The sequence below is a fragment of the Aotus nancymaae genome, unplaced genomic scaffold (assembly GCF_030222135.1).
Source record: "Aotus nancymaae isolate 86718 unplaced genomic scaffold, 86718_ANA_hifiasm-v0.15.2.pri h1tg000057l, whole genome shotgun sequence".
In the NCBI taxonomy this organism is placed as follows: Eukaryota; Metazoa; Chordata; class Mammalia; order Primates; family Aotidae; genus Aotus; species Aotus nancymaae.
Window position 1 is genome coordinate 69,396,775 of NW_026988471.1, and position 121,896 is coordinate 69,518,670.

Consider the following 121,896-nt stretch of genomic DNA (forward strand, 5'->3'; position numbering starts at 1 on the left):
GTCTAAGACCTTCTCCACATCTTTTGATATAATCGTGGTTTTTGTTTTTATTTCTGTTTATCTGATAGATTACATTTATACATTTGCATATGCTGAACTAGCCTTGCATCCCCGGGATGAAGCCTACATGATCATGATGGATAAGCTACACATATATATATACACACACACACAAATATATATATATATATGTATATAAAATTGCACTTTAGGTTTTGGGGTACATGTGAAGAACATGCAGGATTGTTGCATAGGTACATACATGGCAATGTGGTTTCCTGCATCCATCCCCATCACCTATATCTGGTATTACTCCCCATGTTATCCCTCTCCAACTCCCAACCCCCCACTGTCCCTCCCCTAGTCCCCCCTGACAGACCTCAGTGTGTGATGCTCCCCTCCCTGTGTCCATGTGTTCTCATTGTTCAACACCCGCCTGTGAGTGAGAACATGCAGTGTTTGATTTTGTGTTCTTGTGTCAGTTTGCTGAGAATGATGGTTTCCAGGTTCATCCATGTCCGCACAAAGGGCACAAACTCATCATTTTTTATGGCTGCATAGTATTCCATGGTGTATATGTGCCACATTTTCCCTGTCCAGTCTATCATCGATGAGCATTTGGGTTGGTTCCAAGTCTTTGCTATTGTAAACAGTGCTGCAGTGAACATTCGTGTGCATGTGTCCTTATAATAGAACGATTTATAATCCTTTGGATATATACCCAGTAATGGGATTGCTGGGTCAAACGGAATTTCTATTCTAGGTCCTTGAGGAATTGCTACACTGTCTTCCACAATGGTTGAACTAATTTACACTCCCAGGAACAATGTAAAAGTGTTCCTATTTCTCCATATCCTCTCCAGCATCTGTTGTCTCCAGATTTTTTAATGATTGCCATTCTAACTGGCATGAGATGGTATCTCAATGTAGTTTTGATTTGCATTTCTCTAATGACCAGTGATGATGAGCATTTTTTCATATGTTTGTTGGCCTCATATATGTCTTTTTTTGTAAAGTGTCTGTTCATATCCTTCGCCCACTTTTGAATGGGCTTGTTTGTTTTTTCTTTTAAATCTGTTTTAGTTCTTTGTAGATTCTGGATATTAGCCCCTTGTCAGATGGGTAGATTGCAAAAATTTTTTCCCATTCTGTTGGTTGCTGATTCACTCTAATGACTGTTTCTTTTGCTGTGCAGAAGCTGTGGAGTTTGATTAGGTCCCATTTATCTATTTTGGCTTTTGTTGCCAATGCTTTTGGTGTTTTGGTCATGAAGTCCTTGCCTTTGCCTATGTCCTGAATGGTTTTGCCTAGATTTTCTTCTAGAGTTTTTATGGTGTTAGGTCTTAGGTTTAAGTCTTTAATCCATCTGGAGTTAATTTTAGTGTAAGGTGTCAGGAAGGGGTCCAGTTTCTGCTTTCTGCACATGGCTAGCCAGTTTTCCCAACACCCATTTATTAAGCAGGGAATCCTTTCCCCATTGCTTGTTTTTGTCAGGTTTGTCAAAGATCAGATGCTTGTAGATGTGTGGTGTTACTTCCAAGGCCTCTGTTCTGTTCCATTGGTCTATATCTCTGTTTTGGTACCAGTACCATGCTGTTTTGATTACTGTAGCCTTGTAGTATAGTTTGAAGTCAGGTAGCATGATGCTTCCAGGTTTGTTCTTTTTGCTTAGGATTGTCTTGGCTATGTGGGCTCTTTTTTGGTTCCATATGAAGTTTAAGGTGTTTTTTTGCAGTTCTGTGAAGAAGGTCAGTGGTAGCTTGACAGCGATAGCATTGAATCTATAAATTACTTTGGGCAGTATGGCCATTTTCATGATACTGATTCTTCCTAACCATGAGCATGGAATGTTTCTCCATCTGCTTGTGTCCTCTCTTATTTCCTTGACCCGTGGTTTTTAGTTCTCCTTGCAGAGGTCCTTCATATCCCTTGTTAGTTGTATTCCTAGATATTTTATTCTTTTTGTAGCAATTGTGAATGGGAGTTCGCTCATGATTTGACTCTCTCTTTGTCTGTTATTGGTGTATAGGAATGCTTGTGATTTTTGCACATTGATTTTGTATTCTGAGACTTTGCTGAAGTTGCTTATCGGCTTGAGATTTTTGGCTGAGATAACGGGGTCTTCTAAATATAATAATGTCGTCTGCAAATAGAGGCAATTTGACTTCCTCTTTTCCTAGTTGAATACCCTTTATTTCTTTTTCTTGCTTGATTACCCTGGCCAGAACTTCCAATACTGTGTTGAATAGGAGTGGTAAGAGAGGGCATCCTTGTCTAGTGCCAGTTTTAAAGGGAATGCTTCCAGTTTTTGCCCATTCAGTATGATACTGGCTGTGGGTTTGTCATAAATAGCTCTTATTATTTTGAGATATGTTCTGTTGATACCTAGTTTATTGAGAGTTTTTAGCATAAAGCGCTGTTGAATTTTGTCTAAGGACTTCTCTGCATCTATTGAGATTATCATGTAGTTTTTGTCTTTGGTTCTGTTTATGTGATGGATTATGTTTATAGATTTGCGTATATTGAACCAGCCTTGCATCCCAGGGATGAAGCCAACTTGATTGTGAGGGATAAGCTTTTTGATGTGCTGTTGGATTCAGTTTGCCAGTATTTTATTGAGGATTTTCACATCAATGTTCATCAGGGATATTGGCCTGAAATCTTTTTTAGTTGCATCTCTGCCAGGTTTTGGTATCAGGATGATGTTGGTTTCATAAAATGAGTTAGGGAGGATTCCCTCTTCTTGTATTGTTTGGAATAGTTTCAGAAGGTATGATACCAGCTCCTTTTTGTACCTCTGGTAGAATCTGGCTGTGAACTCAACTGGTCCTGGACTTTTTTTAGTTGGTAGGCTATTAATTGCTGCCTCAATTTCAGACATTGTTATTGGTCTATTCAGGGATTCAACTTCTTCCTGGTTTAGTTTTTGGAGGGTGTAAGTGTCCAGGAATTTATCCATTTCTTCTAGATTAAATGGTTTATTTGCATAGAGGTGTTTGTAGTAATCTCTGATTGTAGTTTGTATTTCCATGGGATTGATGGTGATAATCCACTTATCATTTTTTATTGCATCTATTTGATTCTTCTCGCTTTTCTTTTTTATTAGTTTGGCTAGTGGTCTATTTTGTTGATCTTTTCAAACCACCTCCTGGATTTATTTATTTTTTGAAGGGTTTTTTTTTTGTGTGTGTGTGTGTCTCTAGCTCCTTCAGTTCTGCTCTGATCTTGGTTATTTCTTGTCTTCTGCCAGCTTTTGAATTTGTTTGATCTTGCTTTGCTAGTTCTTTTAATCGTGATGTTAAGGTGTTGATTTTAGATCTTTCCTCACTTCTCATGTGAGCATTTAGTGTTGTAAATTTCCCTCTAGACACTGCTTTAAATGTGTCCCAGAGATTCTGGTATGTTGTGTCTTTGTTCTCATTGGTTTTGAAGAACATCTTTATTATTGCCTTCATTTCATTTTTTTTATCCAGTAGTCATTCAGGAGCAGGTTGTTCAGTTTCCATGCAGTTGTACAGTTTTGAGTGAGTTTCTTAATCCTGAGTCCTGATTTGATTGCACTGTGGTCTGAGAGACTGTTAGTTATGATTTCCGTTCTTTTGCATTTGCTGAGGAGTGATTTACTTCCAATTATGTGGTCAATTTTAGAGTAAGTAAGATGTGGTGCTGAGAAGAATGTATATTCTGTGGATTTTGGGTGGAGAGTTCTGTAGATGTCTATTAGGTCTGCTTGGTCCTGATCTGAGTTCAAGTGCTGGATATCTTTATTAATGTTCTGTCTTGTTGATTTGTCTAGTATTGACAGTGGGTTGTTAAAGTCTCCCACTATTATTGTGTGGGAGTCTAAGTCTCTTCGTAGGTCATTAAGAACTTGCTTTTATGTATCTGGGTGCTGCTGTATTGGGTGCATATATATTTAGTATAGTTAGCTCTTCTTGTTGCATTGATCCCTTTACCATTATGTGATGCCCTTCTTTGTTTCTTTTGATCTTTGTTGGTTTAAAATCTGTTTTATCAGAGACTAGGATTGCAACTCCTGCTTTTTTTTTTTGCTCTCTGTTTGTTTGGTAAATTGCCCTTCATCCCTTTATTTTGAGCCTATGTGTGTCTTTGCACATGAAATGGGCCTCTTGAATACAGCACACTGATTGTTCTTGACTCTTTATCCAATTTGCCAGCCTGTGTCTTTTGATTGGGGCATTTAGCCCATTTACATTTAAGGTTAATGTTGTCGTGTGTGAATTTGAGCCTGCCATTTTGATGCTTGCTAGTTGTTTTGCCCATTAGTTGAGGCAGGTCTTCATAGTGTTGATAGTCTTTACAATTTGGTATGTTTTTGCAGTGGCTGGTACTGGTTGTTCCTTTCCATGTTTAGCGCTTCCTGCCTGGTAAGGCAGGCGTGGTGGTTACAAAATCTCTTAGCAGTTACTTGTCTGTAAAGGATTTTATTTCTCCTTTACTTAGGAAGTTTAGTTTGGCTGGATATGAAATTCTGGGTTGAAAATTCTTTTTTTTAAGGATGTCAAATATTGGCTCCCACAAGAATAAATGTGTTGATCTTGTGTCCTGTAATCTTGCTGAACTCATTTATTAGTTCTGATATATATTTAGATAGATTCCTTAGGGTTTCCTATATATAAGATCTGTAATCTATTATATGAATAAAGATCCTTTCCAATATGGATTCTTTTTATTTATTTTTCTTTCTTAATTACCCTGGCTAGAACCTCTAGTACAATGTTGAACAGCATCACAGAGAAGTAATTTGGTATCCCTGATTTTCTCACACAGATGATCAAGAAAGAACCAGGAAGACTTCAGACTGCATTTGGGAGGAGGGCTGGGAAAATATCTGGGTTAGATTTGTCATAGGGTCTTTAACATGTTCTCTTTTGCTTCAAAGGCTAGGGGGAAAGCCATGGTAGCGCCATTCATCGATTGTAAATATTAATACTTTCTCTGAGCATAGTAGACTTCTGTCTACTTTCAGGGTGGGCCCAAGAAGTTGGTTCCCTTTATCTCCCTTCCAGTTTTGTCCCCGGAAATTAAATGTCCATGGGTATAAATGTTTTTCTGCTTTCTAAACAGTATCTTCCCTATTAGGGAGACTCCAAACTCTGTTCATTTTTGCTTTATGTGTTTTGAATACCTTATGCTATTAGGTATGCACATACAGATTTTTATGTATTTTTATGTCTTCCTGGTGAATTTAACCTTTTATCATGAAACGTCTTAAAGTCTATCTTATGTGAATATAGCTACACTAGATTTCTTTTAGGTGGTATTTTTATAGTCATTTTTTTCTATCTTTTTACATTTAATTTTTCTTGGTCCATAATTTTCAGGTTCATTTCTTATAAGCAGTACATAGTTAGGTTTTTTTTTTAATCCAGTGTTTGAATTTTGATTGGAATGTTTAGTTTATTTACATTTAATGTAGTTGCCAATTTAGTTGGTTCTAAATATTTCATTTGTCCCATTTTTTGTTTCTTTTCCTCTCCTTTCTTGCTTTATATTGGTTCAATCAAGTTCTTCTTCTTTTCCCACTCCCCCTTTTTAGATTATTGGTTATACATTATTTTACTTTTATTTTAATAGTTATCTTAGAGATTACAACATGCATTCTTGAGTTATTAAGGTCTAATAAAAATTAATAGACTTACCACTTTCTAAGCAATGGAAGAGGTCTTTGAACACTTTAACTCTATTTACCTGTGCCCCTTTCCTAGTATATATGTTATTGCTGTTGAGTATTTTAGTTCTTTAAATATTTTTATACCCCATAAGACATTATTGTTTTTATTGCTTTGTATTCATTTATGGTTATTTTTTTTGAGACAGTCTCACTCTGTCACCCAGGCTGGAGAGCAGTGGCGTGATCTGTCTCCTGGGTGCAGCCTCCCGAGTAGCTGAAACTTATAGGCATCTGCCAGCACGCCCGGCTAATTTTTGTATTTTTAGTAGAGATGGGGTTTCACCATATAAATCAGGCTGGTCTTGAACTCCTGACCTCAGGTTATCCAGCTGCCTTGGCCTCCCGAAGTGCTGGGATTACAGGCGTGAGCCTGGTCCGTTTACAGTGATTCCTTCTGACACTGTTTATTCCTTTGTCATCTCATGTGAGATCATGTTCCTGCCTGAAGAGTACCATTTAGTATAACTTGTAGTGTGTAGGTTTTTCTGCTGAATTATTTCCCCTTTTGTTTGGCTGCAAAATGTCTTTATTAATTTAAGGTATTTTCAGTGGATGTGGAATTTAGGTGCAAAGGTTCTTAAGAAAATACCAGTAAGTAGAATCCTACAATATTTCTAAGGAATGATATACTATCTGGTAAATTTATCCATCCAATTTATCCAGGAATTTAGACATCCATCCGTCTATGAATTTATTCATCCATCCATCCAATTTGGTTGTCTGCTATGTATCAAGTATTGAGCTTGATGTCGAATATTTAGTGGTGAAGAAGACAGACATAATTCCTACCCTCATGAAGCTTACGGTCTAGTAGAGGAGACATACTAATCTAGTAAAAGATATACACATAATATAAATTGTGGTAAGTGCAATGAAGGAAGTGAACATTATACTGGATGGAGAATAACTAGAGTAGAAGGGGTGGTCAGGGTGGGTGGAGTGGACTTACACGTAGGAATCTCTTGAGTTGACATTTAACTGAGGCCTAAAGGAAAAGGAGCCAGTCATAGAAGGGTTAGTGTGGGCTGTGAGAAACAATTTTCCAGAAAAGCAAGGTTTAATGTTAATATAAGTTAATTTTGATATAATTTAATACTGATATAATGTGTTGCCTTACAAATAAAACTAGGGAACCCATATGATTACCTTAAGAGATACTGAAGAGGCATATGTTCTAGTCCAGACTCTTTTGGTTTTTGGAAATAAAAATGTATTCAAGTTGGCTCAGCTGGAAAGAAGATTCTTTTTTTGTTTATTTTTTGAGACAGTCTTGCTCTGTCACCCAGGCTGGAGTGAGGTGGCACGGTCTTGGCTCATTGCAACTTCTGCCTCCCAGGTTCAGGCAATTCTTAGGCCTCAGCCTCCCGAGTAGCTGGGATTACAAGTATGCACCACCATGCCTGGCTAATTTTTATATTTTTAGTAGAGATGGGGTTTTGCTACATTGGCCAGGCTGGTCTTGAACTCCTAACCTCAAGTAATCTGCCTGCCTTGGCCTCCCAAAGTGCTGGGATTACAGGCATGAGCCACTGCCCTGGGCTGAAAAGAGGATTGTTGTAAAGGCCCAGGGCTCAATAGAGCAGAGCTTGCTGTGAACCAGGTGTCACAAGAACAAGAATGGGGAAGTGCTTGGGAATGGGTTTGACTTTCTCACTTCCTATTAGACATGCTCTTTCTTTTTCTCTGTGAATCTGCCTCATTGTTTCCTTTTGCAAAATGGCTTCCTCAGCTTAGCCACCTGCTTGCTCATGGCCCACCATTGATGGCTCCATTCCCTCAACCCCATTTTTTTCTGTCACAGACTTTCTCTTTCAAAGGAATTCATGGACTAACCAGAGACCTGTGACTTTTGTGACCAATGCATTGACCCCTCAGGGTCCTCAGGGCCTGTAACTGGGTCTGGAACAAAGGAACAGCCTATCTTGGAAGAAGGGAGAATCTCTAGCCAACATCTTGGAAGCTGTTAGAGGCACATAGAATCCACATTTGGCAGAATGCCAAATGGCCATTGCTTGAGTCAGTATTCCATGACATTAGAATATCTCCATCTCCAAAAGAGCTTTTGGTTACGAGAAAAGAATCTGAATTTCATGAGAAAGTGGATTATTACAATTTTGTTAAAAAGTAGTAATTGTAGCAGATGCTATTTTTGCCACATCATATGCCCCCAGACCACCTAATTTCAGTTGCAGCTTTGGAAAAGCTTCCCATGCTCACTATCAGTGTCACATATCAGGCCCCTAAAATCTGTGCTCTGTGTGTGTGGTGGGGGTGGAGGATTAATGAGCCTATAGCAACTCTCACCATTGGGTGATGGAAGTCAATAGTTAATGCCCAGCCTTCTGACCTTCAGAGGCTCAATTCAGAGGTGGCATTCTACATATTTCCTCAGTGGGTGTACAGTAGGATTGAGCCCCAATTTGTACATATTGGTAGCCAGCTCACTGCTAATTTCCTATTGCTGGCTTTTCCTCATTCTGTTTCACTCTTCTTAGTCTCTCACTCCTGCTTCCTGAAATTGCCTTCAAAATAAAAGATCTGCCCTCAAGTTATTATCTCAGGGTTCTTGGGGGAACCAGACTGAAAAATTTTGTATTATAGAGGAGGGACAGAATTCTGTAGCAAAGTCAGTTGCTGGGTCACTCTTACACTCATTATACTGCGTATTCCTAATACTAAATAGATGTTCTGTTTCGGCTGATATAGATTATATTCACATCATTGCCTGTTTGGGTCAGAGGCCTCTCAAGGGAGCAGATTAGACTTCATAGAAACCAATCACAAGAAGAAAATCGTGTAGATGAAAGCTTTCTGAGAACCCCCTCCCATATTTCTCTTCTCCTTTGTCTTCGTGTGCAGGTTCCTTCTCTCTGGTCTGACCTCAGGGGTCAGGTCAGGCTGCTTCCTGTGAGAAGGTTGCTGGGATGTAGACTGTCAGTCAGCAGATAAAAAGAGCTATGAAATTGTGACCATTCTCCAAAAAGTTAACTCTTCTGCATGAGACTAACACAGAGGGTAGAATGGGTGTGGTTAAAATGTTTGTCAAATCCACGTACGCTGTGACAGAATTCTTGGTAAGTCATGGGTCAGAACTTACAATGTATTTTTACCTAGGAACAAAGTTCCTCATGGTAGATAGGAAACCAGGGAGGGTCGCAAAGACCTACTTGACCTTTGAGGGGTCCAACTGTAGCAGCCAACACAACCTACCAATAATGCAGTCCCACAAGACCCAGGGATCGCATATGACATTGCTCTCCTGCCTCCAGAGACCTGTGATGGTCCACCTAAAGCCTCACATCTCTGATGATTTTTTCCACAGAATGTTACCATGTTACCTATCATGCCTCAGGCATTGCAGTAAGTGCTAGGGCTATGAAGATCCCCAGAGACTCCTTACCTTGAAGAGTTCCAGACCTGGGGCACAGAATGGCCAGAGGCACAATATAGCTCATAGAGGAGTGATGAGAAGTCCAGCAGCTTGAGATGTGTATTCTAACACAAGTATGCAAGGGGCCTTGGGGTGGGGGCGTGATCTTTTCATGCTCCAGGAAGGCTTCAGAAGAAGGTGAGGTGTGTTTGAGCCTGCTCTTGGCAAAGACGTAGAAAAAGTCTTTTCCGGCAAAGAGAACTATGAGGTAGAGAGGCGTGAGGGGCCTGGCAGAGCCTGAGACAGGCAGACAGCTTAAGAGTGGTGGCTGCTAATGAATGGTGGCCTCTGACAGATTGTGCTGGGGCCACAGAGTGGTTTCTAAACTTCACCCTTAGGAATGGAGATATTTTATGAAAAGATCCAGATTTTCTGTTTCTCTTGGGGAAAAAAATAGCAAAACTGACCTCCCTGCTGGAGATTCACTCTAGACTGGGACTGAGAAGTGACCTCCCCCTTCAGCAGGGGTCAGTGCCTGCCAGTATCATCACCATGTCCACTGCAGCCCTGGAGTCAGACACACTCGTGGCCATTCGTGCTTTCATCAAGCAGCTGCACTAATTCAGATGGCCCGCTTCACTCCAGGAGGCGTTTGACTTTTCAGCCTCTGGGTAAGCATCATTGGGTACTAAAGAGAGGAGGGGGAAGATTGGCAGAGTTAAACTGGCAACTATGGGAAGGCATTACCACCCCCGGACTGAAGGGGCAAGTGGAGACGCAGTGTCCTGAAGCCTGGTGAGAGAGGGGCTGGGAAGTAGGAGCCCAGGGCGCCTAGCCTTGGGGACACAGTTGTTGCCATGGATGCCGCATTGGAGCCGGGAGGGAGCGAGGATGACAAACCCCCTTGTCTCTCCTCCTACTCCCACTCTGGTCTCCTGCCAGTGACTTCCACTGGCTGAACTGGAAGCCAGAGGACAAGAGAACCCTAGGGAGGTGGTTCACAGGGGTCAGCTTCTGCGCACAGGGCAGAGACACAGGGAGAATGGACCTGGAAGTGGCAAACGACTGGCACACGTAGGCACCTAAGGAGTGGAAAGCGCCAGAGAAATCCCTCTCCTGAGAGTCACTTGGGATGTGGTCCCTGTGTGGGGACCATCCTGAGGATGGCTCTGATGTTAGAAGATGGGAGGTAAGGGGACTGAGCAGGCCCTGAGATCCCCTCCATCACTGAGAAGCCCTGGGAGGACAGAGGCTTAAGTCTGGGCTCACAAAGATTATTCCAGAAGGGTGCAGTGGGAGGTGGAGGCTTGGAGCTAAATATAGGTAATCCATGGACGCATAGGTAGGGGACCATGGTCAGATGCCCAGGTCTTCTGGCTCATACTCTAGTTCACCAAGGGATCCTCTCTGCCCTGGCTGGCACCCACTTCTGTGTGATCACTTTGGAGTTAGGGGGCACAGTTGCCCAGAGGACAGCCAGAGCCAGCAGGTGGCTCTGACAATGAAAAAGAAGCTTCTACTGAAACAAAATTGACCTGTCTCCTGGCCCTGCCCCTTGCGTTCAGACCAAACCTCCTTATGTCTGAAGACAGTCATCCCCACTTCTCTGGGTCACTAACCACTTCTAAAAGTGATGTCCTGAGATCCTCACCCCCTGAGTGTGGTCCCATTTGTCACTGGATGTATGACAATATTTCTCATGAGCACCCCCTACCTCCCAGCTTCTTTTACCTTGAATTGAAGGTCTTTGGGGGACATAGGGAGTGGGGCCTCCCTCGAGCTGGACAACATATTGATAGCATTTAGGATCACACCAGATTTTTTTATTCCAAGAATCAGGCTATGCTTATGAGATTTAGCTCACAACTCTAGGCTAAATCAGTGAGAATTAATCAGACAGGCACAGGAGGCTCAGAGGGAACCAATAACACCCCAGGGTGACATAGCCAGCAAGAAGCAGGGCTGTAGTGAAACCCAGGGCCTTTGCCTCCAAGCCTCCTCCCACCACAGGGGCTCTGGACCTCTGTACTCTGGTTAGGGGGCTCCTTTCACAAGGGCTAGTGGGAGTGTCATGCTGAAGGGGAGGGGTGTGGCTGTTTGCTCTAATCTGGTAGGATAGGGTTTAAGTGATGCTGGCTCCTCACAGCCCAGTTCTCCTGGGATGTCACATGTCCAGAATCCCTTCCTGCAATGTGCAGGACCAGCAGCTGAAGGCCCAGCCCCAGGTTAGTGGAGATATCCTCCTGCCCAGATCTCAATTTCACCTCCCTTCTAGAGGGCTCCCCTGCATGTCTTGGGATGGAGGTCCTTATGGACTCTGGTCCCAGGCACCTGGGCAGACACACAAGCCTGAGGCTTCCATTGGAGCAAATGGTCCTGGAAAGTGGTCTCCCCTTCCCACCTTCTCTCCTTCCCTTTCAGCATAAATGCCCAACTTTCTTTTATTTCCAAGTGTAAAATTTGGCTTCTAAGAAGCCACTGCCTTGGGAGGCAGTTGGGTCACTTGAGGTCAGGAGTTAGAGACCAGCCTGGCCAACATGATGAGACCCCCATCTCTACTGAAAATACAAAAATTAGCCGGGTGTGGTGGCTGGCACCTGGAGTCCCAGCTACTCAGGAGGCTGAGGCAGGAGAATTGCTTGAACCTGGGAGGCAGAGGTTGCAGTGAGCTGAGATTGTGCCACTGTGCTCCAGCCTAGGTGACAGAGTGAGACCCTGTCTCAAAAAAAAAAGCCAGTGCCCACTTGTGCATGACCTGTGACCTCAAGCACCAGCTGTAAGGCACTCCTTACAGGAGTACCCACAGGAGATTTTTCACTTCTCTGCCCTAGGTGATCCCACTTGAGAGGAGGCCCAAGCCTCTGTCTCCCAGCGGTGAACATCTGCTGGATATTAAGGAATGTCCTTGAGGATGGGCCAGGGTGGGGTGCCCTGCACGAGCACCAGGTACTCTTAGCTCCAGGCATCACACTTCTCCCATGCCACCTGCTCCCTGGGGCCTGATGTATTTGAGAGGGGAGTAGGGTTTGGACTGGAATCACCTGGAGAGATTTTTAAGTGATGCCTAAGGTCCATCCCCATATATTCAAATTCCTTATTGATTTTGGGTGACAGACACCACCCTGTGAAACAGGCATTGCTAGACAGCTTCTGTGACTACGGGCAATTCACTTTTGACTTCTGGAGGTGAAAGGCTGTGGCAGAAACCTCAGAGACTGCCGGAAGTAGCAAGTCTTGCAGAAAGCAGTTGCGGAAGAGGGGTTTCAGGAGACGGGAAAAAAGTGCTGGTAGTGAAGCTCTGAGCTAGAGAGGAAGCAAGGCAAGGGCTATACTCAAATGTCTCTAAACAGAGCCAGGCATAAGTCAGGGCAACCAGGAAAAATGGGTCTGAAGTTTGGGCCAACAGGATCCAAAAAGATTGGACCCAAAGCATCCAGAACATGGCTTTCAGGTTGTCAACTTCAAGTCACCTGGATGAGGAAAGGTCTGGCTTGATTCAAAGTTGATTGGTGCTTTTCCCTGGGATGGGTCCTCCCTACCACAGACAGTCCAGTGCACCTGACCAGCACAAGGGGCAGTCACCGGACCTTGGTTCTGGCAGGCAGGGAGCCTTGGCAGGTGGATGGCTTAGAAATTGGGAAGGAGGAGAAAAAATGGGGATTAGTGAAAAATCCCAGTGGTTAGGAGGAAGGCCTAGAGATGTCCCTGAAGACTGAATTAGGGTCATGAGGAGGAAGACCAGGTATGGGTCGCAAGTCTCCCCACTCTCTCATAAGAGGTGGGGAAAGACTTTATTGAGGGCCAGATGCCAGGCCAGGGAGCTTGGGATGAAGAATTGCTTGAGTTTCCATCTTTCTGTAAGTTAGACCAATCCTAAGCCCTCTGGGGTCTGGACAGCAAGCTCCACATGCTCGTTCCCTCCCTACAAAGAGCAGAACCTTCTTTGGGGACCAGGATTTTATACTATGCAGCAATGATTTCACCCTCCACTTCTCCATGAGCTCTTTATATGTTGCACATGTGAATCCCACACTTGGGTTAGAAGTGCAGAGGCCTTCCTATGGGCTTGTAAGACCTGGTTGACAGTTTTAGAACACTTCCTTATAATTAGAGACTGGGTGGTGGGGAATAGGGGTGGGTGAGCCCGGGATGGTTGGGGGTATAGTGGGAGATGGACCGATCTATTTTTTTCTTCAACTAGGCTAATCAGAGAAGACCCAAATAAATGCAGCCCTTCATTCAAGACTATTTGAACTCCAAGAGGTAAATTGTGTTATTTCACTTCTTCTGCAAAACCTTTTCAACGCTTTCCCATAAACCTATAGCTCAACACTAAGCTGTCCCTTCACTGAGTCCTATAGTGCAGAGGTTCTCAAATTTGAGCATCAGCCAAGTGCAGTGGCTCATGCCTGTAATCTCAGAACTGAGGCCAAGGTGGAGGATCACTTGAGCCCAGGAGTTTGAAACCAGCCTGGACAACATAGGGAGACCCTGTCTTTCTACAAAATTAAAAAATGTGTAAAAATTTTGAGCATGTATTAGAATTACCCAGAGTGCAGAGAAAGTGTGGAGCACCCCTACAGTAGAGTAGGTCTGGGCTGGAGCCCAAAGATTTGCATTCCTAACAAGTTCACAGGTTATACCAATGCTGCAGGTCTGGAACCATGCTTTGACAACCACAGCTGTTACCATATACTCTCCACCTTGTAATTTCATGGCTTACTTCTACTGTCTAGAAATAGTCCAGAATTATTTTCAGCATATCAGTCTGTTGTCTTGACCAGATTTCAATTCCTGCAGTGGCAGAGATTGTATATATTTTCCACCACATCAATTAACATTATTGGACACATAGTCTAAGTACTTTTTTTTTTTTTTTGAGAGATGGAGTCTTGCTCTGTTGCCAGGCTGGAGTGCAGTGGTGCAATCTTGGCTCACTGGAACCTCTGCCTCCCAGGTTCAAGTGATTCCCCTGCCTCAGCCTCCCCCATACCTGGCTCATTTTTTTTTTTTTTTTTTTTTTGTATTTTAGTAGAGATGGTGTTTCACCATGTTGGCCAGGATGGTCTCGATCTCCTGACCTCATGATCTGCCTGCCTCAGCTTCCCAAAGTGCTGGGACTACAGGCGTGAGCCACCACGCCTGGCCCTAAGTACTTATATATTGGGAAGAGCTTCAGAGATCTTGAATTCTTCAAGGAGACAGGGATCAACTATGGTTAATTATAGGACTTCCACACTTTGCAAAAGATCATCTAATTTTTCTCATCATTCACATTTGCAGGGAAAAGTCTTCATTTCCTTCAGCAATATCTGAATCTCATTAAAGAAACACTCCAGTCTTGATTTAGGAAAAAAAGATTCATTCCTTCATCCTTCCAAGTAAGGTACAGTACAACTGAATAACAATGCACATTACTGAAAAACACAGCTGCATCTTATATTGCTCACTACTCTTTAAGTATAATTCAGATATTAAGGAAAAGAACTGCTAATCACATTAGCACATTACAGAAATCAAAATTAACTTACCACACAAAATAAATTAAAACATTAAATATTAACCTTTTCAGTGCAACATATACAGAAGTCAGAGTAAGGAGTTCTAAAAAAAAAAGCATCAGGTTTATTATAATAATGAAAAGTTGACCATTTTAGTAAATTATTAAGACTAGGAAGAGGAGTTGCTTTTTCAGTGCTCTCTCTCTGTGCTGTGAACCGCTAGATCTTTCAGAAAGGCTGGTAAGTCAATGACTAGAGAGAACAGGTCTTATGTTAGAACATTAAAAAATAGACACGTTTGTCTTACTTCTGCAACATCCTCTTGGTTTTGGGCATTTGAGTCATTCCTTCCTCTGTGACTGGGTAGGTTGGGAGAGATCAAAGCCCAGAACTAACTAGAGGGCAGGGGTCTCCTGAGCAATGTTAGAGCCTCATGAGTCCATCCCTGCCAAATTGACTGAGAAAGCAACCGGTGGCCCATGTGCCCTGGAAAACCTGGCTTGAAGATAACAGGCAGTTTTCTGTACCTGCAAAACACAGCCCCTTGAGAAGCTCCAGAAGCACAAATTCTCCTCCCTTACCAGTGCGGGTGGGTGAGGGTCAATCCCACCTTTTCCTCCTTTCTCAAGAAGGGCCATTCTGCCCACCTCTCCTGCAGGGACACAGTAGCCAGCTCATCCCTGGCTCGGTTCCACGTGTGTCCAGCTGGGGTCCTGTCTTCCAGATCAGGGTTGGCTGCTATCTATCTTTCCACGTGGAAGAAAACGTTTCCTGCCAGATGCTTAAAAAAAGTCACAGCCTGCAAAGCAGTGGGGAAATCCAGGCTCCATAAGAATAGTGGAGGCCTTTTAAAAATGTTATTTTTTTAAATGGGGGCTTTTCATCATCTCCTGAGCCATTGGAAACAGCGATGCTCCCCACTGCCAGGTGTGTGGCAGCTTACCAGGTCAGGATGTTAAATGATCCTCTAATTGCAGTGAACAATTCATTTTCTAAAGGGCAAGGAAACACAGGGAACCTTGCTGAGATGGATTAGAAGATGCATTTTTAACCTGAGAAGGGAGCATTTTTATAGCTAACCAAAGACTACCACCGCTATTAAATGGCAGAGGAATCCAATGCTTATCGGTCATTTGATTTCTAGAAGAAAAATCACCAAATAAGCCACGCTCTCCTATCCCGGCACATGGATGATGGTCCAACCAGGCCTGCCTTGATGCAGCCTCTTTTTCAGACCTACTGGTTTCCAAAAGACTGACTTGGAAGGCACTTCTAGGGAGGTGTACATTGGAGGCCTTTGCATGTGTGTTACAGGCAGAAGCATAAGGGCACTGGCAAGTGTGACTTGCTGGACCTAGGAACCAGAGCATTCACAGGCACGAAATCTCAAGTTTTTGCAGGGAACCTCTGCTTCCATCATCTGTTCAGCCTCATCTTCTCACACCTCTGCAAAGTCTCTTGGATGCTAACTACTGATTGACAGAGGTCTAAAAACCAGTGTCCATTAATTGGTCTCTAAGCAGGATGCTATAGTCAAGCCTCAACCCACATATCTGCTGCTGTAGGACTGGCCCAAGGAATGCAAACTTGAACCTATTTTAATGATTAAAAAACCAGGAGCTGTGTCAACGACGCTGTTGTTAGGGGGCCAGCTCTGAACAGATCTGAGGTCTGCATTTAGTGCTTCAGGTGTGGCATTGTTAAATAAGAGTGCCAAAGTGAAGACACGGGTCATAGAATTGTCTGAATTATTAAAAAAAAATTCATAGAAATGGTTCTTCCAGATCAAAGAAGGATTAAGGGGAGGACAAAATTCTGAAAATTTCAAGCCAATTGACGTATTTTCAATGTCCCTTTTGTGATGTAATAAGCTAGATGCACTTAAGAGTTAATAGGTAGAAATCTTTCACTTTTCAAATATTAGTAGAGTTTCCTCATCTAAGGAGTTTATTATTTGTTACTCTGTTTCCAAATTTTAATGAAAATTCCTAGGGATTAGCTACAGTCATCCCTATGTATTTGAAGGGACCCACTGCTTCCCACAGGCAGGCTCCATGAGTCAGATGGACCCAGATACTCAGGGAACAATTGCACCTTCTCTTGAGTGGAAAGCAAGACCCACATGGTGGAGATGACTTGTTAGAGTTTTGTTAATAAAAACGGCATCCTGAATGGAAATGAAGAAGAAAAACACTTACTGGAATAGTTTTCCTAGTGCTTGAAAATAAATAGCAAAGCTAAATTTCTCCTTTTAAAATGAAGAAACAAACCAACCAAGCAACAAAACGGAAAATAAGCGATTGGTCCCTCTTTTATGCATTTGGCCTGAAATGCCCATGGCTTGTGGCTAATGCTTCATTTCTAAACACTCTCTTGGAGTGCTTGCTAGGAAGTGAACCCACTTAATCACCGAGCAGTACAGTATGTATTGAGTTTATCCTGTGTAGACATGCACATACTCTCTTCCTCTCTCCCCAGCAGAAGGGACAGATCCTTGCTGAGGGATTTGCTAAAAGTTTTCTCTCAGAATGTACTGGGAACATTTACTGGCTTTGTGGCTTAAATGGCACCACTGAACCCTACCTTTGTTCCTACCAGTAACCCAGCCTCTGGTTCCATCTTCGCAACCCTGGCTGGCTTTTCCCAAGCCTTAGCTGTCTCGAAGAGGCCAGACATTTCTAATCAATCAATCAGTATAGCTTTTCAGTCAGCAACACGTACATCATTAATGTAGAAGTCTGAAGGGGTTTTATGCTTTTTACATCAACTTAAGAGATTAAAAATAAAACCATCGTTATCCATCTAATAAATAAGACACCTCCAAGGGTGGAAGCTTGGGACAGTCTTCAATGTCATGTGTCCATGGAAGATACTGGGCTGGTTGAGGGTCCCGTGGTTACAGGATACAGCTTCTCTTAAAGCTGGGGTCTTCATGTGACATTAAGCAGTTTCCCCTCTTCCACTTTCTTCCCCAGTGAGCGGATGACAGAGAACGATAACAACTACAGAAATCCCATGTGTTGGGCAGAATTCTGTTGTGGAGAGGTGGGCCATTAAAAAGAAATACGCAGCCTGGAATCCACGCCTGGCAGAAGACAACTACACCTCTGGACTTGGACGCCAGCTGAGGCACACAGCTCACCTAGGTGAGCAGGAGTCTGTCGCTTTACAGTTCTTTTTTAACCAGTCTTGAAATCGTGGTCCACCAATTTCTTCTTTAGGTCACACTGAATAACCCCAAGCAGACAGAGTTCTTGACAGTTTTGAAGGCCCACAAAAGACAAAAAGGCTGTGCGGGTGATCGCAGGCCAAGGAGGAAGGTCTGCGGCATGTGCAGGCGTCTCTGGCGGTGCTCTCCTGAAGAAGCCTTTCTTTATTGATCCGCCACAGTCCACCTGGCCAAGCTTCTCCTCTGGGCTCTTCAGACCACTGGCAGGAAGGAAAAACAGGTTAAGCACTGCGGGCCACACCCTGGCCACCTTGGGAAAATAAGCTTAAGAAAGAGACTTGGAGATGGCACTGCCAATGTCACCAAGTTCTCTCAGGCAGTTAGGCCCGAGTCCAAATTCTGCTGGTTCAGTCTCGGAGACCGCAACCTCTGACATTGTGCTTTCAGTGCCAAAGGAAGCTAGAAAGGCTGATTGAAAGTAAGAGGTAGCAGAAGGAAGGCAGATTGGGGGGCGGGGGGATGCATCCTGTTGTGAGGGCCTCATTTCAATCTGGCCTGTGGTCACTTCCCCTGTAAGGGGTGGCTTAGTGGGCGGCTCTGGTGGCAGAAAGGCTTCCCCTGAGGCCATAAAAGAATGGACCCATTTATTTTTCAAAATGGCTGGGCCCTGAGGGGATCCTCGCTGTCTGGGGTGGTGAGGCAGCATGGCTCAGTTCCTGAGTTCAGCTTAGCCTGGACATCTTTCTAGGTCCCTGCCACGGTTCCTCTGGAGGTGCTCACAGGTGAGCACCCCTGGTTCACCCATCCTTTAGGCCCAGTAAGCCTGGCAGGTGCTACATGAGGTTGTGATATGCGCCATCTCAGGGAGAGGGACTTCAGCTCCAGTTGCAATATCTAAAGGTCTGACCCATCCCCAGGATTAGAACTAACTTCTCAAATGTGGGTTGAGAAGTGACATTAACAAGAGACTTACTCCACCCCAAATGACTTGGTTGAGGTTCAGACAAATGCTACAGAATCTATTACAAATTATCTTAAAAGACTAAAAACATTTTTCTATTGGTGCTAAAAGAAAAAATAAGCTCAAAAATAATCCATTAGCTCAATGGATTAACCCAAGGTAGTTGAAAGGAGATGTTGAAACAGAGCTTTAGAGGCCCTGGTTCTCATCCTCACTCCCCCACTGACTCCTAGTGGGACCCAAGCAGGTTGTCAGCAGACTCAGTTTACCCACATCACTCATGAACCATCCTTTTAAGGCCACTGCAAGGCTAAATGGATTTGCATCCTCAAGAGCTGTGGCTCCTAAATCTCGAGTGCTGCTCCAGCACAGACTTTGTGTGCTCATTTACTGCACACAATTACTATGGTTATTGAAATGAAGAACAGACACATGGCATTCTTGGGCCTTCAGCTCCCTCCAGATGACCACGAGCTCTAATGAACACACGTGTGTCCAGCCTCCCAGCAGCCTTCCTCCCTACCCTCTCCATGTACCCTGGAGCTTCTGAATGCCAACTGTTGACTAGGGAAGGACACCTCTGGGTTGATTCACTTTAATGACTGTCTCCTGACCCACTATGTCTTCAAGAAGAACTTTATAATGGGCTCTCGTTAAAATAGCATCCCTGAAAAGCTGGCCGATGTGAGACTTTTCTGGCCTTGTTTGGATGAAGCAACTCTTTACCTCCATGAGCCCAGAGCCAGAGATGCTCTGAGGAGGGCTCCTGAGGTGCAAGCTGGGCTCACGTCCTAATGTCCAGTCTCCCTGGATGTTGAGAAAATATCCAGGAAATGAGGTAAACTTAATGAAGCTCACAGGTCCTTAGAGGAAGGTCCTTAGAGACCTTGCATAGGCCAAATTCCTCATTTTACGGATGAAAAAGGAGAAGTGACTTTCTCAAGGGAAAGAGAATGAACATCTCTTTAGTGCCATCAATTTGGGTGATATGCTAGTTATTTTATATCAGTATCTTCCAATTTGCACAACATCTTTTTAAGAATAAGAAAACTGAGGCTAGGCCAGGCATGGTGGTTCACGCATGTAACACCAGCACTTTGGGAGGTCGAGGTGGGTCATCTGAGGTCAGGAGTTCGAGACCAGCCTGGCCAATATGGTGAAACCCCATTTCTACTAAAAATACAAAAATTAGCTGGGTATGGTGGCAGGCGCCTGTAATCCCAGCTACTTGGGAGGCTGAGGCAGGAGAAGCTCTTGAACCTGGGAGGCAGAGGTTGCAGTGAGCCGAGTTTGCACCACTGCACTCCAGCCTGGGCAACAGAGTAAGACTCCATCTCAAAAACAAACAAACTGAGGCTCTGAGAGGTTGAATAACTTGTCGAAGGTCCCACAGCCACCAGCCAGGATATAAGGGCTCCCTACTAAGTAAAAGGCACCTATGAATAAACTAATACTGACTCGGTAGAATAAAACAGTCTCTCTCTCTTCTCCCCTCTCTCTGCTCCATAGTCCAGGAACTTCTGCCCTGACTTGGAGAAGGTAGTCATTTTCTCCACCCCATAGTGTCTCCCACCGGAGAAGAGGCTCCTTACCTGTTTCTGAGTGGCAGCAAGCAGTCCTTCCCTTCAGGAGGGCGCTGGGCTTCTCGTGCCGGCAGATGAGGGCCCGGCACCACTCACAATGTTTTCGGACCTGGCAGCAGCTGCAAAGACACAACAGACCCAGTCTGGGCAGGAGGGCCGGGTGGCACAGCATCTGCCCAATGGGCCTGTGGGCAGCTCCAGCTCTAAACCAGCTCCCCATGGGGGCTTCTAGAGGAACCAGCACCGTAGGGGGCTGAGGGCATGGCAGGGCAGTGGTTTTTTGGGGCAGATGCTGGCCAACAACAAAAGCAGCAGCTGACTGCCCTAAAGTATTCACTCCATTTCTGCAGGCTGACCTGGCTCCAGCTTCCCCCGTGTCGAGGGGACTGGTCCTGCACTCGGCTTTCTTGATAGAGAACAAGGTGGGTAACTCTACAGGTATAGTAATGGCCTCAAAACTGGGACAAAGGACTGGGATAATAGTGGCCACCTCCAGCTGGCAGGGCTATGAGGGTTGAGGAGGAGGTTATTCATCTGGTATTGCCAGTAGCAGAACAGGGAACTTGGATGGCTGAACTGACCATGGAAAAACATGGAAGAATGAGTCATGGATCTCAGTGGCTTTGAATCCTCCTTTCAGGACTAATATTCTCTAGTTTTGGAACATCCACCCTCTCTGTAAACCTGTGTTACCTGGAGTCCTGAGGCATCAGGTTATAAAGGTTCCTGCCTTCCTCTGTGAGCAGGAATGGACAGTTTTCAGTTTACATGAACAAAAGCCCCAAAAGAAGAATAGAAAGAAAGCACTGAGTAAGAGAGAAGTTACCCACAGACACTGCCAGCTGTTTCCCTTGGGATAGCATGGAGACCTTCGTTTTCACTCATTTTAACCTTAATGCATGTATACTTTATGTGTCCCTGGGCAAGGGCTAGAGTTAGGAGAAATTTCCTAAGGTGAGCCAGGTGGCAGAGATGAAGAAATAAGCCTGTTGCTGGGCTTCTCTCTTGGTATCTGGTGGCATTTCACGATTCCTCTCCCAGCCTCTGTCTTGATACTGTCCTGCAGTGAGAAGCTGGGAAGGTTCCTGGAACCCCTGAATCTTTGGACAGCAGGGCTAAGGAGGAGGCCCTGAGAACTTCCTGCCCAACCTGCTTTTGTCACAAGTGAAAACTGAGAGCCCAGAGCAGTGTGCCTGGGCCTGAGGCCCTCCTTAGTTAGAGTCTGGGCTGGGAACAGCACATCCCATGCCAGGGGGCTCTGAAGGCCTTGGTTCCAGATCCATTGATGCCTGCTTTCTCACAGCCAGCCAGGTGGGCTTGTCCTCGTCACTTCCCAGGCAGGAGCGGCCCAGGGCAATGGGATCAAGGCCTCTAGATCCCTCCAGTATGGGACAAGCTGGTCCCGGCTTGGACCCTACCACTCAGGAAAGCCCTAAGCCCGGGAAGTCAGCAGCCCGGCAGGAGTGAGAGCATAGTTTCTGGCTCATGGATTCTGAACTTGGTCTCTGGCAGGAAGACTAAGGCTAGGAAGCGCCACAGGAGAGTTGGGACTGGCTGCCTCCCTGGAAATGAGAGATGCTGTCTAGGCATCTAGATCATTCCTGTTTCCACAGAATCTGGCAAAATTAGCTCTTAGGTCTCTCTGGGGAGGCACATGTGGGCCCCCAGCCTTGTTCCTAAGTCTCTGTGATTCTCCTGGCCACAGAAACAGGACTATGGAAGGATGGGGGAATACACACAGCTACTGGCCATGAGAAGCAAGGCTGGCAGCCCACTAGCTGGCTCCAGCTCCTCAAGGAGGGTCGTCTGAAGTGGCAGAGCCTGGGCTGTGCCCAGTCTGAACCAGAGCTGCTTGTCTTCTCCCAGCAAATGTGTTTTCCAAAGTCCCTGGAAGCAGAGTGGATACTGCTTGGGGAGGAAGGAAGGGCTGGCCCAGCTCAGACCTCACCCCTCACCACTCGATGCTGCCTTGGTCCAGGAGAAGGATGTGAGCAGGCTGTGGCTACTGTCAACAAGCTGGGGCTCTAAGGGTGCCCCGTTGTTACCAGAACCAGGGGCATGTGTTTCAGATGTCCCATGCCATGCCAACAGTCGTCAAAGTAGCATTTAGCTTTGCTGACACCACTCAGACATCACAGCAGTAAGCTGTACTGAGGTGGCCTTGTTATCTGGACATAGTGCAGATGTCCCTGGTAGGAGAGGCTCTAAGGGGTGCAGGAGACCTGAACTTAGGGGCAGCAAGTACTCACTGTATCAGCACACATGTGATGATAAGGACAGCAAGGGCCACCATGGAGACCACCACCAAGGCGGTGATGGCCTGCTTCTTCTGGCTGGCGGCCACCACGGCCAGGAGGTCTGCATGCTCACAGCGTGCACCGACGTACCCAGAATGGCACCTGGGGAAGAAAGGAAGGTCAGTGCACTCTCCTGACAGAAGGTCTTGTTCCCCTAGCTCTCCAGGGAGGGTTTGCCTGGAGGGACCCAGAGCCTTCAGATAAAGCCCAAAGGGACCCTGCCAGCTTTTGCAATTGGAGGCAAAGGTGTTAGCAAAATGCCTCCTATTTCTGGCTGCAGGCACCACCACTTGCTTGGAGAAAGCAGGGAAATCTAATCATCCTTATCTGAGGATGCAAACTACCGCTGAAGCAACCCGTGACTATTGCAACTGTGCCAAATCCCGGAGGAGTCAAGGAAGCAAACGTCTTCATAACACAAACTTCATTCTGGCAGTTCACAAAAAATCCAGGTTATTTTTAAACCAAGTGTGTATTTTCAGAATTTCTAATGATGAGAAAGAACACGTGAAACCAGTAGAGGCATAGGCTGTGGTTTGCCTTTTTATCTTTTTCATCAAGTTTAATTAGTTCTTCAGGTATTTACCAGGTTACCCAGCACCACTACCTGGTCGTGGTAGGACTGGAGAAGTCACTACTCTCCTGTGAACCCTGGTGTCCTCCTGTCCTTTAATACCTGGCCCACCTTTACACCAGGCTTAATAAAGGCACAAGCAAAGGTCATGTTCAAACGTGTATGTAGCCTGGAAAGTGTGGCGCCAACACCAGGTGATGTAATTCCTGGTATTGCTGCCATTCAGAGTTTCTAGAGCATTAACCTTTCAGTCACGGCCCCCTGCTATGCACAAGTGGGTCCCAAAAGTGCTTCAGGATGTGTCCGCGCCATAAGGGTGGGATGGTCATTTTCTTTTACGGGCATCCCCTGAGCCACTTATACCCTAAGCATGTGATGCTTCTCAATAAGACATAATTAGCTCAGACACTGGTCCTTTTGTATGGAGTAACATTCTTACTGTCAATAGAAATGTAAGATTACCACCTCCTTTGCCGGTGGGGTGGCCTCCTTCCCGCTTGCTTCCTAGCGGAGCAGCCCCATATCACGTGCTAGATGTAAAGTTTAGTATTGTTTTGCCCCCAGACATGGCAACGATAGCTAAACTTTTAAAAACAGTTTATCTTTTGATTACTTAGCCTCTAACCTTCACTTTTAGATTAGGAGGCCTTTGAAGACCACGCACCCTGAGAGGGGTTAAGGTCCTAATGTGCCTGCCGTCATGCTGGGCTGGTTCCAGGGGCATTACATTTGTGATTCCCCCAGTCCTGTGCTCCTGGGCTGGCTGACCCCGGATATCAGAGGGTGGTTGGAGCCACAGAATACAAGTGCTATATTTACCTGTAACATAGATTTTGCCCAACTTGATAAAAATTTAAGCATTTTTTTTTTTTTTTGAGACGGAGTTTTGCTCTTGTTACCCAGGCTGGAGTGCAATGGCGCTATCTCGGCTCACTGCAACCTCCGCCTCCTGGGTTCAGGCAATTCTCCTGCCTCAGCCTCCTGAGTAGCTGGGATTACAGGCACGCGCCACCATGCCCAGCTAATTTTTTGTATTTTTAGTAGAGACGGGGTTTCACCATGTTGACCAGGATGGTCTCGATCTCTTGACCTCGTGATCCACCCGCCTCGACCTCCCAAAGTGCTGGGATTACAGGCTTGAGCCAAATTTAAGCATTTTAATGTTAAAAAAATAGGGCTTCACTGACTCTCTCTGCAGGCACTGGCCCTTTCCTATGAAGGGGAGGCAGAGAGTGGACAAGCAACAGGCTTAGGCAGTGCATAAATCTAAGCCGTCCATGCATGTCTCGAGAAAACCCCGCAAAGGGTCCCCCCGTCTAGCTCAAGTTTTCACCCTGCACCTAGATGGCTCCCCAACCTTCCAGATGGGGTCCCTGAGTGGGGTGTTTCCTCTGTGATAGCTAGCCCTCCCTCCCACAGGGCCCAAATCCACCCCTCTACTTTATCTCCCACCCACCTAGGTTCCAGTTCCAGCCAATCCAAGTTGTTGCCACTTCCCACCCCCAGCCCAGTGTTAAATCCACACGCTGCACCTAGCACAGTTCCCAGTGTGTGGGCACTCAGGACACACTCACAGAATGAATGAACAACTACCCACCATTGCCCATCCCAACTCTGGCTACCTTCTCCACCTGGAATATCATTCCTCACTCTCCTCAGGCTCCATTCCAAGGACTACATTCTCCAGAAAGATGTAATTTACAGACTCATTTTTGTCACCCATCCATCCATTTTTCCATAGCTCACTTGGATCTCCCTAACTTCTCCTCCTTGAACCCCCAAGGACTATCCTCACCTTTCTGACTGCTCTTCTCTGACCAGCCTCACTTCTGGCCCCAGCCTCCTTGCTCTTGCAGGGCAGGGCTTAGCTCTACAGAAACCTCTGGTGAACCACTGAACAGAATGGGGCCAGGGAGCCTGGGCTTTAGAGTGGATTATCAGATTTGTAAGCAGGAGTTGTAGCCAAGCCAGTGGGACTTCTCTGCAGAAGAGTTAGGATTAGGGTTAGTCCTTCTTTCTCCTGGGGAAGGGTAGCATAATGAGGATTTGAAGAGTCTTTTGTGAAATGCTTATGGTATAGGAAGGCGAGCAACCCATGACAATTTCACACAGCTTGAAATGTTTCTACTCTAACCAGCAGGCCCTGGGAAAGAGAGATTCTAGCACCTCACCTATTATTTGGTTCTAAAAAACACTATGATTTAACATATCAATACTGGAGACCCCAGCAAATTTCATTTAAATAAAATAGTGGCAGCCAAGTGCTAATTACAACACATAACATTTACTGCAAGCACTGGGCTAAACTGCATGAATCATCTCTTTTAATCCCAACAATCACAACTGACAGGTGAGGCCATGGCTATTATTTACCCTGTTTTACAGATGAAGAAACAAAAGCTTCTAGAGGTTTGGGAACTAACAATCTCACCCAGTAGGGCTACCTTTCTGGGTTAATGCAAATTGGTTGGAAGATATCCTGGGCTAGTGATTTAGTGACACAAACAAACCTGATCAGACAAAAGGAGATGGGCTACTGACTGTCCTGTAGAGAGGTCTCCTTGCTGTCAGTGCGGCAGGGTGCAAAGGTGTCTCCAGACAGTGCTGTCTTAATGTACCAAGGGAGCTAACCCCCTGGGCTGGGGCACACCTTGACGACTTTCCATGTTTTTCTACCAGGGGAACATTTGCCATTTGTGCTTGCTGGCCCCTGCAAATCTGCTCTGCTTTAAAACTGCCCCGGCAGAAGCTCCAGCCCCTTAGGAAAGTCTTCATGCCAACAAGAATGCCTATCACTCTAGCATCATAGCTGCAAACACTCAACCCCCAGGCCCACAGAGTGAGGGAGCACAGCATGCTTCTGAGCGAACACTTCTTCAAGGTGGGAGGCACCAGGGGCACCTCATCGTGGAGACTCCAAGTCATGACCTGGAAGACACCTAAGAACAGCATGTCTTAGCCTCAAGCAGCCCAGTGGGTCTCACCTACAGCTGGGACCTCCCAGATCAAAATCTCCCTGCAAGTGGGGCCTGGGTATTTTAAAGAAAGGGCCAAAAGGTAATTCTGACAAAGCTACAGTTGAGAGCCAACATGAAGTTTTTAACAGTGAAACCAACATTTCTCAACCTTGGCTGCCCATTGAAATTGTCTGCAGAGCTTTCAAAAATCCTGACATCCAGGCCATACCTTTAGATCAACTAAATCCGAATCTCTGGGAGTCAGTCCTGGGCATCAAGATTTTTAAAGCTCCCAGGTGATTCCAGTGGGCAGGGGAGGGCGATCCTTTCTCTTCCTAATTGTAATAATGGGAATGCTTCTCAGTTGCTCTTTATAACAGAAAAAGAAAAAAGGTTTGGTGATATACTTAAAAAAAAACTTCCGAAGCTTCTAATATTAGACTTAATTATGCTGATTATTTTAGGCCCAAGTCACAGAAGGAGTGGGAAGAGTCACCTCGCCTGGCTGCGAATGAATCACCCTTGACCCAGCTGCTGTTCCCTCCTTGGCCTCAGGTAGGTGCTGGTTTCCACCTGGCTGCACATTCCACAGGACTATGAGGCAGTGTGTACACTAGAACCAAGGGCACGTGTATTGGGCTCACCCATTCTCCGCCTTTCAAGAACCAGATTCACCAAGTCCTATAACCTCTGTGCTCTAGGGGCTGGGGAAGAGAGGGCTGGAGTAAGCTCAGCCCCACTTTCATACTCCTTCCAGCAGGGCCTCACAACATCCACCGGCTGCAGTGATGGTGCCAACGGCGGCCACAATCACAAACACAGCATATGCTGTGCTGGGAACTGAGCTTGAATGTTCTCCAGTGCTGTCTAGTAGAATTTTCCATGATCATGACAGAGTCTATATCTGGGTGGTTGAATACAGTAGCTACTAGCTACCTTGAGGTATTGCATCTTTTTTTTTTTTTTTTTTTTTTAAAGACAGAGTCTCGCTTTTATCACCCAGGCTGGAATGCAATGGCATGATTTTGGCTCACTGCAACCTCCGTCTCCTGGGTTCAAGCAATTCTCCTGCCTCAGCCTCCCAAGGTAACTGGGATTACAGGCGTGCGCCACCACGCCCAGCTAATTTTTGTATTTTTAGTAGAGACAGGGTTTTACCATGTTGGCCAGGCTGGTCTTGAACTCCTGACCTCAGGTGATCCACCTGCCTCAGCCTCCCAAAGTGGTGGGATTATAGGCGTGAGCCACCACGCCTGGCTGAGGCATTGCTTCCTTAAAGTGTGGCTAGTGAGACTCAGAACTAAATTTTAATTAAGTAGTCTAACTGCTTAGGAGCCCAGTGGCTCTTGTCATAGGCAGCAATTGCTCTATATACATTATCATCACTGGGTCCCCATTACAATTCTATGAAGTATTAGTATCCTCATTTTGTGCACAAACTGAGGTTTAAGGGGCCAAGTCACTTGTATGAGAGACTCAGGGGGACTTTACCTCGGGTCTGCCTGACCTCCAATCCATGCCTTTAACTGTGGTGTCCTCCTGCCTGGTGTGGGACCCCCACTCTGACTTCCAGTAGGAAGGGAGAAGGGAGGACCTGCACTTTCTCCAGACCTGTGGATGGGAGTGATGTCATCCTTCCTAACCCTGCCCCCACCACCTGCTCATAGATCTACAAAAGGGGGCTCAACAAGAAATCTGCCCCCAGTCCTAATCTCTTGGGAGGTGCCACCTTGGTCACACGGGCAGCAGGCTATGCACTGATGGTGGTCAGGTCTCTTTGGGTGTTTAACTCTGTTCAGATTCCACTGGAATGTTCTGCGGCCGGGGCCATGTGGAATGTTTCCCTTGGCAGACAAGAATTTGCTTTCATACTTTGCTGTGGGAAAGTTGTCGGGAGTTCGGTCACCAAGGATCATTTGGGACAGGTGAGAAACTTCAAACTGGTTGCCAGGGGTAAACTTGTCACCTGGGTGGCTTCCTTCAACCGTTTTCCTTTGTTTGAAGGCTTCTGCAGGCAGCAGACCAATGGTGTGAGGAATCTGCCCCAGGGAAAAAGTGTTGAGAGTCCTAACCGTGCACTTCTATAGCTTTACTGTCTTTGCAAATTCTCTTCCCATTAGTTTTCTGATGTGGTTGGGAGCTAGGGGATTTATTAAAGGGAGCTGTAAAATACCATCTAGGGTTTACCTGAAGCATAAACATCTAAGGGTAGTTTTCACCACCTTTGGCAGTCTCTGACTAGCTATTTGTTTTAACTTTTTTTTTCCCCCTCATTTTATAGCATGAGATGTCATTTTAGGTTCTCTGGAAACCTAAAGACTGTTGTTTGTATGGAAGACAGAATTTAAGACTTAACGATATTTTAGAAAGCGCTCTCTCTCTCGAGACTAGAGTCCTGGCTCCCTGTGAGTTTGCTTTATGAGGCCATGACAGATGGCGCCCGACCTCAGGGTATGTCAGTTTTATTGACCAGAATGTGTGTGTCAGCTTCCCAGGGCTGGGCGAGTCACAGGAACAGGGACAGAATGTTCTGCTTTCTCTGCATGCACTCAAGAGTTTCTGGTCTAGTGGGAATTCATTAATTAGAACATTCTTTTGGGTACTGTAAATACAAAAAGGGATAAGGTGTGGTCCTGTCTTCCCAGGGCTTACAAGCCATCAGGTTGTAAGGAGTGCCATCAGAGGGTCCTGCAGAGGACCCTGTCCCGGGGTTGAACATAGGCAAGTCCCCAGGGGTTCCGCGGATGGAAAAGCGAGCCAAGTGAGCTGGTATAAGCAGAGCAGCTGGTCCTCTTGTACCAGAAGGTACAACAGGTGATCAGGGACCCATGTTTCACGTTGCTGTCGGGTACAGTGGGGAGAGGTAGAGAATGGAGGGCTGGAGAGGGTGAGCCTGTCTGGGGCGGCACACCTGAGTGAGTCCCAGCTAAGGCGCTGTGTTGGAAGTTCTGGCCCCATGTTGCCATTCTGCTAATTCAAGAGGAGCCGTGCATCTGCATGAAAATGTGAAATCTGACTTTCTAAAATGCTGACAACCGATTAAAGCCACCTAAGAACAGTGTGGCTCATTATCTATTGCCATATAAAGCATTTCTGTCGACTGAATACTGTCCCTGGGCCATCAAGATCCAGGAGAAAACTGAGGTAAAGAGGCGTAATTGCTTGCATGGATGGGCCTCCCCCAAGATGGTCAGCTTTTCCAGATGCAAGTATGTCTCAGCTGTCTCTGCAGCCCTGCATTTGACCCATAGGAAAAACTTTTTAAGAGTCTGTGGTCAGGGGACTGAGCTTGGGGATGACCCTGACCTTTCTCAGGAGGAGGGTTAATTTGCAGCAGGAAGATGCCAGCACCTTTCCTGGAAACAAATGAGTTGAGTGGTTTGAGGTGAATTTTGCCAAGCGGAGGCACAGTACCCTTTGGGCAGTAGCTGGGAGCATGGGTTCTGGTGCTGGAATGATGGGTCTGCACCCCACCTCTGCCAGTGACTAGTTCTGGGACTCTGGGCAAGTTGCTTAACTTCTCCAAACCCCAGCTTTCTCATTGATATAACAAGGGTAATAATCCCTACTTGAGAGGGTCGTGAGAAACCATGGTTATGGTATGCAGAGTGCTGGGTACGATGCCTGCCATGAACTCAGCTTTTATTGAGCACTTACTATTATTAATAGTAACATGTATGATGTGAATGCAGAAAGATGGCCAGTTACCCTCATCACTAAAGTGTAAGGGGGTGTGAATATGATGGACAATTATAATATCTCCCTTGGGCCAAGAGCAGGGCTTGGGACAGAGGGGAACAGGAGAGCAGCCACCCAGCCTAGCTTTCAGAAGGCTTCCCACAGCTGAAGAGGGGGTGCTCCTCAGCCACACAGATGGTTGTGGCTTGGCTCACCTGGCTGCCGGCTCTTGGTAAGTTTGCACCAGCCCTGATCTGGTGGGGAGAGCACCTGAGGAAGAAAAACTGAGCTTCTGACTCACTTTGGGTCAGAACTTGGTAAAGGCCTGTCCTTTCTCTCCAAAGAGGATTCCCTCAGCTCACAGCACAGTGAACAAGGCTGTGTATGCTTGATTCTGGGCTGAGCACAGGACATGGCTGGCAGGAGTGTGCCTTCCCCTGTTGTACAGGGAAGCTTTCTGATATTTGGGTCAAGAGGCCAAACTTCCTTCAAGGCCAGTGTTTTTCCACAATGACCAGGCCACTATGAAAACAACCCCATCAGTCCTCCAGGGGCCCCCAGTATGTTAATTGTTGTTAATAAGAATGATAATCATGAATAATGACAGTGTCTATCATCATCATCGTGCTTTGTATTAACAGGGTGCGGAGGCGAGGCCTGTCATCTGGGGGAGTTTCTTAGCCCTGCGGTGTTCTCAGGAGGAGTGAGGCCAGTGTGCTTCTCCCCCTTCCTCTCCAGGTGAGGCTCAGGGGCACCCTGAGGGGCCTGCCCAGGCTCACACAGCTGCACCTCAGGCAGAGGAAAGCCCTGGCCACACCGCCTACTGCAGCAGGCTCTCCCGGTCCCCAGGCTCCTGGGCTGATGCATCTGATGGCTTTAAGCATCATGGCTAAGAACTCAGCTTCAGGAGCCAGAGAGGCTGGTTTGAATCCAAGCCCTGCTATGCAAGCTGGGTATAGCCTCTCTTTCTTCTTCATGGGGTCAGTATGATTAAATGAGTTAGCATATGGACTGTGCTTCAAACAGTACCTGGCATGAAGCCAAAACCTTAATAGATGCTAGTTTTTATTAATGATTTGTATGAAATTGCTGATCCAAAACCATTTTTGACCTATAAAAATGGCAATTTCATATGGATCCATGACTCTTAACTTGGGGGCAATTTTGCCCCGCAGAGGACATTTGACAATGTCTGGAGATATTTTCTGACTGTCATGGCCAGGGACAGTGATGCTACTGGCATCTAGTAGATAGAAGCCAGGGATACTGCTGACGTCCTTCAGTACACAGGTCAGCATCCACAACAGAACTATCTAGATCCAAATAAAATAGTGCCAAGTTTCAATATAGGCCCACCTAATAGTATTCTATTATAGACAGACTAATTGTCTTTGAATATGTCTTTCTGAAACTCACGTGGCTTCCATTGCCTAAAGAATAAAGACAACTTTCAACAGGCTCTGGCCTCCAATTTATCTCTAATCTGGTCTCCCTGTCTCCCTGGTGTAGCCACACTGATCTGCAGAAGCAGGTCCCCCGAGCACGTGAGGTCTGGAACAACTCTCTGCTCTTCCCAACCGGTCCAACCCTGACACCTGCTCTGGGAAGCTTTCTTCGCGTGACTTTCATCCCCAACCTGGCTGACTGTGGCAATCACCATGGCTCTTAACTAATGTGACTCCCAGGTCCCACTCCTGGAGATTCTGATTCTGTAGGTCAGAGCAGGGTTAAGTAATATATAAACAAGCCCCCCCGGGAGGATGATGCTCAGCCAGGTGTGGAGACCACCATGCATGGCCTGCATCTTTATTTCTAAGCTACTCCTGGTTCTGTTACCATTTATGTACACTAGCCCTTCACCTGTGCTTCTGGCTTGTTTTATGAGCTGGAATGTGAAGATGCTGGAGGGCAGAGACCATATCTTAGAGGATTTGGCCACTCAAAGGTATCCATCCCAGTGCCTTGTGCTCCAGAAATTCTAAGTCATGAAATAATTTGAATCCAAGAATTTTCAGACTTTGCTAAACCTATGAGTGATCTGAAATGCTTGTTAAAAATGCAGAGCCCCAGACTTGAACTTCTGGGGTTCTACTTCAGTGGCTCTGGGCTGGGGGCCCTGGAACCTGGATTTTTAGCCAGCTGGTTTTGAAAAAGGTGTCCCTCAGTCCACATTTCTAATCCTCTGACACATCTGGCTCCAAGGGTCTCGGGGGCCTCTGGCAAGTCTTATGGAGGTAAATGCTCTCCTAATCGGACATTGGACGGACTCCAGCCCCAGACCTCCAGGAGAACAAGAGATACTTACACACATGCTGGCTTGTCCTCTTGCACCAAAAACCTGCAGGTTCCATGGAAGCAGAACTGTGTGTGGGAATCTGGGCAGTCATTAAAATGGGACACCACTGCTGCGGCCACGGGCGGGTCTGCTGGGGAGAGGAAAGACGTGGGGCTCAGATCCAGGAACAGGTGACATGTACACCCCGCAACTCCCACCCTACCAGTCAAGAAGGTGGAGCCTGTGATGGCTGGGACTTTGGGTTCCCACCTGGGGCAGCCCCTCCTCAGCTCTCACTTGCTTCCTGAAGCCTAGGACGGGCCTTGAGCTCCTCTGCATAGTGTGCTTTCCAGCTTGTTTTTGTAGACAGCAAAACAATTCCTCCCCCCATTAATGTAATTCAAAGATAACAGAACAATTTTACTATTTTAACCCAAGAGCTACCTAATTTCACTTTTGCAAAGTGACAGTGACTTTTTTTTTTTAAGATAGCTTTTGTAAAAATCTGTTTTGAAAGCAAGAGAACAGCGGAAAGCTACAAAGGAGTATTCTGTAACCATTAAATTGATGCAGAGGCAGAATAGTTAGTGATGCAAAAAGATGCTTATGATATACTGTAAGTAAAGTAAATGGGTTTCCAGTATGGTTTGTATAGTATGATCCTCCTTAAAAAAAAAAAAAAAAAAAAACACCACCACAAATAGAAATCAGACATGAAGAAGTCTGGGAACGATACACAGTAAGATGGTAGCAGGGCTTCTCTTGGTAAGATTAGGAGTGATAAGGCTATAAAGTTACTTAAAGCCCTATTACTGGGTATGTACCCAAAGGAATATAAATCATTCTATTATAAAGATACATGCATGTGTATGTTCATGGCAGGCCTATTCACAATAGCAAACATATGGAATCAACCCAAATGCTCATCAATGACAGACTAGATAAAGAAAATGTGATACATATACAGCATGGAATACTATGCAGCCATAGAAAGGAATGAGATCATGTCCTTTGCAGGGACATGGATGAGGCTGGAAGCCATTATCCTCAGCAAATTAATGCAGGAACAGAAAACCAAACACTGCATGTTCTCACTCATAAGTGGGAGCTGAACAATGAGAACACATGGACACAGGGAGGGGAACAACACTCACTGGGGCCTGTTGGGGGAGGGTGTGGGGGAGAGCATCAGGGAAAAGAGCTAATGCATGCTGGGCTTAATATCTGGGTTGTTAGGTGGAGGAAACCACGATGGCACACGTTTACCTACGCAACAAACCTGCACATCCTGAACATGCACCCTGGAACTTAAAAACAAATAATAAAAATAAAAAAGATTAGAGTAAGAAACCCATGTGAGAGCAGCAAGTCAGTGTTGGGAAATTCTTTTCTCTTTCCCATAATGGGGAGAGAGAAAAAAGGGCAGAGTCGGGGCTGAGATGGGTCCTACTCAGAGTCCTGGTACCATGACTCTCAAGAGCTTGGGGTGGTCACCAAACCTCTCAGGGTTTTCCATCCTTGGGTTTCAGACAGGAATAAAAATAGCCAGCCAATTCAGGAGCACCATCATGCACAACAGACCTGCTGACCAGGCAGCACTTTGGACTTAATTTTATTCCACTCCCATTTTGTCCAAAGTAAATTTGAGGCCCAGTATGTAGCTATTTCAAGACAGCTCCATCGATGCAGACTCCATAGCTTCTTTCAACAGGTCCTCTTATGCTTGTATTTTGGGTATTTCAACAGTGGGTCTTTCCCATTTAGTTTTTTGGGGAAAAAACCCCCATGTTCCTGGAGCTCTTACTCTGAGAAAGGACAGAACATTTCATATCTTGGGGGATTTTAGACCATCACTAAATATTAAACTCCTGTTGCTATTTTTCTATTCATGAGCTGCTTCTAGAAGTGTCATCATTTTAGAAATCCTGTAATTCCAGGGGAAGAGCAGAGGCTAAAAATACAACAGAATCCTTGACATTGAAGGAGACACACTGTGTAGTGGTTAAAAGCATGGGCTTTGGAGTCGGAGACATGGGTTTGAGTCCTGCCTCTGCCACCTGGATGAAGCAGCTGGCCTCTCCTAGTCCTGCAGTTACAAGATGGGGGGTACCCTATCTATCTCCTTGGTGGCTCTGCGGTTGAATGAGGTAATGCTTGTTAAGTTCTGTACTTGAGATTGTCTGGTACAACACTCAGCTGTTAGCTCTCCTATTGTCATCACTGACAATCCCAAGATATGAGTGAATATCCACATGTGGTAAAACCGCTCCAGTATGTAATCCCCCCTATACGTTCAGTGAGGCGTAACTAAAGGTCCAAGTGTCCCCCTTAGCCCTTAATGACAGTTACTGTCTTTCACACATGAGGACAAGCAGAGAAGCCCAAAGCCAGGTGGAGATATCGACCTGGGGCTGCTGGACCCTCCTCTGAGCAGGAGTCTGCAGGACTCTTGGGTCCAGTTGCCTGCGCTGGTTACAGTCACCTGCATGTGCTTGGCCTGAGTGGCTGAGGAACAGGCCCATTCATTGGCTAACAGTGGATGCTGGATATAGAAGTGAGACAGGAAGGGTCTGCTGTAGTTTGCATAATTGGCTTCCCTGTGCTCACTGAACTTGTCAAAGAGCAAATACAGAGAGATGAAAGGGCTAGACTCTAGAGGCCAGTGCAGGTGGGCAGGGCAGCAAAGCTTCATCTGTACTTACAGCCACTCCCCACTGCCCACATTACCACCTGAGCTCCGCCTCCTGTCAGATTAGCAGGGGCATTAGATTCTCACAGGAGCAGGAAACCTGTTGTGAACTGTGCATGCGAGGGATCTAGGCTGCATGCTTCTCATGAGAATCTAATACCTGATGATCTGTTACTGTCTCCCATCACCCCCAAATGGGACTGTCTAGTGCAGAGAAACCAGCTCAGGGATCCCAGTGATTCTACATTATGGTGACTTGTATAATTATTTCATTATATATTACAATGTAATAAGAATAAAGTACACAATAAATGTAATGTGCTTGAATCATCCTGAAACCAGCACCCCTCCCAAGTCTGTGGAAAAATTCCATGCAACTAGTTCCTGGTGCCAAAAAGGTTGGGGACTGCTGGGCTAGTGGATCTAATTTAATGTACATGTTTAAAAAGGCTTCTGACAGGCTCCACAAATGGCCTTTTAAACCACCACCTCCAAGTGGCTAGAGAAAGTCCCTTGTCAGGGCTTTGAGCTGGGTTCCTCCAAGTGTGAACTATGGACAGACAGCTTCACATTCCCCTGAGTCTGCCTGCTACCCCTACCCAGCCCAGACCTACTGAATCAGGATCTCTGGGGTGGGGCCCAGCAATCTGCGGGACAAGCTTGCCAGGTGATTTTTTAAAGTCAGGCCTATTGACATAGAATTGCTATACTGTAATGTCTGCCCTGCAGGTGATTTTTTTTTTTTTTTTTTGATTTTTTGAATGACAAATCATTTTGTCATTCAGGCTGGAGTGCAATGGCACATTCATGGCTCACTGCAGCCTTGACCTGCTAGGCTCAAGCAATCCTCACACTTCAGCCTCCAGAGTAGCTGGGATTAACAGGTATGTGTCACTACACCCAGCTAATTTTTTTTTTTTTTTTTTTCTGACATCCTGGCAAAGGTCTTTTTACAATTACTACAAATAAAAGATTTCCTTCTAATATGGATTTGTTGGTGGCGAGCAAGATCCTTGCGCCGGGCAAAGGCTTTTTTTACATTCATTACATGAAAAGGGCTTCTCATTCTTTTTTTTTTTTTTTTTTTTTTTTCTTTTAAGAGAAAGAGAGAGAGAGAATAGGAAGGAGAAAAAAGGAAGAGAAAGAGAGAGAGAGAATGGGGAGGAGGGAGAAGGAAAAGAAAGAGGGAGAGAGAATGGGAGTATTGCTTTCTTGCCCAGGCTAGAATGCAATTTAGTAATGGGTATTGAAAACCTCTTTTATACTGATAATTATACTTAATGATGTAGTCAGGAAGGAATAAGGGAAGAAGATAACAAACAAACAGCCAACCAATATTTAATTTAAACCTATGAAATGCTATGCGATTACTGAGGAGTGATTTACTTCCAATTATATAGTCACCTTTGGAATAGGTGTGAGGTGGTAATGTATGTTTTGTGTATTTGAAGTGGAGAGTTCTATAAATGTTTATTAAGTTTACTTGTTCCAAGTCTGAGTTCAAGTCCTAAATGTCCTTGTTAATTTTCTATCTCATTGATCTATAGAATCGTTAGCTCTTCTTGTTGCATTGATCCTTTTGCCATTATGTAATGTCATTCCTCGCCTCTTTTGATCTTTGTTGCTTTAAAGTCTACTTTATCAGAGGCGAGAATTGCATCTCTTGCTTTTTGTTTATTAGTTTATTTTTACTCTCTGTTCAATTGGTAAATCTTCCTCCTTCTCTCTGAGTCTTTGTGTATTGTTGCATGTAAGATGGGCCCGGATGCAGCATACCGATGGGTTTTGGCTTTTTATCCAATTAAAATATATATAAGTTTAATACCAGCATTTGATGCTAGCTGGCTGTTTTGCCCATTAGTTGATGTGAATTTTTTATTGTGTTAAAGTTCTTTGCTTTTTGATATATTTTTGGAAAGGCTGATATTGGTTGTTCCTTTATATGTATAGTGCTTCTTTCAGAAGCTCTTGTAAAGCAGGCCTGGTGGTGGTGAACTCTCTAAGTACTTGTTTGTTCGCAAAAGATTTAATTTTTCCTTCGCACATAAAGCTTAGTTTGGCTGGATAGGAAATTCTGGGTTGAAAGTTCTTTTCTTTAAGGATGTTAAATATTGGTCCCCACTCATTTCTGGCTTGTAGGGTTTCTGCTGAGAGATCTGCTGTAAGTCTGATAGGTTTCCCTTTATGGGTAACCTGACCTTTCTCTCTGGCTGCCCTTAGTATTTTCTCCTTCATTTCAACCCTAATAAATCTGGCAATTATGTGCCTTGGGGTTGGTCTTCTTGAGGAATATCTTTGTGGTGTTCTCTGTATTACCTGGAGTTGAATATTACCCTGCCTTGCCAGGTTGGGAAAATTTTCCTGAATGATATCCTGAAGAGTATTTTCCAACTTGGATTCATTCTCTTCATCACATTCAGGTACACCTATCAAACGTAAATTAGGTCTTTTCACATAGTCCCATATTTCCTGGAGACTTTGCTCATTCCTTTTCATCCTTTTTTCTGCATTCTTGTCTTCTCGTTTCATTTCACTGAGCTGGTCCTCGACTTCTGATATCCTTCCTTCTGCTTGATCAATTCGACTGTTTAAACTTGTGCATGCTTCGTGAAGTTCTCGTGTTGTGTTTTTCAGCTCCATCAATTCACTTATATTCTTCTCTAAATTGTCCATTCTCGTTAACATTTCGTCAAACCTTTTTTCAAGGTTCTTAGTTTCTTTGCATTGGGTTAGAACAAGTTCTTTTAATTCACAGAAGTTTCTTATCACCCACGTTTTGAAACCTGCTTCTGTTATTGGAACACACGTGTAATCTATTAAGCCTTGTTCCGTTACTGATGAGGAATTGCAATCCCCTGTAGAGGGAGAGGCATTCTGATTTTGAGTATTCTCTACCTTTTTACGCTGGTTTCTTCCCTTCATTATATATTTGTCCATCTGTCGTCTTTATAATTACCGACTTTCTAACTGGGTCTCTGACGTCCAACTTGTTGATTCCCAGCGCCGAAATCTGAGCAATCCACTGAGCCGGCCAAAACAGCGGTGTTAAGATTGATGGTGCTTTTCTGCCCGGGAATCTCCGGACTCTGCACCAAGAACTGGCGTGCTAAGGCACCAGCAAAACCGCCACGCCGGCCACAAGAGTCGCCCTGGCGACCCGTGGAGCTCCTCCACTGGGAATCTCGTGGTCCGTGAGCAACTAATATTCGTCTGAAAGTGTGGCGTCCTCTCGTTCTTTGCGCTTTCACTGGGAGGTACGTGCCCGAGCTGCTAATCATCAGCCATCTTGGATCTCTCTCCCCAGCTAATTTTTGTATCTTAGTAGAGATGGAGTTTTACCACATTGCCCAGGCTGGTCTTGAACTCCTGGGCTCAAGTGATCCACCTGCCTTGGCCTCCCAAAGTGCTGAGATTATAGGTGTGAGCCACCACGCCTGGCCCCCTGCAGGTAATTCTGATGCACATTAATGTTTGAGACATAGGCTTGTGTCACACAGAAGCAAAGGATAAATGGGCTCTTGGAAAAGTGGAAAGGCCGGGGTCCTTTTTGGAGCTGATTATCTTCCAGCTCTTCAAACTCCTGTGCGATTCTAAAGCCTTAAATCTGCTGAGGTTCTTCCTGATAAAGTATTAGGTCAGTAGAAATACACTCAAAGAAAGAGAAAACTCAGAATCTGTCTTTTTGGAACACTGCTCTCCAAAACTTGATTGGAGAAGGGTGGACTCTGCTATGGTCTCATTTCACCCCTATTGATGGATATCTTTGCCTCTTCTTATAACTGACATGAGGAAGTGTTATAAAAATAGGTGCCATAAAAAGGTAATGCAAACAAGAAATAAGTGTGTGTGGGAGAAAGAGAAGGAGAGAGACAGAGGGAGAGGGGCATAAAAGGGAAGAAGGAGGGAAAGAGACAGGGTGGGAGATAGAGTGGAGAGAGATGGGGTTAAGAGAGAGATGAGAGAGAAAGGAGAGGAGAAGAAGGGAGGGAGGGAGGAAACAGGCAGGAAGTAAGAGAGAGAAGGAGAGATTGGGACAAAGGAAAGTAAGGGTAAGGAGCAGCAATGAACAAAACAGGCACCAGGTTAATACACTAAGACAGACAGCAGAAATCACATGCACACACCAGAGCTAAGTGACAAATCTAACGCTATGCCTCCTGGCAGTCTAAGCAAGCATGTATAAGGTTCATTAGCTAGGAACATATATGCCTGTTCTGCACAAGCAGGACAGGCTCGGCTTTCCCTAAGCCTATAGTTGGAGAGCAATGGTCAGAGAGCAGTTTCTCTTCTGCAGGTGTTTTTGAGGGAGACTTCATGTGCTAAGGTGGATGACATCCAGAATAATTTCCCAAAGAAGCATCTGCTAGTGTAAAACGTCAGTTCCTTCACTTCACACAGCTCAGTAAGAAGCCAGAAGAGTCCAAATTGTGAAGAAACTCCATGCAACAAAACAGTAACAGTGACGGCAGATGACACATGGTGGTCTAACTCTGTATATTCAGAGACCAGAATGGAAACGAGGAGCCTGAGGCTTAGCGTGCAAGCTTCTTGTCCTCTGTAATTCCATCTGTCTGCCTTAGCCCAAAGGGCACAGAGGGGATGAAGGGAGCTTTATGCTAGTGGATTATCATTAAAAGATTGTTTATTAAAAAAAAAACTTTTCCTAACTCATGATACATTCACTCTTGAAACTTTTTCAAATGTTTCAAGACATTTTCTAATTACAAAAGTGATACATGTTAGGAAACTAAAATAAATCAATATATAATAATTACCGTATTAGAGAATAAAACCCATCTGTAATCCACCATGTAGAGAGAACCATGTAAGTACACACTGCACACAAGCACGCATCTAAGCTTACTCTTTCTATTCTGTTATGTGCATTCCCCCCATGCCTCCCCCCACTGTATAAAACCAAATATCTTAAAAACAAGCATTTAATTCAAGTTCAAGGCTCTTTGCACAGGGCGCTGTCCTGGAGAAGTTCAATGTGCACCATGCGCAGGATGGGTCCTGCTTCCACTGGCATACTGGGCAGCTTTGGAGCTTGTCACAGGTTTTCTAATAGGGAATGTGATTCAAACTTGAGAAGTAAGTGGACAGGGAGGAGTGGGTCAAACCACAGTCCCAAAGGCGAGCCACACTGTGGCCGCTCTCCTCTTCCTGTGCACCCTTGGGGTGAGCCAGCCGTAGGAGGGGTGGCATCGGGGCTTATGTGTCCCTAGGGTGCTGGGCAAGCCTTAGGGGCTGATGTGCTTTGCTAAAGCCATCTGCAACAAGTGAGGGAGGAGTAACTGTTCTTGTTTGGGGGCCTTTAAAGGTGTTTGTCTTAGATCCTCCCAGACTCAGCAAAGAACACCCCCAATACCAGCAGGGTCAGCCCAGGCAGACAAGGCTATTCCTATGAAAGGCACTTTGGTGAAGGTGGCGGAAGACAGGGACGGGGGTGCCACTTACTGAGTGCTTGCTAGGTGCCAGGGGCTTTCCTTACATCATCCCCCAAGTTGAGGCAGGGTAGGCGGCCTGCCTTAACCTAAATAGTCTCTATTTTTTAGATAAGAAAATGAAACTGAAGCTTAGATAACCTTGTCAATGGACAAGGGTTTGCTCCATAACTTAGAGCACCATCTCCTCCTTGGGGGGCAAAACTGCCTCTAGTTATTTTATAAAAATAAGCATTACAAGGAAACCCCCAAATTCCTGGTATCTTTCCTAAGAATGATTCTCTCAGCCTCTCTCTCAATCTGAGTCTGCCTTTTTTTTCTTCCTGCTTTTCTCTCTCTCCCTATTTTTTTCTCTACCTCCCTTCACTCTCCCTCTCCCACTGTTTTTTTCTGAAAATTCAAGAAAATAGCGAGTGAGGGAAGGAAAGGTCTAGAGACTTAAAATTTTAAAAAAATCACTTAGAAAAGGAAGGTGGCAAAGGCCAGCAGAAAATGTTCAAAGAAAGTCTCCCCAAAATCTGCCAGCTGAGGGCAGAGGACTGGTCCTGGCTCCCAGAGCTCTGGCTGGCCTCCTCCAGACACCAAGTCTGAGTAGCACTCGGGGCTGACGATAGGAAAAGCAAATGTTCCAATTTTCGGAACAGACCTCATACCGAGAACACCAGCAGCTGGAGTTTCAAAGCCACTCAGTTCCTGTTGCCATGAAATTTATGAGAGGCACCTCCAGCATGTTAACCAAACGCACATCTTGCAGACACCAGTGCTCTCTGGGGAAGCTGTGAAAGCTTTGCCCAGAGACCACAGACCCACTAATAGGGCCTGGAGTCCAACCCCACTCACAGGAAGAGGGTCTGGAATAGCAATTGAGGGGCAAGGAAATCCCCCATCCAATTCACAGGAGGGGTCTCCGTGGTTCAGAGGAGGCTGGGAGACAGCCATCTGGACAGCTCCTTCCAACAGCCCTGCTCCCCTGGGAGCGGCATCCACACCACTCAGCACAATCACCCCCTTTAAAAGCAGCCCTAATTGGACTTCATGCTGCGCTGGTCAGTGGGAGCTGGCTGAGCTCGTGGCTCTTAACTCTCTTCCCCAGATGTCAAAAGTTGTGAACACGTTTGCCCACTGCAGAGCTTACATCATTTATAGGCATTTCATAACTTCCTCAGATATCATGGCTAACTTCTGACAATTTAATCATGACGTCTGGCTTTTTAGTAGGAACTTCCAGCCAAAGCTTCTGACCTGGGATTAAATATTTTGTCTTCAGATACTACAATGGCAAAGCCGACTAATATACTTTTTGGATGTCTGGGAGAAAAGGCAGTAGATTAATTTAGTAAAAGATGGGAGTCAGCAGTAGCTACTGGGGAAAGTGAGGGGGTATAAATCTGATACTCCCAGGTATCAAAGCCTCCATTCCACCCTGAGTCCAGGCTGGAGTCACCCAAGGCTCTGGCCTCAGTTCTGGGATCGGAGGCTGGCTTCAGGATGACAGCAAGCCCAGTTTAGGCAGGTGGAACTCCAAGCTTGGGAGGTGATGCGTGAACCTGCAAAGCCAGCTGTAGAGTGAAGGAGGCTGGTGGAGAGGCTTACACTCAGGTAGCAGAACTGCTAAGCCAGAGCTTAGAGAAGTAAATGGTCTAGAACCCAGTGCCTGTCCAGAGAGACCTGGTGAGCAGGGGCATGTGGGGGAGGTGAGAATAATTCTTAATTTTTATGAATGATCCCAAAGAGGAAGGGCACTGTATCTAGTGTGGCAATGCTACTGACCTTTGCAGAGAGAGCAACACTCCATAAAGGAAACTGATCAATAGGGGCATTTCCTGGGGCTGTGTGTGTGGGCAGAGAAACAACAGAATTTTCAAATGAGCAGCGGATGTCAGCCGAGTTACGGAAAAGGAATCCCCATCACATTTACAGTAGGAAATTGATCCCAAGTGTTACCAACTAATGAGGGATACTCAATTTTGCTGTCTTTGTGGGATGGTGGAGATTAGATAAATATAATTATGCAACTCATTCATTATTAAACCCAAGAACACTGAATATCTTTTAAATGATGGATATAAAACCATTTGAAAACAGAGTTTAGCCTTGCAGTACCACCGTTTAAGAGACAAGGGGTCTTCATTGTAGTTAAGCAGTGAAAGAGAGAAAGGTAACCTTAGTGCTACAGTTCTCTTGCTGTTCCACTTGTTCAGCTGGGTGGGGTGGGGCAGGACCATTTTTGTTACTACCATCCCCCAACCCCAGATTCTCAATTTACTGAGAGAACGCCTATGCTTAAGAGAACATATTTTTCCTACAACATAATCCTGAAAAATGTACTAATTCTTCAGTGATCTTTTCCAATATTGACCAATTTTGACCCCATTTGATTTTTACCTTTCCCTGATCATATGCTGACTTTAGATCCTACCCACCCCTCCATCCCCACTGAAGGGCGGGGCCTCCATATTATCTCACTAAACATCAAAATCATCCTGTGGGGTTAGCATTATTCATCTCTATATTTAACATAAGAAAGCAAAACTGAAGCTTAGATAACCTTGTCAAGGGACATGTAGCTGGAATGCAGTAGAACTGAAATTTTATCCCTGTGTTCTCTGATAATTGAGAGATTGAAGAGCTATAGAAAATTAGGACACTATTCAAGTCCAGAAAGACAAATGCTGAGAAGGCACATGATCCCAACCCACAAATCACACTGGCAGTGAGGAAGGAGAACTCTTCACTTGTGAACATCTTCTAGTAATCAGAAAGGGGCATTTTCAGGAGAAACAAGAGGAAGTATCACTTTATTTGGGGGAGGAGTGGGGAACTATACATATGGAACTTATTATTCTCACAAGGGAGCAGTGGTTGAAAATATAGATGCAAAAGAGATTTCTACACGTCCAGGGATGATGGTTAAGTGAGGAGTTGCTGGTAGTAAGGTGGTGGCTGGTACATGAGATGCTATCAGGCCTTCCACTAAGCATGTCCCCCATCAGGGCAGGAACCTCTGGGCTACACAGTGCTCTTGTCCAGGAGCCCAGAGCAGGCCTAAGATGGACTTCTGAATTGCTTTTGCAGCTTTGAACGAGATGCTGCGGGGGAAACCTAAGGGAACATCTGAGCCATTTTCATTCCCTTTGATCATTTCTCCCTTCGGGAAAAACCCAAGGGGCATCAGATGGGATGGAACCAAATTCAAACAAAGATATTGGTAAAGAAGCAGACAATTTAGTTTCTACTTTCCTACAAAGACACTGGTTATTGATAACATAGAAACCACGTGTGTGTGTGTACTGGGAAAACAGATACAATCAGAGAAGCCCCAGTGAAGTATATCATGCTTATTTTGAAGGCAAAAGTAGAGTTTGCATTATTTTGGTACCTTTTTCTTTTTCAACAAGGAGAAGAAAATCAGATAACATGAACACAGAAGTATTTTGCCAGCTTTCCAGTCCATCTAAAGTACCTGGGCTTAGAGTTTTTTAACCCAATGTAGAATTTTCTGAGGTTGGACTTGCATTAGTAGCTGCTACTAATAATATCATGATGATGATATTATTAGTAGTAGCAGCTACTATTAGATTGTCTACTAACTGCAAGTGCTATGCCCAGCATTTTATAGAGAGAATTCTATTAATCCCCACAAAAATCTTGCAAGGGAGTCCTCACCATCTCATCTTACAGATGAGGAAAGTGGAACAGACAAGGGTTACGGTTGTTCAATGCCACGAAGTCAGCAAACAGCAGAGCTGAAACCAGAACTCATGGTTGGTTTTCTCTAAAGCTCTCACCCTTTCAAATACAGCACACTGTCACTTCAGAAGGCATGTGTGTGTGTGTGTGTGTGTGTATGTGTGTATGTGTGTGCATGTGTGTGCGTGTGTGGATGTGTGTGTGTGCATGTGTGGATGTGTGTGCGTGTGTGGATGTGTGTGTGGATGTGTGTGCGTGTGTGCACGTGTGGATGTGTGTGTGCGTGTGTGTGCGTGTGTGTGGATGTGTGTGCATGTGTGGATGTGTGTGTGCGTGTGTGTGTGGATGTGTGTGTGGTGCGCGTGTGTGTGTGTGTATGTGGATGTGTGTGAGAGAGCTGAGGGTTAAGAAATCCTTATGGGCATCTTCCACATACACAAAATGACTCTTTCATTTGGAAAATAAACAAATCAGGAATTACCAGGAAAATTTAGGGGTATTTTAGAATTAAAAGGGCTAAGAGTCCAAAGGCAACAAGTGGCTTTAATTAGCAAAGAGGGTTTAGGAAATTAAAATAAAACCTCAGTGGAATCATGTTAAGTGTGGGCTAAAACCAGACCCTATCCATCTAAAGATGCACGACATACATATTTCAGCTTGGCCTCTTACCTGTACCCCCACCTCCCCCTGGGAACACCACCACCTCCCACAAACGGCATGAGGAGGAGAGAGGCAGGTGTTAGACTCCACAAGCAGCCTGCCAATCATCATTCTACATTCATTATTGGTTAAAATGCAATGGAAATAGATGGGAAATGTACTGAATGAAGATCACACTCTCTCCCTATAAGCTCCTCTTCCTCTTCATGACCCCATTCTCCAGCTCCCAGGTTGCTTCTTCTATTCCTACCTTGGCTTAGTAATTTTAAGAAAAAAAAAAAATTAAGAAAATTACAGGTAATGATTTTGCTTTGAGGACTGGAAGCAAAGCCTCCCCCTTTTAATATGTAATAATTTGATTTCAAAGAGACAAATCATTTCCTTCTTTCATATCTTCAAACCAGAAAGCCTCTTATTGTAATTACATCCTTTTGGTGTCAACCAGCATTTTGAAAATACTTTACTTCCAAGTTCCATTAACAAAGTAAACAAGGAGATCTGTTTGTCTCTCATCAGCCAGCTTTGAATGAGAATGTGAATGGCTCTGGGAATGGGATCCCAGTTCTGCTGGGTGGGGAATTCTGTTCTGGCTTTGTTGGACCAACAGCCCCGTTAGAGCCCAGGGCTACCTGCTTTGCAGTCTCTATGTGCCTCTCTATTCTCCTTATAAATAAAAAAATTGTTAAAGTGGTTGGCAGGAAACTCTCAATCCACCCTTAGGAAAAAAATGCTTCCTCTTGTTGAGTCTTTGAAACATAATCCCTTTAAACTCTCTACACTGAGCACATATAAGCGCTATTGGGATGATTGCTTTTCTAGAACATTTTATGTCTTCAGAACTTTTGACAGGTGCCCTTTTCATCTGCAGTTTGCAGATGCAGTGTTGGGGGAAGAAGGATACTCCTCATTTTAAGTGAAGAAACTGAACAATACAGAGGTAAATTTAAGGCAAAGCTCAACAGTCTTAAAAACATAAAAGTGAATTTGTAGTTGGGACTATGTCCCATGACAAAAATGTGACTCTCTTTCCTATTCCCTCTGAGTTTTGTACAGATGATTTTGGTTGTCCTTAGATAAAAGTCTTTCAGTCAAGATTATATTCAAGAGGAAAGAAGCCAAGGTGTTAAGAGAGTAGTGGGATTATGGGCAATTATTTGCTTTTATAAATTTTCAAATTTCATGAAGTGAACATTTTAGAGTTTGAACACAACCATTATTTAAAATTAAAACCCCATGACATTATAAACACAGTTAAAGCATAACCAATTTGTATTTGTAATGTTTTATTCACAGATAGAATTGTAGTGTTATAGAAGACTGGCCTTGAGGAATCTAGTTTTAATCTGCATGAGAAAAATCATGTTACTTTCTCATGTTTTATCATTAAAAAGGAATAAGGAGGAAGGAGACAAAGTAATCATTTAGAGAAGACAGAAGATGCTCAGAAGAAAGACGTTTGGTAAGAGATGACCTCAGGCTTGGTATCCAGGGACAGAAACCTCAAACACTCCCACCGCAAACAACAACAAAACCCCAAAAGGGCACAGCCTATATGATCCATTCCATTTCCAACCACTATACTTATGTCACTTTTTTTTTTCCTTTTAATTGAAAGAGCTCATCTGGGAATCTGCTCTCTGAAGGAGGCAGGGAATACACAAAAGATAAAGTATGGGACAGAGATTCCCAGGAGTTCCCCTAAATCTGGAGTTCTTTCTCTCCTGAGAATACAAACTACATTTCCCAGTCTCCCTTGCAGTTAGGTGTGACTATGTGACCAGGATATGGCCAATGGATCTGAGCAGAGGTAAGCTCCTCTTCCAGGCTTGGACTGTAAGAACCAACCTGTGTGAGCTCCCTTTGTCTTTTCCCAGCTGTTGTCTGAATAGAGAGGCTCCTGCAAGGACATGGAGAGAGAGGAGCCACAGGATGGAAGGATCCTGGGTCCTTGATTATGCACATGGCAAGAAGTCTGCAGGGCCAGGAAAACCTGCAGAGCCTTTGACATCAGCAGGAAATAAACAACATTCAGGGTTTATATGTTATAGCAGAGAGTGTTACTCTAATGCTAAGCCTGAAGCCTGAAACAATGTTTGGGAGTTGGTTAGAGAATTTCTAATATGGGATGAATCCTCACAATAAATTATATCCTATTCTGTCTTTCTCTCATTGTCTTTTCTGGAAACAAACACCCAAACACCAACATGCCCTGCGCTCGCAATCTGAATTCAATCTGGTCCTGACTTGGAGGCTCCACTTTGAAACCCTGGTCCTCAGCTTAAGGTCTGTTCTGTCCGTTTTTCATGCTGGAAGGATCAGGTCAACCATCACAAACCTCTCCAGGGGTAGTAACAGTCTTTTGAGGTGAGGAATGAAATCAGCTTTGTAACTGAACAAAGTGTGGAAGAAGCAAAGACTGCTTCTGCAACTCTATAAAACAAAATATAAAGTGGTGCAACCACAATTGACAGCAGGCAGGGCACAGCTGTTTTACAGAAATGATGTACAGCTGATGTAAATTTACTGCATTCTCAAAACCCTCTGGGCAGAAATCATCAAGGCAGGACAGCATGGTCACTACTGTAACATTAATCTTCTTGACATAGAAGATGGGTGCCCCACAGTTCTCCAAATGGCCGTGATCATGTATCTTACCAGCTGCAAAATCTTAAATCAATACCACTGGAAAAAAAATGCACAACCATCCTGGCCCAGATCTTGATCATATCTTATTATCACTGGGAACTTCTCATCCACCCATTCTTTAGTTTTACTGGTAATGTGTTACACGTCAAGTAACTTTTTATAACAGCTCCCACAGGGGATTTTATAATTTGTTATTTAAAAAGTTATGCACGTTCATTGTATAAATTTTGGAAATACATCCTAAGAAAACGACTTGCTGTCTTATCACTGAGAAAGAAATAACCTGTTTTTAGAAAACATTTTACAAATGCTTATTTTTAGTAGTTTGTCTTTTTTGCCTTTTGTATAAAAGATCATGTTTGACTTCTTTTGTCTTTTGTGGTGATTTATAATATACATGCTCTTTTTAATGTATTGATGTTTAAATTTTTTAAAAATTGAGTTTTTCTCAATTATCAATGTGAAGAATGAAATCCGATCTGTCATTAGCTAAAAAATTAGCATACTTACTTCCTCCTTTTTTTCTTCCCAGTTACCAGTTTTTATTACTGTCATCTGATTTCATATCCTCATTATTTTATATATAACTTCTATTTCAGTAATTAATTTTGACATCTGTACTAGTATAACTAAATTGACAACGGTTACTTGGATACATTATCACTGTTTTTAAAAAAATTATATCCTCCCTATTTGGGGTTTTTTGTCTTGATACAGCTGTTATCTAGCTGAAGAGGCTCTTTGGAGATTTTTTTCCGGGAAAGGCATGTGAGAGGTATACCCACATAATGAAATATTGTATGTCTGAGAACATCTGTCTATGTTTCAATCATGTATGTGGCTTTGCATATGAATGACAACTTGGGTCATGAGCTGTGGATCCCATAGGCTTCCCACCACTGACTTCTGGCTTGTAGTTGATGAAAAAACTGAAGCTAGATTTACTATATTCCTTTGTAACCTGTTTTTATGTTCATCTCAGTGCTCAGAAGACCTTTTCTTTGCAATGAGAACTGGTTAAATTACACTGAAGTTAATGCTTTCAATCTTAAGGACAAGTCTTTTTCAGCTTAAGAAAGTTCTCCTTAATGATCTTTGATGATTGTATCAGACTTAGTTTGTTTTCTTTTTTCTTTTTCGAATTATCTGTATATTGGATCACCTGGTTCTTTTCTCCTTTTTCTCATTATTTTTGTCTTTGAGTCCTGAATTTTGGGAGAAATTTCCCAGCCCATTTAAAAAAAATTACTGATTTGATTTATTGTGAAAGCTAATCTGCTCATTAGTGCATTGTGGATTTAAAATTGGTCACCATAGTCTGTCATCTTTTTGCAGCTGTTTCTTGTTTCACAGATGAAATGTCAGCTTCAGTCTTGAAGACATAAATTAGATTATTCAATATCTTCACCCATTTCTTAGGAATAGAGGCATTCATTGAAATTCCTCAAGAACTCTTCTCATATGATGAAATCCTTTCTTGTGGCCAGCAATGTCTTGCATCATCACCTTTACAGAGAACAATCTGCTTTCATGTAGCATGATGGGGAGTTAAGGTGGGTTCCATCAGAGACAATGGCCCTAGTCAATATTGTGGGCCCAGACAAAGACAGAAAAGGGGAAGTTTAATTGCAGTACCTTCAAATACCTAAGAAATCTATTTGGTAGAAGCAGGAGACAACGTACGCAGCAAAGAGTTTTCTCTTTTCCCCAGTGTTTTCCAGACAATCGTGCCATGCCAAGAATGAGATGCCTGAGTTTGTCACTTATTGTGGCCTTGACTGTGTCCTTTATTGAGGTGCTGACAGGATCCAGATGACCTGCCCTCACCCTGATGCCTTGGCTTTCCAAGGTTGGGCTCTTTGGATGATTCTGCTGCTGACAATCCTGCCTTCCAGCAGAGTGGTTGTTGGACTGGGGTAAGAGGGCTGCCACCGAAGCATGTTCACTGGCAGAAATTCTTCAGAGTTTCTAGTACTGATATGCATTTAGAAACAGTTTCATATTTCACTGATCATTTCAATGAGTGTCCAAGGGTGGATTGGGCAAAGGGAGGAGTAAATGTGGTATGTTCTAGTGTTCCTTTAATTTCCCCAGAAACCCTTTTCTTATGGACATTTTCTACATTATGTGCCCACATGGTGACCCATATAAGAATGCCTCACCACCCTGACCAACCACTTAAAAAGTTTTTCCAGGAGGCTATTTTAAAAACAAGTGCATTCTCAGTTCTCCCTATGGGAATCCCCAGCAAAGCATCAGCTTGTATTTTTGCATACTCAAAGAGTGGACTGATTTCCATTGGTGGATATTTGAGTCTTTCCCAGACAATATCCCCCAGAGCTGCAACCCCCTTCCTCTCTCCAAGGTGTGCCAGGATTCCCAGTGAGGAAAACTCAATGCCAATATTCTTGCCTCTTCCATGATCTAAAGGCTTTGCCTCATAAAAAAGTTGGGAATTCCTGGTTTAAATCCCCGAGGTCAAAGTGTAAACCAAACAACTTGGAACTCTGCTCTTAAAAGAAGAAATGTTAGGGGATTTCAGAAACACCAGGGTCATTTTACCTCCCAATAGTTTCTCCAATCCATAATGATTCAGAAGCAAAGACCTCATAGTTCCATGAAAAATTTGTTTTTCCTCAAAATTAAAATAAATGAAGCCCTAAGGGTCTCATTTCACAAAATTCTCTCTAACCCAGAAGTGAAATATCAAAGAATTGCAGGTACTCACAGCTAACTTTCTCCCCAGTCAGGGCCCTGCATATGGTGTCCCTAGGTGGCGGCACCCAGCCTGTGCTCTACTCTTCCAGTACTCGGGGGCTCAGTCTCCAAGGTAGTACAAAGTGCTACTGCCCCAAATAGAATGAGCTGCCTTAGTATTGGCATTCTATTTGGGCCAGATTATTGTTAGGAGGTTCTTCCTTAAACCATATTGAAATCTGCCTCCCAGAAACCTCTATGTATTGTTTTGAATTCCATCCTTGGAAGTCACACAGAATAAGTCTCCCTTTCTATACAGCAGTCCTTTCCCATTTCTGTAGTCAGCCACCAAACCTCTGGGTCTTTTTGGTTCTAAACTCCCCTTGACATCTAGCATCCAAGATAGCTCCCAATTATCCATACCTCCTGGTATCCACAACTTTGTGAAGTCCCCTCCCATACTGTCTCAGTGTCAGAGACTAGGTCATAAAAGGCACTATAACTTCTGCCTTGTTCTCTTTGTCTCTCTCTCTCTGTCTCTCAGATTGCTCACTCTGGGGGAAGCTAGTTGCTAGGTCATTGAGACACACAGTGGAGAAGTCCATGGGAAAGACGGAGGCCTCCTGCCAACAGTTGTAAGAGAGCCATTCTTCAACCCCACTCAAGCCTTCAGATGACATCGTAGCCCCAGTTGCCATCTTGACAGCAACCACAATGAGAGACCCTGACCCAGAACCTCCTATCAAAGCCATTTCTGAATTCCTCTCAGACCCTGTGTGAGATAATGTTTATTGCTTTAAGCTGCTAAATTTTAATTTGTTATATAGCAATAAATAACACACACTTCAAGTTTCTATAAGTATTCTTTAAGCAAGAAAGCCTGCAAAGCTCTTACCTCAGGAAAAGTTCTGATTCTTTTTTAGTTCCTTTCTTAAAATAGTCTACTGTAGAGTAACGGTGACAACAATAACCACAAAACACATTTACCAAATACTTTGGATGTTGGCCTTTGTACTGAGTTTTATACTACCTAAGTTAATTCTTATAAAAGCCCTGTGATATAGGTTCTATTATTCTATCCATTTTACAGATGAGGAATACAGGTTTAGAGAGGTTAAAAGCCTTGCCTAAAGATGTAGGGCTAGAAAGAGGCAGAAGGGAAGTCCAAAAACAGGCAGTGTGACCTCAGAGTCCTAGCTCTAAAGCTCTGGGTTACAGGAACAGAGTACAGTATGAAAACCATCTCCCATGACCTGATTTCTAGATTGATATCACTTAATTCTCCATCAATTTTGCTAGTAGTCCTGGAATGCTATTGGCTTATACAAGCTTGTGGTCAACTAAGGCCTCTGGGTGTTTCTCCACTTAAACTACTGTCAAATTTGGCCTCATATCTTCCTAATTAAATCATTATTCTTAACCTAAATACTAACTGTTATTATAAATGTGTTCAATTTAACTTGGTTGGTTGACTGTGATCCACTGTTTTGGCTCAAAACTTTTTTTTCCTCTCGAGTCTTTTTTCTGTCATCCAATACTTCAGCTATCATTCTGGGCACTATGTCGTCTCTAAATTTTATCAACTTTGCCTTACATGTCTTCCTTTGATTTGTTGATAAAGTTCTCAATAGGAAAGAAGGATAAAGCCTGCTGGCACACCAGGAGGCCCCCTTCTAGGTTAATATGAATACATCAACAAATGTTTTCTGATGATGACCTAAAAACATTCTGCCTTTCCCAAAAGCTCATAGGTAAACCCATGTTGGGTATGCTTGGAGATCTGTTCATTTAAAGAGATCACTGGCATTGTTCCAACTCACCAACTAGCTGAGTCTGAACTCTTGTAACTCATATTTCTCCATTTTGTCCAACTGAATACTTTGATTTTGTCACGTGCCTTGAACTCAACTTGTATTATCTCATACAGCTTTATCCTGGTGGCACTTCCCTCATTAGTCTTACAATGCTAAAAATGAAGTAAAGTTAACCTGCTGTGACTCATTTTGATGGATTTACTCAAGGGCCTAGGTTTTCATTCTCTATTTGCTATCATAAATTGGTCTAATGTTTTCCTAGGAGTGTCAAATTTTATCACCTACATTCTAAACAATCTTCAGGCATTTTTATATCTTGTAAGTCAGAAATGTATTTGTCTTTCTCCATTCTCTGAGAAATTTTTACATTTGCTGCTATTTCTTAAAAATCACCAACAGGGATGGAGTGATTTTTGCTACAGGTTTCTCAGTACATTGAGGTAAAATTCATCTGTACCCTTGAAGAGTAAATTCATCTGTAGTAGTAGGTGGTCTTTTACTAAGATCCTTACTCAGCCTTCTATTTCATATTTACCATGTTTGTTTTATTCCTTTTGACAGAAAATATAAAAGCAAAATTATGTCAATAATAGTCTTTTCCTGGTTCTGCACTAACCTTTTCTACCTGCTACAAGAGTTGGACTTATTCCTTCCTTTTTTACCTGTCTGTTCCCAAAGACATCTTTAGGAAGCTACGGGTTTTGTGTGTGGCCAATAGCCACGTGGGCAACTCTAGTTCCTTCTGTCCTTCAGTTTTCCTGACACTCTCATAAACACCTGCCACCTAGGAGGCATCAACATGCTTGTTCACTCAGCAAAGTGCCCTTCCATTCTATTCTTTGTCACCTGTTGGGCATGTCCTTCTTTTGATGTTCTTACGTAACTTACTAGATTATGTATTAGAGAATTCCTTCTGCATCCACACTTGGGTTCTTTACAGTCTCTCTCCCCTTTACTTTCTCATGTACCCTCCAACTACAAACTCAGAACTATATGAGCCTCTCAACTGGCCTGGCCATATTCCCTTTCAGAATCATGCTTGTGGGATCACATCTGGTTTTTTTCCTGCATTTTTGGACACTCTGATTGCCTGAAGTTGGACTATGCCTAGAGTTTCCTTCTCTCACTGCTATAAACCTTAGCATAGCACATGTAGATACCAATTTGTTACCCTTTCTGGTTCAGACTGCATTCACAGGAGCAGGTGTCCCTGTTGTCTTCTTTATCTTCTGAGTAATACATAACCAACAGGCATGTAAAGAATTTTTCAGGTGTTCAATTTGTGGTATGCTGAGATTTCCAGAAAATGTACCCATCTGAAGTTTGCTGTCAAACCACATTCTATCCTTATGACTACTTTGTGATCAGGATCCAGACAATATTAATTTCTCAGATAAACCATCTATCCACAGAATTGATCTATAATGATATAACTTTTGATATCCCCTTTATTTTTTCTTGAAACAACTGTCCATGTTATTATTGAGCCCATTTGTTTATTTGGGGCTGTCAGGCAAACATTTTTGTACTTCCTAACAGCACTCAGGTTTTTTTTTTTTTTTTTTTTTTTTTTTTTTTTTTTTTTTAGGGAATTACCTCTTCCACTACAGGTTTACACTGCATTATACCATGATCAGATGTGCTACCTGCCTTTCTATCCTCTCTACCTAAAATATGAATCTTGATAAGACAGACAAAAAGATAATGCTGATGGAATCATGCATTATAACTGGGCACGTCGAGCACAGTTTCTGTTCTGAGGTGGAATCTGTCATTCCCAATTCCTGGCTTCCTGGAGTCATCTGGGTTACTGTTCTTTTCTAAGTGTGATTCTCCAGCTTTCCTACAGATTCTGTGTGCTCCCAACAGCCTTCCAACAAGGTTGCTTTTGTTGAAGTTAGTTGGAATTGATTGCTGCAACCAAAGAACCCTAGTTGATGTATTTGGAACAAGGTCTGTTTTTCAGCTGACTTCCTATAATGCTATTCCTTCTCACCAAGTCTCCAGTGCCCACAGGATCATGGAATCACCCATTCAACTCACTGCAACCATTCATTTACTTCAGTTTTCCAAAAACATTTCTTCAACAAGCCCACAGGTAGAAACGGAATTAAAATGTCAAGTTTCATCTATTCACTGCCCCCAAAGCGAGCTGTAAGTCTATAGTTAGCCAAGGGGGTTAAGTATTGTTTATAACAATGCCGTGTTCTGTATCTGTAGCCTTCCCGCTCTTCCTTCTTCACTCAAGCTCACCTTTCCTAAATTGATACATATACCTTCACAGTCCTTTTTAATGTTATATGAAATTAAAAAATAAATCCAATATCACCTCTGAGGACTGAGAATCAATCCAAAGGAACCAAGCACTGCTTAGTTTTCAGACCAGCCCTGCTACCCTTCCACAGCTTCTGGCTTGACTATTTTGAGTCTTTTTTCTCTCCTCACAATTTCGGCTTGGGGATACCGATCAGCTCAGTGGCTTTTTTGCCAAACGTGTACTTACTTACTTCCCTGCCTTTGTATGCTATGAAGACATCATAGCTGAAATTATATTTACATATTACGTTTATGCAGGCAACCACCCCACTCTGGTGGCTATCTGTGTTGGCCCTTCTCCATCAAGTCTCAGATGAACAGTCAAGAAAGACTGGATACTTACTAATTGGCTACATCAGGGGCAACACTGTATCCTTCAGCAGGAAGTCACAATTCACAATCGTATTGCCTCCTCCTGGAACTGAGGACTCTTCTACACTCCCAGGTGCCAAGCTGATGGTATTTGAAAGGCAAAAGCTCACAAAGTATATATTTTAACTACAATGCCCTGAACATATTTTTCCTAGCCTGCTACATTAGGAAGTCATTGCTTTCTACTGCCCACTGGAGTGGACCTTCTCTCACCTACCACTTGTGACACTCTTCTTGCAGATGGAGGTCTGTATTTTGCCTACAGTCAATGTGGCAAAAATGACCTCTGTAGTCTTAGATGGTGAAACAATGAATATTCTGACCTATTCCACTGTGGCCTTTAAGGGACAAAGGGCACAGAGAACAAAGGCAGGATATTTTGCCTCCTTCCATCCGTGTCTGAGTACCTCTAAGGTATACTCCTCTTGGTTATATAAGACCTCAACCACAAATACCTAAGCTGTCTCTTAAAAAATCTAAGCAAATTCCAACAAGATCCTTACCATTGCACCCCCTGCCTTTATTCATTTCTTGTGTTTTTTTGTTTTTGTCTTTTTTTTTTTTTTTTCTTTTTGAGACAGGGTGTCACTTTGTTGCCTAGGCTGGAGTCCAGCGAGGCAAACACGGCCTTCTGGGCTGAAGCCATCCTTCCACCTCTGTCTCCCAAGTAGCTGGGACTGTAGGTGCGCCCCAGCTAATTTTTGTGTTTTCTGTAGAGAGGGGGTTTTATAGGTTTCCCAGACTGGTCTCAAACTTCTGTGCTCAAGCAATCTGCCTGCCGTGGCCCCCCAAAGCGCTGGAATTACAGTTGTGAACCACCACATCTGCCTAGTTCTTGTTTTTAATCACTTTTGAAATTGCAAAAGCAATACATGTTTAAGAGAGAAAACTTGAGAGAACAGAAAAATACAAAGAAAGAATAAACCCAAAGCATGCAAAAGCCATTCACAGATAACCACTATTAAAACTTTGGAATATAAACATTGCCTTTGTGTTCTCCTGGGTACCTAACAGGGAATAACATGATACTACTCATGAACATTTCCCCAACTCAATAAATATTATGCTACAGGTTGAGTATGCTTTATCCAAAATGCCTGGGAACAGAAGTGTTCTGGATGTTTTCAAGTTTTGAGTATTTGTATATACATATATGAGATATGAGATATCTTGGAGATGGAACCCAACTGTAAACATAAAATTCATTTGTTTCATATATACCTTATACACATATCTTGAAGGTAATTTTGTACAATATTGTAGATAATTTTGTGAATGAAATAAAAGTTTTCACTATAATCTGACTGTGACCACATGAGGTCAGGTATAGAATTTTCCATTTGTGGTATCATGTTGGTGCTCAAAGAGGTTCAGATTTTGGAGCATTTTAGATTTCAGGTTTTGGGATTAGGGATGCTAAATATGGACATCATAATCTTTGATGGTTAAAGTTTTCATTTAATATATATTATTAAACCAATCTCCTCTTATTGGGCATTGTGATAGTTTCCCAATATCTCACTATTATGAAGTATTATGTGAAACTGAATATCCTTCTATGTAGATCTTTGTTCATGCACATTTATGATTATTTTTCTGAGAGTAGAATTAGTTTGGCAAAGGAATGCTCATTTTTCTGAGACACATTGTCAAGCTGCATTCCAGGAAATTTGTAACAATTTACACTCCCCTGAGGAGATGAGCGTTTTTTCACAACTGCTCCAATACTAGATATTTTTCATTTCCCCTTTTGTCAATTTCATGGAGATGTATGGGAATCTCTTATGTTAATTGCATTTTCTTGATGTAGATTTTTCATATGATTATCAACTTTGGTTAATTAGCTCTTTATATCTTTTGCTTACTTTTCTAGTGATACATTCTTTCTTGTCTATTTGAAAGTGTTCTTTAAAATATTAAGAACTCTGTATCCTGTTACATATGTTACAGATAATTTGTGGTTTGTGTCTTCCTTTTATTTATGCAGAAGTCACCCTGACATTATTAGAGGCCTTCCCCTTATTTAAAAAAATTTTTTTAAACACAGTCTCACTCAGTCATCGGGCTGGAATGCAGTGGTGTGATCTCAGCTCACTCAGCCTCCATCTGCTGGGTTCAAGCTATTCTCCTGCCTCAGCCTCCCGAGTAGCTGGGACTACAGGTGAGTGCCACCATGCTCAGCTAATTTTTAATAGAGAAGGGGTTTCACCATGTTGGCCAGGATGGTCTCAATCTCTTGACCTCATGATCCACCCACCTTGGCCTCCCAAAGTGCTGGGATTACAGTCATGAGTCACTGTACCCAGCCCCCTTTCTTAAGATTATATAAATATTTACCTATGCTTCCTTCTGTTATTTTGTTGTTTATATTTAATTCTAAACCATCTATATTTTAGTGCATAATGTGTATTTTATTATTTTCTAAACAGCCAACCAATTATCCTAATTCCATTTGTTGAATAGTTTATCATCTCCGTATTGATTTGAAATGTTACCTTTATCATATGCTAAGTATTAACTTTCAGTCTTTCTACTTAGTTCCATTGGGATTCTATTTCTGTACCAGCACCAAAGCATTTATTTACTGTAACTTGTCATATGTTTAATATCTGGCAGTATAAATTTGTCATCTCGCCTTGCCCCTACCCCTCATCTTTTTGAAAACATTTTGACTATTATGCCGTTTGTTTTTCTAGATGACCATTAGAATCATTTATAAGTTCTTTCCCCCATATCCAAACGTTTAGGGGACTGACGTTATAATTAAACATTAAGTTAGAGATAACTGGCTCATTTACAACCAGAAGTTTTCCTAGTCACAAAGGTGCTGTGCTTGTCCGTTTACTCGCATTTCTGTGGTGCACCCTGCAGTAAAGTTCCCTGGAAGTCCTGCATACAACCACCACCTCTGGATTTATTATTTCTGTGTAACACCCTTCAGCTTACTTTTAACTATCCCTGACAGAAAAAGAAAAGGCCTCCAGCCACCAAACCCTACTATATATAATACCATACATTGGAGGCTGGAAGGGTGTGTCAGGGCTGGAAAGATGTCACGAAAGATTCCGAGTCAGCAGCACGGGTCTCAGTGGCAGCTCTGTCACGCTCACGCTGGATGACTTTGGCCAAGTCCTTCCCATCCCTGGGTCTCAGTTTACTTCTCTGTAAAACAAACTATTTGGTCTACACATCCTTTTAGATTAAAATTCTTATTCTATCAAAAAAGAGACAGGATGGGAGAGTCCTTTGAGGAGCCCTATGGGAATTCAAATGTTATGTCTATTATTAATGAAATGGTTAGGTGCTGAAGGAATCAAGAATAAAGGGGTGCTTGTTGAAATGCAGCCAGTTTAATGTGAGAAGACCTGGAGACAGTGAGTTTGAATGTGAGATCTGGAAAGGCACAGCAAATACATGGACTCAGTCTCCCAATGCAGAACATGCGTGCAGAGGTGCAGAGGCAGGGTGGTGGGGGTGTGGGGGTGGCAGATGAGATCCGATGTGACCGGAGAGTAGGAATTGAGGTAGACTCTTGACTACAGAGTAGTGATGCAGGAAAACGGAGCTTGAGCAAGTTTTTATGCTTGTTTGAGCTCCATCTGGGGTGGCAGTTCTACAGAATCCATTCATTTGAAACACAGAGGGCCTAGTTCTAAGATTTTCTGGTTCAAAGGATAATCAAAGACTCCAGTTAAATTGACTCAGGGGTCTTGGTCTTAACTTAGAGCCTCCTAGGAACTGAGAAGGCATGGGAGGTACAGAGTTAGATCATCTTTCCTGGTACACGGAAGGAGACTTTTTGTGAAGGGCTGGGTGTGAGAGGCATGGGTAGGAGCTGCCCCCTTGTTCCAGGCCCCAGAGTGAGGCTCAGACAGACTGTGTACCCAGAGCCACGCCAGGGAGGCGGGGCCTCTTTAAGCACTTGTGTGCACATGCATCCTGGTGGCCTGTGCTGCCTGTCTGCTCCTGGGGAGAAGGTGCCCGGCTCTGTCGCCACAGGCAGAGGCTCCCTGGGCAGGTGAGCGCCTTCTCCCACCAGCTGTTAGAGAACGGTGGGCGTTGGAATGCTGCTCAGAGGCACCCTGGCTTCACTCAACCTGGTGTTTCACACACCCATTCCTTAACCTCATTCTCTCCCTATTTCATTCCTCCTCCCACGCAGTGTTTACTAAGATCTCTCCTCCCCACCAGATGAAGCACGAGACCAGGATGTTCTGGGCTGCCTGGGGAATGTTCCCACAACGGTGAGCCACTGGGCAGAGAACCACACGGTCGCCACCCATTCAAGGCGGGGGCATCCCAGCCTCCAACTCAGGGGTCACTGATGTTGTCAGGGACAGGAAAACCATCAGGCAAAGTCTGAGACAGAGGCTTTTCCTTTGGTGCTTACAAACAAAAAACAAAAATCCTCACAGGAAAAGGAGGATAAAGGCTGTGGTGGATTGCTGTTTGTTTACAAAGCAGTCAAGGGACAAGTGAGAACCTGTGTGGCATTTCATATTCACTGTGACTACAATCTAATGTCTAGCTCTATGTTCTCTTTTATAGTCTAGGATCTTGCTGCTCGAAGTGTAGTCCACAGACAAGTGGAACTGCTGTTACCCGGCAGAGCGTCAGGCCTCAGCCCCGAGCAGCTGAATCTGAATCTGCATTTTAACCAGGCCCCCAGGAGAGTCCTCCATACACTGTAGGTTGAGACATGTGGCTCTGGTTTACTGCCTCTCAACCTTCCATGCGCACTGCAATCACCTTGGAAAAGTACCATGCCAGGGTCCACCCCCACACCCAGAGATAATGATTTAATTGTTATGGGGTGCAGCCAGGACAATGGGATTTAAAAAAAAAAAAACTCTTCAGGTGATTCTAATATATAGCAAAGTTTGAGAACCACTGGTCTAGTATACACATAAATAGATTAAAAGAAACAATGAGAAATTCCTTCCCGGACTATAAATAGAGTCATAGCAAGTTTATAAACAACTATATTTACTGAAAATAAATTGAACATATAGCCACGAATCTGATGTCTTTACCATATGGTGTCAATAAATGATGTACTTGAGAAAATCATAATGAATTGCACTATTCAGAGAAGATAAAAGGTAACATTCTCTCTCCCATCTTCTTGCCACCTTGTGACCAATTAAAATAAAACCTCCTCATATAGTAATTTCTCAAATCATGGCAAATGGGAATATTTTTGTGCTTCAGCCTTAGCACAATTTTCCTTTAGCACTGGAAATTTCAGTCTGATAATGCGCTCCGCACTACAGTTACATAAGCACAGTGGAAGTTCTTGTGTTCACTTGTAGAATACAGAGTTTCCTTTTACTCACACACTCCTTTAATGTAGTTGGACATCAATCTTTCCCGCTTAGAAAGGAGGTTTTATTTCACTGCCAGGGGATAGAACTTCCAAAAAACACAAATGTCTTTCAGCATCATGTTGAGTAAATAATCAAGGGGGTATGAATTGGTCTCTCTCTAACTTCCTGCCTTCTTTTGCTTTCAGCGCATAGGTGAATTATGAAAAGACATCTGCCCTAACGTTCCAGCCACCTAGGCAGGATGTCAGCTCCAAAGACAAGTCTCAGCTTATGGTGCTTCCCGTGTTTTTTTTGTTTGTTTATCTGGTCCTGAGGTTTGCTAACAAAAACACAAAGTGTAGCTACGTCTGCAGACCAATTAGTGCTTTTCCATTCAATTCAAGCCATTCATAAAATTGACTCAGGAAAATAGAAAGTGATTCTTGGTTCAGGTTTCCCCAATCAGATCAGGTTTTATATAGGATATGACCATATTCAGTGGAAATTGACAGCAGAAAAACTGACAGCATTCTGTAGTCCAAGCCCAGAGGCAGCACAGAGTTCACCCACCCACCTACCCATCCACTTTTAATTGAACTCCTATAAAGAAGGCACTGTCAGTTCCCACGGCCCCATCAGAAACCCAGCAAATTTGCTGAGATTGGGTCTGAGGATAATGAGTGGAGGTTCGGGATGGTGCTTCTTTCAGGCTATTCAGCAGCCTGGTATGTAGTGTCAGGGATGGGGTTGGAATGGGGTCCCCCAGGACACACCCATGTTGAGGCTGGCCAGAACCAATGGCTTTCAGTTCAGTAAAGTGTAAGGGACCAATAGCCTTCCCAACCCAAACCAAATTTTTCAGCTTGGCATGATTCGGGAGAAATCATCCATATCACACCAGGCAAGGAAAGCCCACTCCACTCAAGATGGCTTCACCAAAGCCCATTTGTGCTTCCATGAGTCTCTTTGGATTGTGAACTGGCCTATATGAAACTTGATTTTTAAAAAAGTTTATTCCCTTTATCTTCTTGAAAATTCAAAAAGGACAAGTTTACAATGTCAAGTCTCTCTCTTACCCTGTCCCTAGCCAGCCGTGCCCCTTCCCTGGAGACAGTGGCATAACAGGGTCCCATGCACATGACTGTTGGCACTGCCTTCATTCTTGGAAGGGCTCTTCCTTCATGAGCAAAAGACACTTTCTGCTGTCCTCTGGTCCCCTAAGGAAAGGTTCCCATATGGCTTCCCTACCCTGTGCAGGATTCCATGGCTCTGTGTTTCCTACCCTCATCCCTTGGGAAGTCCTGGGGCAGTACTCCATATATCACAGCGTAGGAGTGCATAAAACCCAGTAAATGAGCTGCACAATGGCACATCTCCAGCTTCTTGTAGGTGGGACCTTCAATTCTCCATTTTTTATTTCTTACTAAATATTAACTTAGCTCTTTCCCTGTGCAGGAAAACTTGGCTAGATGCTGCAGAAAAGAAAAACCATGAGCAAGTCATGCCTTATGTTCACAGGATATTAGACCTGCATGAGGTTGGTACCCACACTCCAGTTTATGGTGATACATGGAGAGGAAAAAGTATCAAGAAGGGAAGAAATGAGGGAAGGCAAGAATATAGACAAAACTTTGGGACCTGACACAGCTAGGGGTTGGGAAGGGAAGGAGGGAGAGGAAGCTTGTCCTATATTGATTTGAGCTACCCTATAGCTTATAATTGCACCTTAACAGGTACTTGAAGTGGCATTTCCTTCTCCACACCTGGTGAAGGTGGAGCCCAGGGGAGAGGATTCTAGAGCAGGAATTAATGGGCTCTGGCTTGGATCATGGTCAGTTGAGCATGGCCCTGGCATCTTCTGAGCTGGACTGTGGTCCCTTGAGGTCCAGTGTGGACAAGATGAGTGGCTGCATGCCCCATTTCTCACTATTGTCAGGCAAGCAAGCATTATTTTCCCATTTCATAGACAAAGAAACAGAACCAAGAGGTTAAGTGACTTGTCTGAAGATGCTCTGCTGCTTGGCACCAGGGCCGTGCCAGGATCCCAGGACTGGTGATTCAAAGCCCAGGCTTCTGCTTTCTTCTCTCACTGTATAGGGCTTTGTTCACCTTGATGTTTCTGGATATCCCTTTTGATTACTGAACTGAATTTGTGTAAAGTAGGGGTTTTCCATATTCTCATCTTTAACTTCAAAACCCAGGTTCCATTTCACAACCTTTCCTCATGTTGGGTTAACAAGTCATAACTATTTCAAATGTGCTCTGAAAAACAAAGGTGCCTTTCATTTTATTCCCCCATAAAAAACGAACTTTACATTTAGTATGAATGCTAAATTCTATAGCAATTTGTGTCCAATGGTTATAAGATTAATTCATTCTCTTTTTTTTTTTTTTAAACGGAGTCTTGTTCTGTCACTAGGCTGGAGTGTAGTGGTGTGATCTTGGCTCACTGCAACCTTTACCTCCTGGGTGCAAGTGATTCTCCTGCTTCAGCCTCCTGAGTAGCTGGAACTACAGGTGCATGCTATCACACCCAGAAAATTTTTGTATTTTTAGTAGAGATGGGGTTTCACCATATTGGCCAGGATGGTCTCAATCTCTTGACCTCGTGATCTGCTCACCTTGGCCTCTCAAAGAGCTGGGATCACAGGCGTGAGCCACCACGCCCGGCCTAATTCATTCCCATTTTAAAACTTGTTCTCATTAAAAAATTTTTAAATGTAGCCCTCATTCCCTATAGGCACATATACAAATATGAAAAATATATGTATATATTTATCTTTAATATATTAAACTCAAATGGTAATGAATATTGATTATGGTTCCTGTGCTTATATATAGATGAAAGAATGTATATGATAAAACCCAAATGCTCCATGTACCAAGTTATTGAACATACCATATGCCCTGTAGTATCAAGCAGTAACTCTCACCATTAACATTTCAGTTTCCTTCAGCAGCACTGACTGTGGCTTTCTGTGGGTCAGAGAGCATGTGAGGAGACTCAGGAGGCCCACCTTCCCTTCTGGACAAGTGACCAGGGAAACCTGGGCAGTTCCACTGCATGGCCTTGATGTGACACTATAGCTTCAAACCTCGCATTCTGTATGTGCAAAATTTTACAGTGATTTGGCGTAGAAGTCTGGGTAGGAGGGTATAAGGCTGGTTGCCTTGCCGGGAGCTTGCACACCTCCCCCCCTTCTTTTTCAAAAGCTTGGACAAGCTCGGGCAAGCTCAGACATGCTCAGGCATGTTCCCTTCTCCCATGCTCACACAGCCTGGCCTTCCCTTAAAGAACCCAGTATGCAAACAAGGTCTTGTAACCCTAGCCTCTTGTCAGCCAATAGCAGTCAAGCCTTATTAATCAATAGCAGTTAAGTCTTAACAACCAATAGCAGCCGAGTCTTAACAACCAATAGCAGCCGAGTAATTCCAACCAATAACATGCCAAGTCCTAAATGAAGGCTTGTAACTTTACCCAATAGCAGTCCTGCTCTCCCACAACCAATCAAGTGTCTCCACTCCCTATAAAAACCCATGTCTAAGAGGAGTTCGTACAACTTCTCTGGCCCCTCCTGTCGGACCGCAGAACCTCACCCGGGAGCCTGAATAAACCCTTCGCATTGGATCTTCTTGTGCTGGCCTCAGTTTCTTCATTTTAAACTTGGCAAGAACAAACCTCACAGAGGGATCTTCTAGGACATCTTTGTAGAAAGACCTAGGACTACTATGGGAGCCTCTGTGAAGCCTCTACTTACAATTTGTTTTGGTTCTGATGGCTTCTAACCTCTGTATATGCCTTTGTTTGCCTCCATAGTACTCTCTGAAATGTTCCAAAATCCCCTATATGAGAACACACCACTCACCCAAGCACACACCCCAAAAAGGAAAATGCTAACAACAGTGTAGCCAGCTTTCAAAACAAATAAACTAAAATCTACTCAGCAGCCTCACCCATACTTACCAGTGCCATAATAATGACGTATCTAATGATGGTAAACAAATGCTTAAGGAGGAACAGAACTTCAGAGCAAGAAGAGAATCTTAGTGATGAAGGAAAGGAGCTCTAGAGAGGTGACTTCTAAGGCTGGGACTTGAATCTAGGCCTCTGAACTTCCCACTCAGGACGAACTCGTGCATATGCTCTACATTAGTACAAATCTGATTTTTCCTCCTTTTCTAAATGCACCATTGCTGCTATAACAGATTACCACAAATTTAGTGACTTAAATCACCTACATATATCTCATAGTTCTGGATGTCAGAAGTCTGAAATGAGTTTTACAGGGCTCAACTCAAGATGTCATCACTATGAGGGCTGGTTCCCTCTGGAGATTGTAGGGGAGAATGTTTCATCTTTTTCACCTTCTAGAATCTGCTTGGATCCTTTGGCTTGAGGCTGCATCACTCCAATCTCTGCTTCCCTCATCACATCTTCTCTTCTGTTTGTGACCCTCTTCCCATCCCCTTATAAGGGTCCTGTGATTACACTGGGCCCGCCCAGATATTCCAAGATACTCTTCCCATTTCAAGGTCCTTAACCCCATCTGCAAAGTCCCTTTTGCCATGTAAGGTAACATAGTCAGAGTTTTTGGAGGTATGAGGTGGACATCTTTGGGGGACCACAATTCAGCCTTCTGCACCAAATGAAAAGAAGTTCCTTCTGTTTGTTCAATCATCTGTTTGTTGTCTGTAGAAAAAATATTTTTCCTGTTCGATGTCCCTTCTAAAACGCAAAACAAGTTAGAGAAGTAGGAAGAGGAAATCTGCATTTTTTGTTCATACAATTATAAGCCAAGGGCAAACACAAGTCAGAAATTCAAGCAAATCTCCATGTCCACACAAACCTAAGTAGGTGTGCAATGGCAAAACTGTAAATGAGAAATTTGGCCCCAAATCCAAAGTAACTTGAAAGATACAAACTTGAAAAACCTTCATCAAAATGGGGAGAAAAAAACATCCCAAACAATAAACCACCAAATGCATCATGGCCAATTACACGTACGCTCATTCAAGCCTCTGCTGGTGACTTGAGCACAAGATGTTCTCTGTGGTCCAATAACATCGACACAAGCCCTGCTCATCCATTCCAAAGCAATGCGAACCCTTCCCCAGCATCTCTTATCATCTCAGTGCTTGGCGTTTTCCTGATAAGTATCTGGCTGCAGTGAACACTAAGCTAAATTTTGGCACAAATCCACCCATGCTTACTTCCTTAGGATAAATTTTTAGGTGTTATTTCTGGGCCAACAGATAAGCAGGGCTTATTTTTCAGCCTTATAAGTATTATCAAATGGCTCTCATAAACGTCGTACAATCTAAACACCCAACAAGTCTCCAACCTTATCTGCTTTGTATGCCAGCGCTTATTTTTATCTTCACTAATTTGAGCAATGAAAATGCTATCTTATTAATTTGCATCTCTTTGATGACTAGTAAGGCAGGACATCTTTTCTATGTCTATTGGCTATATGTAGTTTTTCTTTAGTGACTTGCGTATTCCAATAATTTGCTTATTCTCTTACTGATGTGTTAAAATTGTTGTTATTGGTGTGCCAGTGTACTTTACATACTAAGGATATAAATCCTCTTTAGGATTCAAACACTAGCAAATATTGCCTATGGATTTTATTACAGTGGTTTTCAGGAGATGTTCAGAAAATTATAATTTTTATGTATCTATTTTTCTTTATGGTTTCTGTCTTTAGTGTTCTGATTAGTCCTTTTTTGTAAGCTATATAAATATCCACTTATTTCTTTGGAGAAATTTTATGCTTCCATTTAAAAAGTATTTCAATCACTTACAACTTATTTTAGAATGTCATTATGTTTTTAGATCTAGATTCTTTTTAAATGTTTAACCAATCATCTCAGAATCATTTGGGACATGATCTGCTCCTTCCCTACGGATGTGAAATGCCACTACTGTCACATGCCAACTTATGCATAGCTGGGTTTCTTTTGGAGCTTGCCATGCTGGCTCATGAATGTGTCTATTCTTGTCCCAGTGTTGCAATGTTTTAATTATTTCAGCGTTTTAATGTTTATTAATATTTGGAGGTGCAAATCCCTCCACATTTTACATCAGCATTTTCTTGTGCCTTAAAGGTGAACTTTAGAATCATTTAGTCAAGTTCCCCCTTATTCATCCTAATCCCGCGGAAAGAGTAACTAGACCTGCCTTGGGTGTCTGAAGTAATAATGGAAAGAACAGCTTTATAACCTTTTACTTTCCCAGGGGCACAGGTCTATTAGTCAAATAAATTACCTTAAAAGGAAAGTTTTATGGTATTCTTCAAATAGATTCTGACGCATCTTCTAAAGATTATCCCTACTTGGTCTATAGTCTATATTTTATAACTATTTTGAAGCTGATTCTCTCCAGTATATTTTTTTATAGTTACTATGATTATTTTTATTTGAGGGGGATTCTTTTAAGTGCATAATATTATATCATTAACCATAAGCACAATGTTATACAGATCAATAAACGTTTTCATCTTGCATAACTGGAATATTCTGCCCTTTGAATAGCATAATAATTCCCAATTCCTCCCTCCTCCTCAGTATATTTTTAATAGGTTATTGATAGTTTATAGGAAAACTACTGACTGTTTTCTTAATTGTACCCTACTGGCTACTTTTAAGATTTCATAGCCATTTGTGGTGGTTTGTGTGTGTTTACTTGATACATACTTATATAATTTATAGAAATAGCAATTTATCTCTTTTCCAACCAGAGGTTCCTGAGCACCGGGAAGCCTGGCTGCGGTGGAGATCTCAGCAACACTGCAAAGCTGCTGCCGCACCGTGTGCACCTGAAGGTCCTGAGACGGCAGGGAAGGAGGTGGTGTTACCAGAGCATTGTCACTGTTATCTGAAGCTTGGGCACTGCTTTCTAGTTACTGCCATAAACTATTTTTTATTATTTTCTAAAAATGAGACTTAAAGACACATATTTCTTCTCAAATAAGAGTCATTCGTAATTTTCATGCTCAAGCAAATCTCCACAGCTCCCTCCAAAATATGCTTCCACCAGAATCCTTTCTTGTTACCATGAAGATCTTTTGCAGAAAACAGCAGGAAAGGACCTATTTCAAAGGCCATGGACAAAACACTGTGAGCCATAGGGAAAAACAGAATACTTCCTGCTAATATACCTATGAAGAGGCAAAAACTTCAATTGAACCATAACCTCAGACCCGACTGCCTTTGTAGGCAGGTAAACCTGAGATCAAATCTTGGCTCTGTGACTTACTAATTCTGACCTTGGGCAAGTCACTGAAACTCTCTGGGGCTCAGTTTCCCCATGAATCAATAGAGAATGTTACAAAGGTGAAATGGGTGATATAAAGCACTTGGTATGGTGCATAGTGTTCCTTCTTTACTTCCTTCATTCGTTTACTCACTCAACAAAATATCAAGTGTCTTGTATGTGTCATGCACTGTGCTGGGCACTGGGGATCCATTAATTAACTAGACAGACAAAGTCACTGTCCTCAAGGAACTTAAGTCTAATGAAGGAGGCCAGCAAATAATAAGTAAATAAACAAACGAAATCATTGCAGACAGCACTGGGTGCTATGAAGGAAATACACAGAGATGTGAAGAGCTACTTCCAGAATCACCATACGGGGAAGACTTCTCTGAAATGGTGAAGCACATCTGAGACCCAAAGGACATGAATGAGTTAGTCACTGGAAAAACTGGGGCAAGAGCATTCCAGGGAGAAGGAAGGCAAGTGCAAAGCCTAGAAGTTAGAGAAGGATCTGATACATCTGGGAAAAAGAAAGGAGGCCAGGGAGCTAGGGCATAGAAAGTAAGGAGGAAAGAGGTATGAGCTACAGATGGAGAGGGAAGGGGTGTTGCCCCCAGCAGGGCCTTGCAGGACAAGGGAGAGCTTGGACTTTACTCTGAGAGTATGTTACTATGGTGGCTGTTCTTGTAGCTGTTGATATGAGGGATGCAGTATTGGGTTTGCTGTTTAAACCAGAAGCTTACACACATTTTTAACTATTTCCTTTGTAACAAAGTATACGACATAGATCTTAACTTAAGAGGGTCATTTTAAGATTGCTAAGCATTTTTGTTCAATTCAGTGAATCTCCAATGTCCACAACCAGACCTAATGCCATGCACAAAATAATGAAAAGCACTTTCTGCACCTATTATATGGGAGGCACTGAAATAAGAAAAGCCTGCACCATTGGTCCCTGCCTATAAGGAGCTGAGCTCCTTGAGCATCTTCTCCTTTGGGCACATTGCATCCCAGCCCTGCTAACTTCTGATTAAGAACCAGCTATGGAAAGGAGGGTCAGGCTGGTGGGTAGGACAAGAGAAAGTGGCCTCCAGCTTTTGAAAAGGCGGTGGCCTATGATCTGCTGCTTGACATAAAACTTCCAATGCTGAGAACCTTAGCCATGTCAGTCTGACCAGTAAGAATCATTTTACAGAACTATATCATAGCTGTCCAGGCTGAGCAATTCTTTTTGTATTTTTAAAAGCTAATTCACATCAAATGCACAAATCTGTATTTTTATAAAAGGTGTTACAGTTATTTACTTGAGGTACTCTTGCATTAATCTGCCTTGAAAATTGTTAGACACAAGAGGAAAAATAATTAAAAACAGCTTATTTCAGTATTAACTCTTGGCTCTGCCAATGGAAGAAAGCCAATGTGGTATTTTTATAACCAAATAAAACTGACCGTTGGTACAATTTCCAGTTTACATAACAGTAGCATTCCAAGAGCTTGTTTGCAAATCATTTGGTGAGAACTCAGAATCTACAAGAAACAGAATATTGTAAAAAGTGGGTGAAAGAGCTTGACCAGCTCACAAAAGCTGGTCTTACCTATTGCATACTTCACCTCTCCAACAGAATGCTGCTGAATCTGCCATTCTCAACAATACCACCATGGACAACGTTGGGCACACATTTTCCGAGAATATGGATTCCTTATGCTGTTCAAGCCATCAGCCAGCAGGCATGGGGCCCCCCAACAGCCCTGTCTTTCCTGGCATGGGACTAGGGTGGCAGGTGGGAAACAGGCTGCAGAAAGAGGAGGAGATGAAGTTGCAGAGGACCAGAGGTGTGAGGCATCAGTTTCAGGTTGAACAGAGGGTAAGGGGAACAGGGCCTGGGCTAAGGGTTTTGGAACAGGCTGGAGAGAAAAAAAACCAAGACATGGAATGAGTTTTTTTCTTCTCGTTATCCCCTTTGTTGTTAAGATAAGTGGAGCAGAGGGGAAGAAGGGACCACCCATTTACTGACTATAAAAGCTGGCAGGTGCAAATGTGTGGTGGACACTGCCCCTCCTCTCCTAGTTTTGTGTGTGGCAGTGAGATCATGTCATGCATATATGACAACTTGCACAGATCTAGTTTGCATAAAAGTCCACACCTGCCAGTGTATAATGGCTAGTATTTGTTCTGTATTATAGTGGACAAATGCTTTTACATTCATTTGATCTTTACTGCCATCAACATACATGCAAAACCAGATTCATTCTGTGTTTGAGTCAGGATTCAAGAGTCCTTCCCTCTTTTTTCCCTATACCTGTGGTTTTCAACCCTGGTCTCATACTAGAATCCCTGGGGGAGGTTTTAAAGAATACTGATGTCTGGATGCCATCCCCAGGCCCTGTAAATTAGAATCTCTGGGGTGGGGCCAGGATACTAGTTGTTTTTTTTTTCAAAACTCCCCAGGTAAGGCTGAGTGTGGTGGCTCATGCCTATAATCCTAGCACTTTGGGAGGCTGAGGACAGATCACCTGAGGTCAGGAGTTTGAGAACAGCCTGACCAACATGGAGAAACCCTGTCTCTCCTAAAAATACACAATTGGCCAGGTGTGGTGGTATGCACCTGTAATCCCAGCTACTCAGGAGGCTGAGGCAGGAGAATCGCTTGAACCATGGAGGTGGAGGTTGCTGTGAGCCACGATTGTGCCATTGCACGCCAGCCTGGACAACCAGAGCAAAACTCCATCTCCAGAAAAAAAACAAAAAAACAAAAAACCAAAACAAGCAAACAAACAAAAAAACAACTCCCCAGGTAATTCTAACGTGCAGTCATAGTTGAGAACTCTTGTTCTACTCAATGGTCCTCAAACTTACAGTGAATAGGAATTACCAGGAGAGTTAAAAATGCAGATCCCCAGGCCCCACCTCAGAGATTTGCATTTGGCCTGTGAAGCAGACATTCCCATTGCTTACCAATATACACTCACCTCTACTCCTAGGTACACAGAGACCTTCCCCATCTCCTTGGAGTTATGTATGGCCATATGAGTTGTTTCAGAGAATGAAATGTGAGCATTGACAAGTGACACATATCTAGGTGGGAGCACTCAGCTTGATTGATCCCATTTGCTGATATGGAGGTCTAACCTGAACTATCAGTTTTCCTGGGGAGTATCCCAGGGCCCACAGTGGACAGTGAATGACTGAGAGTCAAACCTGCTGGTAAGCCAGTGAAATTTTGTCACTGCAGCATAACCTAACATCTTCTGACTGACCTCTTAGTCTGGAGTAAACTCTAATTTTTACAAGCATCCTGGGTGATTTTTAGGCCAACAGCCTGTGGCCTGCACTTCTAGAAGTAAGCCCAATGCCATGTTAACTTTCTGTGCTTTGTTTGTTTATAAAGAAATTGGTGAGCTACAGAGAGCTAGTATTCATTTATTTACTCAGCGTTTATTTTGGATCTATTGTGTCAGACATTGCACTCGGAGCTCATTCCTATGCAGAGCATTTTCACAAGTACAGGGACAGGAGAAATCACTCAACAGCTGGCTGCAGCACAGTATTGAAATGAGATTGAGGAAAGATGACCCTGGGCTGGTGTTTAGGGAGAAACCCAGGACTGAAGGAAAGGATGTGAGTGAAAACAAATGTGTTGCAAGGTTCTAAAACTGTGAAATAATGTAAGCCACAAAAGTAATTCTACATGTCTAGTAGCCACCTTTAGGATAAAAAGGTGAAATTGATTTGAATAATGTATTTAATTTAACCAAATAAGGTCAAAATAGTGTTATTTCAATAAATAAGCAATGTAAACATTTATTGATAAGATACTCAGTTTCAATGCATGAAGTCTTTGCAATATGGTACATGATATCTATTTCCAACACATCTCTGTTGGAACTAGCCATGTGTCAAGCACTCCACAGCTGCACGTGGCTGCCATATTGGACAGTGCAGTTCTAGACAGAGCTGCCAAAGGCTTCTCGGGACAACCTCTTCAAGGAGGTACCACATGCAAGTGACATGGGCATCAGGAACTCTCTTACTTAAAAACAAAAATATTAACTGAGAATCCTCCCTGGGCCAGATTTTTAATAACATCAGTCTTTGAACACCAATAAAAATACAAAAATATTGGTATCAGCAAAGCTCTCTCTCCAAACAGCATCCTGGTTCAGGGGCTATATCCAGTCACAAAGTTATACTACGTAAGCCAAGTTAAAAAAAAAAGTTAACTTGTAGTCTTAATGGCAAAATGTACTTTTGGAGAACTCCTGTGGCTTAATGAGTCAATAATATTTTTTCCAAGAGCAACTATTTGAATAGCCCTGTAGTACCAACCCTCTTTACCAAGGTTGATCATTTTAACTTGAAACGTGACCAGTAGGGAGGAAGAACTGCCCAACTCAGCTCCTTCCCCCAGTGCGGTAAAACAGACTGTCTGGAGCTGCCTCCACTGTATCCTAAGTCAAAGGGGCTCTCTCTGCTTCTAGAAGAGCCGACGCTGGGCACCCTTGCTGTGAGCCATTTGAGTTCCTTAGATAGGGACTCCTGTGTAAGCTTCCATACAAGCCTGTGGCCTTGTGTAGCCTTCTATATAAGCTCCCTTATCAGATGTATGGTTTGCAAATATTTTCTCCTGTTCTATATATTGTCTCGTCACACTGCTGATTGTTTCCTTGGCTGTGCAGAAGCATTTTAATTTGGTATAATCCTTTTCTCTATTTTGTTTTTGTTGCCTGTGCTTTTGGAAGTATCTCCCCCCCAAAAAATTTGCAGAGACTAATGTTATGGAGCTCTTTCCCTGTTTTCTTCTAGTAGTTTCACAGTTTCAGATTTTACTTTTAAGTCTTTATCCATTTTGAGTTGATGTTTGTATTTGTTATGAGATGAGGGTCTTAAGTATGTGAAGTCATACTTATGTTAATTAGCTTGACTTAGCCATTCCCCGATGTATACATATATTGGAACATGTACACCACATGGTTTTTGTCAAAAAATTTTCAAAGAAAGAAATTTTTTAAGTGTTCTTTGCTTACAATGTTTTTTTGGTTTGCTCTTCCAGGGAAGCTTCTTCAGTGCCCTCAGGAGAGGACAGCCTGCCTCCTTCCTAACAGCATTTTGTTCATGACTCTGGCAGGCAGTCATTTAATTCAGGCAAAGCTTTGCAGTTCTATTCGCTACCTTCACCACTGAGAAGAGCCCAAGGGCACTGACTGTCCTTGGTCCATCTCTGACGCCCAGCACAGCCCTCCGCAGTAAACCCTCCCGCTCACTCACAAAAATGCTTAAACAAGAAAGAGAGAAAGTCAACTTAAATTGGGCCAAAGAGCCCTTCAGTATAATACTACCCTCTTTCTCCAGGGTACCAAGAACTTTCTTTTTCTTTTTCTGAGCAGGTATGATTTTTTTCCATGCTGTCCCCCAGATAGTTAAGAATTTAATCCCAAACAGCTCTAGTTCCTCAATTAGGTATACTCTCCATTTAATGATCTAATTATTTCCCATCTTTATACATTTCTAACCTGTACTCCCACCTAGATTCTTACAGCATTAGCATCAAAAGGGAAATTAGATGCTAACTTTTCCCACATAAAGTGCTATGAATAGTCTCTACCTGTGATCATCACCGCTCCCTGAACCTTTCACGCCAAAGGAGAGCAACCTGTTTGTATTTTAAAGAACAGTGTGAAAAGGGCTTCCATGAAGCAAGCGAGCAAGTGAGAACATGACTTCCTCAAGCAAAAGGTCCTTTCTACCTCTCCGGCCTTCAGCTTTTCCACACGGCAGCCCTGGTGGTTCCCTCCAATTTCTCCCTCCAATTTCTCGATGTTCCTCCTGAATCTTGTTGCTCAGAAGATCTTGTCCACGTCTCGCATAAGTAAAGAAAACTACCTCAGGGCTGTGTTTTCTCAGCTGTGGTGCCATAATTCTAAAAGTAAAGCTCAGTGTTTTGGCATCTACTGGAATAGTGGGTTCCGTGACCCCACTTCCCAACAGCCAAAGTGTGGCTTCCTTTGATCTGTTTTTTGTTTGTTTTGTTTTTGTTTTTGAGATAGAGTCTTGCTCTGTCATCCAAGCTGGAGTGCAATGTCATGATCTGGCTCCGTGTAACCTCTGCTTCCCGGGTTCAAGTGGTTCTCATGCCCCAGCCTCCTGAGTAGCTGGGATTACAGGTGCGAGCCACCATGCCTGGCTAATTTTTGTATTTTTAGTGGAGATGGGGTTTCACCATGTTGTCCAGGCTGGTTTTGAACTCCTGACCTCAAGTGATCCTCTGCCTTGGCCTCCCAAAGGGCTGGGATTACAAGCGTGAGCCATCACACCTGGCTGATATGTTCTTTAAGTGTGGAAAATAACACCTTAGTGTTGAATTATGCGATTGACCCTGTCATGGCCCTTATGACTTTAAACTCAAATCATGTCCCTGCCACCAATTGGCTCAGGCCATCTTGGTATTTCAGATGCCATTTCTTACTTGTATGTTATTGCTTTCTATCTTTGTAAATCTAAATGAAGAGAATTATAACAAATACTTACATAGGACTTAGTATCTGTGTCCCATGTAGGCCTGGCCCTGTTCTAAGTGCTTTACATATATTCTCTCATTTCATTCTCACAAAGACCCTGTGAGGTAGGTTCTGCTGTTATCTCCACGTTACAGATGCGGGACTGAGGCACAGAGTGGTTAAGACACTCGCCTAAGGTCATAGTCCTCAAGGGACACAGTTAATATTTACATCTAGGTCATCTTGCTCCTGAGTTTAACCTCTGTATTATCAAATACTCACGGTTTTTATTTTTAGGTAACTTTTTATCAAACCAAATTTAAATAATAAAAAGGCATGATGTCCTCACATGTTAATGAGAAGTGGAAATCAAGCGAAGCATTTGTTCTGACCTAGAGGCCTCATCCTTGGATGTATACCCAAGGTGGCTAGCAGATGGCAAGCTCTTTGCCCGGAATCAAGCTAAGGAGAGGGAGGACTACGTTTTCATCCCCACCACCTTTGTGACTTTGGAGTCTGATAGGTTTAATCCCCTGTGCTTCATAAGCCTACTGACACAGTCATCTTAAGTCAATTCACGAAAAGATTCTTTTAGGAATCTTTGTGATCAGATTTGTGCAAAAACATTTACAATAATAAGAACCTAGTCACTGCAGAACAAAGTCCATCACAGTAAACAAGTCAGTGTTTGTTGAATAGAAGAAAATGTATACAGGCTGGGCGCAGTGGCTCATGCCTGTACTCCCAACCCCGGGAGGCCGAGGCAGGTGGATCACTTGAGCTCAGGAGTTTGAGACCAGCCTGAGCAAAATGGCAAAAAATCACCTCTAAACCACAAAAATTAGCCTGTGTGGTGGCATGAGCCTGTAGTCCCAGCTACTTGGGGGGCTGAGTTGGGAGGATTACTTGAACCCAGGAGGCGGAAGTTACAGTGAGCTGAGATAGCGCCACTGCACTCCAGCCTAGGTGACAGAGCAAGACTCTATATCAAAAACAAACACAAAACAAAACAAATATATATTTATATATACACATATATATATGCAAAAGATTCCATAGTTTTGTGATAAGATAAAAATAAAAGCTTATATGTACATACATGCATATACTCACATGTGCATATGTATATATGTACACATGTGCACATTCACACATGTAGTTATACACACACATATACCTGGCGCTAAGGTATATGTCTAAATTTTCATGAAATGATGGATTAAAAACCCAAGAAAGTGGTTTCCAATTTGTCTTGCAGAAGAGGAAGAAAGAGAGTCACACAGTTATTTAATGCAAAGTATTTGTAAATCTCCCCTCAAATAACATCTGTGGGTCTGAGTGAGATGTATGTGTATCTGTATGTTTTTAGAGCATAGTGGTGAGGTGCTTAGAATTCTGCAGCCAGTTACCTGGGTTTAAATCCCAGCTCTGCCACTTTCTAACTAGGTGACCTTGGACAAGTTACTTAACTTCTCTTTGCCTCAATTTTGCCATCTGTAAAATGGAGCTAATAGTAGTACCTTCTTCTTAGAGTTGTTGTAGAAACTAAATCAAGCTAAATGGAAAAGTACCCAGTATATAGGGAGTACTCTGTAAGTGTTAGTTCATATTACTATGTAAATTCTATTGTGATTCATAAAATACAAATTCATTTTAAAGTGTCATTGAGTTCTCATAGCAGCTTTTGTTTATATTTATTAATTCATTTAATATAATTTAGGTTAATAGTAAAGGCACAACTACTCTCTGTGGGGTCTCACACAATTTTGATGTTAAAAATGGATCCTTATTCTGAAAAAGGTTGGGAAGAGCTGAATCCTTGGGAAATTGCCCACAATGGCAACTACAATCCGGTTATCATTCGGTCAGGTGTGCACCTAGGTTTCTAGAGCCTTTCACCGTGCTGGGCTGTTTATTTAACAGGATATCATGTGGAAAGCCTGCTGGAAACTGAATTTTATAGAGGCTCCCATGGACTGTTAGGTGATTAATTATATTTCTATTTTTTATACATAAGAGCACCAGAAAGACTCATTTGTGGCAAATTTCATAGCAATAACTGAGAAGTTTCACTTTCAAGATCTTAAAAATACCTTTCTGGACCCACTGTGCAAGGCAGGGAGAGATGTTCGTTAAATCCAAGACTCCAAAAGTCAAAACGAAAAAGGACCCAAAAAATGCGATTAGCCTGAGGCTGCTAAGTGACAACTAGGAAGAAAAAAACAAAACAAAAAACCAACTTTCTCCTTTTGAGCCCCAGGCTACACTGTGAATAGCACTGAGGCCCTCCATTCTACTTCATCTAATCCATTTTCTCCTGTGTTTTGGTATTTAAGAAACATTTTAGTCAACGCAACCTGGTGATAAAACGGCCAGATGTGTGAACTCACTTTCCATTACACATTCTGATAAGGGAATTGGGCCATAACTTTCAAGACAGGAAACGAAGAAGGGAGATTCTGAACAAATCCATAAGCAAACAGTGGCAGAGCTTGCTAGTGGGGACCTCTGAGCCTGGCTGGATTAAAATAGCTGCAGGTAAATAACCAGACGCTCAGTCTATCTCCAAACTCAGAAGCCAAGAGTTTGGGTTTGCACAGCCAGAAAACAGAGCTGATGTTTTACCAGAAAGCCACCGTGTTCATCATTTCATCACAGTAAAGCCAATGAGAGAGAAGATGTTTGAGGTTTGAGGTGGCCCAAGTTCTGAGGTTTCTGACTTTTCTTTCCCAAAGTCCGGGGTGAATACTAGAAAGTATTCACCTGGGACACACACATTTCACAGACTCCCAGCGAGCAGCACTGTCTGGCTGAGGTAGAGTGAGATCTCGGGGGATGGGAAGTGCTGTCACCTTCAGGTGAGAGCGTCTCAGCCTGCGAGGACAGGTGTCACTCAGCCTCGTCTTCCCATTGAGCTCTAACAAAATGTGGTTGATGCCTAAAAATGCAGATTTCTGGATGTCACACTGCAAGAGCCCAGGAATCTACATTTTAACACAGTCAGCAGGATGACTGTTACGCACACTGACATGTAAGACCACTACCATAGGACTTAACTCCAGGTGGTAAAAAGTAACCATAAAGATACAGCTTTGCTTCACACCATATGCATCACCAGTAATGATAGTAAGGGTAGTAATAGCAGCAGCAGCAGCAGCTAACACTTAGAGTAGCTGCTGGGTATACAAACAGTTCCAAGTGCTTGCTTTACAGTCAACTCTTGTCACATCAACCCTATGATAGGTACTATTATTATTCCCATTCTACAGATAAGGAAGCCAGGCACAGAGAGATTAAGTATCTCGCCTAAGGTCTCACAGCTAATAAGTGGCAGAGGTGGAGTTTGAACTTGGACTGAATGGTTTCAGAGTCTTCACATTTGAGAGACTGACTATAGACCTAGGTGCCCAGAAAGGCCCAACCTCTGTTGAAACCTAGAATTATTAAGTACTTGAAATTTCTGTGAAGTGAATCAAGATTTAGGAGTCACGGGCACCGAAGAAGAGTGTGGATGAGCATTCCCAGATCTCTGCGTTAAAGTGGCAATTGCTGGGGCCAACTCATCCAGACAGCAAGGTCCTGTGAGGGCTACTGTGCAGGCGAGTGAGGCGTGGGAGCCAAGCTCTAAAATTGGGTGGCCCGCATGCAAGGCACCACTGTTTCCCCATGCTCTAGAAACAGCAGTAGTGCCCAAGCCTCGGAGACAGCTGCAGTCACTGGACTGCAAGGCCAAGGCAGCCTGCACTCAGTGCACACTGGCCAACAGACCTGCAGGGCGGCCACTGCCTTTTCTTTCTTTTTAGATACTGGAAAAACAGGAATACACAATGCAAATGAAATTCACATACAATATCGTTAACCAGAGATCATTAATGTGAACACCAGATGCCCTGTTTTTTTGCATCTATGTGTATAGCTTATAAGTTCAAGTTACATCATTCAGTTTTATATACTACTTTTTCTATGTATATATCATATGCATTTTCCCACATCCTTAAACATTCCTCATCAACATGATTTTGAAGGGCTGTATAGCAGGCTATCTATCTACCTGTTCCATAACTGTTTCCCTCTTGTTGACATTGGCTACTTTTCACTCTACTGGATAATAACCTAATATCTGATTGTTCTGTGAAACAGATCCCTAAGTGTAATAGTTGAGTCAAAGGGCAAAGACAACTTTTAAGTTTTCATTTACTAATACTAAGGAATTCCACTCACTATTAATGTTAAGCCATTTTTCAGAAGGTTGTGCCCATATCCACATCCATTAGTTTTGTCATTTGCCTTGCCTCTTTCTTTTTTTCTGAGACGGAATCTTACTCTGTCACCAGGCTGGAGTACAGTGGCGCAATCTCGGCTCATTGCAACCTCTGCCTCCCGGGTTCAAGTGATTCTCCTGTCTCAGCCTCCCAAGTAGCTGGGACTACAGGTACGTGCCACCACACCCAGCTAATTTTGTATTTTTAGTATAGATGGTGTTTCACCATGTTAGCCAGGATGGTCTCCATCTCTTGACCTCGTATCTGCCTGCCTTGGACTCCCAAAGTGCTGGGATTACAAGTGTGAGCCACCGCACCCAGCCTGCTTTGCCTCTTTCAAAGATGGTAGATGCTCTATTAAATGAGCTTAACTTAAACCATACCCTGGATTTACTCAATCCCATACTCTCCATTTCTTTGCTAAAGTATCTAGACCGATGCCTTCAGCATGCAAAAGCTCAGTTGGCTACTCTAGTTTATCAGCCTATTTTTGTTCTCAACAGTTAGGCTACATATTTACCAAGAGGCCATTTGCATTTGTTCCCAAACCTGTTTATGTCGCTGTACTCACTATTGTACTTATGTAACTTAATTACATATTATGTAAATCAATGAAATATCTGTGCATAAGGAAAGAGCTGTTGTTTCTATAAGTAGAGAGTTTTGGAAAAATAAAGATAAACTGCTGTCAAATTAGGAGTGGATAAGGCAACTCTAAAAGACTAGGGAGGGGTAAGGGGGATGTTATAGGTCTAGAGATTTATGGTGCTTACTCTGCAAGTGTCTCATCCCTTATTTATGAATAAATAAAATCTGGAAATTATAGAAGAAGCAATATGGATGTAAGTCATGCAAGTAGAGTGATGCAGAATGTCAATATATGAATCTATCAATAACTAAAACAAGAGTCATGAAACAGTACTTGTCCTTCCTCCACGTAACGCACTCTGAAATTCTCTATTCTAAACTATTCAATTCCACTTTTAAAAATGGTGGTTGTGACCCATAAAGTGATTCTGTAACTCAGTGTGAAAAGACACCGACTTCATTCCACTCCTTCATTTTATTGATGGGAGAACTGAGGTTCAAGAAGATTTAAAAGCTCTATTAAGGTCTTGCAGCCAGTGAGTCAGAATTACAATTCTTGATTTCATATCCGTGTTCTGTCTACTACCTTGAGCAGACTTTGCTCAAAAAGTACTGACCCAGCACAATTTCCTTTGCAAATTAGAAGGTGAAATGAGAATGTGGATGACAAGGATACATCTTGGAGGGGAAAGGAAGAATCCCTCATTCCCTCCTAATGCTCTTCTAAGCATTCTTTAAAGTAAGCACAAATAGGTATATGTGGTTTTATCCCCAAACTAAGACATACCAAGTGTCTTGTGTTATAGACACATATTTGAAGCAGTTGAGCCATGTAGAACACATGAGCCTTCTAACTTCAGAATGACTTCAGCTCCACGTGGGAAAATTCTAGACAATGGAACGGGGAAGCAGTGTGCAGTTCTGAAAAGCTTTTGTTAGGTGAGGTGAGCAATAACCAGATTGCTTGCTTGCTGGCTGACACACGTTCTACCTGTTTTCCAAACAAGTAAAGCCTTCAAAGACTTTTCCCCTCTAATCTCATCTGCCTTCCCTCTGTGTACCCCCAGCTCAAACTTGCCACCTCAACATATTTAAGCCCAGACTCACCACTGAGATCTGATCACCATCTCCCTAAGCCAGCTGATAATGGTGACATTCCCCATGAATAACCACACTGTAAATTTCCATGTTCTTTCACCATCACCTCTGAAAAGTCTCCCAGACACTAAATTAAGCAAGCCTTCAAACACGCCTTGATTCCAGGTGGGTGTCCCTAGACACAGGCCAGAGGAAGGAGCAGAAGTTCAGAGATTTAAAGTGCTGCCCTGAGTACCCAGCTCATGCAAGGCAGTAGCAGATGGAAGCCTGAAGCCTGGCTCCCAGGCGCCTGAGTAATGTCCTCACCACACCCCCTTGGTCATTAGAGTGAGTCTCATGAAAATATAAGAACCAGATGGGCAGCCTGGGAACAGTGCAACATTTCTTAGGGTTAAGCAAGTAGCCACCCAACGACTTCTTAGCTAGGGTGCATTCTGTCCCTTTTAAGGGGCATTTAAAAGTGTCTTTTGAAGACAGGTCATAACTCCTTCCTTGAGAGGGTGTGACAGGTGTGCTAAGCTATAGGTGCTGCCACCCTTGTCCTGCCTCCAGCTAATGTTTCTCTGTGTGCTTTACAAATTGACAACCAACTTGATAAAAATATTCCATCCCAAACCATGCTATTGATTTCACTCCCATGGCAATTATTTCCTAAATCATGCACTAAGCAGTCAGCCAAGGTTGCATGTATCATTGTGACACATTTACCATGGGTTCCCATGCTGTCTTTTCCCACCTGCACGGTAGGCTCCTGGAGGGCAAGGCAGAGAAAGCCTGCTCCTTTGTATAGTTCCAGCAACTAGAATCTTTGAACCTGAATGTGAAAAAGCATCTAGTTCCAAGAAAATCAAAGACATGCCAGTGACATTACTACTTCCTTATCTTGGACCTATGACCAATGGATCAGTGCAGTACTTCCTAAAACCTACAGTCAGCCTTGTAACCCTTCCCACCCTGGCTCTCCAAGTCATCTCTACCAATCCATCAGTGTCACATGAAAAATCTCATGGGCCATTTCGGATTCAAGTCCAATAGAGGAGGAAACAAATCCAAACAGGAACCAGAAAACTAATTTGTCCAGGGATGTGAAAAAACTGAGACCAAATGGCCCCAAACCCATGATCCCTGACCTCCAGCCTCAGGCACCATATCCCTCTGTTGTCTCACTCAAATTGTCTGAGAAGCGTTTACTAATGACGATGCCAGTTTCCTATGACTCTGGCATAATCTGTTCTCCATATTTGGGGATCTAAGAGAAAGGAAGAAAGGAAGAAACCAACGAAATGTCAAGAAGAAAGGCCAAGAGCAATAATCAAGTAATAAGAACACAGAACTTTTCTTTTCAAAGTACACAAGAAAGGCCAGGTATTGTGGCTTATGCCTGGAATCCCAGCACTTTGGAAGGCCAAAGCAGGAGGACTGCTGGAGCCCAGGAATTTGAGACCAGCCTGGGCAACATAGCAAGGTCTCGTTTCTAAAAAGAAAAGAAAAAAAATGCACAAGAAAGCCACATGGGATAAGCCCCATGTTCTTTTCAGCCCATCTGACACCCTTGATTAGCACTTGGAGTTTGCAATTTTCTCTCCACAATGTTCTATTAAAGCATGAGGGCTTCACCCTGAGTATTCCTGTTGCCCTATGCTCTAGTGCTGTCACTCAGGAATGTATCAAAACCTATCTTACATCCATTATTGCTTCTCATTCCCATCAACTCTGAGAGTGAGAAGACCTGCAAATTTACACCATGGGTGAAGTCCTTACAGCTTTTGTTCTAAAATTACCCATTTTCACACCTAATTGGTAGGGATGGTTTCACGCCATTTACATTTTTCTGGGTGGTTTGTTTCTGGATTGATTCTGGGATTGAATAAAGGAGCCCACCAACATCCAGAGCATTGGGAGTTAGAGGCACTCAGATGTGAAAGTCACCCAGTAGAGACATGAATACATTTTATGAAAACAGTGTTCACCTGAAAAGAAATATAAGTAGAAAGCAAGATACAAAGACACGAAAGTGAACGCAAATTAGAAAAAAGTACCACAAAATTAGATACAGCATCATCTACCTTCTATATCTGAGGATCTAACAAAAAGGAATCGTCATTGCCCTTGCTGGTGCAGTAATGGAATTGTGGTGATGTTTTAAAAGCCTTTATCTGTTAGGTATATGTACTGAAGTGTTACGAGTGAAGTGGGCTTTGCTTTAAAATACCCCAGCAAAGGGAAACATTAGAAATATGAGGGAATAGATCAAAGAAAAATGACAGAATGATGCTAATTGTCAAAGCTGGGTGTTGGATATACAGGAACTGATATCACTATCTCTTCTTCTGTGGATGAAGATTTCTCTAATACAATGTTACAATGTTAATAGTTTTACTTATTAAATTAAACATGAGTACACACACACACACACACACACACACACACACAGCACTTGCTTCAATGACCAGCAGTGAGTGTGGCTGGTGGAAGTTGGTCCCCAGTTTGAGCTGCGCCCACCACAGGATCTCAGCCCTGTGTGGTGAAGACAGTGGGTGGGATGGGGTGGGAAGGCCTATCAGGGCCTGAGTGGTCCTCTAGGAGACAGGACAGTCACCCTAAAGGACAGAGAGTTAAGCACAAGTCTGATTTAGTCATAAAGCCCCAGACTTTGGAGGCGTGACTATAACATGGTCATCACCACTTGAACTTTTCTCCTGGTCCAGCCCACTCTAGATTCATGTCTGGGTCTCACGGGGCAGGGCAGAGAGTAAGTAAAACTGGAAAGAGCAATTTCATTAAACTTCTAAGGCCCTGGGGTGCAAGTTCTATAGCTCAGTGACCCATCACACAGAGAGCAACAGAGGGCAGATGGGTAGCTACCTCCCTCCTCTGCAGACTGCCAGCCAACCCGGGGGGCTTGAAGCTCTCTGGTCTTTAGAAGGTATGGCACTGCCTCTGCTCTCACAGACCACCTCAGCCCCCAGAGTGGCACCGAGATGGTTACAGAGTAATATGCAACACAGCAGGGGTTCAACTGCTGTTTTCTGACCACACTCCACAATCAGGGGAAGTAAACCTCAGAGACATTCTCATAGAAAGAAGCTCAGGAAGGAAAGAGGAAACAGAGTTGTTCACGACTGCAAAAAGAGTAGTCCCCTTCTGGACAAATGTATCAGGTCTGCCTACACCTGCCCAGCAGGGCCTGGGGAACCCCAAAAGGCCTAGGCAGGAGCTATGCCAGGCTCCTGGGGAACAGGCTCAAGGGCGACATCTCTAGGCTTTTCTCCTCTGTCAGAGCGGATGGAGACTTGGAGGAGGGGGTCAGATGACCAATAGTACCCGCTTCTCCATGGATGGCAGGGGCAGCACCTGCCATCATCGCAACCTGTCATCTGACTCAGTGGAGAACCCGGCTCTTGGCCTACCCGGTCTTCGAGTGCGAAGGAGGAGCAGGAGGAAGGCTCCACCAGAGAGCCGGGAAACTAGGGATAGAGGCCTGGGGAACAGGCCTCCATCTCCCTCTTCTGGCTTAATCTCAAGACCTTTATACTTCAGTTCCACCCACTTAGGCTTAAAAGAGTGCAGGGAGGGTGAGGAAAACACAAGAGGCTTCTCAGCCTATGGAGATGCCTGGAGATAACAGTGACAAGTATCAGAGTGGTAACCCCCAACTGGCCCAGTACCCGGGTTCTCTCAAATGATACCCAGTGTGTAAGTGTTGCTGCAGTGTCAGCACTTTCCAGAGTGTGGGCAAGTCACCAGAGGTCTATCTGTAGGAGGGGCTGATGGTGAACCTTGGGGCAAGCGCATTCTAGAAAGGGGGTTGGGTCAATTCTGAAATCTACATGATGGAGTTACTAAGTTATCCTCTTTTTCCTTCCTATATGTTCATATCTGAGCCCTTTGTGGATGGGAGGCAATTACAAAGTGAAAGAACTGCTTTATGGGAACCCTGGTAGACCCTGGACTCCAGAAGCACTGCTTTGTGTGGACACACTCACACCCTTCCACCTCCAGCCCCAACAAAGCATGACATAGAGTGGGAGAGGCATTTTCTTCTGTGTTGTCATGGACCACCAAGTGTCTGAGGCACCTTCAAGAGCATCAAGGATAACAGTAGCAAGGCGGGCTGCTGGGGCTGCAGCAGCAGTGGTACCCAGTGGGACTGGGAGTGTCGCCTCCAGTGGGTTTGGAGGGAAAGGCCTGGAGGAGAACAAACAGCGAGGTACCAGGGACACAGTGTGGCTGCCTAGAGAATTTATGAGGAGATAAGAAACCCACCCGCTCCCACTGGAACCTCCCTGAAATAACTATGGAGACACAGCAGGAGGCTAGTGCAGTAACAGATGGGAGCAGAAGTTAGTGAAACACACTCCATGCTAACCAGGGAGCGGTGGGACTGGCGCGCTCACACACTGCTGGTAAAAATCGGCACCATTCACTCAGAAAGCTGTCTGGCATTTGTATCAAGAGTCATAAATCTGTATTTATTCCTGCTTCCGGAGACACATTCTGAGGACAGAATCCAAGAGGAGGAAAAAGCTTCTAGGCATGAAGATGTAGTATCATAACTTAAGAAACTAGGGGCACCGTAAATATCCAACGGGGAATGTTTCATGAGATCACACATGTTCACTTTAGTGGGACAGCCTGACATTGTAAGAGAACAGATTTCAAGACTTTCCAGCAACATGGAACAATGTACAGCCCCAACATTTGAGCTTAAAAAGCAGGAATCCACATTGTTTCCTCACCAGGACTAACCGTATAAAAATATAAAAAACACACATGGACAAAGGCCAAAAGCAACGTGCAAATCCAACAGAGGGTGCTTCCCCGCAGTGCTGAGACCACTGTGGTTTGCCTCCCACGGGTCCCAACCTCTCCACTATTTTGATCTAGGATCTTAAAACTAAAAAAAAAAAAAAGAGCCTTTTTTTTTTTTTTTTTTTTTAACTACAAGTATCAAAATGCAAACCAGAAAATAACTAAACAAAGGTCACCAGGCAGAAAAGCAAATGGGGGTTCAGGAATTTGGGTTCTACTTCCGGTGGACTACTATCACCGGAGCGGGGAAAACGTGGCTGGCCCCGAGCTCCTGCAGGCCCTGTTTTGGCGCACTTGCCCACAGGAATTGTCTGAACAGCTGAGGAGAGATACGGAGGGGAGGCCCCTGAGGCTGCCAGGAACAGTCCCCCTTGGGCCTGCCGTTCAAACCTTCCAGTGAGCGCCATCTCACCCCTGAGGAGGGGGCAGAGAGGGCTCTGGGACAGGCATGTGCTCAGTGGGCAGGAGGCCAGGTTCCACACAGCAGCAGGCCCACTCCCTTCCCACACGCCATCCACACAGGCAGGGCAGCTGCACTCACCGCTCAGGGGGGACGTGCTGTTCTCCAAGGCCTGGCACGTGGCCAACACGATACCTGTTGGGTGGAGAAGAAGAGGGAAAAGGTCAGAGTCTGCTTGGCAAGTGATGTCCTCGGAGGCTTAGAGGGCAGGCCCTGTGACAGGCAACGGCTTGGTAGTTTACAGAGTGGCCCATAGACAGGCTCGGCGACATCACTTGTGGGTATCAGGGCAGAATAAGCACGTGGGACCCCTTGTTAAAAAGCAGGAAGAAAGTGTCCATGGAAGCTCTGAAATGGAGAGCCTTCCACTTCTTCCAGCCTCTCTCTCCATCTGTCATGGTGGTTTTGGCTTTTGTTTTTTCTTAACATCTTTTTTTTTTTTTATGGTGGGAAAATATACATAACATAAAATTTACCATTTTAACCATTTTAATTGTACATTTCAGTGACATTCACCCTGCTGTTCATGTCATCATATTTGCTTGCTATTTACATCGTTGCTGTCCTTTGAGTGTGAGGATACCCGCAGGCTGAGTGCAGTCCCTCATAGGTGCCCCCCAGGGACAGAGTGTGCAAGGGAGCAAAGGACCCACTGCCTCTGGGCTTTCCTTCCAGCCAGCAGCTGGACCAATGTGCTGTGACCCAGCTGGGGGTTGAGGGGTCTAGTCAGGTATCTCTTCTTTCCAGGAACTGGCTGTCCCGACCCAAGATGGATGGGTGACCCCTTAAGGGTATTGCCTCCTCCCTGCCAGGATGTACTAGGTACCTGGATCGGGGGAGTCAAGCAGCTCAGCCCTCTCTTGTTGCCTACCGAAGATGCCATGGAGCTGCCACTCCAGGATGAGGACAGCTGCCACCATGCCCTACCCTGAGATGCCATGCACTTAACCCCAACCCTTTTTGTGTCCAGGTCCCACCAGGGGCAGAGCACGGCAGGAGCAAGAAAACCTAGGGGAGGCAGGGAGATAGTAATAGGCAGGACCATGGGAACCAAGGCTCTAAGTCCCACCCCCGTGCACACTCTATTGTCCTAACGAACTTCACCTACAAGACACAAATTCAAAGATAAAACTACACAAATTTCAAGACTGCAACTGCAGAGTGTTAAACCTCAAGCTCAGGGCCCTTGTGAGCATGGGGCCCTGTGTGACTACACAGCTTGCATGCCCATAAAGCCAGCCCTGCCAACCGATGACCTTTCTGTGCCCTCAGATTACAGTACTCAAGGTTTCTGGAAACAGCAGCAACCTTCCAATGAAGAAGGAACCTCTTCTGAGTTATGCAATCAGCATGAGCCACACTAGAATGACTTCCCAAAACTGAAATGCAAAAAGATGCCACAGTTGCCATGCCGAGGGGCTGGGCTTCTGACAGGTTAGCCTAGAAGGCAGATGAATCAAGTCCGCACAGGAAACAAGCAAAGTTCTGTCTGTTAAAAGATCGATGCAGCCCCCTCCTCTGCAGGCTGTGAGGGCTCCTTGCCCCTTTTCACTTAGGGTGTACACACAGAAGTCCTGACTCACAAAGGAAAAAACACACTTGGAATAGATAGAGCAATCATCCTCCCGATGTTCCTTTCAACCTCTGAAATGAGAAACTAAGTACTTTAGACTGCTTTTACTGGAGGTCTGGCATGGACCTCCCAAAGACTTTTACAGAATCCTGAGCCAGATGTTTGGGCTGGAGTTGGAGGCAGGGCAGGGGGACAGGGAGAGAAAATCATCAAAATCACGCATGTCTTCCCTGTGCAATTTCTTCTTGCTGGCCAATATATGCTAATTTTGGAAGCGAGGCTCCCAGGGCTCCTCTGTCACCCACACACCAGTGTTAAAACAAGGCATCCCCATCCAAGCTGGGAAAAGTCAGTGGTTCTCGAAGCTGCTCTGACTTCGTTGGCACTCCCACAAACCACTCTGGGCTAAAGTCAGCCAGTGACCCATAATAGTGTCCAAAGATGACACTGGGGATGCTTTGCATACTCTGAGGGGAAGCGTGGCTGGCCTGTCACAGACTGCCCCTGAACTAATGAATTATCTTCATGTCCTGTTCCTGCCCCATATCCTGTCCGTCAGGGCGAACCCAGTCAGCACAGTTCCTGGGCTCCATGGTGGCCCCTACTTAAGTGAAACCCAGACAAGAAAGCAAACACTGCACAACTGAATCCAGGACAAGGCACTGATGAGCAGCACTGCTCCAGGAAGATGAGGGTGTGCAATGGGGGCCCACTCCTAGCCTTGGGGCAAGTTACTTCACCTTCTGTTCCTCACCTGTGGGCTTGCAGCTGCCAAACTCACAGAGGTGTTTTGGGAATGAATTAAAGTTTGCAAAACCATGGTATTCCATAGATGAAAGACACTGGGTTTTTTATTCATAATTTGAGCAGCAAGAGAAGAATAGGTCCTTTCTATACCCTCACGTTCCCGCGGAAAACAACTTTTTGATGCCCTGGGCTTCACTGTGCAATCTTGATCATGCCCAGCATCGGCTGAAGCCCTGTGATGAGCGGCGAGCCTCTGCTTTGTCTTCATTACGTGGTGAGCCTAAGAGAACCCTGGACAGGAGGACAGGGCTCAGGCCTCTCACTCTGCAGGTGGATGTGCACCCCTTATTGGGCATGAACAAGTCCCGGGCCCAGCGCTAAAGTCTTGCATGTGTTCTCTTACTTAGTCCTCATAACGACTCATGACATAGTTGCCTCCCAGCCTTCTGGTCCAGCTGGTAGAAATGCCCAATCATACAGATGAAGAAACTGAGGCTTAGAGAGGTTAAGAAATTTTCCCAAGCTTCTGCAGCCACATTCAAACTCCAGTGTGTCCAAACCCCATGCACAAGACAGTGTCTAATTACCAGACCACACCACAGTCCTTCTGACTGTAGCCGATTGTGACACAGGTGTGTATTCAGCAGTTAAAAACCCCAAGTGAGTCCAAACAACAGACTCTGCAGGCCCAGCGGCTGAGCCTTGATCCCTCCTTTCCTGAGAGCCATCCATTGCCTTTTGGGTATTCTCCCACTGCCTCCAATCTCCCTGCCATGAGCATGGACTACTGAGGGGCAAAGGTATGAGCATCCAGGCTCACCAGCTGCCCACGCCTCTGGCCATACGACTGTGCTTAGAAAGTCAGGCTGTGTTAGGACCTTCCAGAAACACGTGGCCTTGCAGGCTCCAGGGGTCATCCGAAACAAAGGAAGGATCGGGGGAGCATGGCCACAGGGACCATGGCCACATGCAGTGAGTCAGGGAGACACGCAGTGTACAGGCCTGGTGGCCCATAGCCACAGGCTTCTCCTGAGTTTCAAAGCTGGCCCTTGCCTGCCGCAGGCCCTCAGGACAGGGAGGCTGGAATCCCCTCTAGGCCACTCCTGCTGGCATCCCATTTCTGTTTAAATAGCTCCAAAGAGGGGAATCCCAAGACTGTGGACTTCAAAAAGAAAAAAGAAAAGAAGGGAGTGGTATCAACGGGAAAACCACATGCAACGGAAGAAAACCCTTGTGAAAGGCTGATCCTGTGCCCCTCAAAATACAGTGGGAACCTGGCCTGCGCTGAAGGAAGGACAGATGTTGCCATGCTTATAGTTCAGCTGTTTGGTACTCAGGTAAAAGTTCCCAACAGAAGCAAAATAAAAGGGAGGCTCACTGATTTAGCTCATGAATCCCCAGAAGTGGTGCCATCCTGAAACCTATGTGTTGACTGCCAGTGGGATATGCTCTTGAGAAAGGCTGGACACCCCTCTCCCCTGGGCTCCAGAGCGGGACGCCCCCACTCCAACCCCTCGCTTGGGCACCTCGCTCAGGCACAAGACTAGCAATTCTGCACAGATACCCAGGCTGTGCCTTCAGTGTCGGACACCCTTCATCTTTAACCACCCATTGGCCTGGTGACCACCTCTCCTGTGGACACTCAGCTACAGTGCCTGGAGCCAGGAGGAGCATCCTCTGGCCCCTGGCCACCCCAGCAGAGTGGACCATGTCCTGCTCTGGCCTCCACTGGGGCTGGTATTTGCTTTCAGGCCCCTACCTACTCCACTGCGTGGATCTAGAATATCGAGCTCTACCTTTCACCTGCATGAATGGGTGAAGGCTGAGTTTTTGTTTTCGGGGGGATGTAGGAGGATGAAGAGCTGCAGCAGGTCCTTTGGATGAAGGCTGCTCTGCATTCAGAAGAGGTGGTGAGGAAAGGCCTTTGGATGAAGAACACATTCAGGGCAGGAGGATAGGCGTTGTGCTAGAGGGCAGGGCAGAAGGGAATGTGGGCATTCCGAGGGCAGCAGGTGTTCCCCTTCCTCCCCTACCATCCTTAGAGCTGGCGGGTCCTGAGGAACAGGAAGCAGAGAGTGGTACGTAGAGGGTGGGAATCCCGCTGCTCAGGGAGGTCTGCCCAGGCTCCCATGTGTGCACAAACATATAAAGAAATGGGCCACACAGAACCCAGGGCCAGTCAGTATACATCTTCCCTTATGAATTAGATCCCAACATTGGAATTTTGTTTGCAAGCATGGCAGGATTTTAACTGCATAGCAAAAATTACTATGTTGTATGATTTCATCAATACTTTTAAATTGCTGGCTTCAGGGCAAGAACTGAGTAAGAAGAAAAAAGGGAAGGCCCTACAAGCAAGGCTAGTAGGATGCGTGTACCACGGCCTTCCCTTGAGACTATCCACGAACTGATTAGGATATTAAGGCCAAAAGCAGCCATGTGGCATCCCCACTGGACAGCAGCAAGTTCCAACTTGCTAAATCTCAGGAAATACTTCATGACTATGACATCACAGGAAATGATCCAGCATTACCTGAAAGCTCACAGGAATTTCCCATATCCATCTAAACATATCTGACAATAGCAAAAAACCAAATATTCAGAATGAACCTTCAGGATCAGGGAGGCAAGAGAAATGGGCACACAGGTACCTGCACCACAACCCCCTACCACTTTCTAGCCTGTCATGCCACAGCAGAAAGGGGCTTTGCCATCAGGCCTGGGTACAAATCCTGGCTCTGCCACTCCTTCACTGTGAGACCCTGGCTCTAGTATGTATCCTTGCTGAGCCTTGGTGTGCTCATCCATAAAATAAGGATAACAGCTCTTCATGGGACTTGCAAGGATTAAATGAAACAAAATGTATAGAGTACATGAGGCTCATAAGCCACTGTGAGCACCCATCGAACAGCAGTTGATGGCACTTCATCTCAGTCCTGTTTCATCATAACTTCCAGGAAGTTCAGGATGATGAGGAGGAGGTCATGAATCTCCTCCTTTTGGAAGGCACTAAGAGGACTTCAACAAAGGGTTTTATTTGAGGCCCCGGAGTCGCTTGGCTGCAGGCTACTGGTGTTCCAAGGACTGATCTTGAAATAGCATGCTTTTTGAGGGTTTAAATAGCCAATATGGCAACACCCCATCTCTACTAAAAATATGCAAATTAGCCAGGTGTGGTGCTGGGCACCTGTAATCCCAGCTACCTGGGAGGCAGAGACAGGAGAATTGTTTGAACCCGGGAGGCAGAGGGAGGTTGCAGTGAGCTGAGATTGTGCCACTGCATTCCAGCCTGGGCGACAAATCGAGACTCCCATTCAAAACAACTACAATAAAAAATGTTTAAAATGTTGTTATTTACTTATGTTAACTAATCAAATATTTATTGAGCACCTACCTACGGTGAGCAAATTAAGGAAAAAAAAGAAATCTGCGACTTGTGACTTTCCCTTAAAATGTCCAAGTCACATGGGACAGCAACTACCAGAGAAAAATGGACTCTTCCATACTTCAGCAAAGGCAGACAAGAGTGGGCTGCCGAAGTCATCACTACGGCCCACTAAGGCACTGGACTGACCCTACAATCCCATAGAGGCTTCCCCTGCTTCCATGCCCGAACACTGTCTCCAACCTCCACCACTCTCCCCAAGCCTGTACCCCAAATCATGTGTTCAAAATGAAATTCAGGTCTTCCACCTCTTCCTTGGTTCTGGGCGGGACTGATAACCAGACAGTCATTGTCAGCCCCTCCCTCTCCTTCACCCAGTATCCAAGCCAAGCCCTCCTACACACCCAGCCTCCACACAGTCCATCCTATCCATCCCCCTGTATCCCTGCTGCCACTGCCCCAATTCGGGCCCCATCATCTCTCCCTGCACTATCACAATAGTTGTTAGACTGGTTTTCTTGCCAACAGCTTAAAAAAAAAACTTTGCTCCTACTGCGAGACTAACCTTGCTGAATGAAATCACTCCTTTTCTCTAAGCTCTCCATGGGCTCCTTACCACTCACAGAACCTAGCGCAGAGACAGAACCCAGCTCCAAGTCCTGAGTGGAGATTTAGCATGCATAACCTGGTCCAAGACCCCATTTCCACCTAAACTCCGCCTATGCCCTCCTGTCAGGTCCTCTGACCCCAGCTGCCCAGCACTGCCCCTTTTCCCTGCACAAAAGCTGGCACTCCCAGCCTAGTGCTTTGGGCTCATGCTACTAGGATCCTGACCCAACTTCTTACTGCTGCTGACTTTAGCTGCCTGAGCCTCAGTTTCCTTCACTGTAAAAGCAGATAAAGAGATCCAGCTCCTGCACAGGGTTTTTTAGAGATTAAAAAAGGGACACATAAGAAAAATGTGGTCTCTTGAGTGACACACAATAAACATGCAACAAATGGTAGGTGCTACTGTTGACAGTTTTCATTCATATCATGCTGATCTCTCAAGTCGGCATATCCCATCCTCTACCCATGGGAATCAAACTGGCCTCTCAAAGCCTTGCTCAAATGTCAGAAATAATCATTTCTTCCTCAGAGGAATCTTGACTTTATTCTGCCTTGCAGTTCATAAGGTTTTACATTTTATCTGTCTCTCCTCTCTAGTGTGGTCAGGAGCTGTGGTTAATTCATCTCTATCCTCACACCTGGCCTAATGCACCTATATAGCATTTTAATACATGTATGTTGAACTGAATTTCTCTAAAGGTCACCAGCTTGAAAACAGAGTAAAAGTCTTATTAAAGACTTGGATGAGGGGCCGGGTAGTGAGTGTTGAGGGTATACAGATGGGGAATGGGAAAACCTGTGGATCCTCAGGAATTCCTTTCTTTCTTCTATTCTAGATCCCTGCACCACAGCTCTAGGTCTTGGTTCTTACTCTAATTTCAGTGGAGATGGGAAGCACTTAATTTTTACTTCCAACTTTTATTTTTTATTTATTAATTTTGTTGAGATGGAGTCTCACTCTGTTGCCCAGGCTGGAGTGCAGTGGCATGATCTCAGCTCACTGCAACCTCCCACGTCCCAGGTTCAAGTGATTCTCCTACCTCAGCCTCCTGAGTAGTTGGAATACAAGTGTGAGCCACCACACCTGGCTAATTTTTTATATTTTTGGTAGAGATGGGGTTTCACCATGTTGGCCAGGCTGGTCTTGAACTCTTGACCTCAAGTGATGTGCCCTCCTCGGCCTCCCAAAGTGCTGGGATTACAGCCAACTTTTAAGTTCAGGGGTACATGTGTAGGACGTGCGTTACATAGGTAGACGTGTGCTGTGGTGGTTTGCTGCACAGAGCACTTGAATCCTGACATTCATTCATTCAACGAGTGCTCACTGAACACCTGCTGCACCATTAGCAGGACATTGTTCTAGGTGCTGGGCAGACAGCAATGAACGAAAAGTCCCTTCTTATGAGAAAGAATCCTTCCAATTCTGAAAAAACATTGAACTCCATTGTAAATAGCTGTGCCGTTGTTCAGTTGGGTGGTAAGTTAAATCTGTGTTTTTCTATCTAAGTGATGATATTAAATAGTCCCACTGGAATATAGAAAAATCCATGAGGAATGAAGGAACTGTCGTCCTTATCCAAAGCCTGAAGTCTGCTGAAGTGGCCTGTTAAGTTGATCCTGAGTTGTTTGGTCACCTGATGAGATGACCCCTGCAATGTTTTATTTTCCCACTCTTAATTCATTTTGTTGGCTTTTCTTGAAACTTTTATGAGAACACAGACTTCCATCCAATGTACCTAAAGAGGCCTGGCCATATCCCAAGGAGGCTAAGACAGAGGGAATGAATGCTCATTGTGAATGCTGTGTGTCCTGGGGCTCGTCAAGCAAAGGCAGGACTTGCCACAAGGGGTTTACAATCCAGATAATTGAAGCAAACACACTCAGTGGTGTTCCCGTATCTCTGATGCTCCCTATTCCAGCTCTTTGTTCCACTCAAATGTGTCTACCTGGTATGGGTCTCCTACATACACTAACACCTTCTCTTCTGAGTAGAAAAGTCTCCTTACTGCCTGATGTCATTTCTACCTGGCCTTCCAGGTCCAGCTCAATCCCCAAGTCCTCCACGATGTCCCCTGACCACTCTGGCAAGCGGGGCTCTCTACCTGCATCTCCTAACACCCACCAGCACTGAGCTGGGTGTAAGATCGGGTCACTCATATGGACCAGTATCTCCTGTCCCTCCTCCTCTTAGGCCAGGCCTCATTTCCCACCATTACTACTTTAGGAGAGCTGGTCACTATCTTTCCCTACTTCAAGAGACAAATGAGAATATTGGCAAAATGCTTTGAACTCTTTAGAGTCCATGCCCTAACAAGTGCCCAGAACTGATACCACAGAAGTAACACAGTTGTTATATAACCTTCTGCAGCTATGTTACTAGAGATGAAATGCTTTTCCTGACATTTGGAAAAGCATGCAGAAAAATAAACAACTCAATAAAGAAGGCACAGAGACCCTTGCAGGGGGAGCCAGGTGCTTCCCGTTGAGACACTTTTGATTCTAAGGCCCGGCCATTGTGATGCAACACCCACATTGCCATACAGACATCTTCCTCTATTCTCCCCAACATGTTACCCACTTCAGAGCCTTAGAGACCAAGGCTGCCTACTGATCTGGTGGTCTGAGAGAACCCTCTCCCATAAAGCAAAGCAAATAGCAGACAGGTAAAACATCTTGAGCCAAGGATCAATTAACCAGGATGCAGTGAGCACCTGGCTAGAGGCGAGGAAGGTCCTGTGCTCGCTCCCACCTGTGCAGATCTACGCCACACCCTTTTGTGCCAGGAGGAAGCAATTGTCTCCTCTGAAGAGTTAAAGCCTTATCAAAGACCTAGAGCAGGGGCTGTGTACTGAGTCAACCTTCCTCTTCCCCAGGCCTGCTAGCACACTGGCTGACTGAGGGCCCCCATCCAAATTCCTGGAATTGCAAAGCAACAGGGTGAGTATCACCGAGCCCTCTCGGGCTGGCTGGAGTTCCCCAGCTGCTGAATCACCAACAGGCTCTACCAGGGCTGAGTTCTGAAGTTGCAGAGAAGCCAGGCCAAGCTGAGGCACTCTGAACACCTGTTCCAGGTGACTGGCACCGTGACTTGAGGCCTTGAGGTGTCTCTGGAAAGGGTGACACTTGATTTTCCTAGAGTTCGGGAGGGAGGAACAAGGGGTTGAGGGCGGTGGGCTAGGGATAAGGCTGGGGATAATGTGGTAGATGCCATAGCTATATCCACAGGCCCCTGGGCCCTCTAGACTGTGAACCAGCCGAGCAGAGGGCACCTGGCTGCCAAAAAGTACAGGAACCAAACACCACCTCTGGAAGGAGCCATGGGGATGTTACAAGTCCCTCCTTATCTGTGAAGGCCCACTGGCCCCATCTCAGCTTTCCTGGCCTGTGGTGTCTTAGAATTGCCATCCTCCAGGTGAGCAGTGGTTCTGCTGGTGTGGACCTCGGGCCAGCAAAGTTAGACTCTTGGTGACTGAAATCAAAGCAAGCCCATCCTCTCTGCTCAGTCAAGGCCATGTGTGAGCATCATTCACATGGTGGCTTGGAAGTAGGGTATGAGCAGGGAGGAGGTAAAAATAAGCAATCCTTGAACTCTGTCCCATTTCCTCCATGTGAATAGCTTGATGATGACAAACTCATCCCTGCCCCCTGCTGCACGACACCCCAGGCACCCCGGAACCACCCTGCAGAAGGCATTGTGAGGCTTTGGGTTTGGGCCAACATAAATATCAGTGTGACTTGGCAGAATCTCAGATCACTGCAGCATCAGCCTGGAAGCAGGGGATGGAGGAAGGGAACAACGCTGTCCCATCGCTAATCTGCACCGTCCACCTTGGGGGCTGGACACAGGACACGCCTTAGGGATGCTCATTTGACTTGATAAGGGCGGCTAATTAAGAAGCAAGTTCAGTCCAGGAAACAAATCCCCAGAACTACAGGTTTTCAAGAGTTAAGGGGTAAATACACTTACTTCTTGTAGCTCCACATTTCTCAACCCACATCACACTGCAAACTGGCAGAATCTCTAAGTTCTTCTCCTTGGGGCCCAGAAGCAAGAGGCAGGAGGAGGGAGAAGAGGCGAGTAGGGGAGAAAGGTCTGGGCAACACGTGCAGGCTCCAGGTGCTGAAGAGCAGGAGTGGAGGCGGTGGTGCTCAGATTCACTCGCTTTCACTGGGAGACCTTGACCACACCACCCACTAGCCCAAGGGTTCTTACTGCTGGTAGCAGATGCCCCTTGGGGAGCATCTGAGAACCTGTGAAGGGAGGTGCTTTCTCACTGTCACAAGGACTAAGGGGTGCTTCTGGTACTTACTGGTGGAGCCAGGGATGCTAAGTTTTTGATTTCTGTAATGCACAGAACCTTGGCTTGCTTAAGATACTGATAGTGCACTCTGTTGGGAAATTCTGGGCCCCAACAGAGAAAGTCCCTTTAACTTACAGGTTACTTAGTTTCCAACTGTATATTGGCAGATGTACCCAAAACTCAGGGGAAATGGAACAAGCCGGTAGTTACATGAGCAGACAGGGCCACTCAATAGAGCCTTGCAAATGGTCACAGTGGAACCACGGTGATCCAACCTTCCCCCATTTACCTGGAAGGCTCTCTTCCCTGTCTGCTCTTCCCTCTATTCTCCAGGTCATCGGCCTGTGTCTGTCTTGTCCGTCTCCTTGTACTAACCCAAAGCATTCAGGTTATACATCATAAAACCTATTTATAAAGTAACAAGACTGACAAGTCGCAAAACCCACTCCAGGTGTTTTATAGTCGTGGGGTTCCAATGAGACTCAGGAGCCCCAAGAGGGAAGAAACACACGGGGGTAATGCATTTGACTTTTTCTTGGTCCACTGCCAGATTTTAGGGCCCCTAATGTATCTCCCTCAGGTCAATACATGTTCTTACGGTAATGTGTAGCAGCGCTGTTCAGTTAATGCCCCAAATGCACTTAGTTGTATGGGCAGAATCTCATTTACTGACTTGAGACAAACTAGTAAGGAACAAGGCATGCCATCCCCAGGGCTGTGGGGCAGAGACATCATGTACCTTTTAGTAGCATCAATTTAAAGCATTTTAAAGGAAAACAAAAACCCTGGAGAAAATGCAATAGCTCTTCTATGGGAAAATGGGAGTGGTATCTCCCCTCCCAACCCCGCTCTAGCCCATTTTCCCCTTTAACTTTTGTTGGGGAAAGGGCAGTGATGAGAAGCAAAAGGGAGGGAGAGGGAAAAGAGGAAGTTTTCTGCTAGGATGGTTTGGTTCTAGTAAAAACAGAGACCAGCAGAAGACTACAGAAAGAAGAATGAAGGTGGTGGCATTTCACATTTAAGTCCCATATAAGAGCGCAGTGAGAAAAGGGTTTTGGGTTATTAATAGTGCATTTCTGAAGTATTTCCTGGAAAAATTAGACTCATCTAAATGCAAGTGGTTCAGAGTCAAAACCAGTGATGAAGTGGTCCAGACACTTTAGAAGACAGTTTTGCAGTTTCTTAAAACCAAACATACCCTTATACAATCCAGCAATAGTGCTCCTTGGTATTGACCCAAATTCATTGAAAACTTATCTTCAAAGAAAAATCTGCACACAGATGTTTATAGTAGCTTTAGTCATAACTGTGAAAACTTGGAAGCAACCAAAATGTCCTTCAGTAGGTGAATGGTTAAACAAATTGTGGTATACTCATACAATGGTATGTTATACAGCAATGAAAATAAACAAGCCATCAAGCCACTAAAAGACACGGAGAAAGCTTAAATGCATATTACTAAGTGAAAGAAGCCAGTCTGAAAAGGCTGTATATTGTATGGTTCTAACTGTATGACAGTCTGAAAAAGGCAAAACTGTAGAGATAGTGAAAAGCTCAGTAGTTGCCAGGGGTTTGGGAGAGGGGAGAAAGGGATGAACAGGTGTAGCACAGGCAATTTTTAGGGCGGTGAAACAACTCTGTCCAATCCTATAATGATGGGTATGTGTCATTATAAATCCGTCCAGACACATAGAATGCACAACTACAAGAGTGAGCCCTAATGTAAATGAGGGACTTCAGTTTATATCTAACTTTAGTCAAATAACATTAACTTTAGTTAATAATGTACCAAAATTGACTCATCAGTTGTAACAAACATATCACACCAATGCAAGAGGTTAACAGGTGAAACTATGCAGTGGGGTAAAGCTCTCTGAGCTTCCTGCTCAATTTTTCTATAAACCTAAAGCCACTCAAAAAATATTCTATTACCAGCTGATGACAGTTACAGCACTGTGAAGCTGGATTACTTTACTCTGGACTCTGGATTGTTTAGTCACACTGTTTCCCTAGGTTCAAGTACACACCTCCTTCTCCTTAGGAGGTCATGGCAGGAGCAGTTTGAGTTGGACATTTCTGGAAATGCAGAGGAGACACTGCTCAGTCGTGGACCAGCAGCCTTCTACAGAGCACTGTGGCTCTCAGCTTCATCTGCTGCCCTGTTGGCTTGGCTGATTGCAAAGAAAGACAAAGTTCACTTCCAGCCTTTGCCATCACTAGGAATTCTGCCCTGCTGAAAACAGAAAGGGCAGGAGCACGCTTAAGTCTCACCTATGGTGAAAAGTGTTGGACATCTAACTTTAGTAACATCAGTAACATTAATCAACTAGTCTTAACTTTAGTTAATAATGTATCAATATTTAGATACATTAATATTGTAACAAAGAAACTATAATTGTATGTAACTAACATACAACAATTGCTCATTTATTGTAACAAACATACTACATCAATGCCACATGTTAATAACAGGTGCAGAGTAGCATGTATTCACAGTGGCTCTGAGGGAGAAGCAATGACCAGCTTTGGTCAGTAGCTGATCTCAACGGGCTGCGCCGCCCTGTACCCCAAGCCTCACTCCCGCACTGGGGGCATGTCAGATGAGAGGAGGCTGAGGAAAACCATGATCCCTGTGGAAATAAGCATGGAAAAGGCAGGGGTGGGGGGAGTGGGGAGGGAAGGGTAGAATGATGTGGGAGGGGGTCTTCCAGAGCAGTCATCTAGTAGAGAGGTTGACAGGCACACAGTCAAGAATCTGAGCAGCCTTTGAAACAAACAAGAAAAGCTAGTCCTGGTTTCAGAGCAACTGGCCTTTCTTGTGTGGTTTCACAAAAAAGATGATGTGTCTTGGGCGCACTGGCTCTCAGCTGGGGATAAATTATCCATACAATTTAAAAAAATCTATTGTTAGTGAGTTCTGTGACCAAGAGGGCAGAACCCAAGAGTTACTACACAGACACTGGAGCATTTTTCATCACGGGTGTGTGTGTGTAGATAGTCACCATGGATGTCTTTTCTGAATAGGTGACAGCTGACAGAGGCCTGACGGGTGGTTTAATCAACTTCTTGACCCTCCAGCTACGTAAGGGCTCCCAAGCGGGTGTCAGACACGGCTTTTATCATAAAATGAAGCTACAGCTACAGAGACCCCTTCCAGCCTCCTCTTCCTGTTCCTTCCTACACTTCAGGAGAGAAAGGAACAAGAGAGCACTGGGTGGAGGAGGCAGCTTTTAATTGTCCGGCATCCACCTCTGGTGAAAATGTGAAGCAAGGAGCTCGCTCCCATTCCTGGCTTTATCTTTGTTCCCAGCACTGTCACAACCTGACATTTTACAGTATGTATGTCTGTTTATTTTCTGTCTCCTTGGGACGAAGTGGGGTGAGTGAGGGGGAGGGGAGTGTTTTTGGTTCACCGTATTCTCATTGCCCAGAACAGTGCCTGACACACAGACAAGCTCTCAACAAATACTCGCTGAATGAATTGTTTCTTTTCAAGCCAAACCTGCAGGCAGTTCCACAGAGTCATCCAGGGAAAGCATGAACTACAGGAGACAACACTTGGACTCCTATCTCAAGAGCAGCACTTTATAATGACCTTGTGGAATCTAGGTCATTTCCATGTGGAATAAGGAGACACCGTTTGAACCTTTCTGTGATGACAGTTCTCCAACAAATAACACAGACACTGAAGCATTTTTCATCACGGGTGTGTGTCGATCAATAAATAGTCATCACGGACGTCTTTTCTGAACAGGTGACATCTGATGGAGACCTGAATGAAACGAGGGAGCCAGACCTGGAAATATCTGGAGGAAGAGCACGTGCAAAGGTCCTGAGGAGTGAACCCCACCAGTCCCAGAAAAGAACAAGTGGCTGCTGGGGCTTGGGGAAGGCACACTGGGAAATGAGGCTGGAGAGATGCTGGGAAATGGGGCAGACACCTCCGAGGGGAGCAGTAGGGTTCTGGACTTTATTCCAAGCTGGGCAGCCCCTGGAAGACTTTGAACAGAGGAGCAACAACATCTGATGCACGTGTCAGAAGAGACACTCAGCATCCTGGGGAGAGAAGAGGCCTTAAGGAGGCACTGGAAGAATGGGGTGAGATTGCTGCAAAAGTTCAGGTGAAGGTCACACTGGGGTGGCCACTGGGACATGAGAGTTGTCAGATGTAGAACATAACAGAAACAGAGCCACCAGAACTTCCTGCGGGACTGAACGTGGCGGTGCACTTCGGCCTCATTCTTGCCTCTGCCTCTATCTGCACTATCCCCTGCCTTCTCCTTCTCCGTCCTAGGCCATGTTCAACCTCCAAGATCAGTTTAAGTATCAATGTCTTTAAGAACCTTTCCTGACCACCTCAGATGGGGACTCTGTCTCCCTCAAAAAAATTTAAAAAGCAAATACATGAACAAGTAGGAACACAATCTTAGAGACACCCATTAGCAGGCTCAACTCCTGTGAGAGTTAGATCTACATGAGTAAATCTTATCTTGGTCCAGATAGTTTAACACTTCTCTAAAGCCCTTTCAGATTCCCTTCCACCGTCCCTGAAATATTAGTACTTCAGGGTGCTGCCACCTGGAATGAAGCCTTCATCCTTGGTAATTCACAGACAAATCCTTGAGATCTCCATCTAAGGCAGGGGTGTCCAATCTTTTGGCTTCCCTGGGCCACATTGGAAGAAAAATAATTGTCTTGGGTGACACATAAAATGCACTAACAATAGCTGATGAGATTTTTAAAAATCACAAAAAAATCTCATAATGTCTTAAGAAAGTTTACAAATTTGTGTTGGGCCAAATTCAAAGTTCTCCTGGGCCACAGGTGACCCATGGGCCATAGGTTGGACAAGCTTGGTCTCAGGTAACCCCAGGTTTACTTATGAGACACGCATTAAACACCAAGGAGAAATTAACCTCCAGATGATAACAGCTATGCCCAAGGCTTTCTGGAAACTCACATAGTGTCTTGTCTGGCTCAGCACAGACCTCAGCAATACCACCTGGAGGCAGGCCTAACAGCAACGCAAGCTCAGAGGTGAAAGGCCCACGAGGAGCAAAGCAAATAGGCTCACTGCTGACCAGGTACCAGAGCACGTGCAAACTGCAAATGCCCAGCCCGAGACTGTGCTCTGCTCTAGGTTTCTGTGTCCTCAATATACCACCTCTGCAGCAATCCCTGAGGCCTCAGATCCTCACTTTCCTTCATATCTCCCCACAGTGCCTATGGGAAAGATTTTAACAGAGATAGTCACCCCTACTGAAGTAGGTGTGACGATGCTGAGATGGCTGCTCGGGCAGGAGCACTGAGATGTGCCCTGTATCCTCCAGGGAAAGGAGTCCTCCCCTCTAAGAAAAGGTAGAAGACAGTGTTCCTTCTGACTAGGAGACAGACAGAGCACTCCTGTGATAACTTAATAAGGGCCCAAGGTTGACAGACCTGAACATCCACACAGAGTGTGATCATTCACATTGGCTGCGATTCTCTGCCTCTCACTTTGAGGGGAGGCAAATACCCCAGTGTGTCCTGAAGGATGACAGACATACTAGTCAGTCCACACCGTCATGGGCTCCTTGCCTTGCTGGGATGCCAGTCCTAACAGAACTCAGTAGTGCTTCTCCATGGCTATGGTATTAGATTTATGAAACACCTTTTAAAGCACCAAGTACTGTATTTAAAAAAAAAATTAAAAGGCATGAGATATAAGCAACATAAGTGGTTATACCTTCAACTAATTCTTAGAAACACATATTTTCCATATTCTTATGGCAAAGAGTCTACCATCTCAAGCAAGAATGCAAATACACTGTGCGTGTATTACCACCTCCATTCAGAACCCACAGCAGACATTACTAATTGATCACAGCACTACTTCCTGCTGAACTCAGATGTAACTTCCAAGTTCTTCTAAATAGCCACTTCCAAGTGATCCCAGTTGGCACAGAAGATGGAGTATTTCCCTTTTATGCTCAAACAATATCTGCTGCTATGTCAAGGATGTAGGGGGAAGGAAGAAAAGAGGGAAGTGAAGAGAGACTCAAGGGTAAATCATTTGTCATCAATGAAAACATATTGGTCAACCCTTGAATATCACTGCAGAAGTTGAACACAGGGGCAAGAGTAAAGGTGAAATAAAAGGTCCATGAAGTAGGAAATGAAACCTCTACATGAAACACACCCATACTCTCACATACACACACAAAATTATTGCAATGGAGCAAGAGGTCCTCCAGAGACACCTGTTGGTATTGACTACAAGATGACAGTGGATTCTTCCCCTCCAGTATAAGGGGGACAGTACACAAGAATATCAACAGCTATTCATGCCGATCTATCTACCTCCTTAAAGCAAATCGTTTTTATATAAACAAAGCTCCAGATTTTCAGAAAAGTTCTGCCTCTGAAGCCTCTGAAAATAGCTTATCTAGTGACAAACAGCCCAGGTGAAAACAATGGAACCGTTTATGGAAGAAGCTAAAATAGAGAAAACCCAAACCAGCACATAGCTAGAGAGTTTAGAATGATCCAGATTTTGTTTGTGCTTTCTAATTATCTTACTGGGAACCTAAACATGAGTTTTCCCAAAGTTAATGACTTTATCTTCAAGGCCAAGCAGGGAGGCTATTCATCCACTTTTGCTCTGCCCCACTTGGAGTCAGATAACATCACAGCCCCCAGAGGGCAGGCATGCTTGGCTGTGCCTCCAGCCTCTGGGGCCTCGGCCACCTCAGGGAAGAGGAGCATGCACACAAGGATAGGGATTCCCTTTCCAACCCAATCCTCTTCCTTATTCACAAGCACGGCTGCTGCCTGCCTTGTTTAAAGTATATTCAAGGGAAGATGCATATCATATCTTATTTGCTGGGATAAAAAAACATACCCTACCCTCCTATGCCTGTGATTCATTTCTCAAGGCTGGGAACTCAGATAAACTGCCCATCCCCTCTCAGCCTGTCCCCATCCTTGGCCTGTGAACAGTCACTGCTAGAACAGAACCCTCTCCCTGCTTCAGGCGGTTCTTCCCACAGAGAAGCCAAAATCAGCCAAAAAGTGCTGTTCCCTGGTTGCAGGTGAAGCACATCTCTGAATAATTAAGCAAGTTTCTTTTCTTTTTTTTTTTTTTTGAAACAGGGCCTCACTCTGCTGCCCAGGCTGGAGTGCAGTGGCATGATCACAGCTCACTGCAGCCTCGACCTCTCTGGGCTCAGGTGATTCTCTCACCTCAGCTTCCCGAGTAGCTGGGGTGACAGATGCACATAACCACGCCCAGCTAATTTTTGTATTTTTTTGTAGAGACAGGGTTTCACCATATTGCCTGGTCTCGAACTCCTGGGCTCAAGGGATCCACCCACCTCAGCCTCCCAAAGTGCTAGGATTATAGGCATGAGCCACCACACTCAGCAGTTTATTTTCTTTACTGCTAGAAAACTGTTCTTCCCTTGTTATCACTCACCAGCTCTGTGGAATTTGGGCTTTGTGTCCTGAGGTACAAGCTGAAAAGATGAAGAAATTTTGACCCAAAGGGACTTCTCTGTTCTAAAAGGTTAAACCTTTCCCCCCCGCCCACCCACAACACCTGCTGAATGTTACAACTGAAGCACATCAATCAAATGAGGAAGAAAAATTTTAGATCATAGGTCACAAAGATTAGCTGACCCAGATGAAGATCAAGGAAGCCTATAGTGCAATGTGGACAAAACCTGCAGAAAATATAACAAGGGCCTGTGGTCTGAAAGCAGCAGAATTTTTAGAAGAAGCTGATGTCTGTGTGTTTAAATCTCAGGAGATAGTTTCTCGGCTTCTGAAAACATCAACACTTCCTTCCCCATGGACCAGCAGGATGGGCTTTTACACAGTTAATAAGTAGTCAACTTTTGTTGAAGAGACGGGGTGGGCACTGCAGTAGATATAACCTGCTTCAGGTAAGTCAGAGATGTGAATGATTTGGAATTACAAGCAAATTAAGGGAAATTCTCCTAAAAGAAGATCATAAGGTCCTTTAAATAAGAGACAGATGTTTAAAACCCCCATTTTTTTTTTTTTCCAGAAGCTTATTCGTTGCAAAGAAGTCTGTCTCACTGGTTGTTTTTTTGTGTTAGCAATACACTGTTTGCTAATGTGTACAACTCTCTTTATCTACAGGAAGAAAATAAATACACCTTTAACAAACATTTGTAGAATGCATACACTGTGGCCCTGCTCTAACACCTGGGGATCCAGACCCAAACCAGATACTGAAGTGTCCGTCTATTTGGAGGTACAAAGACCACCCAAAAATGTTGCCAGCTGAATGGAGTTCTTAGATACAAGTAAAAGAGAGAATGCTATTTTTGTTCTCATCTGCTATTCCATCAAGCCAGTGGAAATGCCTGTGCTTTTTGTAGGTACATGTCATCGCTAAAGTTGGTGGGGACAAGTCTGAAAGCAAGCCAGCTATTAGCAACTGTGCTCACGCAGGTTCTATCTTTAGTTGGACTGTGAAGGACTAAAAGTGTTAAAGTAAAAGTGTTAAAGACTCTGCTGCCTTCTGCCATTGTTTGGGGGAAATGTTGACTGGGAGGTGTAGAAGGGGGATGAGGGGGAGGTGAAGCCAGTACTCCGGCTGCTGCAGCTCACAAGCTCCATGACTTCCAGGTGTGTCACTCACTGGGGGACAGACTGCCTACATCGACAGATCACTCTTCAAATCCAACACCTTTTAAAAAATTTATGGTAGAAAAGCAAACAGGCCCCCATTAATGAATTTATTATTAGAGGTTCCTTGGTCATAATGAAGTATGTTAAATAGCATGCCTCATGTGGTCATCTGAACATCTGAACTGTTGACTGAAGAAAGGAAAAAAACACTCTACTATACTTGTTTCTTTATGGTATTTCCTAGCACTGGGAAGGGCAGTGTTTCTTTTTAAGCAGCATGACAGCCATCTATGTGGGAATGACTCTCACCATGGTAAATATGTCAGAGAGTGGCTGTCTGAAAGTCTGGCTGCATTTAGACCAAGACTGCTACGTGATGGTGCTCTCACACACACAAAGAACTCCAGGTACCTCAGCATCCATAGCCTTCCATGGCTGACATGGAGATTCAGAATGGAATGGGGTGGCTAGGATGGCAGGCAAGGGTCCTGGGCTCAAATCCTCACTCTGTTACTTGCTGGCAGAGGGAGCTTGGGCAAGTCACCTAACAATTTTGTTCCTTGGTTCAGTGTTTTAATCTATAAAACGGAGATACCATATCTGATAAGATTGCCAGGTGGGTCAAAGGAGTTTGTACACATGTAAGGTACTTGAAGAACTATGAGCCAGGCATCCTTATAACTGTTGGCCATTATCTTTTAGAAGAAAGCACCATTGCCCTGTCATAGCAAGAAGGTGTCTAAGGTGTCCACTGTGTACCCTGCATCATATTATAAAAGAACTATGTCTGCTTCTGCCGCAATCTATAAGAAATTCAGGAGCTGGGGGCAAGGGGTGCGTCATGGTCTCTGTGCATTAATAACACCAGACCCAGCAGAGTATCTGATATACAGTTAGACGTTTACTAAAGGGAACAAGACACAAAATAAATCACCAACATAAATATGTAGATATATAGCATCTCCCACTTTGTGCTGATCTTAGTTTTGTTATTCACTTCATTGCCTCTATAACACAGCGTTAAGTAAAGAAAGTAGCTACCTCAGGTGAATTCAGCACCAAATGCTGTGTTAGGCCTAGTTCACAAAAATCACAACTGCTGTTTGATCACTTAGATATATCCTACATGGGATGATAGCAGAGATATTCTCATGCTTCTGCTCTATGAAAAAAAAATGCCCTGCTTTTTATCTGAAATCCAAAAAATCCAATTTAGTTGAAAGGACTGTTTTGTTTATTTTCCCCTCTGTTGCACAGTATGGGAAAGAGAAACTTCACAAGAAAGTAAGCTCATGTTACATAGTGAGTTGATGTTGTTTTCCTAAGTATAAATCCCTAACTTTCAAGTGGTTCACTGGTGCAAAGCCAGACTGTCAGCCAAAATCATCTACAACCCATAAAGGATTCAAAAAAGAATTTATTTGAAATTATGACCTCAATAAAAGAAAGTCCCATTATCTTGACCCTAGTAGAACGTTTGTCCAGGAAATTGGAGTAATGCTTTTTTTCCCCTCTCTCTCTCCACAATTGAAGTTAAAATCGAGCAGAGTTCTGTTTAAGTCAGGAAGAAAACAACTCACTGGAACTTCTCATTCACAAGTAATGAGGGAGCCTAAGTCAACTGCAGGTACCACATGAGCACAAAGAGTTTATTAGAGAAGACCTTTACTGAGAGACCCAGAAATAGCTTCTGAATCATTAAAGAATGACAAAGTTACTTAACAATCCTTAATGTATATGTGGGCCTAACAGTGTCAAAATCCATGAGACAGAAACTAATAGAACACCCAGGAGAAAGAGAAGAATCCACTATTATAGGTAGCGACTTCAATATCCCTCTAGCAGAAATGGTTAGATCCAGCAGACAGAAATCAGTAAGGACACAGTTAAGCTCTGGCAACAGCAGAATACACATTCTTCCCAAGCTCCTGTGGAACATTCACCAAGAGAAACTACATTCTGAGTCATAAAATATACCTTACCACATTTAAAGGAATAGAAATCATGCAATGCATGCTCTCAGACTACAGTGTAATTAAACTAGAAATCAATAACAGAAAGACAGCTGAAAAATTCCCCAGTACTGGAGAGGAAACAACACACTTCTAAAGAATACATGGGTCAGAAAGGATACTCAAGAGCAGTTAAAAATATTTTGAACTAAATGAAAATAAAAATACAACTTATCAAAATGTGTGGGATGCAGCAAAAGTAGTGCCTAGAGGAAAATTTATAGCACTTACTGAATATATTACAAAGAAGAGGCATCTAAAATCAATACTCTAAGCTTCTACTTTAGGAAACTAGAAAGAGAAGAGCAAACGAAGTACAAAGTAAACAGAAGAATGATGAAGTTATTCATTTTAGCTACTGTTTTGCTCTGTGCTATCTGAAAATTAGTCATCCACATGGGATAGCACAGGTATATTTCATTTTACAGATGATCCATTTTCCTTTTTTACAAATTGGAAGTTTGTGGCATCTATTGGCACCACTTTTCCAACAGCAAGCACTCATTTTGTGTCTCTGTGTCACATTTTGGTAATTTTCACAATTCATTATTATTATAATATCTGTTATGATGGCCTGTGCTCAGCGATCTTGGAGGTACTATTGTAATTATTTTGAGGTGCCATGAACCACACCCATAGAAGATGGCAAACTTAGCTGATCAATGGAGTAGTCAAAACACAAAACATTTATCAGTCACTTCTCCATTTCTCTCCTTCTCCTCGGGCCTCCCTATTCCCTGAGACACAATAATATTAACACTAGGCCAATCAATAACCCTACAGTGGCCTCTCAGTTTTGAAGTGAAAGGAAGAGTTCCATGTCTCTCACTTTAAATCAAAAGCTAGAAATGATTGCACTTAGTGAAGTCTGCATGTTGTAAGCAGAGAAGAGGCCAAAATCTAGGCCTCTTGCTTCAAACAATTAGCCATGCTGTGAATGCAAAGGGAAAGTTCTTGGAGAAAATTAAAAGTGCTACTTTAGTGAACACACAAATGATAAGAGAGCAAAATAGCCTTATGGTTGACATGGAGAAAGTTTTAGTGGTCTGGAAAGATCAAACCAGCCAAAACTTGCCCTTAAACCAAAGCCAAATCTAGAGAAAGTCCCTAGTTCTTTGATTCTGAGAGAGGTGAAGAAGCAGAAGAAAGTTGGAAGCTAACAGAGGTTGGTTCAAGAGGTTTAAGGAAAGATGCCCTCTCCATAACATGAAAGTGCACAGTGAAGCAGCAGGTGCTGACACAGGAGCTGTAGCAAGTTATCCAGAAGGTCTAGCTAAGACCACTGATGAAGGTGGTTACCCTGAACAACAAATTTTCAATGCCGATGAAACAGCCTTCAATTAGAAGATGATGCTATCTAGGACTTTTGTAGCTAGGGAGAAGTCAATGCCTGGCTTAAAATCTTCAAAGGACAGGCTGATTCTCTTGTTAGGGGCTGATGCAGCTGATGACTTTTGGTCGAAGCTAATATTCATTTGCCATTCCAAAATTCCAAAGTCCTTATGCTAAATCTACTCTGCCTATGCTCTACAAATGAAACAAAGTCTGGTTACAGCATATCTCTTTACAGTATGGTTTATAGAATATTTTAAGCCCACTGCTCAGGAAAAAAATTATTTCTTTCAAAATGTTACTGCTCATTGACAATGCACCTGGGTCACCCAAGAGCTCTGATGGATCTGTACAAGGAGATTAAAGTTGTTTTCATGACTGCTAACACAACATTCACTATGCAAGCCCATAGATTCAACAGCAATTTCAAAATTCAAGTCTTAAGACCTACATTTTGTAATGCTATAGCTGCTACAGATTCGTGATTCCTCTGATGGGTCTGGATAAAGCAAACTAAAAATCTTCTGGAAATGATTCACCATTCTAGATGTCATTAGAACATTTGTAATTCATGGGAGTAGGTAGAAATGTCAACATTAATAGGAGTTTGGAAGAAGTTGATTCCAGCCTTGAAGACTGATTTTGAGGGGTTTGAGACTTCAGTGGAGGAAGTCACTACAGGTGTGGCAGGAGTAGCAAGACAACTGGAATTGGAAGTAAAGCCTGAAGATGTGACTGAATTACTGCAATCTCAATAAAATTTGAATGGATGTAGAGTTATTTCTTATGGATGAACAAAGAAAGTAGTTTCCTGAGATGGAGTCTACTCCTGGTGAAAATGCAGTGAACCTCAGGAATCTACTCCTGGAGAAGATGCTGTGAACATTGTGAAAATGACAACACAGGACCTAGGATATTCCATACACTTAGTTGGTAAGGCAGTGGCAGGGTCTGAGAGGACTGACTTCAATTTGAAAGTTCTACTATGAGCAGAATGCCACCAAAGAGAATCACATGTCACAGAAAAATCTTTCATGAAAGGAAGAGTCAATTAACGTGGCTAATTTCATTGTTGTTTTATTTTAAGAAATTGCCCCAGCTGCCCTAACCTTCAGCAACCACCACCCTGATCAGTCAGCAGCCAACAACATCAAAGTGAGATCCTCCACCAATAAAGATTATGCTTTGCTGAAGGCTTAGATAATTGTTAGCATTTTTAACAATAACGTATTTTTAATTAAGGTATGTCATTTGTTGAGACATAATGCTATTGCACACTTAATAGAACACAGTATAGTGTAACATAACTTTTACATGCACTGGAAAACCAAAAAGTTAATGTAACTCACTTTATTTTTATATCTGCTTTATTGTGGTGGCCTGGATTTGGGCCTGCAATATCTCTGAGGTCTGCCTATACTTCTCAAACTTTTCCATCAAAACCCCCATAAAATGGCAAAGAGAGGGAACTCATACCAATCCCTCTAATTTGGGAACACAGCCTGAAGCAATCCAATGGAAGACAAAAAAATCACAGTTTACATAAAGTCTTATCGTTTATCCTAAAAATTAACTTTGATAATTCTTTGACATTTCTTTTTTTTTTCCTGCAACCTCTGCCTCCAAGGTTCAAGCAATTCTCCTGTCTCAGCCTCCAGGTAGCTGGGATTACAGGCGCCTGCCACTATGCCCAGCTAATTTTTATATTTTTAGTAGAGTTGGGGTTTCACCATATTGGCCAGGCTGCTCTTGAACTCCTGACCTCAAGTGATCTGCCCACCTCGGCCTCCCAAAGTGCTGGGATTACAGGCATTAGCCACTGCACCCAGACAACTTTGATATTTCAATCTTGCATTCTATTCATTAACATATCTGAGTTTGTTTTAGTATAGAAAACAATGTTATGACTTGCCAGTTAAGTTCCTTTTTCATTCTCTAGTTGTTCCCATGCCAGGTGTGGTCTGTGGTTTCCACTTATGCCATGGCATACTCCACACTAGTACTCCCATTTGAGAAGGGGACACGAAAATACAGTGTCAGAGTTCACTAGAATGTGGAGGATTGCAGGCCTGCCTCATGATCTGGCCCAATTCTTGCAGAGCACAAAGTTCCAGAAACAACAGGAGAGAGGATAAGCAGGTTTACCCTGCCTTTCAGTGCCCTGAGACCCAGTGCCCACCAGTCTCTGAGCAAGCAAGGGAATAAGGTAAACCACCAGCCTTTCTCTCCAGGAAGAGAAATGTGGTAAGTAGTCCTTCTCTTCAGCACCTCCTAGGTAGGAGGGAAGTCAAGATCTCATCATGAGGGTTAGAAGTGATGGGTATCCATTGTAATACACTTTATCTTCCTGGTTCTGAATATTTTCTGCCTTAATTTTCTGGTACACATTCCATCTCATGAGTGGTTCATTATAGCCATGATCCTCAGATCAACGGGACACAACAGAAACTTGACAGACAGACCAAGTGCTCCTAAGAATGTATCAACTGACAAAGTGGGATTTGAAGTCAGTGTGTGGAGAATAAACTGTTCAATGAATGACGTTAGAATAACTGGGTCATTATTTGTTAGATGTTTATCCCACATCTTACACCAAAATACATACCCAAAGAACTAAAATTTAGATTTGAAGGTAACTACATAAAGGTATGAGGGGAAATTAGAGATCAAAGAGTCACAGAAAATCCTTTCTACCCCAAGACTAAGCATTATACAAAAGTAAATATCATAAAGGAATTATGAACAGATTTTTTCAGTCCCTAAAGGTTAAAAACAAAAATCACACTTTTAATAAGCCCAAATACAACTCACATAAATTTAAATGGCAAGATGACAAAATACTTTCAGTGTGTATTTTTAAAAACTGTGTACACATCCATAATAAAATCACTAACCTACCCAAAACATGGCCTAAGGACACAAACAGGTAACTCACAAGAAAATAAGTTTAAATACTCAAACATGAAGCAGGATTCAATCCTCTGAAAACCAAAGAAATACGAATTAAAACAACGAGATACCATTTTGCCAAGATAATTAGCAAAGTCTAGAAAACTATAATATTCACAATGAGCAAATTTGGCAATAAATTATAATTCACACATAGACAATAGAATTATAAATGTGTACAGCTTTTCTGGAGAGCAGGTTGTCAAAATATATTAAGAGACAAAAAAAAGTGGGAAACTTTTGACCTAGTGGTCAATTTCTGGTGATTCATCCATAGAAAATAATTATAAAATGCTGGTACTAACTCAGCGGCAAGAATTTTCATTTCAGGTTTGAATATTTAAAAGTTTAAAGCAATCTATACCTCCATCAATAAGGGATGGATTAATAAGTGGCAGAGTTATATAACAGAATACACTGTAGCCACAAAAAAATAATAGTTTATAGATATATATTTGCCACAGAAATATTTCCCCCATATACTGTAAGCAAAAAGCAGATTTTAAAACAGAGTCTAGCAAAGTTGTGAAGGGAAAAAACTGACTATATAAATATCTGTATCCTTGCCCAGAAAGAAGGCTGGTAGGACACCTGCTAGTGAAACCTAGTAAGAGGATGTCTCTGGCGAGTCAATCTGGGGGTGTTTTTACACCCTGTTTGCAGATTCTGATTTCAGCTTCATTTTGGGAAAACAAAGTGCAGGATTTAACCGAGGCTGGTGGAAAAGGAGCATGTGGTGAAGAGCTCACACAGGGAGATGGCAGCAGAGGATGCACGTGTTCTATGAATGAGAAGTGGCTGGTGCTGTAGCCAGCACAGGGGTGTGCTTGTTTTGAGGGTTTCTTTTGTTGCGGGAGGAGAGTGCTTGATGGGATTCAGAGAGAGTCCAAATCCAGAAAGATTCTCCATCTGTGTGATCTATGAGTTTACCTCACATTCCTAAAAACTGCTCAGGCCCCAGGCTTGCTTTCATTCCAGTTCAGGGACCTATGATTCATCCCCTGAAACCCTAATTATAACACCCAAGGTCTGCTATGTGCAAAAAACATCTGTCATTGTTTAAATTTGCTGGCAGGGAGTGTGTACAGCACGCAGACCAGCCTGATGATGCATTTCTCCATCGAAAACTTAAAACCCAGAAACCATCCCAAGGTGAGAAGGGTTCCAGCCCAAATTTCCAACTGTGCTCAGTGACAAATAAGATAGACAGGTTATGTCCACCACAATTCATACGCCAATTCTTCAGGGCTGCTGCCATGGCAGAAGTTACAGATCTTAAGCGCTGTCAACCAAAAAAAGTATCATAAATATGAGTTTTCCTTGTTAGTTGCTAAGAACTGGCAGAAGGAAGGGAGAAAAGTGTGTAATTGCAAACCTCTTGTTTATCAGCTTCAGCCACTTTTATGTGACCATGTTACCTGAACTGTTTAGCCAGTTAATCTCCGATGCCCCTTGGAAGTAAAGTAATGACAAAGAGAATGCCTCAGACCTGGCCAGAGATGACGAAAAAGAGTAAAGGTACATCTATCCTCTCAGTGCTGACCTCATTCAAACTCACATTAAAGCCCCTAAGGAACCCAAGCTGAAGATATGGTCTCACTGTAAGAGTCTAATATTTTAACCCAGACGTACTGATCTTAACAACACAACAGAAAAGAAACGAAAAACAACCAATAATAAGTTCTCTCACATAAGCATTGGTTGTGCAGCTAATGGACACAATAGTGTATCTGGGGGTTTTTAAGTTTTTTAAAGTTTAATGAAGCATCAAGGCGCTGCTTAGCAGCCTCAGCTACAAATTACAATGTCATTTACTCTCGAAATCAGAAATGGCATTACTGTAACAACATTTGGGGAACAAAACCCACACATTATCACCTCCTGCTTTAAAAAACTAACAAAACAAAAATGCCAACTCCTTTAGTAAATTATGATGAAAAACATGTTTTAACATCATAAAGAATATATGTGTATATGTACATATATAACAAAAAATTCAGCTTCATACTTAACTGTTAAATGCACAAACATTATCCATAAAGCCATGAAAAATACAAGAATATCTACTGCCTTTTAAGAAACTATGCCCTTAAAGTTCTAGTCTGCACTATAAGAGATTAAAATATTAATAATTTAATATTTAATAAGATATTAGAACCTTTAATAAGAGATTAAAATATTAAAAGGAAGGAAGCAAAGTTATACAAGCTTGAATGATCATCTACCTAGAAAACCTAAGAGGATCAACTGAAGGACTATTAGAATTAACAAAACTCATTAAGACATAAGTATAAAAAAAAAGCTTTTATATACCAGCAATAACCAATTAGAATAGATAGCAGGAGGAAATGGCTCCCACACTAGAACAGAGGTCCATGAGAACTGGAACTCTATCTCATTCTTGGCTGAATCCCTAGCATCTAGAAGTGGTCCCAGCACAGAATAGGTACTTAATAAATATTTGTAGAATAAATGAGTGAACACATTCATAATAAGGGCAAAAATGCAATATAATGGAACCAAACTGAAATTCCATAAACAGATTCCAATACTTAAGAATTTAGCATATGAAAATAAACCAGGCACAGAAAGACAAACTTCACATGTTCTCACTTATTCATGGCAGGTAAAAATTAAAACAATTGAACTCATGGAGACGGAGTAGAATTGCTGGTTGCCAGAGGCTGGAAGGGTAGTGGGAGGTGTGGGGGAGTGGAGGTGGTTAAAGGTGCAAAAAATAGAAAGAATAAGATCTAGTATTTGAGAGCAGAACAGGGGACTATAGTCAATAATAACTTAATTTTACATTTTAAAATAGCTAAAAGAGTCTAATTGGATTGTTTGAGGATAAATGCTTGAGGTCATAGATGCTCCATTTATCCTGATGTGATTATTACACATTGGATGCCTATGTATCAAAATATCTCATGTACTCTATAAATTTATATACCTACTACATACCCACAAGAATTAAAAATCATTTTAAAAAGTTGGAAGGAGACTTTTAAAAAGAAGAACAAGAAAGCATAGTGTGTCTCATGTTAAACTTCTAGTAGGGCAGAACTGAGATTTGAATCCAGAGTTGATGAGATTCCAAGTCCTGTGTGCTTAGTTCCTATGCTACAGTATGTCCCAGATCTTATCATTTTACAAAGAAACTATTTTAGTTGTTTAAAAAAAAAAACCAGAATTTATCATATGATGAAAATGGAATTTCAAACCACAGGGGGAAGAGTAGATTATTCCATAAATAGCATTTGAGACCACTAACTGGTTCACTGTTTCAAAAAATGAAAATGAGTTGCATCTCACAACATACCCTAGAAAAATTATAGATAAAATATTTTAATATCTCATAACACATGAGACCACTAAAGAACTATTAGAAAAAAAGAAAATATTGGCTGTATCTTGGAATAAGAAAAGGTTTTCCTAAATATATAAGTAAAGATAGAAAGCTAATGGGAAAAGATGTATAGTTTCTGCTACATAAAAATAAAAACCTTAGATATGTTAAAATATCATAAACAAAACAGTAAGAGATAAAAAATAAATGGGGAAAATACTTGAAATATATGACTGAAAAACGATTACTATTCTTTTCATATAAAGCGTTATTATAAAGCTCCAAGAAAAGGATAATCAATCAGTAAGAAAAATGTTTTAAAGATTAAGATGCAAATAGAAAAATGACAAATGGCCAACAAATTTACTGACCCTAACAAATACTAAATATGAAAACTAAGCCGAGATTATTTTTCTCCAATCAACTTGGCAAATGTTAAATCTAACTTACAGTGTTAAAGAGTCAAGAAAGTGAGAAAAAAGGCCAATTTCTAGAAATTTATTCTAAATATTAAAAGATGTGAAAAACATTTATGTACAAGAATGTCTGTTGTATTACTTATCTTCCTTGACTTTAGGCACTATAAATTTAATATATGCTTCTTATAAAAAATTAACCAATTCAGAGCAAGACACTACACTATACATATAGTACTGGAACCTGCCCTTTTAAATTTAGTGTATTGTGAAAAGCTTTCATTATTTTATTTTACTTTTATTTTTAATGTCAGGTCAGCTTTTATTTTTAGATTCAGGGGTACATGTGCAGGTTTGTTAAATGGGTATGTTGTATGATTCTGAGGTTTGGGGTATGATTTATTGTTACCCAGAGAGTAAGCATGGTGCCCAATAGATACTTTTTCAACACTTGCTCCCTCCCTCCATCCCAGTGAAAACTTTTTTTTTTTTTTTGAGACAGGGCCAGGCTGGAATGCAGTGACTCAATCATGACTCACTGCAACCTCAACCTCCTGGAGGTCACAGGTGAGTGCTCCATTGATACTCTCACTCAGCCTCCCGAGTAGCTGGGACTACAGGCATGTGCTACCACACTCTGCTAATTTTCATTATTATTATTTGCAATGATCAGGAGAGTCTCTTGCTGGGAGCTGCAGACCAGAGCTGTTCCTATTCTGCCATCTTTGATCTGGCCACAGGGGTGGAGTCTCACTATGTTACCCAGCCTGGTCTTGAACTCCTGGGCTCAAGCGATCTGCCTGCCTCAGCCTCCTCAAAGGGCTGGGATTACAGGTGTGAGCACCTTGCCTAGCCAGAAAACCTTTTAATAGCTAAATCTTTTAAATAGCTACACAGTAAATCATTGCACTGACATAGAAAAATAATGTATTTTAAAAATCTCCTTAAATAATTATAGGAGTGTGGTACTAGCAACTTGTTCTTACAAACAATTCAACAGTCACCATCTTCTACATATTTCTTTGCACATGTCAACATGTATTTATGTGGGATATATAAAAAACTGGAATTGATGACTCAGAAGTTATGCCCACTTAAAATTTGTAGCTATTCTGACTTTAAAAAAAGTTGTATCAGTTAATATTCCCAACAACAATGTGGATTATTCATAATAGTGACAAATAGGAAAAATCTATATGGTCAAAGTGCTTCAAAATTCGTTATAATATATGTAGTCAAGGGAATATTTCCCAGCCACTAGTAATGTTATACATGAATGTTTAAAGACAGAAAAAATGTTTGTTGGCTGGGTGTGGTGGCTCACGCCTGTAATCCCAGCACTTTGGGAGGCTGAGGCGGGTGGATTACCTGAGGTCAGGCGTTCAAGACCAGCCTAGCCAACATGAAGAAAACCTGTTTCTACTGAAAACACAAAAATTAGCTGGAAATCACTTGAACCCGGGAGGCAGAGGTTGCAGTGAGCTGAGATGGTGCTACTGCACTCCAGCCTGGGCAACAGAGTGAGACTCCAGCTCAAAAACAAACAAACAAACAAACAAAAACTGTTATGAATGATTACGTTACAAAAATAAGTACATTAAACAGTGTGAACCCACTGGAATTCATATATGCTTTTAAAGAATAGATACTTATACTATCTATATAATAGTATACTATAAAGAATAGATCCATCAGATTCTAAAACAAAATGTTAATCGGTTGTCTTTCAGTGGTGGAATTATAGGTCAGTAAAACACTCTGTTACACTTGTCTTAATTTTCCAAGTGTTCTAGAGAAAAATGTTTTTGCAATTGTGAAGACATTAAATTATAACCTATTTTTTTAAACAATAAAACACCATTCTGAAGACTACCAGCATTAGTGATGCAAGACTTTATATGCAACCACCCTTGATCGTCATAATAAAGAATTTTCCAGGATTAACATTAACACCACCAAGTGTTTGCCAACTGAGTACCTCAGAGTATCCTGCACTGAGTCCCCAAGAGGTCATCAAACACTTACTGGTCCCAGCTGAGGCTTGGCCTGTGCTCAGAGGTGCCAAACACAGAGATGAAGAGGAAGAAGCCCTCAAGCTGGTAGAGGAGACAGGTTCAGCACCAACCAACATTAATCCAAACCAGTACATAGAAAGGCTAGGGCTCTCAGCCAGAAAAGTTAACACATTCCAAGATGAAAACAGGCAAAGCAATGGCAGCCTGCTTGTTGCTTAAAGGGGTTCCGTCTTGAGGAAACCCTAACCAGCAGCAAATACTTCAAGGGTACAGACATGAAGGCACAGAGAATGGAAAGCCTTTCACGGTAAGGGGACAACAGCAATAAAAATTAAAGCCAAAAGTGCTGGGGATAGAATTCACCTGACCAGGGGAGCAACTCCATGTGGAACAAATTTGCTTCCTCTGACTTACAGCACCAGCAAAATGCATTCAATTCCATCTTAATAAACTTCCAACTTTTTCTAGGCCCAGGTAGCAACTATTTATTTCTGATGTCATATGCAGTACAACAAATCTTTTAACAGAATTTACCATTTTACCCAGTTTTTACCTGGATTTTTAGCGTTATTCTAAGGGGAATGTGCCTTGAAGAGGTCCTAAGAGATGGTTTTGGTAGTCTAGATTTCTGGCTTGAGTCTATGAAAGATTTTTTTACTTGACATTTCATAGGGGGAAGAAAAGGCTAAACAAAACCAAAAGCCACCGTGAAAGTCTCCCAATCTTCCTCTATCTAGGTGCAATCTTAAACATACTAGCTCTTCAGCAGAGAACTATGTTCATATTTTTTAATTAGGTGATTAAAAATATTTGAAATGGCAGCAAAACAATGGCCAGCTTTTGGCAATCCAAGGGGGAAAAAGGAAAAGGTGACATGATTAGCATTGGTAAGCTTAAGTTTAGTAACATGGGATCATTAACATTTTCCATGGATAAAGAACAAGAACCCTTACAATTAAAAGGTCTCAGCAAGAGTGCCAACTCTGTCCTGGTCAGCAAGACAGGCCTTAGACGCTCCTTTAATCATAGCTGGTAAATTCACAGTGGCATTTACAAACATCAGAACGTACCTTAGGTAAAATGCAATTGGTTCAGCCAGAAGTTTCCCTAACAGCAACTGACTGAAGAGCAGTGGTTCTCCCAGGGTCCCTTCTGCCCTCTTCCCACCAGCAATATAAGCCACACCTGGGAATTTGTTAGCCATGCAAACCTCCCACCCACAGAATCACAGTTGCAGCGAAGGGGGCCTGGCAATCCATTTTAAACAACCCTCCAGGTAATTCTGATTTAAGGCCAGCTGTAGAAGATACTACAGAGACTTTGAGTGTGACACCAAGCACAAGATGCCTAATTCAGTGTGTACAAGCCATTTTCATTTCCCTTAACCAGAGCTCCTCTTCCCATTGCCCATCCCTTTTAGAGGGCCGTGCAAAGAGTAGGACCTTGTTCAAGACACATTTTGAAAAGGTCCTTAGACAGGCCTAATGGAAAAGGCATCTATTTTTCATATGTTACCACAGTAACAGTAACAAGAAGCATCATTTATTCCTATAAGAAAAGTCCCCTTTGCAGGGGACATTGAGTATTTACAGAAAGATCACTTTATCCTGAGGAACTCAAAATTTGGAAAAGCAAATATGGAAAACTTGGCCTCTAAGACTTCCATGTACACCTTTACAGGCCACGTTCTAAACGAACACTCCCTAATGACAGCTGCCCAATACGGAAAACATGTGTCCTAGGAAAACCTCCACTATCTACTCTGAAAGACATCATGTCCATGTAATAGAGAAAAAAAAAGTCTTATTTCAGTTCCCGTACTGGTCCCTCAGTCTTGACTTAAACAGGGAAGGTGATCTATTTCACCTCTGCCCATCCTTAATGCTACTTCGGGTCCTGTGACATCCTTCTTTAGGTCCACATTCAGTCTTTACTTATGGGAGTTGCAATAAAAATAAGTTTATCTCTGGATTATAAAACTATTTTTGTATCATAAAATCAATTGCATTTTGTGTGCAGTCCTTGTTTTTAGTTTATAAATAGCTTCCATATTTACCATCTCATTTGAGTCTTACAACAGCCTGTGAGCTGAACACAGTTTTATTATTCCCACTTTACAGATGAGAAAACTGGAACTTAGTGCTAAGCTCAACAAACAACTGATCACTGAATATTAAAGAGGAGATACAAATGCTTTGCATAAAAAATTAAAGAATTCATGATGTCTAAAAGAACCTCCACATTTGCTTGAATTTGTCATCAGCCAAATAATATTCATCAGAAATTACCTAGGTAGGTTTTTAGGTTGGGTGATATTTTTCTAAGGAATGGTAAATAGCATGGAGATGAGATAAATGAAAACCTACAAACTCTCCCAGTTATACAACTCACATAACCTGCAATGATGTCTGAAATTCTATGGGGCTCAAAGTAACAACAATGGTGATGCTGGTAAGATTAAGCTCTTACTCATACCAGGCACTCTTCTGCATACATTAAATATATTCAACAACCCTATTAATATCCCCTTTTTGGAGGTGAGAAAAACAAGGCACAGAAAAGCTAAGTAACTTGCCCAAGATTACACATGTTGCTCTGTGAACAGAGAGGAGGAAATGTAACTGAAGTGCCAAGCCCCTGTGCGGTCTGCCTGCCAGTGATAGAAACCTGACATGGGAGGGCAGCTACCACAGGAACCTGGGTTATGTTTCCAGTGTTGCCATTTGGGCAACAGTCTTCACATTCGCTTACTCGAAACATTAATCAATGCTCAGGTTCCAAGTAATCAAACATTAACTGAGACTCCTAACAGCCAGTTCCTTCTCAGACTGTCCCCATAAAGGTTTCCTAGATCTTGGGTAGCAATGGAACACTGGTCGATTCTCCTGGAACTGCCTTCAACTATTTAAGAAAAATCAGAGGGGAAAGCAGCTTTGGAGGAAACGTGCAAAGTAAAGCTGTATGTGGGAGGCAGCAGTTCTAGTAAATGTACAGAACTCAAGGCTCTGATTTTTCTTTTAAAGACGTATAAATAAAAAGGAGTCCTCACTGGTATAAATTACTCCTGCATTTTTTTTTCTCCACTGTTTTCAACTGCTCACATTTTGGAACTGTGCGAGCCAGCTTTTACATAGTGATCAATCTTTTAAAGTTTATACATCATCTTCTTAAGGAAGGAAACAAAGATCAAGCTGAAAAGAACATTCAGGCAAAGGAGAAAAATTACATGACAAATAAATGCAGTCTTCGTGGGCAAGTATACTGTGATGGGAGTGTGGGTGTAGGGACAACTTTCCAACACTTAACTCAAATGTGCTTATCTTCCTCATTTCCTGCCTCTAATTTTTACCGAATAACCAACTTGAGATCCCAGGAATTCAAAAGGAAACCCAATTTAACACCAAGTTCCAGGGTATTCTACATAATCTCTCTTTAAGGCAAAGTCCCAAAACTGAGAGATGTGACTATAATGACCACAAGTTAGGGAGCATTTCACATTCACATTCTTTGACAATCCTGGTCCAACTACTTACTGTGGACCCTGTGTGCTTTACTTTCTTCTGCTATATAATGAGGATAATATTAATACCTTCTCTCAGGTTGGTGTGAAAACTGCATGAATTAACAAATGTAAAGCACTTGAAACTGTGTCTGACACAGAGTAAGGTGCTGAATAGCGTCAGCTGTTATTACTACTACTTACTACTGTTATTTACAAAAACATTACAACGGATAATTATATCCAGGAAGCTTCCATTGTATTAGTAATATTTTCTTGCTTTTTCTAAAACTGAAATCAGAGCAGCAGTCAATACATGCAAACAAAAAAGGTAATTCTTCAAAAAAGTGGGGGAAAAAAGCCTCCCATACCCCCATACTCATGACACCTGCTGGTGAGTTTCAGGTAAGGGTGTAGCTGGGAGCATCCGGTTCCACAGCTGCCTTGTATTACTCTTAGAGGATGGCTCCCCTTCTGCTGCGGTTTTTAATCAGCGTTTTAAGGGCAGGGTTGCAGGCGGGGCCGCGAACCCCATGAAGTTGTACACGGAGCTGGGTAAGGCTGCGGCTCTGGGCATTTCTGGGGAGGGGTTCCATGGCTTTCCACAAACTCTAACCACCCGGTAGCGAGCCACATGCTATCCAGGGTTAAACTCCGGGCATATCGAGCGAACACTTCACGGAAGATTGTAGCAATAACCGGGACACCTGCGCTGTTAATCAGCTATCTCAACACCAAAGAGACCCGGCAGCACGAGGGAGAAGAGCTGGCCAGGAGGCGCGCGGTGCTGCGCCCTCATCGCGTCCAGACAGACCTGTGAACTTCGCCGCCGGAGAACGCACCGCTCCGCAGACCCGACCCGGGAGAGGGTTTCACTTCCTCTCCCCTTCTTCATCCCTCTTACATTTCCAAGAACAAACTCAAAGGAAACTGGCAGCGCAAGGTCTAGGGTTTCACTCCTGCCCTCGGCTGACACTAAAACCACTTCTCCCAGGGAAATTAATTAAAAGAACCATTAATCCGCACAAAAATCCAAAACCTACCCCAAAACTCAAGAGCTCTGAAAGGAGAGTGAGGGCCCCTCTGCGGATCGCGAACATCTCCTCTGCTGGTCGCTGGGGCTTAGGGGTGGGCAAGGGGGCGCCACAGGGGCGCAGGCAACACCCGGCCAGAGGGTCGGACGCCGGCCCCGGTTCCGGGGCGGCCCGGTCTACACGCTAGCGACGCCGGCGGAGCCGGGCTTGGAGGCGGCCAGGTAAGCAGGTAGGTGTGGGCATGTGTCTGAGCAGACAGCCGCGGCGGATTAAAGTTCAAGCCCGTTCACACTCCGCTTCCCTCCCCTTCCCAAGCGTTCTCACGCACGGCCCAGGCAGCCACTTTCCCCGGGAAGCCTGGGCGCTCGTTCGAACAGTCTCCTCTTTGTCATCCTTAATGAGTCCCCTTCCCTCCCAGGCGCCAACCCATTGAGACAATTCGCCTCTCTCCCCTCTCCCAGGCGGGCACATAAACCCCCGGAAAGGAGAACTCGGGGGGCCGGGGGAAGCAGGGTGTCGCGGGGCGCAGGGGGCGCCGCAGGCGGCGTACGTACCCAGCGCGAACAGGGCGAGCTGTCCAGCCGAGGGGACCATTGTACGTGCGGGCGGGCGGGCAGCAGGCGCTGCAGCCTCCTGCCCTACCTGCGGTGCCCGAGTGGCGGAGCGGCGCCGCGGTGCGGGGGAAAAAGGCGCTGGCGAGGAAGGGCCTGCCCCCGGCGCTGGCGGGCGGGCGGGCGGAGGGAGGACCGAGCGCCTCTCTGCTGGCACTCGCCCTGCAGCGCTGCCCGCCGGGCGGAAATAGGGAGGCGGCTACCGTCACCTCCTCGCCACTCGGCGACCGGGGCACGGCTGACCCCCTCCCGCCCCGACGGGGGTGCCCCCCCCGAGGGCACAGAGGGTGGGGGTTTGGGGAGAGGGGCGGGGACGCCGAGCGCACCGAGCTGGGCGCGGGCGGCGGGGCTGGGCGGGGCGACCTGGGATCCCGGAGCTTGGCGGCGCGAGCCGGGCACCCGGGCCCAGGAAAAGGCAGGAAGCGCCTGACTTGAGACACCACCCCTGATTGCCAGCGCCGTGCGGCCACGGACTCCCAGCGTGCGGAGTCGGCGCCAGCCGCGCTGCCGGAGCGTCCCGGGCCGCAGTGGCGGCTTCCAGGCTCTAGGCGGCGGAGCGGAGCCGCCCGGGCGCCCGTTACCTGCACCGAGGGGCCGCTCCTGGAAAGGGGCGAGTTTCGCCGGCCAGGAAAGGGACCTGCGAGTTTCGCCGACTTGGCTCATGGAAAGTGCTCCCCCGAATCGATGAAGAATTTGTTAAACCATGTTTCCCACCTGTGCCCCATCGCCATCAATTCTGGCAACGCTGCCGCCTTACCTC

At 43.8% G+C, this 121,896-nt stretch overlaps 1 protein-coding gene across 2 annotated transcripts; it reads right to left on the reverse strand.

Moving 5' to 3' along the window:
* Positions 1 to 14,370: 14,370 nt before the first annotated feature.
* Positions 14,371 to 121,182, reverse strand: TGFA (transforming growth factor alpha). Of its 2 annotated transcripts, none has more exons than XM_012475697.2 (6): positions 121,080 to 121,182; positions 84,752 to 84,805; positions 32,091 to 32,208; positions 22,529 to 22,678; positions 20,289 to 20,398; positions 14,371 to 17,995 (listed from the first exon to the last, which is right to left on the reverse strand). In XM_012475697.2, exons 1-6 carry the CDS (start codon positions 121,117 to 121,119, stop codon positions 17,988 to 17,990), a joined length of 480 nt encoding a protein of 159 aa, XP_012331120.1. In that variant the 5' UTR covers positions 121,120 to 121,182; the 3' UTR covers positions 14,371 to 17,987. The 2 variants fall into 2 exon arrangements, with proteins under 2 accessions (XP_012331120.1, XP_012331119.1); XM_012475696.2 differs by having other exon boundaries at positions 32,091 to 32,211.
* Positions 121,183 to 121,896: the final 714 nt, after the last annotated feature.

Bases quoted from the DNA above. Each gene is read 5' to 3' on its own strand.
- TGFA (XM_012475696.2), bottom strand. From the start codon at position 121,119: ATGGTCCCCTCGGCTGGACAGCTCGCCCTGTTCGCGCTGG. The intron at 84,806-121,079 runs GTACGTACGCCG...TCCACCCAACAG, and splicing joins GCTCGCCCTGTTCGCGCTGG to GTATCGTGTTGGCCACGTGC. The intron at 20,399-22,528 runs GTGAGTACTTGC...GTGTCTTTGCAG, and splicing joins ATCACATGTGTGCTGATACA to CTGCTGCCAGGTCCGAAAAC.